The sequence below is a fragment of the Coregonus clupeaformis genome, chromosome 21 (genome assembly GCF_020615455.1).
Source record: "Coregonus clupeaformis isolate EN_2021a chromosome 21, ASM2061545v1, whole genome shotgun sequence".
NCBI classification, from domain to species: domain Eukaryota; kingdom Metazoa; phylum Chordata; class Actinopteri; order Salmoniformes; family Salmonidae; genus Coregonus; species Coregonus clupeaformis.
Genome location: NC_059212.1, coordinates 51,112,401 through 51,231,728, shown reverse-complemented (window position 1 = coordinate 51,231,728; position 119,328 = coordinate 51,112,401). Strand labels below are relative to the sequence as shown.

The 119,328-nt window shown below is 42.8% G+C and overlaps 10 protein-coding genes and 1 pseudogene across 12 annotated transcripts; 5 read left to right on the top strand and 6 right to left on the bottom strand.

Moving 5' to 3' along the window:
- The first annotated feature begins 18,251 nt into the window (after positions 1-18,251).
- Positions 18,252-24,222, top strand: LOC121535583 (phosphatidylinositol 3-kinase regulatory subunit gamma-like). Its single transcript, XM_041842791.2, has 7 exons — positions 18,252-18,624; positions 20,980-21,359; positions 21,617-21,885; positions 22,086-22,262; positions 22,373-22,447; positions 22,640-22,810; positions 23,001-24,222. The coding sequence occupies exons 1-7, from the start codon at positions 18,570-18,572 to the stop codon at positions 23,305-23,307; spliced, it is 1,434 nt and encodes a 477-aa protein (XP_041698725.2). The 5' UTR covers positions 18,252-18,569; the 3' UTR covers positions 23,308-24,222.
- Positions 24,223-32,046: 7,824 nt separating this feature from the next.
- Positions 32,047-41,855, top strand: LOC121535584 (intracisternal A particle-promoted polypeptide). Its single transcript, XM_041842792.2, has 10 exons — positions 32,047-32,112; positions 32,775-33,257; positions 33,379-33,590; positions 33,802-34,021; positions 34,218-34,373; positions 34,568-34,735; positions 34,905-35,042; positions 35,296-35,418; positions 37,102-37,322; positions 41,263-41,855. The coding sequence occupies exons 2-10, from the start codon at positions 32,885-32,887 to the stop codon at positions 41,485-41,487; spliced, it is 1,836 nt and encodes a 611-aa protein (XP_041698726.2). The 5' UTR covers positions 32,047-32,112; positions 32,775-32,884; the 3' UTR covers positions 41,488-41,855.
- A 1,694-nt stretch (positions 41,856-43,549) lies between these two features.
- Positions 43,550-46,201, bottom strand: LOC121535587 (annotated as a pseudogene).
- Positions 46,202-46,306: 105 nt separating this feature from the next.
- On the top strand, positions 46,307-62,513 carry LOC121535585 (vasculin-like protein 1). Of its 2 annotated transcripts, none has more exons than XM_041842794.2 (11): positions 46,307-46,438; positions 49,511-50,843; positions 50,927-51,041; positions 52,954-53,083; positions 53,212-53,540; positions 53,777-53,852; positions 53,984-54,342; positions 54,692-54,850; positions 55,076-55,200; positions 56,893-56,995; positions 62,072-62,513. In XM_041842794.2, exons 3-11 carry the CDS (start codon positions 50,982-50,984, stop codon positions 62,210-62,212), a joined length of 1,482 nt encoding a protein of 493 aa, XP_041698728.1. In that variant the 5' UTR covers positions 46,307-46,438; positions 49,511-50,843; positions 50,927-50,981; the 3' UTR covers positions 62,213-62,513. The 2 variants fall into 2 exon arrangements, with proteins under 2 accessions (XP_041698728.1, XP_041698727.1); XM_041842793.2 differs by having other exon boundaries at positions 46,307-46,568.
- Positions 62,514-63,145: 632 nt separating this feature from the next.
- LOC121535586 (histone-binding protein N1/N2) lies at positions 63,146-69,401 on the bottom strand. The gene is made up of 14 exons (XM_041842797.2): positions 69,283-69,401; positions 68,862-68,975; positions 68,673-68,753; positions 68,401-68,513; positions 67,923-68,177; positions 67,778-67,812; positions 67,587-67,678; positions 67,359-67,432; positions 67,055-67,243; positions 64,084-64,262; positions 63,866-63,931; positions 63,684-63,761; positions 63,496-63,608; positions 63,146-63,307 (listed from the first exon to the last, which is right to left on the bottom strand). The coding sequence occupies exons 2-14, from the start codon at positions 68,966-68,968 to the stop codon at positions 63,301-63,303; spliced, it is 1,389 nt and encodes a 462-aa protein (XP_041698731.1). The 5' UTR covers positions 68,969-68,975; positions 69,283-69,401; the 3' UTR covers positions 63,146-63,300.
- Positions 69,402-75,412: 6,011 nt separating this feature from the next.
- Positions 75,413-80,307, top strand: prdx1 (peroxiredoxin 1). The gene is made up of 6 exons (XM_041842798.1): positions 75,413-75,516; positions 76,887-77,003; positions 77,233-77,386; positions 77,625-77,747; positions 78,023-78,153; positions 79,756-80,307. Exons 2-6 carry the CDS (start codon positions 76,898-76,900, stop codon positions 79,839-79,841), a joined length of 600 nt encoding a protein of 199 aa, XP_041698732.1. The 5' UTR covers positions 75,413-75,516; positions 76,887-76,897; the 3' UTR covers positions 79,842-80,307.
- Positions 80,308-80,667: 360 nt separating this feature from the next.
- Positions 80,668-92,163, top strand: zte38 (zebrafish testis-expressed 38). The gene is made up of 12 exons (XM_041842801.2): positions 80,668-80,968; positions 81,217-81,361; positions 81,514-81,577; positions 81,705-81,741; positions 81,833-81,853; positions 81,972-81,998; positions 82,098-82,165; positions 82,253-82,401; positions 90,817-91,061; positions 91,233-91,281; positions 91,425-91,465; positions 91,625-92,163. Exons 1-12 carry the CDS (start codon positions 80,918-80,920, stop codon positions 91,676-91,678), a joined length of 951 nt encoding a protein of 316 aa, XP_041698735.2. The 5' UTR covers positions 80,668-80,917; the 3' UTR covers positions 91,679-92,163.
- A 66-nt stretch (positions 92,164-92,229) lies between these two features.
- Positions 92,230-99,775, bottom strand: aldh9a1b (aldehyde dehydrogenase 9 family, member A1b). 2 transcript variants are annotated; one of them, XM_041842800.2, is made up of 12 exons: positions 99,657-99,775; positions 99,234-99,455; positions 98,691-98,836; positions 98,309-98,438; positions 97,996-98,130; positions 97,652-97,848; positions 97,374-97,514; positions 97,053-97,241; positions 96,330-96,417; positions 93,408-93,549; positions 93,058-93,170; positions 92,230-92,829 (listed from the first exon to the last, which is right to left on the bottom strand). In XM_041842800.2, the coding sequence occupies exons 2-12, from the start codon at positions 99,400-99,402 to the stop codon at positions 92,735-92,737; spliced, it is 1,545 nt and encodes a 514-aa protein (XP_041698734.1). In that variant the 5' UTR covers positions 99,403-99,455; positions 99,657-99,775; the 3' UTR covers positions 92,230-92,734. The 2 variants fall into 2 exon arrangements, with proteins under 2 accessions (XP_041698734.1, XP_041698733.1); XM_041842799.2 differs by having other exon boundaries at positions 99,234-99,437.
- A 254-nt stretch (positions 99,776-100,029) lies between these two features.
- Positions 100,030-101,066, bottom strand: LOC121534497 (zinc finger protein 32-like). The gene has a single exon (XM_041841085.1). The coding sequence runs from the start codon at positions 101,044-101,046 to the stop codon at positions 100,030-100,032; it is 1,017 nt and encodes a 338-aa protein (XP_041697019.1). The 5' UTR covers positions 101,047-101,066.
- A 5,199-nt stretch (positions 101,067-106,265) lies between these two features.
- LOC121535591 (zinc finger protein 16) lies at positions 106,266-108,003 on the bottom strand. Its single transcript, XM_041842802.1, has 2 exons — positions 107,577-108,003; positions 106,266-107,455 (listed from the first exon to the last, which is right to left on the bottom strand). The coding sequence occupies exons 1-2, from the start codon at positions 107,845-107,847 to the stop codon at positions 106,404-106,406; spliced, it is 1,323 nt and encodes a 440-aa protein (XP_041698736.1). The 5' UTR covers positions 107,848-108,003; the 3' UTR covers positions 106,266-106,403.
- A 6,462-nt stretch (positions 108,004-114,465) lies between these two features.
- LOC121535592 (zinc finger protein 568-like) lies at positions 114,466-117,015 on the bottom strand. The gene is made up of 2 exons (XM_041842804.2): positions 116,579-117,015; positions 114,466-115,726 (listed from the first exon to the last, which is right to left on the bottom strand). Exons 1-2 carry the CDS (start codon positions 116,853-116,855, stop codon positions 114,693-114,695), a joined length of 1,311 nt encoding a protein of 436 aa, XP_041698738.2. The 5' UTR covers positions 116,856-117,015; the 3' UTR covers positions 114,466-114,692.
- Between the last annotated feature and the right edge of the window lie 2,313 nt (positions 117,016-119,328).

Below are 119,328 nucleotides of genomic sequence, written 5' to 3'. Positions count from 1 at the left end.
ATTTCACAAAGTTGGATTGAGGAGGCACCTGCAGACCTGTACCCATGCATATTGAAATCCTACTCTTCCTCTAGAACGATGGCGACTAGCGACTACCTCTCTGTTGAATTTAGAGCTCTGAACCAGGAGGTGGCAGTATTAGAGGGGGAAACTCATCAGGAGTGTGTGTGTGCTTGCGTGTGTGCGAACGAGTGTGTGCACTAGGTGAATGTATATGCATAAGCGAGAGAGAGAGAGAGAGAGAGAGAGAGAGAGAGAGAGAGAGAGAGAGAGAGAGAGAGAGAGAGAGAGAGAGAGAGAGAGAGAGAGAGAGAGAGAGAGAGAGAGAGAGAGAGAGAGAGAGAGAGAGAGAGAGAGAGAGAGAGAGAGAGAGAGAGAGAGAGAGAGAGAGAGAAGTGAGCAAGGAATCTGTCCCTTAGTTTTATTTCAGCATATAAAAACTGTGGCCTAGGCTGTGCCTTGTTTGCATATGACCTCAGCTCCAACGCCTAAGGCTAAACAGAAAAACCATCCATTATTTAAAGCGGTTAACCACACTCTCCCAAATTACAGTGACTTTGGGTTCCCTTTCGCCTGATTTAGTGGTTGTGTAGTTCCCCCTCTTAAGTTACTCTGTTTTGTTTAGTATGTCAGATGTACTCACACAGCCTTTCCAACCTTTGTTAAATTTAACAGGCTATTGGTTGGCCATTGAATAAACATCCAGTGAAATGCTATGGTTTCTGGGGCCATTCCAAAACAGAACCTGATGATCAGCAGTATAGAATCACACCATGTAGAGATACATTGAGATACACTGTACATTTACATGCTATCTCCACTCTTGCCCCTTTACCCTCTCCACTCACTTTATCCCCATATAAAGCTATAGGTCAATGCTCCTGTCATGGCATGGAGTGAGATTGATTGACAGCTGACAGGACAGCCAGATAACACCCTGGTTATAAAGTTGACCCCAGATTTAACCTTTTAGCCCAAGTCCTGTCGTCACCCTACCCCCTGTCTCCGTCAGACCGAACACCCAATCAAAACACATTTACTCAACGCCCTGCGGAAGCCGCCTCTCCCCCTAGCCCACCTATTAGTAGACAGTTGTGCACCCTGTGGAGATGACCCTTGACCCCTCAGAAGCTATAGATAACCTCAGTGCAATGTCATTAAACTGCCACTCACTCCTTGTCAGCACAGAATTGTGGCATATATGTAATACATCTAGGCTATGTGATAAAATTGATGAATGTATAATCTATGGTGGTGAGTGACCCACCAGCCATCACTACTATCCAAATTACATATACTATATATACAAAAGTATGTGGACACCCCTTCAAATTAGTAGATTTGGCTATTTCAGCCACACCCGTTGCTGACAGGTGTATAGAATCGAGCACACAGCCATGCAATCTCCATAGACAAACATTGACAGTAGAATGGCCTTACTGAAGAGCTCAGTGAATTTCAACGTGGCACATTCATAGGACGCCACCACATTTCTGCCCTGATAGAGCTGCCCCGGTCAACTGTAAGGGCTGTTATTGTGAAGTGAAAACGTCTAGAAGCAACAACGGCTCAGCCACGAAGTGGTAGGCCACACAAGCTCACAGAACGCTACCGCCGAGTGCTGAAGCACGTAGCGCATAAAAATCGTCTGTCCTTGGTTGCAACACTCACTACCCAGTTCCAAACTGCCTCTGGAAGCAATGTCAGCACAATAACTGTTCGTCGGGAGCTTAATGAAATGGGTTTCATGGCCGAGCAGCCGCACTCAAGCCTAAGATCACCATGCGCAATGCCAAGCGTCGGCTGGAGTGGTGTAAAGCTTGCCGCCATTGGACTCTGGAGCAGTGGAAACGCGCTCTCTGGAGTAATGAATCACGCTTCACCATCTGACAGTCCGACGGACGAATCTGGGTTTGGTGGATGCCAGGAGAATGCAACCTGCCCGAATGCATAGTGCCAACTGTAAAGTTTGGTGGAGGAGAAATAATGGCCTAGGGCTGTTTTTCATGGTTCGGGCTAGGCCCCTTAGCTCCATCTTAATGCTACAGCATCCAATGACATTCTAGACGATTCTGTGCTTCCAACTTTGTGGCAACAGTTTGGGGAAGGACCTTTCCTGTTTCAGCATGACAATGCCCCCGTCCACAAAGCGAGATCCATACAGAAATGGTTTGTCAAGATCGGTGTGGAAGAACTTGACTGGCCTGCACAGAGCCCTGACCTCAACTCCATCGAACACCTAATTGCCCAACATCAGTGCCCGACATCACTAATGCTCTTGTGGCTGAATGGAAGCAAGTCCCCGCAGCAATGTTCTAACATCTAGTGGAAAGCCTTCCCAGAAGAGTGGAGGCTGTTATAGCAGCAAAGGGGGGACGAACTCCATATTGATGCCCATGATTTTGGAATGAGATGTTCGACGAGCAGGTGTCCACATACTTTTGGTAATGTAGTGTATATAGACATTGAGAGAGAGAGGGGGAGAGAGAGAGAGAGAGAGAGAGAGAGAGAGAGAGAGAGAGAGAGAGAGAGAGAGAGAGAGAGAGAGAGAGAGAGAGAGAGAGAGAGAGAGAGAGAGAGAGAGAGAGAGAGAGAGAGAGAGAGAGAGAGAGAGAGAGAGAGAGAGAGAGAGAGAGAGAGATAATACTTTCTTTATCCCACAAGGAGCTGTGTCAGCAGTGTGATTGAGTTACAGACATAAGACTCATACATGGCCTACATACAACAAAGAATATCTGCATGATAACACTGTAGTGACACTTGTGAAAACTTTATTCTTATAATAATGACTTTGACTTACGGTAATTAAGTAATGTGTGGTTTGATTTAAAATGGAGGTTTAGGGGAATAGTTAAAGCTTTATTATGTCTGAGCTTCTATCTGATATATGGTTGTATTTGACCAGACGCAGGAGGAGAACAGCGGGTTGCGACACTCATTCCCACCCTCCTCTTTGTGTAATGGAGGGATTTTCCTTCCCACCGTCTCCCGCTGGAATCCTATTTCCGGATCATGTCGTTCATTTACTTGGTTTCCCAAAGCTTCCGGGAATGAGAAACTGGAAAGGGAGGGAGAGAGAGCGAGAGAGAGAGCGAGAGAGAGAGCGAGAGAGAGAGCGAGAGAGAGAGCGAGAGAGAGAGCGCGAGAGTGAGAGCGAGAGAGAGAGAGAGAGCGAGAGAGAGAGCAAGAGCGAGAGAGAGAGCAAGAGCGAGAGAGTGAGAGAGCGAGAGCGCGAGAGAGAGAGAGAGAGAGATGCAGGAGAGCTGGATCAAGTCCCTAACCGGCAGAGACAAGCCCAAGCAACAGACTTGACCAAAATAGCCCAGTCAAGCATTTGCTTGTGGGTAACATGAATGTAAGTATGATGATGGGTGTAATGACACTGGAGGAGATTGGGCATGTCAAATAAACTATCCTCCTAAAGAGGGAAAAGGTTGAGGATTCGTTCCTGTCGTTAATGTTGTCTTTCTTAATGTCTGTTTCTACCCATCTGTGTCTGTCCAAATATGTCTGCCTGTCTTTGTGTCTGTCTGTCTTTATGTTTGTGTGCTTCAGTGTGTGTGTCTCTCTCTCTCTCTCAGTACATCCTCACACCTGAGCTGTGGCTCCAGATGTCCATTACCATTTTACCTTTTGACATGTCCACATTGTCCAGCGTATGCAACAGAGGTGTACGCTAGCCCTCACATCACAGTAATATAGTAATGTATCGCCGACGTTAACAAGCCTTTGATCTCACAGCCACGCACCTGAGAAACTCCTTTGTCATTGGCTGATTAAGCGGGGTTTTAATAAATTTACTTAACATCTTTACGCCAGAGGTCACATACAGTAGTCATGGATGTGGAGGGATAGAGCGAGAGAGGGAGAGAGGGAAAACAAGATAAGGAGAAGTAGGGTAATGTGAGGAAAATAAGAAATGAAACTCTGCCACTGTCACCTGAGTGAGCTCAGAACATTGGTGGCCAAAACTGTTATTGTCCTCATTGGGTCCCAATAGGCCAAACTCAGTAGCTTCCTGTTGTTGGCCCGTCCTCACCAGAACAATCACAGAACAAGAACAGTCAAAGAAAAAAAACACCAACAGGCCTATATTGTCACAGGCAGGAACATTTCAGTAGAGGAGCGACTTACTATGTGACCTATAGTATAGAATAGAATAGAATAGGGTCTTCCAGGTCGCAGGGACACTCTCAAGTTGAGGTAATGAAGAACAGGAAGTGTAGTTCTCCTTATTACATTTATTACACAAATGTAATAACTATTACTGGAACATGCTGTGTTGTACCAGCTGTATCCATAATGTCATTGACTTTAGATCTGTCTGGGGATCAAGCAGCTTATGTTCCATAAATCACATAACTCATGGTCATATCACCTTCACTCTAACTTTATGTAGTGACTGGTGGTTATGTCAGTTGACTTTAATAATGTTTATTCTGTTCTGTTAACAGAGTGTTCCATTTTTCTGAAATGGCCTAAAATATTTATTTAGGCTATTGGAAGAAAACACTACATCAGATTAGCCCTACACTTTATTAGAGTTTAGTCACTTAGCAGACACTCTTATCCAGAGCAATTAGGATTAAGCGCCTTGGTCAAGAGCACATCGACACATTTTCACCTACTCATCACAGGGATTCGAACAAGCGACCTTTCGGTTGCTGGCCCAACGTGCTTAACCGCAAGGCTACCTGCCGCCCCACACTACCCGACACAGTCATATTTCATAGGGTATCATGACTGGTATCCTGAATTGCACTCCTCTTCTTGTATAGTTTGAATACTGTACAGTATGCATATTCCACATGGTCGTATGTATGTACTGTCTTTGAGATATTCTGACTTTGTCATCCATGACATCACCAGTCCAAAGGGTCACATAAAGGTCAACATCAATTGATGGCTAACGACATCATGGAGTCTTCCATGACGCATTTTCCACCCAACGGCCTTCCTATAGGTCAATCCCAGTAAATGACGCAGAAAGTGAGTTAAGTCATTACTCCTAAGACCCAAGACGATTTACTTAGACTAGTCATTACTACTAGTGTTGCGTCTCAATTGTTTGTACTGGAGACCCATGTAATCTCCTGTACTGTCTATCCTCTGCTGCATCAGCCCCCTAACTCCCTAAGACATGTTTAAACAACTTCCTAAGGCAGAGTTTCCCAAACACAGTCCTGGGGCCCCACCTGAGTGCACGTTTTGTTTTCTGCCCTAGCACTACACAGCTGATTGGGAAACATTTACATTTACATTACATTTACATTTACATTTACATTTACATTTACATTCTTAAGGTATAGGATGTAAGCAAATTCCATTAATGTATTTGTGTGTGTGTGTGTGTGTGTGTGTGTGTGTGTGTGTGTGTGTGTGTGTGTGTGTGTGTGTGTGTGTGTGTGTGTGTGTGTGTGTGTGTGTGTGTGTGTGCGTGCGTGCGTGCGTGCGTGCGTGCGTGCTTGTGTGCACGTGCCCTATTTTGTCAGCAAAATGTCAATCCATCTTTGCAGAGTTATTCCATATGATCTCTCCAAACACACAGGGCTTGGAAAACCATCTGATTGGCTGTTGTCAAACATACCACTACCAACAGTACCATGGGACCACCATTTGTTAAGAATCCTAGAGAATGTGGGAGATAGAGGTCCACTGTAGTATAGTATCCAGTCACAATTCGCTGCCTCCCCCACCCCTTTGGCTCTATCCCTTCCCCTCAGTGTTTGCAAATACAGTATAAAGGGTCTGGAAAGGTATAAACCGTAAAGTAATGGAGCTTCCACCATACAGATCTGCAAACATGGTAGAGTTAGGGCCTTGTAGTAAAAGGGAAGTGGTAGGAAGTGAATTGGGAGCGGCTGTAGACCGAGTTAGAGCTAGAACACAGCAGCACAGCAGCACTGTGGACAAGTTTGGCACCCGTGCCCGGCACTGTGGGCCAAGGCTCATGTTGCGTGCTAACTGGCTCCCTCCCCCATCCTCACACGCTATCCCGCTCTGCAATTATACGCTGCTGCTCCCACCCAAACATGCAAGAATAGGTCTCCTCAGTCAACAGACAGACCATTTCATTCTGTCCTCAAACCATGACATCATGACCGTTTGGCCCGAGGATTCAGGCTTAATTTAACTTTGTTGGGAAAGCTAGTAACTGTGTCACACGACATACACCACAATGTGATGGGGTGAACAGTGGTATTCTACAATGTTGAGATAGAGACTAGCACACATTTTAAACCATCACACTAATAGAGAACACATTGCTATTATCTTTGGCCAATACACTAATGTGAACTTTTCAGGTTGGAATGCCCAACCACAACAGATGAAGGATTTTTAAACACCTGTGTGTGTGTGTGTGTGTGTGTGTGTGTGTGTGTGTGTGTGTGTGTGTGTGTGTGTGTGTGTGTGTGTGTGTGTGTGTGTGTGTGTGTGTGTGTGTGTGTGTGTGTGCCAATAGGTGCCGATATCATGGTTATATGTGGCTGGGCTGCATCTATTAAACAGCAGGCGACTATTGTAAAATATTTTCTCCTTCCAGAGTGTGGGTGCGTGCGTGCGTGTGTGTGCGTGTGTGTGTGACAGACAGAAGTAATGGCCGCAGCAGCACCTCAGCCCGGCCACTCTAACAAAGACCTGTGGGTCTCTCTCTCCCTGCAGCCCTCTCTCTCTCCCTGCAGCCCTCTCTCTCTATCGCTCCCACACACTCATAAACAACCACACAGAGTGGCAAGCCAAACCAGGCCAAGAGGGGAGAAATGGAGAGAAAAGAGCCTATTTAGACCAGCCCTTTCATGCCTTCCAACTGCCTTCCAACTGACCTGTTCAATGGGTCAGTCCTACAACACCCCCCCTCCTCCCCCCTCCACCCTCCTCCACACCAAACTGAATAATCTACAACACAAGGGGTATAGGGTTAGAGAGAAGCCACTTATCAGACCGCCAGTCTTTGTAATGGAGGGGTTTCAGGCCTGTGGGGATAGGGGAGGGGTAGTTTCAGAGTGTGAGAGATGGCAAAGAGATGGGTCAGAGGTGAAGGTCACTCACAACACGGGGGGATAATAAATCCTGTAACCGTGGCGACAATGGTCGCTCTCCCCCTGACAATGGTGCCATTGTGAAGGGGAACTGCACAGTGTATGGTGGAGCCATAGCCCTAATTGGAGTTATAGAGGGATGATGGCTGCTGTGTTGCAAAGAGAGAATCATGCTTTATCCAGGCTGCAAGTTCTCCCAGTCAAAATGTGTGTGTGTGTGTGTGTGTGTGTGCGCGCGCGCGTGCGTGCGTGTGTGCGTGCGTCAAGCATGAGTGCGTGTAAGAAAGAAAGAAAAAAACGAAGGAAAGGGCAAGTGTCCTCAGATCAGATCATCTGTCCTGTCAACCTTCATCCTCTCAGACACTCTGCTGGTTCATGTGACAGTGTTGTAATACCATGACTGTCTCAGTGTCACCTCTGGTAGTTAAATTACAGTCCTCTGGACTGGAGTGACAAGTGATGAGTCAATAAGGTGGTGTGGGGGGAGACAGACAAATACAGACAGACAGACAGACAAATACAGACAGACAGACAGACAGACAGACAGACAGACAGACAGACAGACAGACAGACAGACAGACAGACAGATAGACAGACAAATACAGACAGGCAGACAGACAGACAGACAGACATACAGACAGACAAATACAGACAGACAGACAGACAGACAAATACAGACAGACAGACAAATACAGACAGACAAATACAGACAGACAGACAGACAGACAGACAGACAGACAGACAGACAGACAGACAGACAGACAAATACAGACAGACAGAGAGGAAGGAAGGAGAGGTTGAGTGGAAGAGAAAAATAGGGAGAAAAAAAGAGAGTACTGTATATGTACTGTATGTATGTAATTCCTGCTGATATATATAATGTTAATGTAGTCATTCTCCAATACAGTTGGTCATTTTCTTCCCTACATTGGTTTTTCCTTTTTGCTTGTTTCGGTTATTTTGTGACCTCCTTAGAGAACAAGCTATGTTCCCAGGCCCAGCTATTTGAAGCTCATAGTTTTGGTCATCCAACATTTCATTCTGTTCCAACTCAAGCAGCTCAGATACTGTCCCCACTTACATTTCCACAATGGCAGGGTCCTAAGGACCAGACCATAGCTGTCCTACACTCTGCCCGCAGTCCAGTTGCCTCTGGCATCGTCACTGCATGCTTTGTGTGCTGGTCTGGCAGCGGATCAGGGAAACCCCACAGCCTCTCCGTGGAGAATGCAGAAAGAACACCCTATCAAGTATGTTACAGACTGTTCTGCATCGCTTCAATTGCGGTGAACAGGCCTACACACACACACACAGCAGACTTGAGACATGCTGCATTTATGTTTTGATCATGCGGACTGGGATATGTTCCAGGTTGCCTCTGAGTATAACATTGACGTATACACTGACACGGTGACTGAGTTAATCAGGAAGTGCATAGGGGATGTTGTTCCCACTGTGAAGATTAAAACCTATCCAAACCAAAAACCGTGGATAGATGGCAGCACTCGTGCAAAACTGAAAATGGGAATATGGTTGAAAACAAACAGTCCAGTTATGCCCTCCGTAACGCAATCAAACAGGCAAAATGTCAGTATAGAGACAAAGTGCAGTCGCAATTCAACGGCTCAGACACGAGATGTATGTGGCATGGACTCCAGAAAATCACGGATTACAAAGGGAAAACCAGCCACGTTGCGGACACCAACATCTTGCTCCCGAACAAGAGAAACACCGCAGGGCTCTCCAGAGGGGCAACGCATCACCGGGCGCACACTGCCTACCCTCCAGGACATCAAAGGCACCTGGTGTCACAGGAAGGCCAAGAAGATCATCAAGGACCTCAGCCACCCGAGCCACGGGTTGTTCACCCCGCTATCATCCAGAAGGTGAGGTCAGTACAGGTGCATCAAAGCTGGGACCGAGAGACTGAAAAACAGCTTCTATCTCAAGGCCATCAGTTAAATAGCCATCACTAGCCTGCCTCCACCCAGTACCCTGCGTCGTGTAAAAAATCTTCCCAGCGTGAAATAGTTCCCAATCGTTCTGATTGTGTTCTGATTGTGACGTCATGTTGTAAAATTTCTCACAGCGTGAAAATGTTCAATTGCACGTGCGTCTCTTTGTGTGGATGGCTGAGCTTGTGCTCAGCCCCACCTGCCCTGAATGACACGTTGCCAATGCACATATATACAGTTCCAGTCAAAAGTTTGGACACACCTACTCATTCAAGGGTTTTTCTTTATTTTGACTATTTTCTACATTGTAAAATAATAGTGAAGACATCAAAACTATGAAATAACACATATGGAATCATGTAGTAACCAAAAAAAGTTTTTAACAAATCAAAATATATTTTATATTTTAGATTCTTCAAAGTAGCCACCTGTGACGAGGTGTGAAAGAAGGAGTCAGGTGCAGGAGGTAAAATACCGAAGTCCAGAGTTTAATCCGTTTACATAAATCAAAACGCCCCGTGCGTCAAACGAAACTGTACAAAGGAAAACATCCACCTTGGCAATAACACAGTGAAATGTAGCTCAATCGAGCTACACGCTCTCACAACAAAACAATCACTCACAAAGACAAGGGGAACACTTATACACATACTAATTAGGGGAATGAGCACCAGGTGTGTGTGATTGACAAGACATGACAAGTGGAGTGATGAGACTGAGATCGGCAGTAGCTAAAACTCCGGTGACGACGAACGCCGAAACCTGCCCGAACCAGGAGGGGGGACAGACTTGGCGGAAGTTAAGCGACAGTACCCCCGATGCGCAGCTCCAGCAGTGCGTCGACCCCGGCCTCGGGGACGGCCAGGAGGACGCGGAGCAGGGCGAATCAGATGGCGACGGTGGAAATCCCTCAACAGGGAGGGATCGAGGATGTCCCGCCTTGGGACTCTGCAACGTTCCTCCGGACTGTACCCCTCCCACTCCACGAGATACTGAAGGACCCCCACCCGACGCCTCAAATCCAGGATGGAACAGACCGAGTACGCCGGGGCCCCCTCAATGTCCAGAGGAGGTGGAGGAACCTCCCGTACCTCAGACTCCTGGATCGGACCAGCTACCACCGGCCTGAGGAGAGACACATGAAACGAGGGTTAGGTGGCACCGGAAATGGTCTATCAGGGCCCGCTCGTTCCACCCGGACCCCGCTGCCAGCGTCCGGAACTCCAGCGCGTAGTCCTGAGCGGTCTTCGTCCCCTGCCTTAGATGAACCAGTCGTTCGCCCGCCTCTCGACCCTCAGGCCGGTGATCAAAAACGGCCCGAAAGAGGCGAGCAAACTCCCTGTAGTTCTCCAACGTGGTACCTCCCTCGTTCCATACCACGTTGGCCCACTCCAGGGCTCTCCCACAAAGGCAGGAAACGAGGACGGATACCTTCTCCCGCTCCCGGGGCTCCGGCCTGATGCTGGAGAAATACAACTCCAGTTGGAGTAGGAATCCCTTACATCACGCTGCAGTCCCGTCAAACGCCGGTGGCCGGGATATCTGGATCCCTCCAGGGGCTGGGGTGTAGGTGGCTGGATCCGGTTGACCAGCTGGTCTCGATAGATCGGATCCTCTCCTCTCCAGGCGTTCTACCACCTGAAGAACCCGATCCATCACTTCCCCCAAGCTGGCCAACATCGAGGAATGCTCCTGGACCCTTGCCACAACTCCAGGCATGCGGTCTCCTCCTGCTGACTTCATATCAGATCAGGTGAGTGATTCTGTGTTGAGGTGTGAAAGAAGGAGTCAGGCGCAGGAGGTAAAATACCACCTTGGCAATAACACAGTGAAATGTAGCTCAACCGAGCTACACGCTCTCACAACAAAACAATCACTCACAAAGACAAGGGGAACAGAGGGAACACTTATACACATACTAATTAGGGGAATGAGCACCAGGTGTGTGTGATTGACAAGACATGACAAGTGGAGTGATGAGAATGGGATCGGCAGTAGCTAGTACTCCGGTGACAACGAACGCCGAAGCCTGCCCGAACCAGGAGGGGGGGCAGCCTCGGCGGATGTCGTGACACCACCCTTTGCCTTGTTGACAGCTTTGCACACTCTTGGCATTCTCTCAACCAGCTTCATGAGGAATGCTTTTCCAAAGTTCTTGAAGGAGTTCCCACATATGCTGAGCACTTGTTGGCTGCTTTTCCTTCACTCTGCGGTCCAACTCATCCCAAACCATCTCAATTGGGTTGAGGTCGGGTGATTGTGGAGGCCAGGTCATTTGATGCAGCACTCCATCACTCTCCTTGGTCAAATAGCCCTTACACAGCCTGGAGGTGTGTTTTGGGTCATTGTCCTGTTGAAAAACAAATGATAGTCCCACTAAGCGCAAACCAGATGGGATGGCGTATCGCTGCAGAATGCTGTGGTAGCCATGCTGGTTAAGTGCGCCTTGAATTCTAAATAAATCACTGACAGTGTCACCAGCAAAGCACCCCCAAACCATCACATCTCCTCCATGCTTCACGGTGGGAACCACACATGCGGAGATCATCTGTTCACCTACTCTGCATCTCACAAAGACACGGCGGTTGGAACCAAAAATCTCCAATTTGGACTCATCAGACCAAAGGACAGATTTCCACCAGTCTAATGTCCATTGCTCGTATTTCTTGGCCCAAGCAAGTCACTTATTCTTATTGGTGTCCTTTAGTAGTGGTTTCTTCGCAGCAATTCGAGTAGCTCAGTTGGTAGAGCATGGCGTTTGCAACGCCAGGGTCGTGGGTTCGATTCCCACTGGGGGCCAGTATGAAAATGTATGCACTCACTAAATGTAAGTTGCTCTGGATAAGAGCATCTGCTTAAAATGTATGAAGGCCTGATTCACACAGTTGATGTGTCTGTTACTCGAACTCTGTGAAGCATTTATTTGGGCTGCAATTTCTGAGGCTGGTAACTCTAATGAACTTATCCTCTGCAGCAGAGGTAACTCTGGGTCTTCCTTTCCTGTGGTGGTCCTCATGAGAGCCAGTTTTATCATAGCGCTTGATGGTTTTTGCGACTGCACTTGAAGAAACTTGCACAGTTCTTGACATTTTCCGGATTGACTGACCTTCATGTCTTGAAGTAATGATGGACTGTCGTTTCTCTTTGCTTATTTGAGCTGTTCTTGCCATAACTTTGTATTTTACCAAATAGGGCTATCTTCTGTATACCACCCCTACCTGATTGGCTCAAACGCATTAAGAAGGAAAGAAATTCCACAAACTAACTTTTAACAAGGCACACCTGTTAATTGAAATGCATTCCAGGTTACTACCTCATGAAGCTGGTTGAGAGAATGCCAAGAGTGTGCAAAGCTGTCATTAAGGCAAAGGGTGGCTACTTTGAAGAATCTCAAATATAAAATATATTTAGATTTGTTTAACACTTTTTTGGTGACTACATGATTCCATATGTGTTATTTCATAGTTTTGATGTCTTCACTATTTTTCTTCTATAATGTAGAAAATAGTAAAAATAATGAAAACCCCTGGAATGAGTAGGTGTGTCCAAACTATTGACTGGTACTGTATATATATATATTTATTTATATTTCGGACTCCGACATTGCTCATCCTAATATTTCTATATTTCTTAATTCCATTATTTTACTTTAAGATTTGTGTGTATTGTTGTGTATTGTTAGATACTACTGCACTGTTGGAGCTAGCATTTCGCGACACCCACGATAACATCTGCTAAATATGTGTGTGCGACCAATAACATTTTATTTTATTTTATTTATTGTAGCCAGAGTTGCACTTACAACAATATGACACACATTCTCTTTGTTGTGGTTGTGTCTTTTAGAACAGACAACAATGATGACAATTGTAGTGAGAGGATAAATAAAATCCATACTCCCCAAGTCTAAACAAATCAGGATGACAGCTCTATACATTTCAGGTAAATAGTGGACTGTACGATAAAATGTACGCCTTTTTAAAAGGTTTGCATTTAAAAGGTTTATCAGCCTATCCAGTTAAGGCTTGCAGTATCAGCCTATCTTGTTAAAGTAACTGTCCAGTGTTTCCAGATTTCTATTAAATATGACCTATAATTAATTACAATATGAGTTAAATACTTATCCTTCCCAAAAAATGTATTTAAGTATGTTAAAAATCAGCTTTGAGGTGGGGTTTTTGAAGTGTTTTTTCTCCAATTTATGCTTTGGCCACAAATACAAGTATAAGACAAGTCAAAATGAGTTGACAGAATATGAACTTGAGTTAACAGAATATGTGGTACGATAAAGCGGATGCTAAGCTACAGGACTGTTCCGTTAGCACAGACTGGAATATGTTCATCCGATTACGTTGAGGAGTTTACCACATCACTCACCAGCATCGACGACGTCGTCCCCACATTGACTGAACGTACACAGCCCAACCAGAAGTAATGGATTACAGGCAACATCCGCACTGAGCTAAAGGCTAAAGCTGCCGCTTTCAAGGAGCGGGACACTAATCCGGATGCTTAGAAGCAATCCCGCTACAACCTCTAACGAGCCATCAAACAGGCAAAGTGTCAATACAGGACTAAGATCGAATCCTCTGACGCTCGACGGATTTGGTATGGCTTGCAAACTATCACAGATTACAATGGGAACACAGCCGCGAAATGGCCAGTGACACGAGCCTACCAGACGAGTTAAATGCCTTCTATGCTCACTTCGAGGCAAGCAACACTGAACCATGTATGAGAGCACCAGCTGTTCCAGACAACTGTGTGATCTCGCTCTCCGTAGCCAATGTGAGTAAGACCTTTAAACAGGTTAACATTCACAAGGCTGCGGGGCCAGACAGAATACCAGAGCGCGTACTCAGAGCATACGCTGTGTCTTCACTGACATTTTCAACCTATCCCTGACCCGGTCTGTAATACCAACTTGTTTAAAGCAGACCAGCATAGTCCCCGTGCCCAAGAACGCCAAGGTAACCTGCCTAATTGACTATCGCTCCGTAGCACTGACATCTATAGCCATGAAATGCTTTGAAAGGCTGGTCATGGCTCACATCAACACCACCATCCCAGACACCCTGGACCCACTCCAATTTGCATAACGCCCCAACAGATCCACAGATGACCCAATCTCTGTTACACACCTCACTGCCCTCAGTTGAAGTCGGAAGTTTACATACACCTTAGCCAAATACATTTAAACTCAGTTTAAACACATTCCCAGTGGGTCAGAAGTTTACATACACTCAATTAGTATTTGGTAGCATTGCCTTTAAATTGTTTAACTTGGGTCAAACGTTTCGGGTAGCCTTCCACAAGCTTCCCACAATAAATTGGGTGAATTTTGGCCCATTCCTCCTGACAGAGCTGGTGTAACTGAGTCAGGTTTGTAGGCCTCCTTGCTCGCACACGCTTTTTCAGTTCTGCCCACACATTTTCTATAGGATTGAGGTCAGGGCTTTTTGATGGCCACTCCAATACCTTGACTTTGTTGTCCTTAAGCCATTTTGCCACAACCCCCTTTTTCCTCCAAACATAACGATGGTCATTATGGCCAAACAGTTCTATTTTTGTTTCATCAGACCAGAGGACATTTCTCCAAAAGGTACGATCTTTGTCCCCATGTGCAGTTGCAAACCGTAGTCTAGCTTTTTTATGCTGGTTTTGGAGCAGTGGCTTCTTCCTTGCTGAGTGGCTTTTCAGGTTATGTCGATATAGGACTCGTTTTACTGTGGATATAGATAATTTTGTACCCGTTTCCTCCAGCATCTTCACAAGGTCCTTTGCTGTTGTTCTGGGATTGATTTGCACTTTTCGCACCAAAGTACGTTCATCTCTAGGAGACAGAACACGTCTCCTTCCTGAGCGGTATGATGGCTGCGTGGTCCAATGGTGTTTATACTTGCGTACTATTGTTTGTACAGATGAATGTGGTACCTTCAGGCATTTGGAAATTGCTCCCAAGGATGAACCAGACTTGTGGAGGTCTACAAAAAGAATTCTGAGGTCTTGGCTGATTTCTTTTGATTTTCCCATGATGTCAAGCAAAGAGGCACTGAGTTTGAAGGTAGGCCTTGAAATACATCCACAGGTACATCTCCAAAAGACTCAAATGATGTCAATTAGCCTATCAGAAGCTTCTAAAGCCATGACATCATTTTCTGGAATTTTCCAAGCTGTTTAAAGGCACAGTCAACTTAGTGTATGTAAACTTCTGACCCACTGGAATTGTGATACAGTGAATTATAAGTGAAATAATCTGTCTGTAAACAATTGTTGGAAAAATTTCTTGTGTCATGCACAAAGTAGATATCCTAACCGACTTGCCAAAACTATAGTTTGTTAACAAGACATTTGTGGAGTGGTTGAAAAACGAGTTTTAATGACTCCAACCTAAGTGTATGTAAACTTCCGACTTCAACTGTAGCTACCTCAATTACCTTGTACCCCTGCACATCGACTCGGTACTGGTACTCCCTGTATATAGCCATGTTATTTTTACTCTTTATTGTTATTCATTATTCACTGTGTATTTATTCCTTGTGTCACTATTTCAATTTTGTATCATTATCTTTAACTCTGCATTGTTGGAAAAGGACCAGTAAGCATTTCACTGTTAGTCTACACCTGTTGTTTATGATGTGACAAATAAAATGTGTTTTGATTTGAAAAGTGAGATTTTCAATGAACAGTTGCAGTAACAGCCTATCCCATTAAGGCTTGCAGTATCAACCTATCCCTGTTAAGCCTGCGATTAGCCTCCACTGATCTCATCAGGGCTGCCTAAATCTGAGGACCAGAGCCCACAGGAGCCCACTGGTTTATCCCTGCCAGAGTTACACACACTTCTCACTCACACTGATAATACACTTAGGCACAAAAGGGCGGCAGGTAGCCTAGCAGTTAAGCGTGTTGGGCCAGTAACTGAAAGGTCGCTGGTTCAAATCCCAAAGCCGGCAAGGTGAAAAAATCTGCCATTGAGCAAGGCAGTTAACCCCCAACAACTACTCCCCATATGTCGATTAAGGTAGTCCCTCGCAACTCTCTGATTCAGAGGGGTTGGGTTAAATGTGGAATACATTTTGGTTTAATGTATTCAGTTGTGCAACTGACCAGGTGTCCCCTTCCATACAAACACATACACTGATTAAGCATTTCACTGTTAGTCTACACCTGTTGTTTACAAAGCATGTAATGAATAAGATTTGATACGTTAACACTCATTCACACACAAAATAATATAAAATATCACTGTAGTCCCCTTTTACATTGTCTTGATGTTTGCACACCACAGACACACTCAGGGGCTATGCCATCTCTCCCCCTACACATATCCAGCACTGATGCTAGTGTTAGCAGAGTAGGGCACTGGAAGTGAAACATGATGTCACAAAGGTCAGACCCAGAGGCCATGAGGGCACATTCTGTGTACTGATTGACATGAGGGGTTTGCAGGGTGAGTTGTGGGGGATGGGCAGCCACTGACAAGCCCTGATAGACTACCACTGAGAACCCACAAAGAGTACACACATGCACGTACGCACCAACATACGCACACATTAACAAACATAGACAATCACACAAACTTGGACACATACACACACACAAACTTGGACACATACACACGCACAAACTTGGACACACACACACCTGTCAACTGGAGGTCGAATGCTTCCCAAGCCCTCTGCCTGGCTTGGGTGGCATTTTTCTGCTATAAGTAATAGTTTGCATAAGGAATGCAAATTCCACAAAGAAAATGCAAATAATTCAAATACAGTACATCTATCTATGTACACATACTATACGTGTGTGTATGTGTGTGTGTGTGTGTGTGTGTGTGTGTGTGTGTGTGTGTGTGTGTGTGTGTGTGTGTGTGTGTGTGTGTGTGTGTGTGTGTGTGTGTGTGTGTGTGTGTGTGTGTGTGTGTGTGTGTGTGTGTGTGTGTGTGAGCGTGCGTGCGTGCGTGGCAATGTGCGTATGTTTGTGAGCGGGCATGAATGTGTGTGGGTATGTGCATGCATGCATGTGTCGTGTTTCTATGACAGAGATGGTTAAATTAGATGCAGGCTCAGAGGGCCTAGTGGACACTGGAAAGACTCAGAAGGACTAGTGGACACTGGAAAGACCCGGAGGGACTAGTGGACACTGGAAAGCCTCAAAAGGAATAGTGGACACTGGAAAGACTTGGAGGGACTAGTGGACACTGGAAAGACTCGGAGGGACTGGTGGACACTGGAAAGACTCAGAGGGACTAGTGAACACTGGAAAGACCCAGAGGGGCTAGTGGACACTGGAAAAGCTTTATTCTCTCCTTCCTGGTGAGAAAAATGGGTGCTGAGGGTCATCACTTTCTCCACTGTGGAGTAGAGGTCAAAAGATGCCTGCCATAAACCACTGGCCACCAGCAGAGAAAGGCCTCTGTCCAACACAGGCCTTGTACAACTAGGCTATATTTACTGCCACAAAGTTCCAAGGCTAGATGACCCCTTTGGATTGTGGCCTGGACAGAATGTATATATGCCTTACAATGCTTTTCTGTTCGTTAAAAGGACAGAAATGCACATATGTGTGTCAATTGTGTGTATTTATCATGATCTTAGATGTACATTATAAAGTCAAATGTAATAGTACTGGAGTAATAGTGGTAGGCCTATACTTGCATATTAACGATCATCTAATTTCAATTAACAGCATATTACCACATATAACCACTAGGTCCAATTTATATAATTTATCAGTCTTGTAGCATCTTGCAACATTTAAACAGCGCCTGGAAAGCCATTCATATTGGTTATTGTTGTTAATTTACTCATCGATCAGGATCTGCCTGTCCATGCCTTTGCGATGCTGCGAATAATTATTGAAAATAAACAATATATCTGTGTACATGTCAGTTCTATTCGTATCGTCAAATAAATCACCAAATTACCTTGCATTGAGATCCTTCAATGAAACGATAGGGCAGGGAAGGTACCACTTCAAATGTATGGGTGCGGTTTTCACACAAAACACTCACTAATAATCTTCTGTCGAAATAATCTTCTGTCTATCAGGCTATATAGGCTACAATCACTGAAATACAAGACAACATGATACTATTTCAGATTTACATCAGAAATGTCTACTATTTTCTGTCTGTCTGCTTTAAGCAAACCGCCTTGTTGGGGCAGCCATCCCTATGAAAGTAGTGTATTTTGGTTTCTCCCAAGATGATGTTCCAGATCCCTTTAAATTCTCCCGACTGCTGCCTCTGCTCGATGAAGTTTGGAGCTGCGCCGAACGACCAAACTGAGAGACGTGGCTGGAAATGACTCTTTTTTTTGCAGAACACTTTCTGTGATTAAATGTATTAAACCAATTACGAGTGTGGCGCAAATGATATTCCCTGAAGTTGGACTAATGGTCAATCCTGCTACTGGCTGTCTAATCTGAAATTGGGCGCATATGTTCCTAAAACGACTCGTCATTTGAGATCCTTTCACTCTGGTGCAAGTAAAAGTCGCATTTCTCACGCATCGCAAGACAGGGGAAGATACCCCACAACAAGACGATTTGCAATATAAACGTTTGGAACGGGATGTTTTATCCCACTGAAGTCATATTCTACATCGAAATGGATCAGGCACCTCCAGGTATTTGTTGAATCTGTAATCAATATGCATATTATCATATTAATCACCACTTCAACGATGATACAACGTTGACATTTGGCCAGTTGTGCACACAGAAGTGTCCGTGCTGGCACCTTATTGTGTGTCCCTCCATGGGCTTTGCCCAGACATGCAAAGTGCAATTCGCTGCTTGGCAATTACGTAATACTTTTCTCGTGGACTTGCTTGACGCGGTGGTTTCGCTCTTTGTCTTGCTTTGTGTTACTAAAGAGATGTTATCAAAATTGAACATGACATTTTTGGTCGTAGGTTGATGAAATACTCTCTATCGTATTATTATGTTATAACGCATCTTACCAGCGCGTGAACAATGTTGAGTGGAGAAGAAATTCCGCATGAAACGACTGCTTTGTTCCCCTTTCTCTCTAGTCTACTGTAGCTGAACATATTTCATTCGTACGCAAGCACTGAAAGCCTACCAGACTAGACAACTTGTCGCATTACTTATTTTCAAACTGCCAATTGACGTGTAGCTTATGCTACCCGATGTGATATTGTAATAGTTTAGAATATATCACATCGTGTGATATTTTTCATTTAGTACTCTCTATGCGATTACAGTGAATGACATGGTGCATTGGGCTGGCTTGTGTCAAAGAGAGGGACAATTTCCTGTGTTGCTTGAATTGAAATAATTAATGTATCTTTATATGGGCTTTCATAAAGTCTATTCCTCATAATATAGCTCAATTGGTAGAGCATGGCACTTGTAATGCCAGGGTAGTGGGTTCGTAGTGGGTTCGATCCCCGGGACCACCCATACGTAAAAATGTATGCACACATGACTGTAAGTCGCTTTGGATAAAAGCGTCTGCTAAATGGCATATTATTATTATTATATTATATTATATTATAATACGGTATTTGTGTATTAGCCCCTAGGCTACTTTACATCATGACACAACCTCCAGATTGAGGGGCTGGGGCACAGTCATACATACATACATACATACATACATACATACAGTAGGTATGTAGGAGGAATTTTGCTGAGTCTAGTAGGAATGCAGGGTTTCAGCTTCTGCTGCCTGGCTGCCACAGTGCTTTTGCACCTGTCTTTTGCTTATTTTACAGTTGTTAAAAAAATAGAGAGCGGAAGGAGCCAGAAACCCACATTTCCTCCTGACTGGAGTTATGTTCAATTCTGCTACAGGTTCCTGAAAGGCACTTCTGTCCTGTTGGGAAACATATCACTTTTCTCCTCCTCTTGATGTGGTTCTATCCCCACACCCCTCATTTTTGGAGAGATCCAGACGTTTTTTGTTGTTGTTAGTTTTAATGGGTATATGGAAAAGTTAAAGCTGCAATATGTAACTTTTTCACATAGAAATGTGAGTTATAGATCTGTCATTCTCATTTAAAGCAAGTCTAAGAAGTGGTAGACCTGTTCTATGTGCGCTATTTCTACGCGTCCTGTTCTTAAGTTTAGTTTTTGTATCTTTTACTTTCAGTTTTGTACACCCGCTTCAAACAGCTGCAAATACAATATTTTTGGTTATGGAAAATATATTTCACAGCGGTTTAGATAGTACAATGATTCTCTACACTATACTTGCTTGTTTTGTCACATAAACTGAAATTAGGCGAACTATTAGAATTTTTGCAACCAGGAAATGGCAGAGCGATTTCTGCATAGTGCACCTTTTAAGAAGGTTTTAAGAAGTCAGGCGGTAAAGAAAAATAAAATTGTTTTATAGAGGATCATAACTTTTGAATCCTACCTGAAGATGGATGGTTTATGGTTTTGGGGCGTTGCAGTTTGGACACTGGACAAGCAGGGGATGTAAAATTCACCCCATCCAAAGTATGGTTTACATTCCCACTTTACTGACAGACCAGTTAAAATGGGCTGAATTTGCAGCATTTACATTTGCTTTAGATTCATTGTTGGTTTTTCTGACCTGTTGAAACATTTGTGAAATCTATTTCCCCTGCAAGAAAAAAATATTAAAAGCATACTGGAGTTAGCCTGCTTTGTGTGTGAACCTACCCTCTTTTTCACTGACCGATCTTGTCCTCCATCTTGGTTTCAGAGCGTGTGGCATTCTGGTATATTGTCAGTCCTGATATGGTCATCTGGGCCCATTAGGACAGAAGCTGTTATCAGCTGGGGACATGCCTAGACTTGTCTGGAGATTTGACAAACTTGTCAAGAGTGTGTATGTGTTGAGGGTGAGGGGGGGGTTGAATAGAGAATGAGTCCAAGCAAATATCCCCCCCTCCCAAAACATCTGTGGGTCTGCCGGGTCGTGTAAGGTGTTTGCAGTTCTATCACTTCTCAAACGGATCAAACTGTCATCCTGATCTCTCTCTCAGCTCTCCCTCCCAGGTCAGCCAAACCCATTACCTCCTCCATGAACGAAGCCCCAGTATATCCCCTGCAGGATGCTGAGTGGTACTGGGGAGACATTTCCAGGGAGGAAGTCAACGAGAAGCTCCGTGACACACCTGACGGTTCCTTCCTGGTTCGTGACGCTTCCACTAAGACACAGGGAGACTTCACGCTAACGCTGAGGAAAGACGGCCACAGCAAGCTGATTAAGATCTACCACCGTGAGGGGAAGTACGGCTTTTCAGAGCCCCTGACCTTCAGCTCCGTAGTGGAGCTCATCTGGCACTACCAGCACCATCCTCTGGTGGAATACAATGCTGTGCTGGACGTCATGCTCACACACCCTGTGTCCCGCTTCAAACAGGTAGGCAGTGGGCACCCACCCACACCTCTCATCTGCTGTTTCAAGAGGCTCTTTAAAGAATGGAATAGAGTTGAGTAAAACAGAATATAATAACATTTTTTGTGTCCATTTGGTGATGGATATTTGTCAGGGAGGGAAATTTGCCTTTGATTTCGTAACTAAATTGAAGACAATCATCATGCACAGACAACAGGTTTATGTCTGCTGGACCAGCCGTGAGTTTCATAAATGCATTAAATATGTCTGTCTGTATCCAGGATGAGCAGGTGAAAGAGGACAGTGTTGACGTGGCCGGGAGGAAGCTACAGGAGTACCACAGTCAGTACCAGGAGAAAAGTCAACAGTTTGACTGTCTGTACGAGGCCTACACTAAAACCTCACAGGACATCCAGATGAAGAGAACTGCGATAGAAGCCTTTAACGAGACCATGCTGATCTTCGAGGAGCAGTGTCGCGAGCAGGAGCGTTATGGGGAGGAGTGTGAGAGGAGCATTCAATCTGAGGGAACAGAGAAGGACTTGGAGAGGTGAGTCTGGTAAACTAGTCTGGTTACATCTTGGTCTGTCTCACATGGAATGTCCACCTATGCTCATAGTGTGGATAGATGGATGACTTTTTATTGTTTCCTCCCTCCGACTTGCATGCAGCTGTGGTTCAGTTTAGGCCAGTGGCATGACCCCTGACCCTTCTTTTGACCCCTCATGACCTTTGCCCTTTGCTCCCCAGATTCCTGATGAACTATGAGAAGCTAAAGTCTCGGCTGGGGGAGATCTATGACAGTAAGGTCCATCTGGAGCAGGACCTGAGGACCCAGGTCCAGGACTACAGAGAGACAGACAGGAGGATCAACAGCCTCAGGCCTGACCTCATAGAGCTACGCAACATCAGAGACGAGTACCTCAAGTACATTACAATACTTCTATTTTATTCTATTCTATTACAGTTACTGTTAATGAAAAGTAGCTTTTTTTAAACACTTGGCACAGACATTCATTTTCTCTTTGGTTTTTCAGTTGGCTGAATCACGAAGGTGTGCAACAGAAACGCATTAACGATTGGCTGGGGTTCCAAGATGATAGCAGTGACAAGTAAGTATTTCACATTATAGACCTAAATTATTTTGTAATACTTCTTAATTGTATTTAGTTGTGCTTAGAAATGCTTGTAGTGCTTATAACTGTCTATAACTTATGAAATACTAATGTATTAATAGTATGCACACTATTTATGAAAGATTTTTATCAAAATATTTTTTAAATGTCATTTTCTGGTGTGTGCAGCACCTACGTGTTGAAGGGCGAGAGTGAGAGACTGGCGCACCATGACAAGGGGAGCTGGTTCGTGGGCGAGCTGAGCAGGACGCAGGCTGAGGAGATGCTGATGGACAAACCCACCGGAACCTTCCTGATCCGCGAGAGCAGCAAGCAGGGTTGCTACGCCTGCTCCGTAGTGTGAGTGTCCTCTTCCTGTGAAAAAATAACAATATGTAAATGAAGGAAAGTAGACTAGGAAGAATATGGGAATATTGCTACACTGTTTTATAGGCTCTTGTTAAGCAGTTACTTCACTGGGATGCATGTTCCCAAGGCTTAGGGTCACTATACTGGTACTAACTTATATATTTATTTTGTATCCTTTCAGTGTTAATGTAGAAGTGAAGCATTGTATGATTTATAGCACGCCACGTGGCTACGGCTTCGCTGAGCCCTACGACCTCCACTGCTCTCTGAAGGAGCTCGTGCTGCACTACCGCCTCAACTCCCTGGCACAGCACAACCAGGCCCTGGACGTCCGGCTGGAGCACCCCGTCCACGTCACTCCTGTCTCGTCAGCCTTGCCACACTCAGCCACAGAGGACTGCCTGCTACTACAGACAGAGGAACATCACCTTCTACAGACTCCTACTAAACTACCCGCTGGACTCCCTGCAGCCGCTCCGGAGATGTAGATTAGACGGCTGTGGGACATGTTTGCGTACTGTAGCTATCCTACGAGGACTACTTGAGAGCGGATGTGCTTGCGTACTGTAGCAACTTGAGGGCGGACGTGTTTGCGTACTGAAGCAACTTGAGGGCGGACGTGTTTGCGTACTGAAGCTATCCTACGAGGACAACCTGAGGGCGTTCTTTTCTCGAAGAAAAGTGAAATTTGCACTAGGATGATTCCAACGGATTGGTGAATGTAATTTCACTTGATTGGAACTTTGACCGGAACTTGAATGTCAGCTAGGACTTTGTTTTTTTATAAGATTCTGTTTGCTATTTGTTTTTTTTGTACACATTTTTCACCTTTTCTTTCATGGGGTTTTATTTGTTTTAGTGGACCTGGTCATCCAGGAGATTACTGACTACATATACTAACAATATGTTTGTATTTGTCAGGTGCTGTTTTTTATTTGGACTTCTAGGGTCCCATTTTGACAACACAAAGAACTGGTGCTAATGTAAAATGAGACTGTAATACACCCAATACCTTGGAATTTAGAATTTATTTCAAAACATGTTAATTGATGTGATGTCCATGCACGGAAGATCATTAAAGTTGGTTTAGAATATAATGGTGCAGAAAAACAAGATGGCTGACTCAAAGGCATAGCTAGCTGTGGTATACATACCAAACATGTTCTGGGTATTTCAGTACATAGTCATGCAAGTATGGGAACTGATGTGGCGCATCCTGATAATAGCGCTGCTTTTTTTAAATTGTCAAAATATAACACAGTTACCAGTTGATATGTACTGTATGTAGCATAAACCATTTTCTGGATATCCTTAGAACGACATTTTCCATATTGTACCCAATAACCAAAGCACTTGTTAGTGAGAAAATATATATCCCGACTAGAAAATTACATTTATGGTGATGGGGGAACACACCACACGTGCTTGATCAAAACATAAATGGAAGTACTGTATATTATATTCTGTTATTCAAAGTATAAGCTTTTTGTATTTTTTGATATGATATATTTTCTGAAATATGCCACAGAAGATGAAAGCTTGAGGAAAGTGCAATCCAACAGTATTTGTAATGTTAGAAATGAATTATTATAATTATGCGGGAGTCATCAGCATTTGCCACAGAAATGCACTAACTCTTAATAGGTGGCGTTATTCATCTGATGATGTGACCTTTAAGAACGTTGTGTGAACTGCCAGAGATGCGGAAGTGTAAATTCTGTCTCTATTACTTGAACTGTGGCATTGCTCAATAAGAGCAATGAATATTTCCTCATGACATGTAGGCCTACATAGCTTAAGAGGAAAATAATCAATTTTGTTCTTGGCACATATGTCAAGTTTGAGGACAATAAACACTCTGTATTGAGATACTGTAAAACTAGTTTTTGTGGTTGGTTTGATGGAGGGTGTTTTAGACTCTTAAAAACTAGACAGGAGCATTGAGGAAACTCCTGGGGCGACACTAAGCAATGTGATATTCTTAACCGTTTCTTGCTGAAAGACAATAAACTGATGAGGGTTTTGTTGAAATTGTGTTGCCCTTGTTCCATTTCTTCAAAGTGTGTGTTTATGCAACCAATATATGACAATATATATATTTTTTAAAGAATATATGAAGATATGCCTTCAATATGCCTTTAAATTGTGCTGCCAATCCTTCTACGCGTGCAACACTTGAGGCGGGAGTGAAATCTCTCACCTGAGCAGCTGTTTACGAACAGATCATCCCCCCCAGCCTCAGGACATCCTTTCACCGCTCTATAAAATCCTGGTGTGATGAGAGATTGATTGAGAAGGGACATAACACATGAGTCGATCAGAGAGAGCGAGAAAAGGCATGGGGACATGGGTCAGGTGAGAAAGAAGGGATGACGGTTTCCACTAGATAAGAGAGCCACAAAGTCAGATTCCACAGCCACAAAGTCAAAATTGGCTACAAAAATGAGCTTTTTGGTCTTAATTTAAGGTTAGGGTTAGGAATAAGGTTAGACGTGTGGTTGAGCTTAGGGTTAAGGTTACAGACTTTTTGTGAGAAGACAAAATTCACATAGAAATGTGATAAATCTTTAATTCTCATTGAAATCAAGTCTAAGAAGTCAACCTGGTCTCAGAGCCTTCTGTATTATTCTGTACGTAAATCCGAGATACCCCATTTAATATGTTATGTTTGGTATGGTTACATAAGACAGATGGTTACTGGCAAAAACAAAAGGAGAGTGGTTGGTCGGTGTGGGTGTAGAACGTGAATGTCTAGCAACTCAAAGGTTGTTAGTTTGAATCTCATCAAGGACAACTTAAACATTTTATCTAATTAGCCACTTTTAAACTACTTACTACTTTTTAGCTACTTTGCAACTACTTAGCATGTTAGCTAACCCTTCCCCTAACCCTTTTAGCTAACCCTTCCCCTAACCCTTTAACCTACATAACTCTAACCTTAACCCCTAACCCTAATCCCTAGGCTAGCTAACGTTAACGAGCTATAAAACTTTAGCCACCTAGTTAGAATTCGTAACATATCATTCGTTTTGCAAATTCATAACATATTGTACGCTTAAAACAGCTGAAAATACAATATTTTTGGTTATGGAAAAGCTATTTCACAGTGGTTTAGATGATACAATGATTCTCTACACTATAATTGCTTGTTTTGTCACATAAACTGAAATTAGGCAAACTATAAGAATTTTAGCAACCAGGGAATGGAGGACCAATTTCTGCATAGTGCATCTTTAAGAAGATAAATAGTAGAAATGGGCAGGGTTTAGCCATAATTATGACTTTCTTTTAGCTATGCTAACTAGTGACAACCAGGGATGAGGGGACAAAAGACTGGAAGGACTCATCTGGGCCAGTCTCATTGGTCAGCCGCTAAACAACAGGTGGCCTCCCCTCCCCAGCAGGTCCATGTTACGATAGAGGGATTAATAGTGTGAGAACAGACACGGATGTTCTGGGGGGGGGGGTATGTTCTCAATTCCAGGCCATGGATTAGCCCCCGAAAACTGTGTTAGTAAGCAGCATAGAGAGTGGACAGGACAGCCTGCTTGGCGGGAAGGATGGACCAGATGCAGTGGAGTCAGGACAGCCTGTATGTTCTCACTGCAACCGCGCCAGCCACCATGAGCTGCTGCTGACTCACTACCAGGGTGTGTGTGTGTCAGTGTGTGTGTGTGTGTGTGTGTGTGTGTCAGTGTCTGCGTGTCAGTGTGTTCCTGATTATAAGTGGACAGAAGGCAATGCATCACCGAGACAGATTGCACAGGTTAATTTTGCTCTGCAACACTGAGTGACATAATGACAGCTCCGATTACACGTCCAATTTAACCCTTAACCTTTGTCCCAACTTCACCTTTTCAGTTTGAGCCTAATAATCGATGCTACCTGGTTTGAACTCTCTGACTGACTTGACCTGAAACTGTCTCCCCGCCATAACCCTCATCTCTTTCTCTCATGGCAATATTTGCACATTTGCATTCTTCCATTGATATTCCACATACTGTTTTATTAATTTTTTGCAATCTCTTGCTCTCTTACTATCACCATCCCCCCTTTGAAATAACTTCAGAGCAAGGAGGGTTTGAGGAGACTGAATTACATTTATAGTCGCACCTAAAATAGTTTCCACTAGTTACCGCAGTCACAAAGTAAAAATTGTCTATTTTGTAACAATTCATGAAAACAAATATTTGCTTTTTGGTTTTAAGTTAAGGTTAGGGTTAGGCATAAGGTTAGCAGTGTGGTTAAGGTTAGGTTTAAAATCACATTTTGAGCAGAAAAATTGAAGAAATGGGCGGGGTTTATGACTTTCTGGCTTTGGTAACTAGTGACAACCCTAAACTACACCATCAAACCTGCTCCCAGGCATTCACAATTGAGCTTTTCCCCTTTAGCCAATGACGGCCCTCTTCCCTCTGTCTCTGTCTGCCTCTACCGTTCCACACCAACCTGGTCCACCAATGAAACGGCAAGAGATCTCTAACTGCCAGCCAATCAGCAGCCAGTTGCTATGTTGGAGGCAGACTGTAGCCCAGTGACTGACACCGGTGATTCTTTCCTTTCACCAGCATATATACTGCTGTGGATTGTGGAAGGCATAAAATAAATTAGGTTAGGTGTGCATACATTGTCATTTTGTAATACTGCAGAATCTTGAAGGTCCCCAAACATTCAACCAAACATTTTCCTAACTGCTTCATGGCATCCAGTCAATGTTCACACAATTACAATTTGTTTTAATGTCATTTCAACCCAGTAAAAATCTTATTTTATTAATTGTAATTTTATTATATACAGTTGAAATCGGAAGTTTACATACACCTTAGCCAAATACATTTAAACTCAGTTTAAACACATTCCCAGTGGGTCAGAAGTTTACATACACTCAATTAGTATTTGGTAGAATTGCCTTTAAATTGTTTAACTTGGGTCAAATGTTTCGGGTAGCCTTCCACAAGCTTCCCACAATAAGTTGGGTGAATTTTGGCCCATTCCTCCTGACAGAGCTGGTGTAACTGAGTCAGGTTTGTAGGCCTCCTTGCTCGCACACGCTTTTTCAGTTCTGCCCACACATTTTCTATAGGACTGAGGTCAGGGCTTTGTGATGGCCACTCCAATACCTTGACTTTGTTGTCCTTAAGCCATTTTGCCACAACTTTGGAAGTATGCTTGGGGTCATTGTCCATTTGGAAGACCCATTTGCGACCAAGCTTTAACTTCCTTACTGATGTCTTGAGATGTTGCTTCAATATATCCACATAATTTTCCTTCCTCATGATGCCATCTATTTTGTGAAGTGCACCAGTCCCTCCTGCAGCAGAGCACCCCCACAGCATGATGCTGCCACCCCCGTTCTTCACGGTTGGGATGGTGTTCTTCGGCTTGCAAGTACCCCCTTTTTCCTCCAAACATAACGATGGCCATTATGGCCAAACAGTTCTATTTTTGTTTCATCAGACCAGAGGACATTTCTCCAAAAAGTACGATATTTTTCCCCATGTGCAGTTGCCTGCAGTAGTCTGGCTTTTTTATGGCGGTTTTGGAGCAGTGGCTTCTTCCTTGCTGATCAGCCTTATTACGCTATAGGACTCGTTTTACTGTGGATATAGATACTTTTGTACCTGTTTCCTCCAGCATCTTCACAAGGTCCTTTGCTGTTGTTCTGGGATTGATTTGCACTTTTCGCACCAAAGTACGTTCACCTCTAGGAGACAGAACGCGTCTCCTTCCTGAGCGGTATGATCTCATGGTGTTTATACTTGCGTACTATTGTTTGTACAGATGAACGTGGTACCTTCAGGTGTTTGGAAATTGCTCCCAAGGATGAACCAGACTATGGAGGCCTACCTTTTTTTTCTAAGGTCTTGGCTGATTTCTTTTGATTTTCCCATGATGTCAAGCAAAGAGGCACTCAGTTTGAAGGTAGGCCTTGAAATATATCCACAGGTACACCTCCAATTGACTCATATGATGTCAATTAGCCTATCAGAAGCTTCTAAAGCCATGACATGATTTTCTGGAATTTTCCAAGCTGTTTAAAGGCACAGTCAACTTAGTGTATGTAAACTTCTGACCCACTGGAATTGTGATACAGTGAATTATAAGTGAAATAATTTGTCTGTAAACAATTGTTGGAAAAATAACTTGTGTCATGCACAAAGTAGATGTCCTAACCGACTTGCCAAAACTATAGTTTGTTAACAAGAAATTTATGGAGTGGTTGAAAAACAAGTTTTAATGACTCCAACCTAAGTGTATGTAAACTTCCGACTTCAACGGTACATGCTTGCTTTGATTATCCAGGCCTACTGTGTTTTTTCACTACTGTGCACACATTGTTCCATTGCTGAACCGTTCTTGTTGCCAGTGTTGACTGAATAATTTATCCTATTTATTTGGTATTATAAACTAGATAGTTTGGGTCCTGGATGCTGATTGGCTGAAAGCCATGGGGTATGACACAAAATTACTTGTTTACTGTTCTAATTACGTTGGTGACCAGTTTATAATAGCAATAAGGCAACTCAGGGGTTTGTGTTATATGGCGTTGCGTCGTGCCTAAGAACAACCCTTAGCCGAGGTATATTGGCTATATACATTTACATACATTTACATTTTAGTCATTTAGCAGACGCTCTTATCCAGAGCGACTTACAGGAGCAATTAGGGTTAAGTGCCTTGCTTAAGGGCACATCGACAGATTTTTCACCATATACCACACCTCCTCAGGCCTTATTGCTTAATTATATTAGTCATGTGACTGTCTATCCCATGGCATTACTACCTCAGGGATCTAATTTACTTATAAACTAAATCTATAAGCAAATAATTAACTGTTTATAAACTACTTAGAATCCCTTCAGAAAGTTTTACCATGAAGTCTTATATTGTCCCATGTTTATGTAACCTTACATGGTTGTTTTTGGCCTTTTGGCAAAGGCTACCTCTGGCACCTCTGGTCAGGTAGAGGATTGAGGCCTGACTTTCTGCTGGTTCAGCAGGGTTAGTAGGCTACTACCTCCTGCTGACTGACCTCCCTATGCTTGCTAACAAACCATCCAGGGGGATGCTAATCCAGCAAATAAGATCTGTAGGAGCTAGTTTGGCAGCCAGGGGATCCATCCTTCACATACTGTCCTCCTCTAACTAAACCTCATAACCCTTCTTCACTCACCCTCATCATATAATTCTATTAATTCATGTATTTATTTATTTATTCCAGGAAAATCCAATTACAATTGTCACACCTTACCAGGGAGTCCTCTTTTCCATCCCAGTTGCTCTCCCGAGTCTCACCTGATCAGTTTGAGTCCACTTGCACATGGTATGACCTCTGATATAACTGCGGAACCCAAGTGGCCCTGGCCCCCTCATAACCCTCAAAAAATGATCTCACCTATGTCCATGAACAAGAACCTCTGTCCACTTCGACAGTCAAACGTGTTAAGGTGTTCAGCTCTGAAAGATTAATATGGCCGCTGGGCTGGCATGGGGCCAGCGACTCTAGGATGTGACCTGGGATTGGAAACCATTAGCTCCATGCAGATGGCTGGAGGGCTGCTGGGGACTAATCACTGAGAAATTAGAGCTGGAAGTGTAAGGATGGCGAGGTCAGCCAGGAGGAGTGAGAGGATATAAGACCTATAGTCAGGCAAAGATACTCTACTGATGATATCCTCCACAAGGCCACAGAACGGACTGCATTTGATATTAGGGAGATACATGAGATACAAAACCTCACTGAATGGATATTTTTCTGCAATTATGTCCATTTTGCCATGGGGTTTTGTACTGTGTATTTAAATACTGTATTAGCGACATAGCTCATTCTAAAATTTCTACTACTGTACAGTACATTGCATTTTAGTTACACTGTTAATACACACTGCATATTTATTGATATACTGGATTCTTGACATAGCTCACTCTAATATATCTACTGCTGTACATATCATTCTTAGTATATCTTGTGTAAATTAATCTGCTGTATATACGTGTAGATTGCATTTGGATTACTGTTACAGTGCTATTTGGATTGTTAATTGGATTCGTTCTGCCATTTCTTGATTTAATTTATTATTATTATTTTTGTGACATTTTACTGCGTTGTTAGGAGCTAGTAACATAAGCATTTCGCTGCACCCGCTATAACATCTGCTAAACTGTGTATGCAACCAATAAGCTTTGATTTGATTTATAGATTCCGTTTACAATGGGCTAACTAGTAGAGAAGAAGAGGGATTTGAAGATCTTCTTTAAATCTCCTTATAACCAATTTCTTGATTATTGATTCATTGACACTTTTACCCTTTGGGGCTTAAGGTTAAAGAGGAACAGGTTTCAGACACCGTGAACAGGGTTCCAGACAAAGTTCCAGACAATCCAATCATCCAAATGTCTCAAAAAATGAAAGAAGTAATGGGGATGGTGGGCAAGAAATGTTCGCCCTGTGTCGTTAGGTCAAAGAAACAAGTCTATTTAACGACGGTCAACAGGTTCAGGTTCAAAAAGTCAATTGAATGAACTCACTCTTCGTACAGTACACTATGTTCTACAAAAAGCATTAACAAGCTTGTTACAGGCTTACTGTCCCAATTCTGCTCTAATTGACATATCTGATTAGCCAATTGTTCCACACAGTTAATGGCCATAATGTTAATAGCTTAAGCACTAAGCAGGGGCTACAGGCTGTGTGCAGTAAGTGCATGTAGTTGCCATGTAAAGCCTCGCAAACTGTCTGATCTCGCAAGCACTACCGATAGGGCAGCAGAAATCAGTCTGGTGGATTATATACGAGTTTAGGGTCCATGACCTCTTAAGCCCAATTAGAAAAATGTAAACACTCACTGTGTGCCCTGTCATTTAACAATCAACAGCACTGTGGGCAAATTATAACCAAACTACAGCAAAGATAGAGATATTGCAAACTATGGACCATGTCTTGCCTTTCCGTATGACCAAGTGCTACATGCAGACTTATAGAAATAATAATCATGTGGTTTTAACTCTATGATTGTGGCCTTCATTTTGGTAGGCAAGCAGGCAGCAATGCAGGCCTTTGGTCCCAGCCCAGGTAATTTTTTGCCAAATGTGCTTCACTTGCACCCTAAGGGCAATGATGCCATCTACTGGTGTATTAGACGTCTGGTATTTGCTTAGTTAGGCCTAGTATTCCATCCACTCAAGACCGTACAGTCGATGCAGAAAAATTGATTGACAGTCTGTTTGCGGAAGTTGCCTGTTGGAAGTAACTAACTAGATCATTAAATGTGGACTAGCATGCAACTGTGCAGGTTGGTGTATTATATTTCCTTTGTGTAGACAAGGTTCCATTTGAACATTTTCGATTATTGTCGTGATATACCATTCAAAGAATAAAATGGTCTGACCCTATCTGTCACATAATTTAGCAGGCGCTAGCTAGCTAGCTGCGGGTATGTTTGCTTACCAACCAACTGATCTCTAGGGTGACTGGACACTACTTTTTATACGGTGAACTAAATTAACATGATTGTAAATCCATCTCGGTCTGGTAGCTAGTAACTGAGGTGAACTAACTTAATTATTTTTGTATCCAAGATGTAGCTAGCAACCACAGAGCAAAGTCACACATCAATGGTGGATGAAATGCTGTGTTTTATAGCAAAGATGTTGTCATGAGCTGGTTGTACAGTTTGAACCAGTCCAGATGGTGGGGGTGATATAAATACAAGGGACCTTTTTATAACTGATACATGAACAATATAATGCATCACTTGAACTCAATAGAGATAAGAATTCATCACCCTCTATTTCACAAACACAGTTGAAGACAAAAGCAACAGACAGACACCAGCATTAAATATTTGGCACTTTTTATCATTGTTATTTTGTATTGTATACCAGCATGTTACAGTATGTTACGTTACATTTGAGATTGTATCATCTTTCATGTTTCTCGTACTCTTCTCTCTAGGGTCAGATGATGTGTCCACTTGGAGAGTCCTGCACCATGAAGCAGCAGTAAGGGTAGACCGTGTCTGTGACACCGCCCCTGTCTCTTTCCATCCCAGTGACTGAGCCACCATGTCCTCAGTGATGTTTCCACCCCGCTCCCCACCTTCCTCTACCCCTGGGAGCAGTGGCTGCGGCAGCGGTGACATACCTGCAGCTGGCGTGACGACCCAGTCCACTGAGCAGGCTCTGTTTGCATCGGACCGCTACGCCCGGCTCATCCTGGCCCAGATGAACAAGATGCGCCTCCGGACAGATTTCTGTGATGTAAGGCTGCGGCTGGAAGGCCGTGTGTTCAGTGTCCACAAGCTGGTCCTGGCTGCCAGCAGCCCCTACTTCTCCGCTCTCTTCTCTGGGGGGATGAGCGAGGCAGACAAGGAAGAGGTCCAGATCCTGGGAGTGGAGGCACCAGTGTTTGAGGTCCTGCTGGAGTTCATATACACAGGTTTGCCCTGTCATGAAATGTACCATTTACTGAGTGTGTAGTGTACAGTAGTGTGCTCATACAAAGAACAGTAATACATGATACAGACTTCTTTGTGTTTCTTTGAACTGAACCCGTCCAGGCATGATTAACGTGACGGTGGAGAACATGCAGGAGCTGATGGTGGCAGCAGACATGCTGCAGCTGAGTGAGGTGGTGTCTATCTGTGGAGAGTTCCTCAAGGGCCACATGGACCCGTCCAACTGTGTGGGGGTATACCAGTTCCTTGAGCAGATCGCCTGCATGGACATGCTGGAGTTCACTGAGAACTACATCCAGGTCCACTTTCTGGAGGTGCTACGCATGGTCTCTTTCTTCCTCCATCTCTGTCTGTCTGTCGTGTCTTCAGATTCTCTCTTCCACCTTCGCTTCTCTGAGGCTCTTTCTCCTTTCATCTCATTATAATCTGCTGAGTGTGTGTAACAAAAAGTGAATAATCTGTTACCAACCTGTTATAACACTTACATCAACAAACAAAATCACACTCAAAACATCTGACCTTTAGGTGTGTGTGTCGGACGAGTTCTGGGATCTGTCCAAGGACCAACTGGTGAAGCTGCTGCGGAGCGAGGAGCTGCGAATCGAGGATGAGTACCAGGTGTTCACGGCGGCCATGGACTGGGTCCTACAGGACGTGGCCAAGAGGAAGAAGCATGTGGTTGAGGTGCTGGACCCAGTCAGGTTCCCCCTGCTCTCCCCACAGAGACTCTTCAAGTACATCGAAGGTTAGATGGAAAGATGTTTCCTCCTGATTTGTCAGGCAGGAACGTCCTTATTTTTCCTGATTTATCAGGAACTGATTTTCTGAAATCCTTTTTTATTTCTCACACCATTAAAATGGGCTTATCCCAAACCAGTATGTTTCCCCAATTTTCATTGTTGTGCTGCTAATCAATGACATCATATAATTTCTCTGTGTAGGCATTTCTGACTTCAGCCTGCGGGTGGCGCTGCAGACACTGCTGAGGGAATACACAGAGGTCAGCAAGTCTCCCAAAGAGAATAAGATGTACAGCCTGTTACAGCCAGCCAAGATGAGGCCCAGGAGAAAGGCCAGGAAATACCTCTATGCCATAGGTAGGTAAACCTCAGTTCAGCACCTGAACGCCTTTATATGACGATAACAACAGAACTGGGGTGGCCATTTTTGTTGTAGCATCTTCAGTGTAAACTCAGCAGATTATACGAGTACCAGCTGGATCCAAATTGAATTATTCCATTTCATGAAGTGATCCAGGCTATGTTGTCACGGTTGGTTTCCCCTGTCTCAGGAGGCTACACTCGGCTGCAGGGTGGTCGTTGGAGTGACAGCCGGGCCCTGAGCTGCGTGGAACGCTTTGACTCATTCAGCCAGTACTGGACCACTGTGTCCTCCCTGCACCAGGCCCGCAGCGGGCTGGGAGTGGCTGTGCTGGAGGGCATGATCTATGTCGTGGGAGGTGAGACTCTCATTTTATTTATTTAACCAGGATAGTCCACTCAGTAATGAGTCCTGTCTGTGTGGTTCTGTGTTTGTTTATGCAGAGAACATGCCATGTGTTTCAACCTGTGTCTTCCTCAGGGCAATAAAGTTCTGTTTCTAGTATTCTGTTTCTTGTCATTTCCCAGGGGAGAAGGACTCCATGATATTTGACTGCACAGAGAGATACGACCCGGTGACTAAGCAGTGGGCGGCTGTGGCCTCTCTCAACTTCCCACGCTGTGGTGTCGGGGTCTGCCCCTGTCACGGGGCACTCTACGCACTGGGTAAACTAACGAAGCCAAGGCCTTGATTGGGAATACATGCTTAATTTCTCCCCTCCTTGAAGTCATCACAGATCTAACATGATTGGACATATGAAAGCAAGGTTTCCACTGCATAGCTTTCACCAAAACAGTCATGTCAGAACAGTGATGTTTTTAAAGAAGGGAATGAAGAAATTAGTGTCCAAGAGTCTTTAACTTGGGTCTTTGGGATAAGGTATTAATACCATGTCTCCTCACTGCTGTGTTCCTGCAGGTGGTTGGGTTGGATCAGAAATAGGGAAGACGATGGAGCGGTACGACCCGACAGAGAATAAGTGGGAGATCATTGGAAGCATGGCAGTGCCTCGGTACTACTTTGGCTGCTGCGAGTTACAGGGTAATTCAATTCATACATAACAACAATACATAAAACATTTACAGGAAAATATACTGTATCAATATACAGTGAGGGAAAAAAGTATTTGATCCCCTGCTGATTTTGTACGTTTGCCCACTGACAAAGACATGATCAGTCTATAATTTTTATGGTAGGTTTATTTGAACAGTGAGAGACAGAATAACAACAACAAAAATCCAGAAAAACGCATGTCAAAAATGTTATAAATTGATTTGCATTTTAATGAGGGAAATAAGTATTTGACCCCTCTGCAAAACATGACTTGGTGGCAAAACCCTTGTTGGCAATCACAGAGGTCAGACGTTTCTTGTAGTTGGCCACCAGGTTTGCACACATCTCAGGAGGGATTTTGTCCCACTCCTCTTTGCAGATCTTCTCCAAGTCATTAAGGTTTCGAGGCTGACGTTTGGCAACTCGAACCTTCAGCTCCCTCCACAGACTTTCTATGGGATTAAGGTCTGGAGACTGGCTAGGCCACTCCAGGACCTTAATGTGCTTCTTCTTGAGCCACTCCTTTGTTGCCTTGGCCGTGTGTTTTGGGTCATTGTCATGCTGGAATACCCATCCACTACCTATTTTCAATGCCCTGGCTGAGGGAAGGAGGTTCTCACCCAAGATTTGACGGTACATGGCCCGTCCATCGTCCCTTTGATGCGGTGAAGTTGTCCTGTCCCCTTAGCAGAAAAACACCCCCAAAGCATGTTTGACGGTGGGGATGGTGTTCTTGGGGTCATAGGCAGCATTCCTCCTCCTCCAAACACGGCGAGTTGAGTTGATGCCAAACAGCTCGATTTTGGTCTCATCTGACCACAACACTTTCACCCAGTTCTCCTCTGAATCATTCAGATGTTCATTGGCAAACTTCAGATGGGCCTGTATATGTGCTTTCTTGAGCAGGGGGACCTTGCGGGCGCTGCAGGATTTCAGTCCTTCACAGCGTATTGTGTTACCAATTGTTTTCTTGGTGACTATGGTCCCAGCTGCCTTGAGATCATTGACAAGATCCTCCCGTGTAGTTCTGGGCTGATTCCTCACCGTTCTCATGACCATAGCAACTCCACGAGGTGAGATCTTGCATGGAGCCCCAGGCCGAGGGAGATTGACAGTTATTTTATGTTTCTTCCATTTGCGAATAATCGCACCAACTGTTGTCACCTTCTCACCAAGCTGCTTGGCGATGGTCTTGTAGCCCATTCCAGCCTTGTGTAGGTCTACAATCTTGTCCCTGACATCCTTGGAGAGCTCTTTGGTCTTGGCCATGGTGGAGAGTTTGGAATCTGATTGATTGATGGCTTCTGTGGACAGGTGTCTCCCTTTAAGAGTGTGCTCCTAATCTCAGCTCGTTACCTGTATAAAAGACACCTGGGAGCCAGAAATCTTTCTGATTGAGAGGGGGTCAAATACTTATTTCCCTCATTAAAATGCAAATCAATTTATAACATTTTTGACATGCGTTTTTCTGGATTTTTTTGTTGTTATTCTGTCTCTCACTGTTCAAATAAACCTACCATTAAAATGATAGACTGATCATTTCTTTGTCAGTGGGCAAATGTACAAAATCAGCAGGGGATCAAATACTTTTTTCCTTCACTGTAATTGCTTCCGCTGTCTCAATGACATAATTTTCCTGAATGGCCTCATTCCCCTCTCCCCTATGTCTAGGCTTCATCTATGTGATCGGGGGGATCAGTGATGAGGGGATGGAGCTGCGTTCGGCGGAGGTGTACGACCCCATCTCCCGGCGCTGGAGCGCCCTGCCCGTCATGGTGACCCGGCGGGCCTACGTGGGCGTGGCCTGCCTCAACAACTGCATCTACGCTGTGGGGGGCTGGAACGAGGCGCTGGGCTCCCTGGAGACGGTGGAGAAATACTGCCCTGAAGAGGTGAGGGAGTTATGGTGGATTTATACAGTGCATTCGGAAAGTATTCAGACCCCTTCCCAGTTACGTTACAGCCTTTATTCTAAAATTGATTAAATAACTTTTTTTCCTCATCAATACCCCATAATGACAAAGCGAGAACAGGTTTTTTGAAAATTTTGCAAATGTATTAAAAATAAAAAACAGATACCTTATTGACATAAGTATTCAGACCCTTCGCTAAGAGACTTGAAATTGAGCTCAGGTGCATCCTGTTTCCATTGATCATCCTTGAGATGTTTCTACAACTTGGAGTCCACCTGTGGTAAATTCACTTGATTGGACATGATTTGGAAAGGCACACACCTGTCTATACAGCTGTGGAAAAAATTAAGAGACCACTGCAGATTTGTCTTAAATCAGCATCTCTACATGTATGACAGCCATTCCATTCCAGTGTCTGTTGAATTCCAACACAGGCACACCTCATTCTACTGAATTAGGTACTGATTAGGTGATCACCTGAACCAAATCTTATTTAACGAGGAAAAGTATAAAAACCACTACTGTGGTCATCACTTGCCTCTTGCAATAGGACCAGCTGGATGGCAAAAACAGTGCTAATAGTACCTCAAAAGTAATATTAATCAAAAAATAACTATTGACCATGCCAAAAGAGTTGAAAAGGAATGTTTTGAGTGAGGAAAATAAGGGTTCAATTCTGGCTTTACTGGCAGAGGGATACAGTGAGCGTCAGGTTGCTTCCATCCTTAAAATTTCAAAGATGGCGGTTCATAAGAACAAGGTCAAGCAGCAGACATTGGGGACAACAAAGCTACAGCCCGGCAGAGGGCGAAAACGACTCTCTACTGACCGGGATGACCACCAACTCATTCGAATGTCACTCAACAACCGTAGGATGACATCAAGTGACCTACAAAAATAATGGCAAACAGCAGCTGGGGTGAAGTGCACGGCGAGGACGGTTCGAAACAGGCTCCTAGGGGCAGGGCTGAAGTCATGTAAAGCTAGAAAAAAGCCCTTCATCAATGAGAAGCAAAGAAGAGCCAGGCTGAGGTTTGCAAAAGACCATAAGGATTGGACCGTAGAGGACTGGAGTAAGGTCATCTTCTCTGATGAGTCCAATTTTCAGCTTTGACCAACACCTGGTCGTCTAATGGTTAGACGGAGATCTGGAGAGGCCTATAAGCCACAGTGTCTCGCACCAACTGTGAAATTTGGTGGAGATTCGGTGATGATCTGGGGGTGCTTCAGCAAGGCTGGAATCGGGCAGATTTGTCTTTGTGAAGGACGCATGAATCAAGCCACGTACAAGGTTGTCCTGGAAGAAAACTTGCTTCCTTTTGCTCTGACATTGTTCCCCAACTCTGAGGATTGGTTTTTCCAGCAGGACAATGCACCATGCCACACAGCCAGGTCAATCAAGGTGTGGATGGAGGACCACCAGATCATGGTGTCATGGCCAGCCCAATCTCCAGACCTGAACCCCATTGAAAACTTCTGGAATGTGATCAAGAGGAAGTTGGATGGTCACAAGCCATCAAACAAAGCCGAGCTGCTTAAATTTTTGCGCCAGGAGTGGCATAAAGTCACCCAACATCAATGTGAAAGACTGGTGGAGAGCATGCCAAGACGCATGAAAGCTGTGATTGAAAATCAGGGTTATTCCACCAAATATTGATTTCTGAACTCTTCCTAAGTTAAAACATTAGTATTGTGTTGTTTAAAAATGAACATGAACTTATTTTCTTTGCATTATTCGAGGTCTGACAACACTGCATCTTTTTTGTTATTTTGACCAGTTGTCATTTTCTGCAAATAAATGCTCTAAATGACAATATTTTTATTTGGAATTTGGGAGAAATGTCAGTAGTTTATAGAATAAAACAAAAATGTTATTTTTACCCAAACACATACCTATAAATAGTAAAACCAGAGAAACTGGTAATTTTGCAATGGTCTCTTACTTTTTTCCAGCTATATATATATATATATATATACACACATACAGTGGGGAGAACAAGTATTTGATACACTGCCGATTTTGCAGGTTTTCCTACTTACAAAGCATGTAGAGGTCTGTAATTTTTATCATAGGTACACTTCAACTGTGAGAGACGGAATCTAAAACAAAAATCCAGAAAATCACATTGTATGATTTTTAAGTAATTCATTTGCATTTTATTGCATGACATAAGTATTTGATCACCTACCAACCAGTAAGAATTCCGGCTCTCACAGACCTGTTAGTTTTTCTTTAAGAAGCCCTCCTGTTCTCCACTCATTACCTGTATTAACTGCACATGTTTGAACTCGTTACCTGTATAAAAGACACCTGTCCACACACTCAATCAAAACAGACTCCAACCTCTCCACAATGGCCAAGACCAGAGAGCTGTATAAGGACATCAGGGATAAAATTGTAGACCTGCACAAGGCTGGGATGGGCTACAGGACAATAGGCAAGCAGCTTGGTGAGAAGGCAACAACTGTTGGCGCAATTATTAGAAAATGGAAGAAGTTCAAGATGACGGTCAATCACCAATCATCATTTTGCAGTGGTCTCTTACTTTTTTCCAGAGCTGTATAAAGGTCCCACAGTTGACAGTGCAAGTCAGAGCAAAAACCAAGTCATGTGGTCGAAGGAATTATCCGTAGAGCACCGAGACAGGATTGTATCTAGGCACAGATCTGGGGAAGGGTACCAAAAAAATTCTGCAGCATTGAAGGTCCCCAAGAACACAGTGGCCTCCATCATTCTTAAATGGAAGAAGTTTGGAACCACCAAGACTCTTCCTAGAGCTGGCTGCCCGGCCAAACTGAGCAATCGGGGGAGAAGTGCCTTGGTCAGGGAGGTGACCAAGAACCTGATGGTCACTCTGACAGAGCTCCAGAGTTCCTCTGTGGAGATGGGAGAACCTTCCAGAACGACAACCATCTCTGCAGCACTCCACCAATCAGGCCTTTCTGGTAGAGTGACCAGACGGAAGCCACTCCTCAGTAAAAGGCACATGACAGCCAGCTTGGAATTTGCCAAAGGCACCTAAATGACTCTGGTCTAATGAATCCAAGATCGAACTATTTGGCCTGAATGCCAAGTGTCACGTCTGGAGGAAAACTGGCACCATCCCTACGGTGAAGCATGGTGGTGGCAGCATCATGCTGTGGGGGTGTTTTTCAGCAGCAGGGACTGGGAGACTAGTCAGGATCGAGGGAAAGATGAATGGAGCAAAGTACAGAGAGATCCTTGATGAAAACCTGCTCCAGAGCGCTCAGGACCTCAGACTGGGGTGAAAGTTTACCTTCCAACAGGACAACGACCCTAAGCACACAGCCAAGACAATGCAGGAGTGGCTTCGGGACAAGTCTCGGAATGTCCTTGAGTGACCCAGCCAGAGCCCGGACTTGAACCCGATCAAACATCTCTGGAGAGACCTGAAAATAGCTGTGCTGCGCTCCCCATCCAACCTGACAGGGCTTGAGAGGATCTGCAGAGAGGAATGGGAGAAACTCCCCAAATACAGGTGTGCCAAGCTTGTAGCATCATACCCAAGAATACTCAAGGCTGTAATCACTGCCAAAGGTGCTTCAACAAAGTACTGTGTAAAGGGCCTGAACACTTATGTAAATGTGGTATCAGTTTTTAATTTTAATATATTTGCAAAAAATTCTAAAAAACCTTTTTTGCTTTGTCAATATAGTGTGTAGATTGATGAGGGGGAAAAATCAATTTAATCAATTTTAGAATAAGGCTGTAACGTAACAAAATGTGGAAAAAGTCAAGGGATCTGAATACTTTCTGAATGCACTGTAAATACAGCCTTGTTTAAAAAGCAACACATTGTCACCTCATAGCTTTATGTAGATGGTAACACTACAACGCCTCTGATTTCCCTCAGCCGGTCTCCCTCAACTATGTCTCCATCTCTTCTTCCCTCTAAAGGAGAAATGGGTGGAGGTGGCCCCCATGGCGGTGGCAAGGGCCGGGGTGTCCGTGTCAGCCGTTAACGGACTGCTGTACGCCGTGGGGGGACGGGCCTCCAGCAGAGACTTCTCGGCCCCCGTGACTGTGGACTCTGTGGAGATTTACGACCCCCACCTGGACACCTGGACGGAGATTGGCAACATGATCACCAGTCGCTGTGACGGGGGAGTGGCCGTGCTCTGAGATTGAGCCCAAGTAGAACCAAGGGAGGTGGTTCGGTGAATCGTGAAACCTGATGAGTAGCCGTTTTTAGGTTTTTCCAGGAACAAACCTCATTCTCAGACGAGAATACGGTTTTATGTTTGGCACCGTGAGATTACATGATGAGTAACCTTGCCTGAGACCTGGAGACTTGCATTAGCTACAGAGCTATAGATGCCGAAATGGCTTTAGCTTAGGGGCAATTCCATGGTAACAGAAGACTCCGATTTTTCACTTTAAAATATATGCCAAACAAAATACATAGATCTCAAAGTTTACCAAACCATACAACTCTATGCACAATTACTACTTTGAACAATTTACACAAAAATATATACAGTACCAGTCAAAAGTTTGGACACACCTACAGCTCAAATAAGCAAAGAGAAATGACAGTCCATCATTACTTTAAGACTTGAAGGTCAGTCAATCCAGAACATTTCAAGAACTTTGAAAGTTTCTACAAGTACAGTCGCAAAAACCATGAAGCGCTATGATGAAACTGGCTCTCATGAGGACCGCCACAGGAATGGAAGACCCAGAGTTACCTCTGCTGCAGAGGATAAGTTCATTAGATTTACCAGCCTCATAAATTGCAGCCCAAATAAATGCTTCAGAGTTTAAGTAACAGACACATCTCAACATCAACTGTTCAGAGGGGACTGTGTGAATCAGGCCTTCATGGTTGAATTGCTGAAAGGAAACCACTACTAAAGGACACCAATAAGAAGAAGAGACCTGCTTGGGCCAAGAAACACAAGCAATGGACATTAGACCGGTGGAAATTTGTCCTTTGGTCTGGAGTCCAAATTGGAGATTTTTGGTTCCAACCGCCGTGTCTTTGTGAGATGCGGTGTGGGTGAACGGATGATCTCCGCATGTGTAGTTCCCACCGTAAAGAATGGAGGAGGTGGTGTTATGGCTACCACAGAATTCTGCAGCGATTAGCCATCCCATCTGGCTTGGGCTTAGTGGGACTATCATTTGTTTTTTAACAGGACAATGACCCAACACACCTCCAGGCTGTGTAAGGGCTATTTTACCAAGAAGGAGAGTGATGGAGTGCTGCATCAGATGACCTGGCCTCCACAATCCCCCGACCTCAACCCAATTGAGATGGTTTGGGATGAGTCGGACGGCAGAGTGAAGGAAAAGCAGTGTTCAGCATATGTGGGAACTCCTTCAAGACTGTTGGAAAAGAATTCCAGGTGAAGCTGGTTGAGAGAATGCCAAGAGTATGAAAAACTGTCATCAAGGCAAAGGGTGGCTATTTGAAGAATCTCAAATATAAAATATATTTTGATTTGTTTAACACTTTTTTTGGTTACTACATGATTCCATATGTGTTATTTCATAGTTTTTATGTCTTCACTACTATTCTACAATGTAGAAAATAGTAAAAACTAAGAAAACCCCTTGAATGACTAGGTGTGTCCAAACTTTTGACTGGTACTGTACATTTACTAGAAAAACTGTGCAGATGCAAAGTTTAGTAACAGAATTACGGTAAAATCTCCCTCCGTTTTATTCTGTTACCAAACTTTGTAGCTCCACAGTTCTTAATGTAAATGTGTTTTTGTAAAATTTCCAGTGGAAATTGTTAAAAGTAGTCATTGTGCATAGAGTTCTATGGTTTGTTTAACTTTGTAATCATTGGTTTTTGTTTGACATATTTTAAAGTGAGTCTCAGCGTAATTCCGTTATCATGAATTTGCCCTTAGCGGGCTGACACTGTGGTGCAGCAGGAGACAGGGTTTGTTACCCGGTTGGACACACTAGACAGCTGCATACGACATGTTCTTAGCCATATCAAAGACGAGTCCTCGAGTTCATTATCGTCATGGCCTTCACCAGCAATGTGTTTAACTTTTGAACAGCAGTGGCAGAATGCCGTAGCAGAATCTAATTCCATTATCTCCTATATCCATGGTCACACATTGTACTCTCAGTTAGCCAATGGAGGGTGAACTACAGTTGGGATGAGACTTGTAGAATACTTTTTTTCAGCACCTCACAGAGCATGAACACATACCTTTTTTTTTAGCTAGAAGAGTTGTGTTTTCAAAATACAAGACAAATCACTTTCTGTGGACGTCCGAGTGGAATAGATGGATTTCAGAATGTTTGGATTGTTTTGTTATTCTGGATTGTTTTTTATTGCTTTTATGTAACTGAACTAGACGTACATTGTACACAGCCAACGGATGACTGGGACACTGCCAACCAAGAAACTGTTGATTCAAATGAGCTGGCTAGGCTACAGTACCTACTCCCAGTCAGTTACATGGCAGACCTATCTCTCTCCATCACTCAGTCACTTCCCCGCTCTGTTTTAGAGAAGTGTGCCAGTGTTTCTGGAGGTTCAATAGCTTTCATTGTTACTGTATTGTCTCAGCTCATTTGTGTTAACTTAAAAACATTGACACTTTCAGGACCATTACATTCTCCACTGAAGTGTACGAAGGATGTTTGTCTGTTTCTGAGAATGGGATGGCTGGCTGTCACTCTTTGTGATATCCTATCAATTGTTTCAACCTGTGCACTTTTAATGGAAATTGAAATATTAATTTTGCCCAACTTCAATTTCTCACATTTAAAATTACCACCAAAACGATGTTTAACTTCCATGGGAGTTGTCCGTTATCCATGTTGACTGAAGGTAGACTGACTGCTAGTGCGATGGGCTTCATGTGTTTAAACTGAGTTGTATTAAACCTTGAACTGCACTTACTTGACGGCTGAAGCAAGAAGCTACTACGAGCAAAATGTTACTTATGGTCCCTCATGTCAAACTTTGTTACGGTTGGAAATCGTAAGCTTATGGTATCGTTCTGCTGTGCTCACTGCGTCTGTTAAATTATCACTACGGTTTATGGTTTGACACATTACTCTGTAGTATAACTGTTGCACTCAGTATTTCTGTTTAATATGTCTCATTGACTGAAATGCAGCCATTGTGTATATATATTTTTTAAAAAATGCTGTAAATATCAGTGCCTTTTTAGTCAGTACTCACCATTCCAAAACACTGAGAAATGTCCCTTTGGTTGAAAATACTGTAGCTTGTATCACCTTCATTCAGCAACGGCACTAGATTACAAAGTGAATTTATATTTCAGCCCTCACCTGTTGAGGAACGGAAGTGTCATGAGTAACACATTGATTAAAAGAAAATCCAGATATGTGAAAATGTCATGATTTTTTATTGAAAACGTTAATGTCTCACCCCCTCCGTTTTCCCCCGTTAACTCCTACTGAACAAGACCCTGATCTGTGTTCCACTATTCATTCACTTGTCTTCTTGAGATACTTTAGCTCTCAAGTGTAAACTCTGAGTGAGTATCCCCTAGCCACCATTACCTAGTCAACTCTCAACTGTCTTGATCTTCTTCTCCGGGCACATCTCCTTCAGTGTCAATGTGGCCACCAGGGAGAAGGTAGCCACCAGAGTAAGTATGGTTCTCATGGCTTTGAACCAGCCGGGGTAGCCAGGCAGCAGAGTAAGGTCATAGTGCAGGGCCAGGCCCAGCCCCATGATGACCACCAGGGCTCTGCGATGTTGTCCCTGCAGAGCAGAGCCAGCCAGGCCAGCAGGGAGGGCACCACACTGTTGCCCAGGTTCATCCAGTCGGGCTGGGCAGGGCTCCCCTCAGGCAGGGAAAAGCCCCAGCGGGTCCCACCCAGGAAGAACATGATGGAGGCCCCATAGACCACCTGGGCGTAGGCCACCTTAGGGAGGTAGGACTGGGTCACAGCCATCAGCAGGGGGGCACCCAGGAATGGAAGGAGGCCGAGAGAGGCCAAGGTACAAAGCATGCTTGGGCGCATTGGCCAGGGCTTTCAGGCTGAGGCGCTGTTGGTCCTCTCCTCTCCCAGGAGCGGGGTGCCCCTGGCAGAGCAAAGAAGCAGAGCAGCTCAGGAACCTGAGGGTCAGAAACCTGGAGGAGGCTAGTCTCTGGAACAGTAGCGAAGTCGCCATGGAAACTTGTGGAGCCATCAAGTGGTTGGAACTGGTGTAAAAACATTCCCTCTTCACTGTGCAGCTGGACCCACAGAGTACCCGTTGCAGAGATTGCCATGTTGGACCCTGGGTGTAAAAAAGACAGTGTTGCGGAAAGCATTTCTCAGTAGGGTTTATTTGTTGCAAGGACAGATAGACCAATATGATGGTGTCATAATAGGAACTGATGTAATGTTTCTACTTACCACACAGGGATTCAATTGCCTCTTCAATGCAAATGAGATCATTTTATTACCTAAAATGGGAAGAGGTGCATGTGCATTTTAGAACATAAGATCAAACTGGTTAGCTAGCTAGCAAGCTTTGGCATCTTTAGCATTAGCTAATAACGTTAGATATCCAAAATAATAGACATGTTCTAACAAAAGCCTGTGTTTTAAAAATGTAGTCATCCTTTTCACCCTTGATCTTCACGTTGTGCAGATTACTAATAAATTAGCCATAGCAGAGGCTTGTTCGGTCGTTTCCTCGATTCACAGTGTCTGCCGAAAGTTTGATTTCAGCAACGATCGATTATTGCGCCTGCCTGAGAGATAGTGTGTCGCATTCAATATCACGAATATGTAGCTAACTAGTACTTTGTTTTAATACTAGTTAAACAGACAATTTTGATAGCAATTTTTTTTAACTCTAGTTTCTTTCTAAGCTGTTTCTACGTTTTTAGTATAGTACTTTTCCCCCCACTCCTATTCAGTTTGAAACAACATGCAACCTGAGGCTGCAAAATTATATATAAGAACTTGAACGTACCCCCAGATAAGTAAGCTCCGCGAGCGCTCCAAAAACCCAAACAAACACCAAATCGGCACATAGCATGAAGAAACTATTGCAGTGCTAAATCATTGATGGAATATTAATAGTCAATATATATTTTGGAATCATATTTCGTGAAGAACATCTTGCTTGATATAAGTAGGTTTTGGTATCATCATATAAAATCTAGCAAGCTAACGCAGTAGGTATATGGCTAGCTAGCGCCCGAATCCCCGTGTGGGCTAACGCGGTAGCCATTTTGAAGCCGTGTTGTTCCAACGAAGCGAAGGTCTGTTTACCTCTATTTGCAGAAATGTGACAGCAATATTAGAAACAACTTCACGTTACTCTGTTGCAAAAAATATATTTTATGTCTTTCAAATGTGTTTGAGACTGGGTCGTAGTTGTGCGAGTTACTGTATGTTAGCTAGTTGACTTGCTAGCTTTGGATGATAGTCGTGGCTAGCTAGCTTGCTAACAACTTGGTTACAAAGAATATACACTGTATGGCCAAAAGTATGTGGACACCTGCTCGTCGAACGTCTCATTCCAAAATCATGGCCCATGAGCATTAATATGGAGTTGGTTCCCCCTTTGCTGCTGTAACAGTCTACACTCTTCTGGGAAGGATTTCCACTAGAGCATTAATGAGGTCTGGCACTGATGTTGGGCGATTAGGCCTGGCTCGCAGTCAGTGTTCCAATTCATCCCAAAGGTGTTCGATGGGGTTGAGGTCAGGGCTCTGTGCAGGCCAGTCAAGTTCTTCCACACCGATCTCTACAAACCATTTCTGTATGGACCTCGCTTTGTGGACGGGGGCATTGTCATGCTAAAACAGGAAAGGTCCTTACCTAAACTGTTGCCACAAAGTTGGAAGCACAGAATCGTCTACAACAGGGTTCTTCAATTCCGGTCCTGGAGGGCCGAAACACGTCTGTTTTTTATGTCTACCTGGTAGTTAATTACACTCACCTGGTGTCCCAGGTCTGAATTAGCCCCTGATTAGAAGGAGAGGATGAAAAACAGAGGTGTTTCGGCCCTCCAGGACCGGAATTGAAGAACCCTGGTCTACAATGTCATTGTATGCTGTAGCGTTAAGATTTCCCTTCACTGGAACTAAGGGGCCTAGCCCGAACCATGAGAAACAGCCCCAGATCATTATTCCTCCTCCACCAAACTTTACAGTTGGCACTGCATTGGGGCAGGTAGCGTTCTCCTGGCATCCGGCAAACCCAGATTTGTCCGTTGGACTGCCAGATGAAGCGTGATTCATCACTCCAGAGAACGCGTTTGCGCATGGGGATCTTACGTTTGTGTGCAGCTGCTTGGCCATGGAAACTAATTTCATGAAGCTCCCGACTAACAGTTATTTTGCTGACGTTGCTTCCAGAGGCAGTTTGGAACTCGGTAGTGAATGTTGCAACAGAGGACAGATTATTTTTACGCACTACAGCACTCAGCGGTCCCGTTCTTTGAACTTGTGTGGCCTACCAATTTGTGGCTGAGCCGTTGTTGTTGTTGCTCCTAGACGTTTCCACTTCACAATAACAGCACTTACATTTACATTTACGTCATTTAGCAGACGCTCTTATCCAGAGCGACTTACAAATAGGTGCATTCACCTTATAGCCAGTGGGATAACCACTTTACAATTTTATTTTATTATTTGGGGGGGGGTTGGGGTAGTTTTTTGGGGGGGGGTTGGGGTAGTAGAAGGATTACTTGATCCTATCCCAGGTATTCCTTAAAGAGGTGGGGTTTCAAATGTCTCCGGAAGGTGGTGAGTGACTCCGCTGTCCTGGCGTCGTGAGGGAGCTTGTTCCACCATTGGGGTGCCAGAGCAGCGAACAGTTTTGACTGGGCTGAGCGGGAACTATGCTTCCGCAGAGGTAGGGGAGCCAGCAGGCCAGAAGTGGATGAACGCAATGCCCTCGTTTGGGTGTAGGGACTGATCAGAGCCTGAAGGTACGGAGGTGCCGTTCCCCTCACAGCTCCGTAGGCAAGCACCATGGTCTTGTAGCAGATGCGAGCTTCAACTGGAAGCCAGTGGAGTGTGCGGAGGAGCGGGGTGACGTGAGAGAACTTGGGAAGGTTGAACACCAGACGGGCTGCGGCATTCTGGATGAGTTGTAGGGGTTTAATGGCACAGGCAACTTATAGTTGACCAGGGCAAAAATGTGTCAAACTGACTATGACGGTGCCACGTTGATAGTCACTGAGCTTTTCAGTAAGGCCATTCTACTGCCAATGTTTATCTATGGAGATTGCATGACTGTGTGCTCGATTTCATACACCTGTCAGCAACGGTTGTGGCTGAAATAGCAGAATCCACTCATTTGAAGGGGTGTCCACATACTTTTGTAGCTAGCTAAACTAGCTAGCAAGATAATTAGCTAGCAGTGATCTAAGTTTTTGCTTCCTGAATCTGCTCAAATTATTTCTGAACTTGCTGTCAAGAATTTTGAAAGGGGCTTAACTTGTTTGTAATAGTGAATGTGTCCACAAGATCTGTCAACTGCTTGAAATCAAAAGTCATTCCAGTGTTTGTGAATTGGTGCATCAGTTGTCCTTCGTGCATTAGGAATGAATGTGTACCTCAGCTGGCAGTAGCAGCCTAGCTATCAATTTTACATTGCAATGCAGAGTAATAACTTGGTCAACCCAATACACAATGGAAGCCATTGGACAGCCAATCACAGTGCTATAAAGGATGTTTATTGATTTGACTTTAGGAAGCACTGCAGCCTTGTGATCATTAATGATGATGATATGCTGTGAGTGGTTTGCAGTTCTTAGCAGCTTAGAACACACACAATCACTCACTGTCCTATTTAGATTAGGAGCTGGGAGAGAGTGAGAAAGTGTTCAGGTCTATAATATTTTTAGACTGGTATACATATTTGATAAAACTTGCAGTTTTATAAGGGAGTATAAAATGTCTTAAGAGCTCTGGTTTTTGATGGTGTTTTGCTTCAATTTTTTTTTTTCTTCACCATTGCAACGTGTTTGCTGTCTTTTGAATGAGAAACTATTTGTGGGTTTATCAAAGGTGTTCTGGGAGAACATTTAATCAAGTTTGATGTACAGTACAGCTTGTGCTGGGAACATTACTCGGGTATACACCTGCATAAACTTGTAGGCTACGGGTCTGTGCATTACAACCTTACCGTGTGTCTGAGATTCAAAATTATTGTTGTCTGAACTAATGCTATTTCTGTTTTGTGTTTGCAGGTATGGTCTGCATAAGTGCATCAACTACATGTGAAAGCAACACTACAAGAGGACGGAAAATACTTGGATTAACTGAGCAGCACCTGTCCTTCTGATACATTATCCATATGTTCATACACTTTCTTTGCTTTGGAGAAAGGAAGATATTTGCATTTCAGAGGTTCCCTCTTTTATGGACACGTTTATTTTTTGTCTTTCGACAAAGGAGTCCTAGGTGGGTTGTGACACACAGGACACTGATTGTAAGAGATTGCTGTTGTACTGTTTAAAAACTGTTGCACTCTCATCCTTCAACCACACAACTACGGCTAATTATACCAGCAAATATAATAGGACAGATGAAGGCAACAAATCTAACCAGCCATTGAGACACCGTTGTCTTTAGCATGCATTGAAAAACTGCCTTGTAATGCATTGTTCTGCAGTATCAACATTTCACTGACCGCGATTGAAGATGTCAGAAATGTAACAGTGGATTCTACTGCCTTTACTGTCATGTGACTGTAATACTAGACACCTTCTTTTTCTTCCTTCAACCCCAGAAAGCCTTTTCACCAGTTTAATGAGGTGAGCTGTGGTTTTCAGTGACCTCCATTGGAATAAAAAGAGGTCTCTGAATTGATTTATTTTCTTCATGTGTTTGGGTAGAGTCTAAAATGACGCTGTAAAAGGTGAGCATCTAGGTCTAAGAGCTGGCACTTAGTGGCAGGAGAAGAGCCAGAACCACCTCCCACCCCTTTCTGATGTCATAGTGGAACTGTCCCGTTCACACTGACAGGGATCGATGCCCCAGGGCTTCCAATCTCACCAGAAAACCTGCACATGCCACTCCCATTGGACAATTCAGCTGCCTGTCTACTGAGCCCACCAATCAGAACCTTCAGTTTCACATCACGGATCAAGCAGGTTCCATGTGTTTCTTCCCCTGACAAAGAATCCTACCTGCTTCAGTAGAGTGATCAGGACGAATTGGGGGGTAACAACACTCCCCCCCCAAAAATAAAACACATAACTTCCCCAGCTCAAACCATGTGTTAAAATCGTTAGAGAAGTCCAAAGCCATCAAATCCCCTCCTGGGTAACTAACCTTGAATCAACCCCAGGCCTCTGGATCACCATTCCAGATCATCCCAGAACCCTGTGACCCGTCTCCCAACGCTTCACCCTGGACGACGGGGTCTGCCGCTGGGGAAAGGGGCTGTTCTGTCCTGGAGGAGGAGGAGGAGGGCTCGGCAGTGAGGTGCTGCTCTCCATCACACACTCTGAGTCAAGCCCACAGAGGAGGGAGAGACCGAGAGAAAGAAGCGAGGACTTCAGAGCCAAAGACTCTGGGGTAATAATGACAAGTCTTATGCAACATAGTGTTGTTTCTTTTGTCCCAGAATCCAAGATTTCTCATTCATTTTACTCTGTCAGATCCTTGCCATGAGGTTTGATGCCTCGATCCACTGACCGGAGACACTGGACCTAAATGGCGCAGCATGACTTTGTCCCTGCCTGGCTTAACTTCTCCACTCCCCAGCCTGCCAAGGTGAGACCGTGTCTGTGTGTACGTACGTTTGTGTGTGCGTGCAGCCAGGGGCAGGCCGATTGGGGGCAGACTGACTGCAATCAGCACAGGAAAAAGAGTCAGAGATACAGTTTGTACTCAGGGGAAACAGACATGAGAAAATCAAGTAAGTGACACTGAATGAATGTAGACTGTAATGGAGAGAGGATGAAGAAAATGACAGGGAGTGAAGGGGATTTTGCTTGTTTTATTATTTGTTCCTCATCGGGTTGCTATCTTCCAGGCTATGTATGATTTGAAATGTGTTTTCTTGGTGTGGTAAGTGAAAGCAGTAGAAAGGGAAGATGAATGGACAGATGGAGAAGTGTGAAAGGCAGGAGAGCTTGTTGTGGTGTTGTCTTGCACATGGGACTACTAGACATGGATTGAGATTCAGCTAAATGAGAACAGTGTTTTTATACTCTCAGCAAGAGCTTGGAGTAATCTGGTAGTCAGTGGAGCCTATACCAGGTGATTTTCAGGTTGTAAACCTGTAGATCAATTGGTAGAGCATGGCGCTTGTAACGCCAGGGTAGTGGGTTCGATCCCCGGGACCACCCATACGTAAAAATGTATGCACACATGACTGTAAGTCGCTTTGGATAAAAGCGTCGACTAAATGGCATATTATTATTATTATTATTATTATTATTATTATTATTATTATTAAATGAGTTGTGGACACCGATCTCAACATTGGCCAGTCCAGTAAGATCAATCTGATAGTGGTGACTAATGGACAACTCAAAGTTATTACATAAACACCAAAGCTCCAGAGTCTTAACGGCGGCAAGCTTTACACCACTCCAGCCGACGCTTGGCATTGCGCATGGTGATCTTAGGCTCGTGTGTGGCTGCTCGGTCATGGAAACCCATTTCATGAAGCTCCTGACGGACAGTTCTTGTGCTGACGTTGCTTCCAGAGGCAGTTTGGAACTCTGTACTGAGTGATTTTTACGCGCTTCAGCACTCTGCGGTCCCGTTCTGTGAGCTTGTGTGGCCTACCACTTCGCGGCTGAGCCGTTGTTGCTCCTAGATGTTTCCACTTCACAATAACAGCACTTACAGTTAACTGGAGCAGCTCTAACAAGGCAGAAATTTGACGAACTGACTTGTTGGAAAGGTGGCATCCTATGACGGTGCCACGTTGAAAGTCACTGAGCTCTTCAGTAAGGCCATTCTACTACCAATGTTCGTCTATGGAGATTGCATGGCTGTGTGCTCGATTTTTATACACCTGTCAGCAACTGGTGTGGCTGAAATGGCCGAATCCACTAATTTGAAGGGGTGTCCACATATTTTTGTGTATATAGTGTATGTGTATTATGTGTTATGAGTGGTCCTCTGTAGCTCAGCTGGTAGAGCACGGCGCTTGTAACGCTAAGGTAGTGGGTTCGATCCCCGGGACCACCCATACACAAAAAATGTATGCACGCATGACTGTAAGTCGCTTTGGATAAAAGCGTCTGCTAAATGGCATATTATTATTATTATTATTATGTAGTTGTGTGACATTCTTTTGCTAAATAAAGCAGATGAACAATTTGGAGAGTTTGGTGTGAGAGAATTCCTTCCTGTTTCACACTTGTGTGTGTGTGGAGGTACTAGAGGACTAGGGGTATGATCTGGGAGCACATGGTTTCACTTCACTGCCCTTTTTTTTTGTGACAATGATGGCGTCTACTGTATGGCTGCAGTCTTGCGAGCGCCGACCCAACTTTGCTATTTTGTGATTATTTTGCCGTTTTCTTATTTCTATTTCTCGTGTGTTTTTGTTCTATTTAAAATACTACTGATATTGATTACTGCATTGTTGGGAAAGCGCTTGCAAGAAAGGCATTACACTGTACTTGTGCACATGCCAATAAAAATCGAAACCTTTCTTTGTGTCCAGTCCCCTGCAGCCAGCCTTGAGAAGCATGGCGACCCCCATCACCACCGGAACAGCTGTGCTGCCGTGAGCCGCCGCCGACACAACTCCTCCGATGGCTTCTTTAACAACGGTTCCCTGCACGCCCCCGCAGGTAACCCCGATGATCTGAACCCCCTTTTTTTTGTGTTTGTTATGTGTGGTTTGTTGACAGCCTGCTTGAAAGAGCGGTGTTTGTTTTGTTCCATAGTATTAAACTGTCTGTCCTGTGTGTGTCTGTAGGTGATGGGTGGCAGCAGCCCTCTCTCCTCCTGAGGCATGACTCTGTGGACTCTGGGGTGGCGAAGGGGGGGCATGGCGGCCTAGCGGGGGGGTCCTGCTGGAAGGAGGCTCATCCCACCTGGAACGGGGCGCCACAGGACGGGCACCACCACCTGGGGCGCCACCCCAAACGCCCCGGGACTGGAGGAGGGGACAGGCAGGGGGGGCACCGGCAGCGCAACGGCAACTTCCATCCCCGCAAGAGCGCCCCTGGGACCCTCTACCAGGAAAAGTTCCCCAATGAGGAACGCAGCAGGGAGGACAATCTGAAGTTTGTGGAAGAGGACTTTGTGAGTAATAATCTCATCCTCCATTCCTGAAAACCTCTTGACAACTTCTTGTCACATTTTAAGCAATGTTAGCAAAGACATTACAGTCTTGAGTTACTGTGCCATATGTCAATGGGCATAGTGACATTAAGACCTAACAGGGAAAATATCTGGATTGGTACAGGTAAACATAAAACATCATGGGAAATATACTGTATATACAAACGTATGAAATAATGTAAATGTTTTCCTACCAGCCCTCCCTTAACCCTGAAACAACTGGAAAGCCCGGGAACCAGACGAGGCCAGTGGCTCCTCACGCTGGAGTATGGGGTAATCACTCTAATAGATTGATTGATCTCTCGACATTACAAAGTTGACGCCAGTAACATCTTCAGCCCACTCCCTTTGTCTCCATGTCGTTACCCCCCCTCCTAACTAGTTGTTGTGCCCCATCTCTCCAGAGAACCCCCCTAGTGGCAAACAGATGGTGTCTAAGATGCTGGTGATCAAGAAGGTTTCCAAGGAGGACCCAGGATGCATTGCATTCTCTACTGGCTTCGCCAGCTCCGGAGCCCTGCCCATCAATGGCAGCAAAGCCCCGTCCACCATCACTAGCTCCACCCACTCAGTCTATAAGAACCTGGTGCCCAAGTCTGCTGTGGTGCCCACCAAGCCCCCTCAGTGGAAGCCGAGTGGGAGAGACTCCACCAAGCCTGGCCTCCACCTGTCAGGACGAGACTCTGTCTTCACCAGCCCTGTGTCTACAGCCAAACCCTCCGCCCCCGGCACCCAGCTACACAGCCACAACAACTCCAAAGAGGTGAGGGCAGCTCTCCAGACCCCTTACACACGCCAAAGGGTTTATAGAGAGCGTATAGCAAGCCATACAAATCTAGTCCTGAATAAATTAACTGAGAAAAGTTTACGTAACTGTTAGAAACCACAAACAAGGGCTCAACATTCTCCTCCCTCTCTCACTGTGTGCCCATTTCTCTCTCTCTCTATCTCTCTCTCTCTCTCTCTCTATGTGTGCCCATTTCTCTCTCTCTCTATCTCTCTCTCTCTCTGTGTGCCCATTTCTCTCTCTCTCTCTCTCTCTCTCTCTCTCTCTCTCTCTGTGTGCCCATTTCACTCTCCCTCTCGCTCTCTCTCTCTGTGTTTTCTATCAGAATCCTTTTAGTACAACTCCTCCCATAGACATCGCCTCGTCGTCACGGCTGAAGCTGATGCGGCGTGGACCAGACCGGAAGAGTGACTTCCTGCGGACGCTGAAGGACGAGGGCACCGGAGACCTGACCTCCAGCAGCAGCCCTGGGACACCTGGAGAGGTACATAACACCCCTAGAAAATGTCCAAGTGGGACGCAAAGGCCCTCCAAAACAACATCCAAAATGTTAAATTCAAACCAATTGAAGGTAAATTCACAGGCTGACTGAACGAAAATAAACTAGAGGCATGTCAAATGTGGAGCGTTACATGATTCAGTTCATATGTAAGCAGAAGTGACCTTGTTTTATTAAGGTGTCTATTCTTTGGTGTAAATGACTCCTCAGGGCAAGATCAGCACCCCAGAGCCCAAAGCCTACAGCCAGGGAGTCTGCAATGAGAACGGCCTGTCTCACTCCCTCAGCGACTCAGACACTGATCACTTGTCCAGCTCCCTGGAGGAAGAACACCGGTAGGACTGACATATACATGCATACATACAGTGGGGAGAACAAGTATTTTGCAGGTTTTCCTACTTACAAAGCATGTAGAGGTCTGTAATTGTTATCATAGGTACACTTCAACTGTGAGAGACGGAATCTAAAACAAAAATCCAGAAAATCACATTGTATGATTTTTAAGTAATTCATTTGCATTTTATTGCATGACATAAGTATTTGATACATCAGAAAAGCAGAACTTAATATTTGGTACAGAAACCTTTGTTTGCAATTACAGAGATCATACGTTTCCTGTAGGTCTTGACCAGGTTTGCACACACTGCAGCAGGGATTTTGGCCCACTCCTCCATACAGACCTTCTCCAGATCCTTCAGGTTTCGGGGCTGTCGCTGGGCAATACAGACTTTCAGCTCCCTCCAAAGATTTTCTATTGGGTTCAGGTCTGGAGACTGACTAGGCCACTCCAGGACCTTGAGATGCTTCTTACGGTGCCACTCCTTAGTTGCCCTGGCTGTGTGTTTCGGGTCGTTGTCATGCTGGAAGACCCAGCCACGACCCATCTTCAATGCTCTTACTGAGGGAAGGAGGTTGTTGGCCAAGATCTCGCGATACATGGCCCCATCCATCCTCCCCTCAATACGGTGCAGTCGTCCTGTCCCCTCTGCAGAAAAGCATCCCCAAAGAATGATGTTTCCACCTCCATGCTTCACGGTTGGGATGGTGTTCTTGGGGTTGTACTCATCCTTCTTCTTCCTCCAAACACGGCGAGTGGAGTTTAGATCAAAAGCTCTATTTTTGTCTCATCAGACCACATGACCTTCTCCCATTCCTCCTCTGGATCATCCAGATGGTCATTGGCAAACTTCAGACGGGCCTGGACATGCGCTGGCTTGAGCAGGGGGACCTTGCGTGCGCTGCAGGATTTTAATCCATGACGGCATAGTGTGTTACTAATGGTTTTCTTTGAGACTGTGGTCCCAGCTCTCTTCAGGTCATTGACCAGGTCCTGCCGTGTAGTTCTGGGCTGATCCCTCACCTTCCTTATGATCATTGATGCCCCACGAGGTGAGATCTTGCATGTAGCCCCAGACCGAGGGTGATTGACCGTCATCTTGAACTTCTTCCATTTTCTAATAATTGCGCCAACAGTTGGTGCCTTCTCACCAAGCAGCTTGCCTATTGTCCTGTAGCCCATCCCAGCCTTGTGCAGGTCTACAATTGTATCCCTGATGTCCTTACACAGCTCTCTGGTCTTGGCCATTGTGGAGAGGTTGGAGTCTGTTTGATTGAGTGTGTGGACAGGTGTCTTTTATACAGGTAACGAGTTCAAACGTGCAGTTAATACAGGTAATGAGTGGAGAACAGGAGGGCTTCTTAAAGAAAAACGAACAGGTCTGTGAGAGCCGGAATTCTTACTGGTTGGTAGGTGATCAAATATTTATGTCATGCAATAAAATGCAAATAATTACTTAAAAATCATACAATCTAATTTTCTGGATTTTTGTTTTAGATTCCGTCTCTCACAGTTGAAGTGTACCTATGATAAAAAATTACAGACCTACAAAATCTACATGCTTTGTAAGTAGGAAAACCTGCAAAATCGGCAGTGTATCAAATACTTGTTCTCCCCACTGTACATACATACACACACACACACACACACACCATCAGTCTACTGAGCAGTGTTTGCTGTTTCCTTGCAGGTTACTGAAGGCCATGGGCTGGCAGGAATACCCAGAAAACGATGACCGCTTCCTGCCCCTGACTCAGGAAGAGCTCAGCGAGTTCCAGACTAAAACTGAACAGGTACGTCTGAGTTTGACACAATCTTACAATAACATCATCAATATGTTATGTGCATCTTCGGTGACTGCTTTAAACGTCATAGGAAGTGACGTGTTTTGAATAGAATGAAAATGGCTAGTGTTTAGGTAGCCTAGTGTATGTGCTGTTGCCAACTCTTTCATCGCTGTAATGCTGTACGGTAGAGTTGTCTCAAGCATATAGTGTGGGACCAGGCTAGTGTCTAGAGCCCCGTTTATACCTGGGTCTAACATGCGTCCTTTGTCCTGATCTTGTCCACATTCTGATTGTGCCCACATTTTTAGACAGGTGTAGATGATTAAAAGACTAATTGTGATCTGATTGATCTGCATGGTCAAACCATTTAAATCACATACATACACACATATATATATATATATATATATATATATATACACAGTGGGGAAAAAAAGTATTTAGTCAGCCACCAATTGTGCAAGTTATCCCACTTAAAAAGATGAGAGTCCTGTAATTTTCATCATAAGTACACGTCAACTATGACAGACAAATTGAGAGAAAAAATCCAGAAAATCACATTGTAGGATTTTTAATGAATTTATTTGCAAATTATGGTGGAAAATAAGTATTTGGTCACCTACAAACAAGCAATATTTCTGGCTCTCACAGACCTGTAACTTCTTCTTTAAGAGGCTCCTCTGTCCTCCACTCGTTACTTGTATTAATGGCACCTGTTTGAACTTGTTATCAGTATAAAAGACACCTGTCCACAACCTCAAACAGTCACACTCCAAACTCCACTATGGCCAAGACCAAAGAGCTGTCAAAGGACACCAGAAACAAAATTGTAGACCTGCACCAGGCTGGGAAGACTGAATCTGCAATAGGTAAGCAGCTTGGTTTGAAGAAATCAACTGTGGGAGCAATTATTAGGAAATGGAAGACATACAAGACCACTGATAATCTCCCTCGATCTGGGGCTCCACGCAAGATCTCACCCCGTGGGGTCAAAATGATCACAAGAACGGTGAGCAAAAATCCCAGAACCACACGGGGGGACCTAGTGAATGACCTGCAGAGAGCTGGGACCAAAGTAACAAAGCCTACCATCAGTAACACACTACGCCGCCAAAAACTCAAATCCTGCAGTGCCAGACGTGTCCCCCTGCTTAAGCCAGTACATGTCCAGGCCCGTCTGAAGTTTGCTAGAGTGCATTTGGATGATCCAGAAGAGGATTGGGAGAATGTCATATGGTCAGATGAAATCAAAATATAACTTTTTGGTAAAAACTCAACTCGTCGTGTTTGGAGGACAAAGAATGCTGAGTTGCATCCAAAGAACACCATACCTACTGTGAAGCATGGGGGTGGAAACATCATGCTTTGGGGGCTGTTTTTCTGCAAAGGGACCAGGACGACTGATCTGTGTAAAGGAAAGAATGAATGGGGCCATGTATTGTGAGATTTTGAGTGAAAACCTCCTTCCATCAGCAAGGGCATTGAAGATGAAACGTGGCTGGGTCTTTCAGCATGACAATGATCCCAAACACACCGCCCGGGCAACGAAGGAGTGGCTTCGTAGAAGCATTTCAAGGTCCTGGAGTGGCCTAGCCAGTCTCCAGATCTCAACCCCATAGAAAATCTTTGGAGGGAGTTGAAAGTCCGTGTTGCCCAGCGACAGCCCCAAAACATCACTGCTCTAGAGGAGATCTGCATGGAGGAATGGGCCAAAATACCAGCAACAGTGTGTGAAAACCTTGTGAAGACTTACAGAAAACGTTTGACCTGTGTCATTGCCAACAAAGGGTATATAACAAAGTATTGAGAAACTTTAGTTATTGACCAAATACTTATTTTCCACCATAATTTGCAAATAAATTCATTAAAAATCCTACAATGTGATTTTCTGGGAAAAAAAATCTCATTTTGTCTGTCATAGTTGACGTGTACCTATGATGAAAAGTACAGGTCTCTCTCATCTTTTTAAGTGGGAGAACTTGGACAATTGGTGGCTGACTAAATACTTTTTTTCCCCACTGTATGTATGTGTGTATATATATATATATATATATATATATATATATTAGGGCTGTCAAAAATAGCGCGTTAACGACGTTAATTAGTTGTTTGCTGTTAATTACGTCAATTTTTTTAACGCATTTCACGCATGCGCAGTGTGACAAATTATTCAGGTCAGGAAAGTGGTTGGGAGCTAGAGGCGAGATGGAGCAAGGTGAGCAAAGTGGGCCTATTGACGGATTCAAATATAAAAAGAATGATGATGGTACAGTTAACAAGTACAAGGTTATTTGCAAGATTTGTAAGAAGGAGTTTCAATTTCACCGGAGCTGTTCAAGCTTGAAGTACCATGTCAACGCCAAACATGCGTTTGCTGGGCCGTCAGATTCAGCAAGTGGTTTGCGCCAGACCACGCTGAATGTTTGCAGGCAATTAACAAAATCAACCTCAGATAATTTGACCAACACAATAGCAAAATGGATTGCAAAGGATTGTAGACCCATTAGCATTGTAGAAGACTCAGGTTTCCTTGATGTTTTGCAAGTGGCGTCTCAAGACTCATTCTATAAGCCACCGTCAAGAGCCACAGCCAAAGACAAATATTATGGTGTGTAGTATGTTTCAGCTTGATTTAAAACACCATTATTTGGCTGTGTTAATAAACAGACATAATATGAAAATTATGTATCTATGTCCTGTTATTTATCTTTTGGTATGCATTTCAGAAAAAAAAATGGTTAGGATTCAGGTGTAATTGCAAATAGTGATTAATCATGATTAATCCACTGAAAATTCTGATTAATTTGATTAAAAATTTTAATCATTTGACAGCCCTAATATATATATATATATATACACACACAGTGGGGAGAACAAGTATTTGATACACTGCCGATTTTGCAGGTTTTCCTACTTACAAAGCATGTAGAGGTCTGTAATTTTGATCATAGGTACACTTCAACTGTGAGAGACGGAATCTTTTAAAAAATCCAGAAAATCACATTTGTATGATTTTTAAGTAATTCATTTGCATTTTATTGCATGACATAATTATTTGATACATCAGAAAAGCAGAACTTAATATTTGGTACAGAAACCTTTGTTTGCAATTACAGAGATCATACGTTTCCTGCAGATGCTTTTATCCAAAGCGACTTACAGTCATGCGTTCATTCATATTTTTTTTTGTGTATGGGTGGTCTCGGGGATCGAACCCACTACCTTAGCGTTACAAGCGCCGTGCTCTACCAGCTGAGCTACAGAGGACCAAAGTTGTGATTGAAAATCAGGGTTATTCCACCAAATATTGATTTCTGAACTAAGTTAAAATATTAGTATTGTGTTGTTTAAAAATGAACATGAACTTATTTTCTTTGCATTATTCGAGGTCTGACAACACTGCATCTTTTTTGTTATTTTGACCAGTTGTCATTTTCTGCAAATAAATGCTCTAAATGACAATATTTTTATTTGGAATTTGGGAGAAATGTTTATATAATATATTAATTAATTATTAACTTTCATGCGTCTTGGCATGCTCTCCACCAGTCTTTCACATTGATGTTGGGTGACTTTATGCCACTCCTGGCGCAAAAATTCAAGCAGCCCGGCTTTGTTTGATGGCTTGTGACCATCCAACTTCCTCTTGATCACATTCCAGAAGTTTTCAATGGGGTTCAGGTCTGGAGATTGGGCTGGCCATGACACCATGATCTGGTGGTCCTCCATCCACACCTTGATTGACCTGGCTGTGTGGCATGGCGCATTGTTCTGCTGGAAAAACCAATCCTCAGAGTTGGGGAACAATGTCAGAGCAAAAGGAAGCAAGTTTTCTTCCAGGACAACCTTGTACGTGGCTTGATTTATGCGTCCTTCACAAAGACAAAATCTGCCCGATTCCAGCCTTGCTGAAGCACCCACAGATCATCACCGATCCTCCACCAAATTTCACAGTGGGTGCGAGACACTGTGGCTTATAGGCCTCTCCAGGTCTCCGTCTAACCATTAGACGACCAGGTGTTGGGCAAAGCTGAAAATTGGACTCATCAGAGAAGATGACCTTACTCCATTCCTCTACGGTCCAATCCTTATGGTCTTTTGCAAACCTCAGCCTGGCTCTTCTTTGCTTCTCATTGATGGGCTTTTTTCTAGCTTTGCACGACTTCAGCCCTGCCCCATGGAGCCTGTTTCGAACCGTCCTCGCCGTGCACTTCACCCCAGCTGCCGTTTGCCATTATTTTTGTAGGTCTCTTGATGTCATCCTACGGTTGTTGAGTGACATTCAAATTAGTTGGCGGTCATCCCGGTCAGTAGAGAGTCGTTTTCGCCCTCTGCCAGTCTGTAGCTTTGTTGTCCCCGATGTCTGCTGCTTGACCTTGTTCTTATGAACCGCCGTCTTTGAAATTTTAAGGATGGAAGCAACCTGACGCTCACTGTATCCCTCTGCCAGTAAAGCCAGAATTGAACCCTTCTTTTCCTCACTCAAAACATTCCTTTTCAACTCTTTTGGCATGGTCAATAGTTATTTTTTTATTAATATTACTTTTGAGGTACTATTAGCACTATTTTTGCCATCCAGCTGGTCCTATTGCAAGAGGATAGTGATGACCACAGTAGTGGTTTTTAATACTGGTCCTCGTTAAATAAGATTTGGTTCAGGTGATCACCTAATCAGTACCTAATTCAGTAGAATGAGGTGTGCCTGTGTTGGAATTCAACAGACACTGGAATGGAATGGCTGCCATACATGTAGAGATGCTGATTTAAGAAAAATCTGCAGTGGTCTCTTAATTTTTTCCACAGCTATATCTGTGTGTGTATATATATAGCTACATCTGTATATTTATAGCTTACAATCAATACTTTCATATTTTCAAATAATTTGCATACAGGGAATAACCAGGAAATCTGGTCACAATGTGGACGGCTAAGAGACACAATACTACAATGTGTAGATGCAACTGCTACAATGTGGGCACAATCAGAATGTGGATAAGATCAGGACAAAGGACGCATGTTAGCACCAGGTATAAACAAGGCTTAGGTTCGTGTTTTCACTCGGTTGGTTCTTGTTCTTCCCAGCTGAAGAGGAATGGGATCATCCCCCTCCACTTCACCCCCTGGAGGTGTGTGGCCGAGGCCCACTTAGAAAAGGACGAGGGCTCCGAGTCTGAAACCAGCAGCAGCAGCCAGACCTCAGATGACGATGACATCAAAACCTGACGAAGTGGCTTTATGGAACAAACCCAACACACACCCCTCTCGTCTTTGTTTTCAGAACCCGTTTGACTTTTTGTTGTTCTTGCACAAGGGGAAAAAAACAATTGCATTCCAGTGGAGGGGGAAGTTCCTGCTTCGCCATGCAGATGTATTTTTCCCTGCACCTCTTCCCCTTGCTTTGTGGAGCTGAGTGTTCATCAAGAAAAGGGCAATGAACATCTGATTCTACTTTAAACAGATTAACTCATTTCATTGATGCTGATGACATTAAAATGGTTTCCTGACATGTTTCAATAGAAATCAGGCCTTGCTTGGTGTTCTGGTTGTTTCTATGAATAAGTTGGATTGTGTTCATGGTAAATCACATGGATTGTCAAAGAAAACGGTATAGTGTTAACCATGCTGTGGGGCTTGGGTGGTCTAGCAGTTAGGGCTGGATTTAAATTTAAAGGCGATGTTCCCACGTTCGCAGAGACTGCATTCACGGTGAGCGCTGCATGTCAGCTCAATCGGGAAAAACCTTAATTTTAACGCAGATCTTCCGCAATACGGATTAAATCCAGCTGCTTGACTAGACAAACCTACCAGTGTCAGCAAGGGGTCGAATCTGACAGTCAATTCCCAGTTCCTCGCCTCTCCCATAAATCAAATGAAAAAAGGAACAAATCATGCAGACTGATGTTACCACTAAGCCAGACACTTAGGCCTAGATTCAATCCATATAGCTGAAGTTCAGCGCAGTTTAAATTTAAAGGCAATATCCCTCAACTGGGCTGGCCACAGTCAGGATAGCTATTCCAAAAGCATACAAATTCATTATGTTTAGAGTACACCACTGATCAATGCGAGGAAGAACTGGGACAGTAGTTTGTGTTTCAAGAGGTGGATCGCTTCCCATTTGGAGTTTCTTTACACAAATCCAAGATGACTAATTGATCAAGTAAGTAGTCTTTAATGATCTGGTACAAAATCTTACAAATATGAAAAAGCACATACAGGTACACAATAGGAACATGACACATTTACAACTTGATCTGCAGTAGGAGGATGTGATGACAATCAGGAATTGGCATCAGAAAGTCACCAGGGCTTCACTGGCTGCAGGGGGAAACATGAGAATAATCACAATGAATTCATCATTAATATCACAAAAAGTCACACATGCTCTTGAATGTGAAAAGAGCAGAGGTTGATCTATTGCTTACATTTTTAAAAATTGGTCTAGTAGTACATGTAGGTATTCCATGACAACCTTAGGTAGTGGAAAATACATACTCCATACATACCGTTCAACCTCCATTTTGTCTTTGACACCGTTGTCGCCGTTGCTGTTAACATGAGTCTCCTGTTTCACTTTTTTTGAGTCATTCTCCTTTACTGGGCTGTCTTCTGGTTTCCTCTGTTAAACAATACAAAGAGGTGTTTGTGGATACTAGGATGGTTATCTGGAAGCAAATAGCTTCACTTCACTGACCTTTTTTCTGACCAGGTGTGAGATGTCAGAGGCTGGAGACTTTGAGGGGGCGTTTCCGTTGGTGGATCGGACTTGAATCTGAGTGAGGGGGAGGACCCACCGACATATCCCTTAGAATACGTTGTTTAAAGCACAACAAATCAACCAATAAAGATGTCTAAAATCATGAGGCTCAGGCATACCATAGATGCAGACGTCCCCCCGTTTTGAGAACTTCCACTCTGAGCTGGAAATGCTGAACCACTTGCCTGAAAAAACCCAACGAAATGTGGAATCAAACTTCATGCTCGACGTATTGCATGAACTCAAACCTTACTTAAGAGAGCCTAAAAAAGTAAGTGGGCTAGGACTGGGTCAATCACTCTGGTTAGAGCCCCCTCCATCTCAATCCCCTTCTCACCAGCGTCTCCTGCATCACAGCTTCTGCTGCAGCAGCCGCAGCCATTTTCTGTCCCACGTTGGCGTCCTCTACCTTCTCCTGGATCTCTGGCAGCAGAGCCTTCAGCTCCTCCATCTCCTTTCTCTCCTCAGGGGCCGCCTCGGACCCCTCTGCCTTCTCCAGCACCTCCTGGAGCTTGGCTGGGAGACAAACGATACAAGGGTGTAGAAGAGTAACATTTTCCAAGAATAAAACCAGCTAAACCAGTGGTCACCAACCGGTCGTCTTGTGCTGTTGGCGGTTGGTGCACTTGATTCAGAAGTGTTCCCATTTCATTTGTCTGAAAGGACAAACTCCGCCTACCCGGCGGACCAGGAGAGCTGTGGCTAAATCAAGTGTCTGCTGCGCTGGCCAATCGGATAGCTCAAATAACCGTGCCTACAGCTTCCACGACCCCACAGCAAAGGTTGATACTAGCCTACATGAGATTTCCTAACTTTTGAAACCATGACCAGAGAGACAAAGAATACAGCGAAGAGCTGGCTGCTGTTTTTGAGTTCATGTTTAAGTTTATTCAGCACTGTCAACACCGTTTTTATTCAACACTTTAAATTCAAAACGCACTTCTCCCTACTTCCACTCGCGCTGTAGCTGCAATGAATGAGTAGCCAAGTGTATCGATAGGCCTGCGTTATTATTATTAGCAGCTCGTCGTGTCTAGTTTAATATTGAGGAATATTTCACTTTCTCTGGTCATAGGAACATGAATTTGTGCATGAGGCAGAAATAATGCGGTGCCACTCGAGTTTCACCATCAGGTGGAAGACAGTGCCCTCTCTCTGGTCAGTCTCACCGGAGGAAAGGAGAGAACGGGAACAGTGAGAGGCTGCTCTCTCCCTCCTTCTGCTGACTGACCATCAGATGCAGGTACCATCAGTCCAGTAAAATAAAAAAGCTAATAATTTGCAAATAATTTTAATTTATGCTCAGCTGTGCCTCGCAAGTGATACAACAACTGATCTATTTTATTATCAAAGCTAGTTTTGAAATATATGATCTGAGAAGAACATTGGCGGGCCAAGCATATAGCCAATATGATGTGATAATGTATTAGGCCTACTTTACACACCTCATTCCTACAGAACTGTTTATTACATTAATGTTGCATAGGCTTATTTTTAAGTCATGTTTTTTATATATATATATATATATATATATATATATATATATATATACAGTGGGGCAAAAAAGTATTTAGTCAGCCACCAATTGTGCAAGTTCTCCCACTTAAAAAGATGAGAGAGGCCTGTAATTTTCATCATAGGTACACGTCAACTATGACAGACAAATTGAGAAAAAAATCCAGAAAATCCCATTGTAGGATTTTTAATGAATTTATTTGCAAATTAAGGTGGAAAATAAGTATTTGGTCACCTACAAACAAGCAAGATTTCTGGCTCTCACAGACCTGTAACTTCTTCTTTAAGAGGCTCCTCTGTCCTCCACTCGTTACCTGTATTAATGGCACCTGTTTGAACTTGTTATCAGTATAAAAGACACCTGTCCACAACCTCAAACAGTCACACTCCAAACTTCACAATGGCCAAGACCAAAGAGCTGTCAAAGGACACCAAAAACAAAATTGTAGACCTGCACCAGGCTGGGAAGACTGAATCTGCAATAGGTAAGCAGCTTGGTTTGAAGAAATCAACTGTGGGAGCAATTATTAGGAAATGGAAGACATACAAGACCACTGATAATCTCCCTCGATCTGGGGCTCCATGCAAGATCTCACCCCGTGGGGTCAAAATGATCACAAGAACGGTGAGCAAAAATCCCAGAACCACACGGGGGGACCTAGTGAATGACCTGCTGAGAGCTGGGACCAAAGTAACAAAGCCAACCATCAGTAACACACTACGCCCGCCAGGGACTCAAATCCTGCAGTGCGAGACGTGTCCCCCTGCTTAAGCCAGTACATGTCCAGGCCCGTCTGAAGTGCATTTGGATGATCCAGAAGAGGATTGGGAGAATGTCATATGGTCAGATGAAACCAAAATATAACTTTTTGGTAAAAACTCAACTCAGTCATGTTTGGAGGACAAAGAATGCTGAGTTGCATCCAAAGAACACCATACCTACTGTGAAGCATGGGGTTGGAAACATCATGCTTTGGGGCTGTTTTTCTGCAAAGGGACCAGGACGACTGATCCGTGTAAAGGAAAGAATGAATGGGGCCATGTATCGTGAGATTTTGAGTGAAAACCTCCTTCCATCAGCAAGGGCATTGAAGATGAAACGTGGCTGGGTCTTTCAGCATGACAATGATCCCAAACACACCGCCCGGGCAACGAAGGAGTGGCTTCGTAAGAAGCATTTCAAGGTCCTGGAGTGGCCTAGCCAGTCTCCAGATCTCAACCCCATAGAATATATTTGGAGGGAGTTGAAAGTCTGTGTTGCCCAGCGACAGCCCCAAAACATCACTGCTCTAGAGGAGATCTGCATGGAGGAATGGGCCAAAATACCAGCAACAGTGTGTGAAAACCTTGTGAAGACTTACAGAAAACGTTTGACCTGTGTCATTGCCAACAAAGGGTATATAACAAAGTATTGAGAAACTTTAGTTATTGACCAAATACTTATTTTCCACCATCATATGCCAATAAATTCATTAAAAATCCTACAATGTGATTTTCTGGATTTTTTTCTAATTTTGTCTGTCATAGTTGACGTGTACTTATGATGAAAATTACAGGCCTCTCTCATCTTTTTTAAGTGGGAGAACTTGCACAATTGGTGGCTGACTAAATACTTTTTTTCCCCCACTGTATATATATATATATAGTTATATATTTTTTATATATTTGCAGTAGATCTCTGCTTGCTTTTTGACAGTGAAAGTGATCTCTACTCAGAAAAGGTTGGTGACCACTGATCTAAACAATTCCTATCAAAATGAGAATCTCATTGATCACATTCACCTCCTCCTCACCTAGTCTGCTCTTGATTACTCTAGCGGAGTGGTTGAAGTGTTCGATGGCCTGGCTGTACTGGCAGTCAGAGCAGAGGGTGAGGCCCAGCTGGTAGTGAGTCTCGGCCAGCAGGCGGCTGTCTGAGGCCAGGTGCTTCAGCTGCAGGGACAGGCACTCCTGGAAGTCATCCACCGCCTGGCTGTAATTGCCTAGGGTGGAAATCGAACAGGTAGTGAGGAACACACCTCACTGAAGCACAATGTATGGGCCAACCCCATATAAAAACGGGCCAACCCAAAGTACTAGTGGTGGTTGGGAAAGTACCTGATTCAGCCGCTACTTCTCCCAGTTTCAGATGGGCCTGAGCTGCCAGCAGCTGGTCCTCCTTACCCTCTTTCCTTCAACAGAACACAAACAATTTATCCAACGGCTCAATTTGATTTGTTGGAATAGATTTGAATAGAGTTGGCACTTGAAAGCCCTACATACACAACAACTAGAGGATAGCAGGGTAAAACATGGGAACGAGTGGGTATTTATTTCCTACCGTACCTTTTGTAGATGACCTTAGCCACCTCCAGCATCTCCCAGGCTAACTGCAGGTTGCCCACTTCCTCATCATCACTGTCCTCCGGTATGTCCTCCTGAGGTCAAAAGGTAATTGAATGTTAACTTACTGACTTTACAGCAGCTAAACCATCGGCAGGAACACACAGATAGGTCAGTAGTAGATGAAGTCTCACCTTTTCTTCCGTTCCTTCCCCTTCACCCTCATCATCTGAAACATTGACAGAAGTGTGTGTGAGTGCATTACATTTATTTTCTTTGCATCTAAGATATTGCCTAAACATTATGACGGGTTTGCCCTCAAACTGGCCATAAGTTCACCTCCATCCTCCTCTTCTGGGTTGTCTGATGACTCTTTAGTCTCTCCAGTTTCAGCTTCGTCACCCTTCTCGCCGATGACTTTCTCCTCTCCGTTCGTGGTATCAGAACCGTTAACATGGCCGTTCACAGACTGTCCCTCCTCGCCTCCTCCAGTCTCCTCCACCGTGTTCTTATCTGAATCTGACTTTTCCTCGCCGTTCTTCTCTTCTGCCATGGCGTCATAGACCTGAACTCTGAGCTCATCCCTGGTCTTATCTGTGATAATAACAAAGGTATATTGAGAAGCGTATAATAAAAAAAAAATGTAACAGGTAAATGTGACATTACACAGCATTATCTGATCTACAGCATTATCTACATTATCAGAGAGATCAGCATAACCACTAGGCCAAATTGTATTAAAAAAAATTCAACATGTATGCTGTACCTTTAGGCATGCATCAACTACATGTGTGGTTTAACAATGCAAAATGTTTACCGTCAACATTGTCTGTGCTTTCAATGTTGGAGTCTTTGGGCTTCTCCTCCTCGCCTTCCTCCTCTTCTTCAGGAACCCCTGTCAGAGCATTCCCCAAGACGCCATTCTCCATCCTGCAACACAACATTACATCTAAGTCTTAGTTACAACTGTAACAGCTGTGGTTTGGAGAGAACAGAAGACTGTTTGCTCCCAGCATTCAGTGGGGTACATCACTAATCACCATTTATAACGCTTAGATTGAAATACTGTGAAGGACAGTGAACACTTACCTGGCCAGCTCCAAGAGAGCTTTACCACACAGGAAGAAAGCCTCTCCACACTCATCTGCTGTGTCACCATACTTTTTGGCTCTGGAAAAATAAGTAGGGCAAAGTTATTTATAAATAACTGAATTAGTAATCGCTAATGTTTTTACAGACATTTATTCAGTGCGTCACTTGACTTCCACCCCTACTCACAACATCCCGCAGGCTTCTTGAAGGAAGTTGACCGCTGATACCACGTCCCCCATGACGAGATGTCTCTTCCCTGTGCCAATGAGTTTGTTCGCCTCCTCCATGACCATTTTGTAACTTGAAGAAAACAATGATAACCTAGTCATTTTTACTGTCTGTTAATGTCGGCACGAACAAAGTGGCTAGCTATCTAGTTACATTGGAAACAATATTCAACTGTCTTGCATAAAGACCAGTAACGTTAGCTTGTTGGTTAATCATGTATTCATTCACGAACGCAGTAACTAACGTTACGCGGTGAAATACGGTGGTTGCAACTCTACTTCTAGCTTCTCATCTCAGTAGCGCGTTTTCGCAAACGCTGTTCAGTGATGCTTTCCTGACCATTAACATTAAACACATCTTATGGTAAACATTTACATACCGTGGATGCACGTAGCTATAAAAGTTTATCAGAAGAATCAAGGACAAACAGGCACAGCTCTTTCTTGTATAATTGTTCTAAACTGGCGCCAAATGTGTTAATCATTTCCCGTCAAATTCTGCTTGGGAAAACGCGGGAGAAATATTAAAGGTGCAGTGACACATTTTTACATCCGTCGACTGTTGGGGAGGACTCATTCCAGCTGGAAGGGGGGTCCAGAGTGAACAAGTTTGGGAACCCCTGGTTGAACTTACTTGGGAGAAAGTATAGTGACAAAAGCAAGTAGCATAGCAAATGATTTGTGCATTTACCAGTAAGAAATTATCAATGTGATATGGAGGAGAACTGCTCTACCTTGCCTACAGGTGGGGCTTTAGAAGGATCTCCATCTCACATCAGCTCAGATCAAAGGAACACTCATTGAGACTGAGCTCTTTGAGCCCTTCACTATGGCACCTGCCATGCAATAATTTGATTGAACTCCAGTAGGCATGAGATGCAAGCCTCGAGTACAGGGTAAGCAATCTAGGACGTAGAGATCAGAGCAGATGAAGGTTCAAAACAACTCAGAGGTGTTCTGTCACCACACCACACATTTCTCTCAAGATGCATTTTGTCAGCTCGGTTCACGTCACAAAATGTTCATACTAGTTGTTCTAATGGAACCAATAAAGTTGTATTGAATTGAATTAAATCAGAGACATCAGCTCTGTCAGGCCTGTTTGCTCCTGGCCAAGATCCACCTAGAGAGAGCTGACAGGTGTGAAGGAGGCCCTTGTAAATAAACTTGCTGCTCTTGCTCTGTCCTGGGAGCTGAGAGAGAGCGCATCCCTGCTGTCAGTGCCTGCTGTGATGGGAGCTCTAGTACCAACCCCCTCACTGAAGAACCCCTGCTAGCTCCCCTGTTACAGCCTTGTAAAGGCAGGCCTGGACATGACAACCAATCACAGGGCAGGCCTGGACATGACACCCCCAATCAGGCTCACAGTGAGAACCATCACACCAATTTGGTCATACATCTTCATCAACACAATACTTATATTCTAATATAAATTGTAGAATGTAAATGTGTATTGTGAATTGTAAATGTAATTTAAATTTAAATGTGAATTGTGTGTCCTATCTATTGCACTCAAGTAAAACATAGGTCTTAGAATGCTGACAATTTTGCTCTACTATGGTGAATGGTGAAAAAGCATCATCCCAACCTGTCTTCATTCACTAGAGGGGCTGTTGAGCAACCATGAGGCTCTTGTTGTTGTGAGGAAAATGGTCAGCTGATGGCCTCAATTATATAAGTCTGGATGACATAGTGTGTAATATCCTGTCTACATGTACATGGCAGTTTATAAGTTGCTTCATACTTTCAATAATATAACACTTTATCTCTATAGGTCCCTAGCAACAACAGAAGGAACACATTTGCATTGGCAGTCGGTATATGAGAACAGAGAACAGAGGAAGGTCTAGTGCTCTTCAAACAGTCAATTACTATGTAATTAATGTTTTGGTGATGCTGATATAGGTAGGTACCATTTATGTCTGTATTAATGTGTTGTTGAAAGCTGAACATGGGGCTGTAGGCCTCTTTTTGATCTGTAGCCCACGCTCGCTGCCTGCAGGTTTAATAAGAGTTTATTGTGTTGGTCCCCTCTTGTCTGACCCTTCATGTGGTGTCCATGGCAACGACATGCAAAGACATCACCCCAGTGACAGCAGCAGAAGGGTGAGGTGGAGGAGAGGCACTGGGCCCTTCAGATTGCACACAACAATCTCTGTAGCATCTTTTCATCTGAGGGCAGAAAATGACTAGCCTGGTTCCATTGGCCTTAAGAGCTGACATCACAAATATATCTGGGATCAGGCTACATGACCACTGTGGAGACATATGATTTCTTAGTGTAGGTGTTTAATTTGCAACAGGGAGACACCTCCAGCAGAGAAGCAGAGAAAATGACTAACTCGCCTTCTCTAAGCAGGTCCTTATATTCAAATCTCACCCCACTGGGCACACACTGGTTGAATCAACGTTGTTTCCACGTCATTTCAATGAAAGTTGAATTGATGTCTGTGCCCAGTGGGACAGCACCAATGTTCTGTAAACACCCACCGAGAGGCTTGTAGGAAGTCACAACATCAGCTGCTGCAGAATCACAGTGTCACAGAATACAATAACAATCAGTGTCCTTGGTCCTTGTTCCTCCAGTCTGGCGTCAATCACTATGAGAAAAAGTAGCCGTTATAAACATTCAGTGCAATTCTATGTCATTTTACATGACTGAAGACCTTAGCAGAATCTTTTTTAATACCACACACCATTACAGGCTAAGAATGGACAGAGTCTGAGAGATAGGCCTGTACGTTCATCTTATCATATTTCTGCAATGCCAAATCAGTGTGTCTTGTTTGCAATGAAACTGTCCCTGTTTGTAAATAATTAAATCTGAGAGGTCATTATGAAGCTAAGCATGGTACTTTCAAAAGTTAGGGCTACCTTTCCACCCCAGACAGAGTAGGCCCACCGACGCAGAAAAATGTAAGCTTTAACTGCTTGCTATTCTTCTTATACTGAATTACAATATAAACGCAACATGCAACAATATCAACGATTTTACGGAGTTACAGTTAAGGAAATCAGTCAATTGAAATAAATAAATTAGGCCCTAATCTATGGATTTCACATGACTGGGCAGGGGTGCAGCCATGGGTGGGCCTGGGAGGGCATAGGCCCACCAACTTGGCAGCCAGGCCCACCCACTGAGGAGTCAGGCCCAGCCAATCAGAATTCGTTTTTCCCCACAAAAGGGCTTTATTACAGACAGAAATACTTCTCAGCACTCCACCCCACCCCCCTCAGACAATCCTGCAGGTGAAGAAGCCGGATGTGAAGGTGTAGCACCAAACCAGGGTCTACATATGTGAAAACAGCGCATTTCAATATTATGTAGAAAAATAAATAACATAAAAAAGTTCTACCCATCATCAAAAGTTTAAATATTTTAATAACAGTGATTTTCAAACACTATGAGAAAATACTCTCCCTCTGACTAGAAACACATTGTAGGTTTTGAAAATCACTGTTTTTCTTACTTTTAATCCTATCCTGTGATGTCACAGAGACGCATTTTTTAGGACCTTTCTTCTTATCTTTTTAACCACAGATCATAGAAACGCGCCATGGTTTGGTGCTGGACGGCAGGCAGGCTCAGGGTTAGGGCAGGCAGAAGGGTCAAACAGGTAGGGCTCCAACACAAAACTCTCTTGTTAGTATAAAGTTTAATTAAAATGAAGACAGTTGCCTACTTTCAGCACTATGAGCTACAGTATATATTTCCAATTGATTGTGCCGCGGCTGCCGCTTGAAGTTTCAGCACCACAATGCAAGTTACTCGAATCTGGCTTATTGTGAGGTCAATAACTCTGATAAATAGCTTCATCATGAGCAAGAAACATATTGTTTTTATTAAAAGTAGTAGTAAGCTATCAAAGTTGACCTCCGGTCCTACTTCTCATCTTCGCATTCTCCCTTTCAAACTATAGCAGCCCAGTGGATTCCATGAAAATGTGATACCTACCATTGTGGTGAGTAGCTACCGCGAGGGTAGCTATAGCATTAGCTAGTCTAGCATGCTGATGAAAAACTAGCAGTCATTAAAAACGAGCAGTATTTCAATCTTCTCAATTTGTCAGTTGGGATAATGAAATGATTAGGAGTACACAGCCATCTCCCATCCCTGGATTGAGGTACGTTTTCTGAGCCATATCTCGCACCGGCTCCACGCTGTCCTAATCGTGGTATAGCCGTGTTCTGACTATAGAGAGAATGTAATGAACGTGTAGTTGGATTCTGGCTAGCTATGGATAATTTGATTGAGTCCACACTAAACTGCCAATAGGTGCACTTTATATTGCTCGCCAGCGGAGAATCAGAGATGATGGGTGGCATCAGGCACACATCCATATATAGCCTAAGAGAAATATTGAAATGTCATCAATTGCAAATTGAAATTTAAAAAGCATGACCCTCCCCCATTTTCCTCCAGGTCCCCATTCTGTACATTTCCAACCATCCCTAACTAAATAAAAATACTGGGTATTTGTAATTTAGTTGAGTATTTATATTTTTGACTACTTTTACTTTTACTCCGCTCTTAGAAAAAAGGGTTCCAAAGGGTTATTCGGCTGTCCCCATAGGAGAACCCTTTTTGGTTCCAGGTAGAACCTTTTTTGGTTCTAGGTAGAACTCTTTTGGCATCCATGTAGAACCCTCTGTGTAAAGGGTTTAACATGGAACTCAAAAGGGTTCTACCTAGAACCAAAAGTGTTCTACCTGGAACCAAAAAGGGTTCTTCAAAAGATCCTCATATGGGGACAGCCAAATAACCCTTTTAGGTTCTAGATAGCATATTATTTTCTAAAAGTGTACATTCCTAAAGGAAATATGTACTTTTTACTTCGATACATTTTCCCTGACTCCCAAAAGTATTCATTACATTTTGAATGCTCAGGCAGGACAGCAATATGGTCCAATTTACGCACGTATCAATACAACTACATTTTACATTTACATTTTAGTCATTTAGCAGACGCTCTTATCCAGAGCAACTTACAGTTAGTGAGTGCATACATTATTTTTTTAATTTTTTATACTGGCCCCCCGTGGGAATCGAACCCACAACCCTTGCGTTGCAAACGCCATGCTCTACCAACTGAGCTACATCCCTATCACATTTCAGGAGAAGACCCAGATGCAGACAGTGTCGAAGTAACAAAAGTTTATTACAAAAACAGGGGGCAGGCAAACAACAGGTCAAGGGCAGGCAGAGGTCAGTAATCCAGATCAGAGTCCAAAAGGTACAGAACGGCAGACTCTCTCAGGGTCAGGGCAGGCAGAGGTCAATAATCCAGGGTGGTGTGACAAGGTACAGAACGGCATGCAGGCTCAGGGTCAGGGCAGGGAGAAGGGTCATAACCGGGAAAATAGGAACTTAAGAAAGACAGGAGCAAGAGGAAAAATGTTGGTAGTCTTGACGAAACAAAACAAACTGGCAACAGACAAACAGAGAACACAGGTATAAATGCACTGGGGATAATGGGGAAGATGGGCGACACCTGGAGGGGGGTGGAGAATATCACAAAGACAGGTGAAACAGATCAGGGTGTGACAACAACACGTTGTCATCCCCACTGCCTCTGATCTGGCGGACTCACTTAACACCAGTACTGTGTTTGTAAATAGTGTCGGAGTCCTGGCTGTTCGTAATGGAAAAAAAAAAGAAAATCGTGCCATCTGGTTTGCTTACTATAAAGAATTTGATTTATAGCATTTACTTTTACATAAGTGTGACAATTGAGTACTTTTACCACGACAAAACTTAAGTACATTTGAAACCAAATACTTTTAGATTTATACTCAAGTAGTATTTTACTGAGTGACTTTCACTTTTACTTGAGTAATTTTCTAATAAGGTATCTTTACTTTTACTCAAGTAAATGATGGGAGCTTCATGACTGTGTGACCCCAGCATGACTGTTCACTTGGATTAGGATAGGGGCTCGTAGGATGGGGCTGCTGTGGGCTTCTGCTGCTCTCCCTGAGAATCACTGAGAAACATATAGTATCTTTGAAGATGACAAGATCAAGTTTTTAATTGTAGGGTTATAATAATTTAGATATCAAAAGGTCAAAAAGGGGGTGCTTATATTTGTCCTGTTTCACTGCATGTACAAGTGGGTAACTTGTAGATGTGTGAGGTGTGAAATGGAAATGTTTTTTATGCATATCCCAACTCGCCCTTAGACACCCTCGGAGAGTGGGGTCATGGCCAGGGATCAGCCATTATTGACTGCAATATGTTAAGCAATAACTGTCACATGTTATGTAGGCTTACATCTATCGTTTTGCATGTTGAGAAGAATAGAAAAGAGAATGACAAAAGATGATAAGAGAAGACAAGGGTGGGGGACATTACTTATTTACTACTGTGTTTTAGTCCTTACTCATCCTTACTCATACGAGTTTTTAACCGCAGGTTACTGGAATGAGGAAGGAAATGTGCAAAGTCATGGTGCCATGTGAGGCAGTCAAATACTCATTTCGACTGAATGACTGGGCTGTGGCCATTGTCGGTGTTATAACACCGCGAGATTTGAGCTGCTGTATATATTTCCAAGCGATTCTTCTCATTCTTTGCAATCCTCCTCTCAAGCTGCCGCCGTGGGACCGAAGCAGAGGTTTGTGTACACTTAGAATCTAACTTGAAAAGTAGGCAAAATTATTTTTTCGGTTATTACGAAAAAAAGAAAGTGAAAACTTAGTTATACGATGACTGTTTAGTTACACTTTTATTACCTTCTCGTTTTCTTTGTGTGCAATTTTATGATCATTCAATTGATTGTACATTTCCATTGACGACAGAATAAATGCGATTTAGCTTTTACAATCGTTTTTTGGGGGAGGATGTCAAGGTGGCCTACACCATTTGTACAATGGAATATTGGACTACAAAATCGGGTGAGGAAAATCACTGTCGAGAAAAAAAACGAAGATCATTGTGAAACAATCGTGTTTTGCTTTCACTTTTAGTTAGTTCAGGAATAAATATTTTTTATGAAATTAGTTAAAGCAAACGACACATTTTCATATAGGATTTAATTAATGTATACTACAATCAAATTCCGATTAAAAAAAAAAAGGACTGTCACATAGGCCTGCGCGGCTACATCGCGGTGCGTTTATTGGCTGAGTGCATTCCAAAGTGCGCCCGAGCGTCAGTTCACCTTGAACAGTGAACTCAAGTGATCGAATGCCCTGTTCGAGAACAATGTCTGCAAGTATGCATACATGCTGGTTGACGAAATATGACTGCGTGCGTGATAAAGTGAGAGGTTTTGTCAGGCAAGAACAACCTGTTGAACTCTTTGATTGATGCGTAAAATAAAGCCATAAAAGCTCAATGAGGAAACACCTGTTGATTAGGTGTTGGGAATGAAAGAAGTGAAATTTTCGATTGAATCTATGTCCTCCTTGTATTTATTTCAGTTCTGTACACATTATATTTATAGCTTCAATGCTGAAAATGTCTACAGATGTACGATCTTAATATGAGCCAGTTTGCTACAGCAGGGAAAAAATCTTGCAGCAAAAAATAATCTTGCATAATTATTATGTGGATTATAATTAATGGACATTTTTATAGGTGTTGATACATTTTTCGCAAATACACTACACGTTTAAAATGTCCTGCATTGCAGAACGTTCTCCTGCAACAGGGTGTTCAAATGAAAATCCTACATCTGTAGAGAGAAAGAGGATGGAGAGAGCTTTCCAGTTCATCCCTGATTTCCAGTTATTTTAGTGTTTTTGTGTACTACCATTTAGTAGTTAATGCTGCTATACTGTAGATTGACAGCATACAGATTTGTTATTTTGTTGTTTTATTAGGATCCCCATTAGCTATTGCAAAAGCTGCAGCTAATCTTCCTGGGGTCTACATTAAACATGACATAATAAAGAACAATAATAGACAAGAACAGCTGAAGGACAGAGCTACATACATTTAAAATAAACAGTAGGAAACAGGTAAAGGCCTTTTTTTTTTCAGGCAAAGTGAAGATGGCTGCAGGTAAAGCACGCATCGGGCATCTGGCCCCTGACTTCACGGCCAAAGCAGTGATGCCAGACGGCCAGTTCAAAGACATCAGCATGTCTGATTACAGAGGTTGGTAGGCGTACTACAACGCTTCATAATATTCTGAACCTGAACTGTCTTTGTTTTTGCTCTGTGTGCTAGGATTTGTGGCTGGTTTCATGATTTTACAGTTTATTATTACAGTAATGACCTATTAGTTACACTGAATGTATTCATTGCTTCCGGGCTCCATTTGAATTCGATAAGTGTCTAATAGTGTGTCTATCTTGTGTTTGTGTCCTGTGCTGCCTGCCTGCAGGGAAGTATGTGGTGTTCTTCTTCTACCCGCTGGACTTCACCTTTGTGTGCCCCACTGAGATCATCGCCTTCAGTGACGCTGCCGAGGAGTTCAGGAAGATCGGCTGTGAGGTCATTGGTGCCTCTGTTGATTCCCACTTCTGCCATCTTGCCTGGTACTTGAAACTTTTTAACTTTGCAAAAAAAATGTGCCCTTCGAAAATGACGCCCTAGGTGACGCAGAATAAGTTACAGTGCAGCTAGTGCAGTGCTGTTGTTCTCCTTACGCACAGAAACCCCTTTCCTACTATCCCTGTCCCGTCTGCATACCACGACTGGCAGGGATGCTTGGTCTCAGACAAAACAAAAAGACAGTCTCTTACTCTCTCTCTCTGTGTGTGTGTGTTCTTAAAGGACCAACACACCTCGTAAGCAGGGCGGTCTGGGTGCCATGAAGATCCCTCTGGTAGCCGACACACTGCGTTCCATCTCCACGGACTACGGGGTGCTGAAGGAGGACGAGGGCATCGCCTACAGGTGGGTTCACAACAGAAAAAGTTCAAGGGTCAAAGTTCAGTGTCTCTATGACCGACTGGGTCCAAACCCGGGTAACGTGCACAACACAAGACTGTGTTAATAGCCTGCTAAGCTAAAGCCTAGGCATTGGTTTGGGGAGCCAACACAAGTCATCAGGTTTCAGGCAAGGTTACATATCACGCAAGCATTGTTCACCGAACCACCTCTGTTGCATATGTCTGATCCTGTAGGTTTACAAAAAATAAATTCAATTTATTCCCTGTTTGCTTTTTCAGGGGCCTCTTCATCATTGACGACAAGGGCGTCTTGAGGCAGATCACCATCAATGACCTGCCAGTGGGACGCTCCATTGACGAGACCCTGCGTCTGGTGCAAGCCTTTCAGTTCACTGACAAACACGGAGAAGGTATATGACTACCCCTGCTGACTTTTTGTTTTCCAAAAACCATGCCACCTTATCCAGCATGGAATTAGCCCAAGCTGTTGCAGTGCCATATTTCAGCCTGGTCTCATAGACTAGATGTAACACAGTAAACTAAAATCTGGGATACTCAAATTAGTATGATATGTTATGTTTGGTATGGTTATATAAGACAGAAGGTTACTTAAGGCAAAAACAAAAGGAGGGTGGTTGGTTGGGGTGGATGGGTGGGCGTATAACTAGGGCCGAGACGATACCAGTATCGCAATACTCGTTAGTATCGTGGCTAGGGTGACCACATGTCCTGGATTGTGCGGGACAGTTCCACATTTTGGCCCTTTGTCCCGCGAACCGCAACCAAACAATCATGTCCCGCATTTTATCAACAAATTCAAACACCACTCATTTAGAAAAGAAGGTTGATTTGTCCCGTATTTCAGTCAAACATTCCAACCTGTCTCTTGCAGTCACGTTGTGCTTATGAAAATATATACAGTATATCATGAGGATGTGGTAGCCTACTAGTGATGTTAAACACTTCTCCAATCGTTGTTGAGATCTGATATTCTGCGCAGCGCAAGACAAGAGGTAGGCCAATGTCATAGGCCTATTGTCAACCAATCATATTTCTTAAATCCTTTCAGGCTAAATTTCAGCTAAACCTGTAGAGGACAGTTAGCCTTGCTACTTACAAGAAGTGTGCGTCTGATGAAGTAAGTAAATAACCGTATTAGATTGAAAGATATAATGTAATTTCATCCAACTTGTGAAGCTCTCCATGCTCATTAGTTGCGCATTCAACATATTTGGTGCTACTTCACTCACCAACCAGAAATGTTTCCTTGGCTAAATATTCCCAGATTTTCAGAAAACAGCCACACATGTGGTCTCTCGTTTCTGCATCACCAAAATGTATTTAGGAAAACAGCCCTAATGTAGGAAACCAACATTATGTTGTCATCCAGTCACATTTATTTATTTTCCAAGCAATAGCACACAATATTTTACATACAGCAGGTTTTTAAAGGACCAGAGTTTGGTCTGCTTTGTGTTTTCATTTTTGCCAATAAAAAAATATCACGATACTGGTGACCCAAAGGTTGCGTGTTCGAATCTCGTCACGGACATCTTGAGCATTTTAGCTAATTAGCAACTTTGCAACGACTTATTACTTTTTAGCTACTTTGCAACAACTTAGCATGTTAGCTAACCCTTCCCCTAACCATAACCCTTTAACCTAACTCTTAACCTGAACCCTAACCCCTGGCCTAGCTAACATTAGCCACCTAACTAACGTTAACGTTAGCAACCTAGCCACCTAGCTAACGTTAGCCACAACAAATTGGAATTTGTAACATATCATACGAATTGTAATTCGTTACTATGTTACCTGAGTCCAGGTTGCATATTTTAATATGTACCATCAGCAATCACATACACCCTTTTTAGGTAACATCCCAGGTTTGTATGGACTGGGAATGATAGGCTGATAGTAGATATCGTTATAAACTCAGGTTCAAAGTGTGTTTTGCTTATCATACTGCACTGTACTGAGACTCACACTTCTTCTCTGGTGTTTCCTCTCAGTCTGTCCTGCCGGCTGGAAACCAGGAAGTGACACAATCAAGCCCGACGTGCAGAAGAGCAAAGACTTCTTCTCCAAGCAGCAGTAAGACGACGCATGTCTGAAGCCTGCTGTAGGACAGCTAGAATTACAGTACATTTCAAGAGAACAATGGTGAAGAGCAGTAGCCTACCTCTGTGCCTGGGAACTGTAGAACAACATCTTCAGCATCCCCTTATCTGTCATGTGTTTGGGTAGAGTGGAAATTATTATGACCAAAGTATGAAGATTATATTAAAGTAGAGCTTGGAGGTGTTTTACATTTACATTTTAGTCATTTAGCACACGCTCTTATTTTAGTGTCATTGATGTTGGTCTATTTTATTCTGCTGTATCATTTTTGTAACATCTGAGGTGGACATTTGTTTTTGCCTTTAGGCCACAGAGATAGTCTGTGAAATGAGGAACAGAAGCTTTACAGGAAAAAACTTGAGGCGAGAACTCAGATGTTTTTGTTTCTTTATTTACTACTCAATGTAATTTCATCTTCTAAATAAAAACTTTTACAAAGCAAATAACGTTTATTTCTTGCCATGCTTGATAATAATAATACACTAAACACGTTTTTAAATTACGTTCTGTATTACCTATTATGATTCAATTGAAATATGGGTTAATTGAAAAATGTGCTTAACAGTTGTAATAAGAATTTGAGACCGCATCCAAGATGTCCGACCGTTGTTTTCAAGGTAATCTACTCATGTTCGCATAGGTAGATTCATGGACCGTCTAAATGTGGGTTATTTCCGGTTTAATCATGCTGTAGGATTGCGGCCAGCACTAGCAAATCAAACGAATCATGACTCTCGAGTCAGTAAAAAGAGTCGTTCAAAAAGAACGAATCGTTCGCGAACTGCACATCACAACAGGTGCGCGCGTGCGGTGCTGCGTGTAGGTAATCACACCACCGTCTCGCGGTACATTTCACCTCAGGTTGAAGAACAAGGAGTTAGGTACGCTAGCTACTTAATGGGTTTGTCTATGACAAAAGGATATCAGATTAACATTAGCTACCTATAAACCGCAGACTTAATTTCACAATAAATACATAATTTTGAAATAATTGACAGTACTGTACATTTTGGCCGCTAGTTAGTTATCTAACGACAACCAACGACTTTCACGATGGCAGCTGGAAAGATGTGTAGCAGGCCAAAAAAACAGGAAACAGCAGAGGTATGACAACGAAACACTCGATTAATATGAGCTTGTGTAAATCTATATAAAATGAATATATTTTTCACTTAGTGAAACGGAGAAAACGTTAAATCTCTGCAATGACATTAGCTAGCTAGTTTACGTTAGTTTTGTCATCAGTCAGTCATCTGGCGTCCTCAAGTGGTCTTGCATGAGAACTGCACTGTCATTGAAGATCCCACCAGATTTGGAAATCGATTTTTTAAAATGATTTTCCCCCTCTGTAGTGGACCAGCTTATTTCAAAACGAACTGAAAACTGAAGAAAAGTCCCTGGTCTTCGTGAAGCGAATGATGGCCCTCGCCGTTTCTTCCATCACATATCTCAGAGGAATATTCCCTGAAGAAGCCTACAGATCTCGATATCTAGAAGGTGATGTGAGGGCAGTTAAGGTTATTTTCGAAAGACATGTTGTTTAAAAATGTTGTAAACAAGCACACACATAAGTGTGGTACCACACAACCAAAATAATACTGTCTTTATCATAGCGTATTTTTCAGCAACTGTTTTTGTGTATCCACCAGATTTATGCATAAAAGTTTTACGAGAAGACTGCACAACGCCTGGTGTCTGCAAAATTGTAAAGTGGTAAGTACACTATTTTGCGAGACAGACATAATTCAAGTTCATACAAACAGCAGCTGCCCACATCAGACAACACTCAAATTTCATATGATGGTGGTTCATATTCTGACATTAAATTATTATTTTGAAGGCTGATGGGCTGTTTCGACGCATTAGAGAGAGGATATGTAAGTACAGGGCCTTATGGTTCTTTTGAATGTGTGTTTCATCACTTTGTTTTGTTTTAACAGACAACTTGTGGCTATTTTCTTTTTACAGCTTCAGGTTGTGTTCATTGGGGTAGGTGAATCTAAGCAACAATGTGTATTTTCCAAATATATATTTTGTCCTCAACTGTTGTATTTAAAAATGGTCTCACTATTTCAATTAAATGGAAACTTTATAATTTGATATGCAGGTCTGCACCAATCCAGATAACCCCAACGTAAGTTATCACTCCTTAAAACCCTTCACACACACAAACCTAAGTTCCCTGAAGTTCCATTGCCTCTAAAATGTTAATGGTTGCTCCTCCCTCCATTAGTGCATCATCGAGTCATACCAGTTCAAGTTCACATACACAGACAAAGGACCACAGATGGACATTCTGAGGTGAATTTGCTGCTTCAAACCTCTGTCTTCTCATTTAAGCATTGATTCAGCCTAAGATAAATAGCTGATCTCCTTTTGAATCCCCAGAAACCAGAATGTGGAGATGCAGGTCACGATGGAGGATACCAAGAAGGCCTCTGTCCTCTTGATCAGGAAGCTGTTTCTCCTCATGCAGAACCTGGACGTGCTCCCCAATGATGTATGCCTCACCATGAAGCTCTACTACTTCGACGACAGTAAGGCAAATCCCTTTGTTTTTCTTGACAGTAGGGGTTACTACTGTATATGTGTTACAGTGACCGTATTACCGCCACACCAGCAGTCAGGAGTCATGATTGCAGTCAAATTCCATGTGACTGGAGTCACGGTAACTAGGCTTCTCCAAAACTGCGCTCTGATGCTTCTGATGGTCGTTAGTAGCCTACCAAACTCGCTAACGGCCAGTCGCTAATAGCCGGTACTCAGCGTTCTATTGTCCCACTAATCACTCTGACATGAATACAAATGCAATCGAAAATTAAATCAAAACACTTCATGAGAGCCCTGGCATTCAGAGTTTGAGCGGAATAGGATCACCTGTTGCGCAGTGAGTGCCAGCCCCTCATAGCTGGTTGATGCATGGAATGAAATACATTTTCCTGTTGCGCAACATTTCTATAGGCTATGCAATTGCGTGAGAAAACCGAGTTTTGATGGCCTCTATTAAAAATAGGAAGATCCCACAAGCTTTCTATAGGCTAGGCCTACAATATTTATTTCTCAACTTTCCTAATATTAAGCACATTGCTTCAATTTACAACCGAAGTAGCCTACCTGGCTGGCATGAAAATTAATGTCTTTTTTTTTACCTTGTCCCTGTTCTGACAGGTACATGATAATGGCCCATTCTAAATCAAAACAAATTTTACACATATTATTTAGTACAGTGGGGGAAAAAAGTATTTAGTCAGCCACCAATTGTGCAAGTTCTCCCATTTAAAAAGATGAAGAGAGGCCTGTAATTTTCATCATAGGTACACGTCAACTATGACAGACAAATTGAGAATTTTTTTCTCCACAAAATCACATTGTAGGATTTTTAATGAATTTATTTGCAAATTATGGTGGAAAATAAGTATTTGGTCACCTACAAACAAGCAAGATTTCTGGCTCTCACAGACCTGTAACTTCTTCTTTAAGAGGCTCCTCTGTCCTCCACTCGTTACCTGTATTAATGGCACCTGTTTGAACTTGTTATCAGTATAAAAGACACCTGTCCACAACCTCAAACAGTCACACTCCAAACTCCACTATGGCCAAGACCAAAGAGTTGTCAAAGGACACCAGAAACAAAATTGTAGATATGCACCAGGCTGGGAAGACTGAATCTGCAATAGGTAAGCAGCTTGGTTTGAAGAAATTAACTGTGGGAGCAATTATTAGGAAATGGAAGACATACAAGACCACTGATAATCTCCCTCGATCTGGGGCTCCAAGCAAGATCTCACCCCGTGGGGTCAAAATGATCACAAGAACGGTGAGCAAAAATCCCAGAACCACACGGGGGGACCTAGTGAATGACCTGCAGAGAGCTGGGACCAAAGTAACAAAGCCTACCATCAGTAACACACTACGCCGCCAGGGACTCCTGGACTCCTGCAGTGCCAGACGTGTCCCCCTGCTTAAGCCAGTACATGTCCAGGCCCGTCTGAAGTTTGCTAGAGTGCATTTGGATGATCCAGAAGAGGATTGGGAGAATGTCATATGGTCAGATGAAACCAAAATATAACTTTTTGGTAAAAACTCAACTTGTCGTGTTTGGAGGACAAAGAAAGTTGCATCCAAAGAACACCATACCTACTGTGAAGCATGGGGGTGGAAACATCATGCTTTGGGGCTGTTTTTCTGCAAAGGGACCAGGACGACTGATCCGTGTAAAGGAAAGAATGAATGGGGCCATGTATCGTGAGATTTTGAGTGAAACCTCCTTCCATCAGCAAGGGCATTGAAGATGAAACGTGGCTGGGTCTTTCAGCATGACAATGATCCCAAACACACCGCCCGGGCAACGAAGGAGTGGCTTCGTAAGAAGCATCTCAAGGTCCTGGAGTGGCCTAGCCAGTCTCCAGATCTCAACCCCATAGAAAATCTTTGGAGGGAGTTGAAAGTCCGTGTCGCCCAGCGACAGCCCCAAAACATCACTGCTCTAGAGGAGATCTGCATGGAGGAATGGGCCAAAATACCAGCAACAGTGTGTGAAAACCTTGTGAAGACTTACAGAAAACGTTTGACCTGTGTCATTGCCAACAAAGGGTATATAACAAAGTATTGATAAACTTTTGTTATTGACCAAATACTTATTTTCCACCATAATTTGCAAATAAATTCATTAAAAATCCTACAATGTGATTTTCTGGATTTTTTTTCCTCATTTTGTCTGTCATAGTTGACGTGTACCTATGATGAAAATTACAGGCCTCTCTCATCTTTTTAAGTGGGAGAACTTGCACAATTGGTGGCTGACTAAATACTTTTTTCCCCCACTGTATATGTAAAGACAAGATTCAATTGACAATAGTCTGAATGGTGAGAATATTATCACAGTGCATGCATTTTTATGGGGGCTTTTTCAAATCATAGTCGCATGCATCATGTAGCCTAGCCTATAGGCCTATATGTTTGGCAAAGGTTTGTATCACAACTGAAGTGGCCAAATAACTCCAAACGTAGCCTATAGGCCCAAGACCCCTGGAACATGGTTGGAGAGCCAGCCCATAGACCAGGGTTCCCCAACTGGCGGCCCGGGGGCCAAATCTGTCCCACCAGCAATATTATTTGGCCCCCCAAATGAATTATGAAAAATAAAAATCTTGGACCTGAGATGCAAAAAGGCCCAAATGCAATGTCCAAAGAAGGAAGTGACCCTACCTAAATAATGCAAAAGTTACATTTTAATTAATGAGGAGTGAGAATGCAGGAGACAGTCAACTAATAAAGCAGGCAGCGGACCTTTTATGGTGCTGAAACGTAAAGCTGCAACTGCCACGCAATCAGTAGGAGGCGCATGGTGCTGAAAATATAGCTAACTTGTTATGCAAGTGGCGCCCAGCAACAGATGGAGAAAAACTACACCAGTCGAGTAATTCATTTCAACAATAATCTTCATTTTAATTTGACTTTACAAACAACAAGAGGGCTTAATTGGAGTCTATTTCTTCCGAGCCAAGGCCCATATAAAATAACTTAACTGGCTGAGGTAGGCTATGAGGCTTAATAGCATCATCATTCACCCCCCCCCAAAAATGGCCAAATAGAAGTGGGATTTTTTTATTTATTAGGCCTACTTAGAATTGCAACTGGCCAAAAACGTAGCATCCTACATAAAACAATAATTTAAAGAAAAAAAGGCTATGTCTGTGTCTGAATGTCTGTAATGGGAGTATCGGGATAACGTGCTCCTGTAATGACAAAACAAACAGAAAATACTGTCAGCATGAGACCTAAAATAGCCCTGGAAAAGCACTAATAATAATAATAATAATCACAATAATGTTAGTAGCCTATATGACTATTTATTAAATACTAAGTTACTTACTTAATGGGAAATGTTGCATTTCCCCTCGGACACAATCTTATGGATGTCGGGTGAGAAGGATGTGATTTTGATGTGCAGGCAGACCTCGATTGACTTATGTGAAAGCCGGTTCCTGTCGTGAGTCTTGATTGCATTCAGAGAGGAAAAGGAGAACTCGCAGGTGTAAGTTGATCCAAACATTGTTAGCACATAAAATGTACGTTTCTTTATTGTGTTGTATTCCTCTGAACATGCCACCCAAAACGCACACAAGGACTCGGAACTCCTGAGCACATCCCTGATTTGGCTCGACGTCTGGAATTCAATCAGCTCAGTTTGAATTGCGGACTCATCCAGCGAGGATATCGTTTTCTTAGCAAGAGAGGAGAATTCTCCACCTGGGCGGACTGTGAAAGGATCACGCACAAACGCAATGATATCCTTGGGCATGCTGTAGTCTTCAAATCTGGTGGAGAAGTTGTCCTTCAGGTGATTGATAAAATCTTCCATCACCTCTGTGACAATGCTGCGGCCTGGTCCCTCTGCCTGTCGTTTCTTCAGTGTGCTGAAGTGCAGTAGCCTTCCAGATGACAAGTCCAAATCGAACAACTCAAGCTTACTAGTAAAGGCCTCAAGTTTTTCCACCATGTGGTTGAAAACTGTTGTCCCTCTTCCTTGTAACTGCAGATTTAACCCTTTAAGTGACAGAATATGTCAGCCAAAAAAGCAACATTAGAGAGGAATTCCTCAATCTCCAGAATACGAAAGTGGTCAAATGCTGCCCTCATTTAGCTTTTTCTGAGAAAATACACAACCTGGTCATGCAGCTCACAGAATCGCTCTAGAGCTTTTCCTTTAGTCAGCCAGCGCACGTCGTTGTGAAGCAGGAGATCATCGTGGGTGGCCTCCTCTGATTCTGTCACAAGCTTGCGGAAAAGACGGTGTTGGGTGCTTGATGTCCCCCTGACAAAGTTGATTATGCGCATTACTTTATCCATCACATCTTTTAGCTCACCGTTTAGTCTGGCACACAGCACACTGATGGATGAGACAATGCAAGCCATTCATTTGTGGGGCGATTTCCTTCAACCTGCTGACCAGGCCCCTGTGTCTGCCCACCATAGCAGGAGCCCCGTCAGTGACCATAAAGTTGACTTTTTCGAATGACAGGCCATGCTGCGTAAACAATTCTTCCAGCTTTGTGAATATGATGTCCCTGGTAGATCATCTTTAAAGTCATTTCCATGAAAAGAACAGACATATACACACAATTGTGCTACATCGGTGTTGTCAGTACTCTCATCAATAGCCAGGGAAAAATGCTCAGCCTGACTGAGCCCCACCAGAATAATCCTATGCACATCATCTGCCAGTGCATAGACGAGCGGCTGGCTGTTGACGCAGACAGGGGCACCTGTTTGACAGACGCAATTATGCAATCCGTAGACTTCTTGGTAGCAAATTCCTCCAAAACTGTCACCATGCACATTTTAAATACCTCCGCATCTGTGAAGGGCATGTTGTGTTTGGTTAGAACCCAGGACGCTTTTAGGGAGGCACTTGTGACCTTCTGTTGTTGGGTCAGGCCACGAAGGAGGATTCTGCTGTCGTGTGTGTAGCTTGCAGTTAATGCTTCAATGTTTCTGCGTCGGGCCTCTGTCTGGGGCGGGAAGGCCACTTTGAAAGTACCATGCTTAGATTCATAATGCCATCTAAGATTTAATTATTTGCAAACAGCGACATTTTCATTGCAAATAAGACACACTGGCTTGACATTGGAGAAAGATGGTAAGATGAACGCATATTTCTCTGTCCATTCTTCCCTGAAACTTAGATTTTCATTATCCACCTTTCTTTTGATACTTTTTGAGAGCAACATCTTCTCTTGCCATCAAGCTAATTGTTCTGAACGAATGTTGACATTAAAAAAAGTAGTGTAGACTACAGTAGGCTACGTAGAACTGTTTATCCCCACCAATCAACGCACAGAGAAATAGACAAAAAATAATAATTGAAGAGACATTGGTGATTTTATGAGCTTAATCAGATCGAAGTTATTATGTTATTGTCACTGAATGTATTATGTACTAATCAGATGTGTTACAAATGTTGTGCAATTTGTAGTGAGGCCTATTAATGGTGCTAATATTATATGCTAATTATGTTCTGGCCCGCCTACTATTAGCGCAGAGAAAATTTGGCCCAAGGCCAAACCTAGTTGACGAACCCTGCCATAGACTACAGAGCCTAGTGAAACTTGTTCTTATAAGCCCAGTCATTGCGCAATCGTGTGTGAAAACAGAGTTTTGACTGACCACTATTTAATAAAAGTGGATCCCAGCTCTCTCGTGCTGCTATATTTATTGCTCAATTCTGACAAATTAAGCACATTAATCCGCTTTACAAATGGTGTAGCCTACCTGGCATATTAAAAATGTAACTGCACATAACCTCCATTTGCTATTTGAGTGCAGGCTATGGATGATATATATATATATTTTCTGTGGGCCATTCTAGATCCAAAATAATTCCACACATACAGTACCAGTCAAAAGGTTGGACACACCTACTCATTCAAGGGTTTTTCTTTATTTTTACTATTTTCTACATTGTAGAATAATAGTGAAGACATCAAAACTATGAAATAACACATATGGATTCATGTAGTAACCAAAAAAGTGTTAAACAAATCAAAATACATTTGAGATTATTCTAAGTAGCCACCCTTTGCCTTGATGACAGCTTTGCATACTCTTGGCATTCTCTCAACCAGCTTCATGAGGTAGTCACCTGGAATGCATTTAAATTAACAGGTGTGCCTTGTTAAAAGTGAATTTGTTGAATTTCTTTCCTTCTTAATGCGTTTGAGCCAATCAGTTGTGTTGTGACAAGGTAGGGATGGTATACAGAAGATAGCCCTATTTGGTAAAAGACCAAGTCCATATTATGACAAGAACAGCTCAAATAAGCAAAGAAAAATGACAGTCCATCATTACTTTAAGACATGAAGGTCAGTCAATCCGGAAAATGTCAAGAACTTTTAAAGTTTCTTCTAGTGCAGTCACAAAAACCATCAAGCGCTATGATAAAACTGGCTCTAATGAGGACCGCCACAGGAAAGGAAGACCGAGAGTTACCTCTGCTGCAGAGGATATGTTCATTAGAGTTAACTGCACCTTAGATTGTAGCCCATATAAATGCTTCACAGAGTTCAAGTAACAGACACATCTCAACATCAACTGTTCAGAGTAGACTGCGTGAATCAGGCCTTCATGGCCGAATTGCTGCAAAGAAACCACTACTAAAGGATACCAATAAGAAGAAGAGACTTGCTTGGGCCAAGAAACACGAGCAATGGACATTAGACCGGTGGAAATCTGTTGTTTGGTCTGATGAGTCCAAATTTGAGATTTTTGGTTCCAACCGCCGTGTCTTTGTGAGATGCAGAGTAGGTGAATGGATGATCTCCGAATGTGTGGTTCCCACCGTGAAGCATGGAGGAGATGTGATGGTGTGGGGGTGCTTTGCTGGTGACACTGTTGGTGATTTATTTAGATTTCAAGGCACACTTAACCAGCATGGTTACCACAGCATTCTGCAGCGATACGCCATCCCATCTGGTTTGCGCTTAGTATGAATATCATTTGTTTTTCAACAGGACAATGACCCAACACACCTCCAGGCTGTGTAAGAGCTATTTGACCAAGAAGGAGAGTGATGGAGTGCTGCATCAGATGACCTGGCCTCCACAATCACCCGACCTCAACCCAATTGAGATGGTTTGGGATGAGTTGGACCACAGAGTGAAGGAAAAGCAGCCAACAAGTGCTCAGCATATGTGGGAACTCCTTCAAGACTGTTGGAAAAGCATTCCTTATGAAGCTGGTTGAGAAAATGCCAAGAGAGTACAAAGCTGTCATCAAGGCAAAGGGTGGCTACTTTAAAATATATTTTGATTTGTTTAACACTTTTTTGGTTACTACATGTTATTTCATAGTTTTGATGTCTTCACTATTATTCTACAATGTAGAAAATAGTAAAAAATAAAGAAAAACCCTTGAATGAGTAGGTGTGTCCAAACCTTTGACTGGTACTGTACATTAGTAGGCTATACGTAAAGACCAGATTAAATTGAGAATAGTGCTTGTCAAATTGTGAATGAGATTGATGAAGTGTGTGCAGCCTGCGCAAGAAACAGAGCAGCGCGCTTCCCTTTTATGTGACTTTTTTCATGCAGCCTTAGAATGTATTAGAAATCAAAACATATAGTGTAAGGTTTGTATCACAACTAAAGTTGCATAAATAACTCTAAATGAAGCATATAGGATGACCTGTTTCTTTGTTAACTGCTCAACACAGAATAGCTGCATGTGCACACCCTCGAAAATCATTTGGGGAAAAATATCCTTTCCATTTTATTCAGCTATGTTCAATTGTATTGTTCATACTATAAAATAATATAATGCCACGGGAATTATAAGCAAATCTTGCCTGCTAAATTAATTAGTGTAGCCCACAGCCAGATGGCATAGCCAGATCAGGGCCTAACATAAGACTCAGAATATGCTCTTCTGTTCATCTGAAATAGGTTACATTTTCTTCATATGTTTCTTTAGACCTGCCTAAAATAATTTATTGTGATGCTGTAGGCTATATTATATGGGTTTATTAGACTTTTTTTAAATGTAGATATTCCAAAGGTGCGCATCAGTGGCTTGTAGGCTATGAGTGGAAGCCGGAGCTGCTAAATGTGTTTATGTTAATTAACGTCAATTACTGTGAGACCGGCAGTTATTTGAATGACAATCATCGGCTGACAAAATGTCATGACCGCCACAGCCCTATATATGCATAATATTGGAACCTCAACAAGCCAGATATAAATTATTGGGTCACGTCTTTTGTATCCCTTCATACACACAGTAATTGACTAAAGCAAATTCTTCTCATTTCATTCATTGTAGTCCTAGTCAAATACAATGTCTCTTTGTTGTATTACATTATGCAGTAGTCTAATAGGACTTACAAAGCATGATGTTCAGTTAGTCAGTCAATCAATCATGAATTATTCCATAATTTTTCCTTCCTCTCTCCCCAGTCACCCCTGCTGACTATGAGCCTCCGGGTTTCAAGGAGGGGGTGAACGACAACCTGTGGTTCGAGGGCATGGCGGTGCACTTCAGAGTAGGTGAGGTGCACACCCCTTTCCACACCCTGAAGGTGAGGGTGGCGGCGGAGCAGGGCCGTGTGGAGAAGCTGCAAGAGGGGAACTACCTGAGGGAGGGTCAGTTCTCCACGGCTACGCGGAGCACTCTGCAAGGGCTGGCGGAAACCGGTGCACAGGTGGGCTGTTCTAAACTAAAGCACAAATAGCATGGCTAACTTGAACACGTTTGATCTGAAGACAGGAGTCTCCACACACTTAGATCAATACAAATAATGAAATGTGCCAACTGCCAAGTTTTCAGTCACAGTAGATTGCTGATATTTACTGTCTTGTTTGATTATTCACAGGATCCAGACGATGAGAGATACAAGGAAGATGAGTTTCCCTCTGAAGATGGTAATAGGGAATGATAATCACATCAATCTCTTTTACTTTCTTCGTATGAAACCTGGATGCGTTTTATGGTATAAATACCGATAAAATAACGAAATAACTAATTGTAACATATCAATAATTGCTTCTTTTTCTTCTCTTAACAGAGTCTGCACAGTTCAAGAAACCAAAGAAACCTGTGGCAAAGGTAAGTAATTTGGTGGGCAGTTGGTTGGTTGTGGTCAACAATGGTTTCCGTGTTGTGTTTTTGCAAGTTACAGTCAATAGGACTTGGAGGAAGAGAAGATAGAGCTGCATGGGTGAACAGCAGCACAATGGTGTAAAAACGACATTCTTTCAAACACAGAGGAAAGGTGCTGCCAATAAACTGGCAAAGAAAAAAGGAAGAAAGGAGCAGTAAAAATGTTTTTATGAAGACAGCAGTGAAGACCCTGCTTCATCAGCTTCCTGTCAGACACAGTAAACATGAATGTGGAACGAGGATGTAACTTCCTCATTAGATTACAAGGATTTTACTCACCAAGCATGTTTACATGAATGTTTAATTTCTATGCCTGTTTGAACATTTTGTAGACAGACTATTAATACCCAAGTAGTAAATAAGTAAATTATTTTGTTGCAGTTCATTGCTTATACAACACATAATATATAGCTACAATATCTTAATAGACATTTCTAATATATTATCCCATTCATAGGAAAATCAATTCCATTTGTTTTATTGTACCTGTACATTTCTTTATACTTTGTTCTTTAACTTTTCTTTTATATGGAATGAATTAAAAACCTATGATATTGATGCTGGTTCCAAATGTGATGCCTGAAATACAGTATGTGATAAGTATGGTATTTATGGAATTAAAGCTTTACTTCAAAGCCCATTTATAAACTTGTCAAGCATATTAATAAAGAAATGAAAAAGGGTGAAATGAAAACATACATGCACACAACTTTGAAATGGTAAACATTTATATAATGATACATACAAAGTACAAGTGATTATGTACAATTGTACAAAGCATTGAATTACAGAAATGGAAAACGTCTATGGTAGACTACATCCATTGGCAAACAGCGACACATGATGCAAGAATGACAAAATGGGACAAAAAGTGCAACTTCTGCACCACATGCTGCATAATGTCAAGTACTTTTTTTATGTTAGGCATCCATAGTTATGAGAATCAATTTAGCAAATATTTTGTTACAAAATATCAAGGCACGACTTTCGATTTATCCATTTGGCTCAGAACGGAGATCATCTTATCACAGTATTTTTTGAGAATAATTAAGCTAAACTCTATCAGAGATGGAGATATTACTGTATATCCTTCATTCAACTACCTACGTACCAGAGTTAAAGCTCCACTTCTTTCACTGGGAGACCTTTTTCTGGCTCAGGACGCTGGTATTTCATCCCAGAGAACGTCTCTGAGTTGCATGACTCCATTGACGTTTAAAAGAGACTGTCAACGTCCCCCATCTCCACAAACACAGTCTTCATTTGTGTGTAGTGCTCTACGGTCACCTGACCGTTCTCTCTCCCTATGCCTGTGGAGAGACAACAGCAAAATGTTTATTCTTCTTGACACGCTATTATTACTGTTGTTGACAATAGTCTACCTAACACAAAATACTGTGGAAAATGTAAATGAAAAGGCGTTCAAACAAACCAACGTGATTGCTACACTACAAATAACAACCCCTACATGTTTATAATTCTGATACTCCCATAAAGGAAAATAACAGGTATCTGGTGTGAATACGGTAGGACTGTACCTGACATCTTGAAACCTCCGAAGGGCACTTCCACAGGGGTGATGTTATAGTTGTTGATGAAGCAGGATCCAGCCTTCAGCTGTTCCACTACACGGTGTGCTCGCTTCACGTCACTACAGGCCAGACACATGGCAACAAGCAGGTCAAACACTGAAGTGGGATTAAATGTGTACCTCAACCTGAAGGGTGGTGCTCAGGGTATAATGTAGCAAAACATTTTGAAACTGAAAAAGGAACACTGACTGTTCTTATTTTACAACTCCAGGTAGTACCGTTCTGTTTCACTCAGTTTCAAAAACGTTCTCCCTATAGAACACAACCCTGATAACTGTGTTGTATGATATCATCACCTGGTGAAGACCCCTGCAGCCAGGCCCAGGGCAGAGTCGTTGGCCCTCAGCAAAGCTTCCTCCTCTGTTTCAAATGACAACACAGACATCACAGGCCCAAAGATCTCCTCCTTCACACACGTCATGTTGTCCGTGCAGTTGCCTATGGCCAAGAGATGCAGGGACAAGAGGGAGAGAAAGAAAGAGGTAGATAAATAGTAAATCAGTACAATGGGTATTGGAGAAAGAGACTATAAATACTCACCCATGTATGCATTTGGACAGTGATGCTAAAAAGTGAAATTTGTCTATACTCCAGCATTTTGGATTTGATATATGTTGCATATGAGGTGACAGTACAGAATGTCACCTTTTATTTGAGGGTATTTTCATACATATCTGATTTAGAAATGAAAGCACTTTATTGATCTACTCCCCCCATTTGAAGATTTTGGACAAATTTCACTTACTATATTAAAGTAGTCAAAAGTGTAGTATTTGGTTCCATATTCCTTGCACACAATGACTACATCAAGCTTGTGACTAGAGGTATTCAAGGATCCACCTGTACCCAAATACCTGAGACAGGGCCCGCGTGGGTCCGGATCCAGAATTCAAAATAATGTCACGGGTCTGGGTTGGCTCTGATATGATTGTCACGGGTCTCGGGTACAGTGGCTTGCGAAAGTATTCACCCCCTTGGCATTTTTCCTATTTTGTTGCCTTACAACCTGGAATTAAAATAGATTTTTGGGGGGTTTGTATTATTTGATTTACACGGCATGCCTACCACAAATATTTGTTATTGTAAAACAAGAAATAAGACAAAGAAACAGAAAACTTGAGCGTGCATAACTATTCTGGTGGTCTGCCCTCTCTTGGAAGGTTTGTTGTGGTGCCATGTTCTTTCCATTTTTTTATAATGGATTTAATGGTGCTCCGTGGGATGTTCAAAGTTTCGGATACATTTTTTTAACCCAACCCTGATCTGTACTTCTCCACAACTTTGTCCCTGACCTGTTTGGAGAGCTCCTTGGTCTTCATGGTGCCGCTTGCTTGGTGGTGCCCCTTGCTTAGTGGTGTTGCAGACTCTGGGGCCTTTCAGAACAGGTGTATATATACACACTGAGATCATGTGACAGATCATGTGACACTTAGATTGCACTAATTAATTATGTGACTTCTGAAGGTAATTGGTTGCACCAGATCTTATTTAGGGGCTTCATAACAAAGGGGGTGAATACATATGCACGCACCACTATTACGTTATTTATTTTTTTGCATTTTTTGAAACAAGTTATTTTTTGCATTCCACTTCACCAATTTGGACTATTTTGTGTATGTCCATTACATGAAATCCAAATAAAAATCAATTTAAATTACAGGTTGTAATGCAACAAAATAGGAAAAACGCCAAGGGGGATGAATACTTTTGCAAGGCACTGTATGTGCAATTTTAACTAAGTTGTCCGGAAGGGCTAGTACAGATCCGAACGCGACTCCTGCAGTAGAGAGAGAAATTCTATAATTTATGCTGCTGCTCTTCCTTTTCACAGAGGCGCTTGTTGTTGTTGTTGGCCAATCATAAGTCATCAAAGCGCCAACAGGCTTCAGTCATAGAGCCTCCGTGTGTGGCAAAAGTTCGGAGATATCTAATCAATGGAAGATGGAATTAAAATATAATTAAAAGTTAAAAGAGAAGGATAGGCTTAAATGACCAAGCGCCAACAGGTAGGCTGCTACTTAATATTCTGAATGGAGTTGTTGTTATTTGTGAGAAAGCACATGCACTGCAGCCTCATTTAGCCTAACGTTAGCTAGCTTAACGCAGTCAAGACAGGTACAACATAATCATATTTGAGGATAAATAACCTAGCTATGGCAGCTATTAGTCTACTATAGCATGAGTCGGCTTGGTTGGTTGCGGTCTCTCTCCCTGCTCCCGTGTCACTTGCTCACAGTATGGCCCCTCCCCCGCCTGCTAGAGCAGCACATTTTAATCATTTAGCAGACGCTCTTATCCAGAGCGACTTACAGTTAGTGAATGCATACATGTTTTTTTTTCTCCCATTTTTTTTTTTTCATACTGGCCCCCGTGGGAAACGAACCCACATCCCTGCCGGCATTTACAGCTTGTTTTGATTGTGTCACAGATTATGTTTTGTCCAATAGGAAGTGAATGGTGAATAATGTATTGTCTCATTTTGGAGTCACTTTTATTGTAAGTAAGAATAGAAGATGTTTGTGAACACTTCTATGTTAATGTAGATGCTACCATGATTATGGATAATCATGAATGAATCGTGAATGATGTTGTGTGAGAAAGTTACAGAGGGACAAAAATAATAGCCCCCAAAAATGCTAATCTCTTGATTATTGGTAATGGTGAGAGGTTAGCATGATTTGTTATAGCCTCTAACTTTCTCACTCATCATTATTCATTCATGATTTTTCTTAATCGTGGCATTATTAGGATTTATTTAGAAGTGTTCATAAACATCTTATCTACACACTTAGAAAGGAAATTACTCCAGTCATCATTCCTATTGGGCAAAACATAACCCAAAACAAACTGCAAATGCATCCAACGAGTTTGTAGTGTCACAAGCTTGATGTAGTCATTGCGTGCTAGGAATATGGGACCAAATACTACACTTTTTGACTACTTTGGTACACTATAAGTGAAATTTGTCAGAATACTTATGACATCTTTAAACGGGGGGTCTAGTTCTATAAAGTGCTTTAATTTTTAAATTAGATATGTATGAAAATACCCTCAAATAAAAGGTGACATTCCGTACAGTCACCTCATATAAAACATTTGATCTCAAATCCAAAATGCTGGAGTATAGAGAGCCACATTTTTTATTTAAGAATCACAGTCTAAATACATAGGTAGGGGAGTGTACTTTTAATAGTCCATAATACTAAAACTAGGCTCACCCAATACACATGGTGTCATGTAGTATCCACCTCTGAGTTTGGGATCTAAAGGAACGAAGGGTTCCCCTCCACACAACACCTTGGCTCCCTAGAGTCAGAGTCAAATGGTCTTACTTCAACATCACCTCAGTCATGCAGTCAGTAAAGCAGTCAATTTACTTGCCAGTGACATCATCTTCGCCCCTTATTATTGGTCTGATCTGATTCTAACGGCTTACCAGGAACTTAAGATAATACTATTGAAAATAGGTACTTTTAGTCTCTTTGAATTGAAAAATCCCAAATTTTTTGCATAGTCAATTTACACACAGCTCTGACACACACACTTACCCCACCAGACATGCCACCAGGGGTCTTTTCACAGTCCCCAAATTCAGAACAAAATCAAGAAAGCGTACAGTATTATATAGAGCCATTATTGCATGGAACTCCGTTCCATCTCATATTGCTCAAATAAACAGCAAACCTGGTTTCAAAAAACAGATAAAGCAACACCTCACGGCACAACGCCTCTCCCCTATTTGACCTAGATAGTTTGTGTGTATGTATTGATATGTAGGCTACGTGTGCCTTTTAAAAACAATGTATGTAGTTCTGTCCTTGAGCTGTTCTTGTCTATTGATGTTCTGTATTATGTCATGTTTCATGTTTTGTGTGGACCCCAGGAAGAGTAGCTGCTGCTTTTTCAACAGCTAATGGGGATCCTAATAAAATACCAAATACCTCTTTCCTGGCCTGATCGACGTAGCCCAAGACTCTGTCTAGGTGTGGCCGGCTGACCAGTGCTCCCATACGGGTGCTCTCCAGTAGTGGGTCCCCTATCTCAATGTCCTTGGTCCTCCTCACAACCTCCTCCAGGAACTCGGGCAACATCTGCCTCTGAACAAACACCCGGGTCCCATTGCTGCAAACCTGGGTTGGACAAACACACACAAGGTAAAAAAGTACATTCATAGAGGAGCTGGTGTTAAGGACTGTGTCACCGTGTTTAAAGAGCTGAAACTTGGATCAAAAGCGCTGAAACTTGCACACCCCACACCCTACCTGGCCCTGGGACAGGAAGTTGGCCATGAGAGCCCCCTTCACTGCGTTCTCCAGGTCACTGTCCTCAAAGATGAGCAGAGGAGACTTCCCACCAAGCTCCAGAGTCACATGCTTCACCCCCTTGGAGCACATCTCCATGATCTGAGGGTTAAGAGTGTTTTGTTACATGTTAATGACAAAGACTACTTTTCCCATAATGCAATGGACATTGTATGTATTATAGCGCCTCAACACAAAAAACTTAAGTTATGATCTTATTTTGGGATTGTTAGATTTACCTTCTTGCCTGTGGGCACACTGCCGGTGAAGGAGACCTTAGCCACGTCGGGGTGGTGGCAGAGCAGGTTGCCCGTCTCCTGCCCACCCTGAACTATGTTGAACAGTCCCTCTGGGGCTCCAGCTTTGGCATAAATCTCAGCCAGCAGCACCGCTGTCACTGGAGTCACGGGTGAAGGCTTGAACACCATGGAGTTGCCTGATGGGGTGAGAGCAAGAGAGAGGGAAAAGGAGTGTTTGTGTATTATTGAAAATGTGTATTTCTATCAATTGCATATTAACAATTATGGCGATAAAGTGTGTGTTTGACTTTATACTGTAACTTAAAAGGAGTGTGTCGTCATACCACAGGCCAGGGCTGGGGCCGACTTCCAGGCTGCTATCTGAAAGGGGTAGTTCCAAGCACCAATCCCCACACAGACGCCTAGAGGCTCCCGCCGTGTGTAGGCAAAGGAGCCTCCGGGCAGCTGGACATGCTGGCCTAGAGGGACAGAACAGGCAAACAGTGACCATAAACACCACTAGTGGTCAGCAGCATACCAAGTCATCTTGATATCTTTACTACCTACTATAGGTCTAATGCCAACAATTCTCCCCCCAACTGCATCAGAATTCCTATTATGACCCAGTGTAACCCCCCTATCCATCGTCATGCCAACCTGCCAGAGTGCTGGCCACCCCAGCGTAATACTCTATACACAGTCTGGCAGAGTCCACATCCATTCGGGCTTCTGTGATGGACTTTCCGTTGTTCACCACCTCGATCTCCGCAATGTCCTCTCTCCTGTTCTGTCCACAACAGGAGAGCAAGTTTAATAGTCAGAGACTTCAATCCAAAAACTCAAATGAACTGACGTTTGAATGCATTCCAAACTAGTACACTCAAGTTAACCTACAGCTTGTGCAAACAGTATAATCTTGAGCATTGAGATGGATTTTGATTTCAGTTCTGACTGTATGGGGGGCAGAACAGACCTTGAATTTGGAGTGACTGATCATCAAACTCTGGTATCAGAAAGAGATGCATTCTGGGATGGATACCTCAATGATACGGGCAGCTTCTATCATGATGTGTGCCCTCTCCATCCCGGACATCCGGCTCCAAGCCTGGTAGGCAGACTGGGCTGCCTGCACTGCCTGGTTCACCTCCACAGACCCACAGGGCTCCAGCTCACACAGGACCCGACCTGCCAGCACAAAACAGCAGCACCAGTCACATACACACACATACTGGACAAACTATCTGACATGCTATGAGGAACATGACAAGTTACATCAACAAGTAAATTGTGTATTCCTCCAATTCTGATGTGGGTATAACCATAAACTATATACCCATTCCACCGAGAGAGTGACTGTAACAAGGAAACAGGATACATGATGTGTCATGTGTGACAAACGTGGTTTTCAGCCAGCTGAATAAAATGACAGTGACTTCAGATCTAAATCCAACAGTGGAGATTAATCAATAAAAGAAAAAGCACTTTGGGTGTATGAATGCGTAAAATCAAGTTCTGTTAGAATACATCTTCATAAAAGTGAACAGAGCTTTCAGAGATTACTCTTTAGAAACCAGGTAGCTACCAGTTGCAGGTTCGTAAACAGGCTCAGTGGTTGACACATCACTGATCTTTACTCTGTCTCCGCACCAGAAATTCAGCGGGACTTTGACGTCCACGGTCCCCGATGAGGCACAACGTAGAGCCGCAAAGAGTAGAGCAGCAGGCCGGGCCAAAACAAGCCTTTGAAGCATCTTTCTGACAGTCACACTTCGGACAGTGGACACAGCTACAACGGGGGAAAAAACTATTAGGCTATTATTAGTCATGTCAAAAACAACAGGGAACAAAACCCTCAAGCAATAATCATGAAATGACCTTACAAAATGTAGGCTAGCTGGCAATCGAACTGTGTGGCAACAATTCAACTATCCGTAAACAAATATAGCCGTTAACTGACAGTTGTAAAAAAGAAAAACAGTTCCACATGTCGTTGCATTGCACTTACACAACAAAGTCCTTGTAGAAATGTTAAAGCTGTTTCACAATGCAATCATCAAATGTAAACTTTATTTTTAACCCCAAAATGCAAGAACGCGAACTGCTGCTACGAACGATGCTGCTACGGAAATGAACCGTAACTACAGGAGAACATGCGCAACACAATTGGATCCATGCAGCTGTTGCGCTCTTCTTGAGGCAAAGAAAAATCATATGAGAAAGAGGTTAAACTCCTTAAATACTTTATTCATTATGTAGAAACAAATGAAATGTTGGAAACCTAAACCTGCTAATCTCAGTACAGTTGAATACACCAACAATTAGCACGAACAGTTCATTAACTGTACAATGCTGAGGAAAACACTGAACAACATGCAATCTTATGTTCTGACATTGGCAAATTTACATTGATGTTTTTGATGTAGTTTGAGGTTACAGAGAACTGTGAAACTTTTACCACACTGCATACAACTAAATGGCTTTTGTCCACTGTGAAATCGCTCATGTCTTTGGCAGTTGTCCTGCCTTGTTAACATCTTGCCACAGAGTCTGCAACTGAAAGGTCTCTCACCTGTGTGAACACTCTGATGTGACTTAAGTCTATTTTTCTGAGTAAAACTTTTCCCACACTCAAGACATCTGTATGGTTTGACTCCACCATGAGAGTGCTGGTGTGCTTCAAGTTGACAATGGCGGTGGAAGCTCTTTCCACACAATGAGCAGATAAACACTTTTTGGTTTGCTTCAGCTCTCCAAACATTTACCATCCTCTTTGTTTTCAATCTGTTCTTATTAAGAATATGCTCTTGGTTGTGTGAGTGTGACTCCGATGTGCTCTCAGTTGCTCTCATGAGCCCTTGTGAAGAAGGTCCTGGTTGCTGCAGTCTGGGATGTAAAATCAAGCCCTCCCTCACAACAGGATGCAGAGTATCTCTGTACTGCCCCTGCACAGCTTGTATGGACTCAGACATGGCATCGCCATGATACACAGGATGCCTCTCAGGCTCCACTTTCACTGGGACAGTGCTGAATATATCATCCAACGGTTTCCCTACAATGGACAAAAAGGAAGCAGGATGGGATGGGATGGGAGCGGGATATTGATCTGCCTGAGAGGAGAACATCTGTAAGCATCTCTCTGTGGTGTAAGATCCATCTGGGTGACCAGAATTATTCCCACTTAGTCCTTGTGTAACAGAGGACCACAGCTGACTATCTCTCTCATCCATTATAAAGTCCACACTGTCTGTGATTCCTGGGTCTTGTATGGTTCCCTGGGCTACATGTTCTTCCACCTGCTCTGCTTTCACCAGAAACTCCAGTCCACCCCTCGCCTCTTCAAGGTGTCCAGACCTCTGCAGCTCATTGAAGCTCTCTTCTGGGTCCTCTACAGGCATGGCTTGGCCTTTCTTTTTCTCGTCATCACCTGTAAGTAGAGTAGATGGTTTATGTAATTGTTAGAAATTGTAAAGTCAAAAAAACAATCAAACAAAACCTTGAATAGTGCAAATAACCTACCTTCATAGTTCTAAGAGTCAGCCGCCTCTTACCATTTTGTGGAGTCCCACTCCCAACCTGAAACCCCTCAGCATGTTGCCTGTCATTTGTCTCTCGTGCTGCTGCTTCCCTTTGAGCTTTCCTCAATTCTCTTTCCATCAGCTGTAAACTGTTTTGAAGGCCTTCTATCTCATTTTCTTTCCAGCACATTTCAAGCCGTAGCACGACAGTGCCCTCGTCTACAAGTTTGGTTATTTCTGCAACAGCTGCCTTTGCTAGCACATCCATGATTCCAGCTATTTGTGTACTGAATGAAATAGTGTTAGACATTGTTCTTAAAATAAAATCCCCGTTGTTACACAAAAACGAATATGCAGTGCTAGTGCCTCTGTGAAATGTTTATAACAGAATCGTTTCATCTATTGTACAGCTTGTCCAAGCAGCGTTGTTGTTAAAAAATATATATATTCCGGAAGAACGGTAATGGAAATTAGGACAGAAAGGGTTACTGTAAACTTTCTAATACATACCCTTATTGGTTTATGGAATAGAAATATACAGTAGGACAAAACATACACTACATGACCAAAAGTATGTGGACACCTGCTCGTCGAACATCTCATTCCAAAAACATGGGCATTAATATGGAGTTGGTCCGCCCTTTGCTGCTATAACAGCCTCCACTCTTTTGGGAAGGCTTTCCACTAGATGTTAGAACATTGCTGCAGGGACTAACATAGCATCCCTCTCTGTTTGAGCCGGGTGTTTGAGTAGGCTAAACCAGCTAGCTGCATTGGCTAGCTAAGTAAGTGAAAGTGAAATAAATATTTCTCTCGCTCTTGCTTCTCCTTCAATTTTGAAGAAATTAATTTGTTCACAACTGTTCGACTATTGTCTTTCTCTCTCTTTGAATCAAGTACTCACCACATTTTATGCACTGCAGTGCTAGCTAGCAGTAGCTTATACTTTTCAGTACCAGATTCATTCTCTGATCCTTTGCTTGGGTGGTCAAAATGTCAGTTCATGCAGCAAGAGCTCTGATAGGTTGGAGGATGTCCTCCGGAAGTTGTCATAATTACTTTGTCTATGGAAGGGGGTGAGAACCATGAGCTTCCTAGGTTTTTTATTGAAGTTAATGTACCCAGAGGAGGATGGAAATTACACAACATGTACAAAAGTATGTGGACACCTGCTCGTCGAACATCTCATTCCAAAATAATGGGCATTAATATGGAGTTGGTCCCCCCTTTGCTGCTATAACAGCCTCCACTCTTCTGGGAAGGATTTCCACTAGATGTTGGAACATTGCTGCGGGAACTTGCTTCCATTCAGCCACAAGAGCATTAGTGATGTCGGGCACTGATGTTGGCCGATTAGGCCTGGCTCGCAGTTGGCATTCCAGTTCATCTCAAAGATGTTTGATGGGGTTGAGGTCAGGGCTTTGTGCAGGCCAGTCAAGTTCTTCCACACCGATCTCGACAAACCATTTCTGTATGGACCTCGCTTTGTGCACGGGGGCATTGTCATGCTGAAACAGGAAAGGGCCTTCCCCAAACTGTTGCCACAAAGTTGGAAGCACAGAATGTCATTGTATGTTGTAGCGTTAAGATTTACCTTCACTGTAACTAAGGGGCCTAGCCCGAACCATGAAAAACAGCCCCAGACCATTATTCCTCCTCCACCAAACTTTACAGTTGGCACTATGCATTCAGGCAGGTAGCGTTCTACTGGCATCTACCAAACCCAGATTTGTCAGTCGGACTGCCAGGTGAAGCGTGATTCATCACTCCAGAGAACGCATTTCCACTGCTCCAGAGTCCAATGGCGTCGAGCTTTACACCACTCCAGCCGACGCGTGGCACTGTGCATGGTAGTTTAGGCTTGTGTGTGGCTGCTCGGCCATGGAAACCCATTTTATGAAGCTCCCGACGAACAGTTATTGTGTTGACGTTGCTTCCAGAGGCAGTTTGGAACTCGGTAGTGAGTGTTGCAACTGAGAACAGACTATTTATACGTGCTAAGCGCAGTGGTGGAAAAAGTACCCAATTGTCATACTTGAGTAAAAGTAAAGATACCTTCATAGAAAATGACTCAAGTAAAAGTAAAAGTCTCCCAGTTAAATTCTACTTGAGTAAAAGTCTAAAAGTATTTGGTTTAAAATATACTTAAGTATCAAATATAAATGTAATTGCTAAAATATACTTAAGTATCACAAGTAAAAGTAAAAGTATAAATCATTTCAAATTCCTTATATTAAGCAAACCAGATGGCACCATTTTCTTGTTTTTTAAAAAGTGTACGGATAGCCAGGGGCACACTCCAACATTCAGACATAATTTACAAACGAAGCATGTGTGTTTAGTGAGTCCACCAGATCAGAGGCAGTAGGGATGACCAGGGATGTTCTGTTGATAAGTGTGTGAATTTGACCATATTCCTGTCCTGCTAAGCATTCAAAATGTAACGAGTACTTTTGGGTGTCAGGGAAAATGTATGGAGTAAAAAGTACATTATTTTCTTTAGGAATGTAGTGAAGTAAAAGTAAAAGTAGTTACAAAAATAAATAGTAAAGTAAAGTACAGATACCCCAAAAAAACGACTTAAGTAGTACTTAAAAGTATTTTAACTTAAGTACTTTACACCACTGGCTACGCGCTTCGGCACTCAGCGGTCGCATTCTGTGAGCTTGTGTGGCCTACCACTTCGCGGCTGAGCCGTTTTTGCTCCAAGACGTTTCCACTTCACAATAACAGCACTTAAAGTTGACCGGGGTAGCTCTACCAGGGCAGAAATTTGACAAACTGACTTGTTGGAAAGGTTGCTTCCTATGACGGTGTCACGTTGAAAGTCACTGAGCTCTTCAGTAAGGCCATTCTACTGCCAATGTTTGTCTGTGGAGATTGCATGGCTGTGTGCTCGATTTTATACACCTGTCAGCAACGGGTGTGGCTGAAATAGCCGAATCCACTACTTTGAAGCGGTGTCCACATACCTTTGTATATATAGTGTATCTAGACAATGCTCCTAAGAAGTTATTACATTTGCTTGCTAACCCTTAAAAATACCCATGGTTATGCATGATATGTGATACCTTAGATTGCCATATATGGGTGTAAATTGACATCTCTTTGTAGATTGATTAAAACCAAGTTTTTAAAAAGAGGACATTTACAGCGAGAGAGTGAGGATTATGCAGAGGATCCGTTTTCTGAGTAGCCCTGAATCTTAGTGGGACGGTTCTTGTCCCAGGCTGATTTATTCAGGCAGTATAATTAATAGTGAGATTAATAGTCAATAGTCAGAGACTTCAATCCAAAGACTGAAATGAACTGACTTTTAACACATTCCATACTAGTACTCTAATGTTAACCTACAGCATGTGCAAACAGTATAAAGACCTTGAGCTATGACATGGATTCTGTGTTCAGTTCTGACTGTATCAGGGACAGAAAATACAGTGAATTTGGAGTGACAGATCATCAAACCCAGGTATCATAGAGATGCTTTCTGGGATGGATACCTCAATGATATGGGCAGCTTCTAACATGTGTGCTCTCTCCATCCCTGACATCCGGCTCCAGCCCTGGTAGGCAGACTGGGCTACCTGCACTGCCTGGTTCACCTCCACAGACCCACAGGGCTCCAGCTCACACAGGACCCGACCTGCCAGCACAAAACAGCAGCGCCAGTCATTCACACACACACATAATGGACAAACTATCTGACATGCTATGAGAAACATGACACAAGTTATATCAATGTAGTACACATTGTGTATTCCTCCACTCCAGTGTAGGTTATATACGCATCAACTAGGCCTATACCTATACCCCTTCAGCTTAGTGTGACCATAACAAGGAAACATTGCAAAGTTTATGACAGGATACATGATGCGTGAGTGTAAAAAACAAGTGGTTTTCAGCCAGCTTAATAAAATGACAGTGACTTTAGATAAAAGTCCAAAAGTGGAGATTAATCAATAAAAATAAAGCATTTGGGCTTATCATCAATTAATATAGGCCTAAGATCAATTTTTGTTCTTCATAAACCCTTAGTGGGACTTTGATGTCCACAGTCCCCGATGAGGCGCAACCATAGAGATAGATAGAGGACTCATCTTCGTATCTGTGCTATTATAGCATCTGCAACATCATGGGCAACGCCATTGAGGCTATCTCCATTTTAAAGTAGTACATTTTTTTCAACACGATTGGCTGATCCTTCCTGATGACCCGGTTGGACATGACTCCAAAAGGGTCACCAGGAGGGATCAGCCAATGAAGTTGGAAGTCCCACCCAGTTGACTACATTCAAATGGTGGAAGCTCTCAAAGGCAGGGCCCATGCTAACACAACCTTTTGGCGACTAGAGGCCTCTATCATTCTCTATGGATGCTACGTAGTGCCGCAGAGTAGGGCCAGGTTTCCGATGCATCGTTCCTATAACTGCTGAAGGTGTCACATGCGTTTCCCAAAACACCACGTAGTGAGAACGTTCACTAAGTGTGTCGTTGGAGCATGTGTCGACAGAGGCGTCATGCCGTTAGGGGGCACGTGACCCCCCAGATTTGTCCTGTTAAAAAATTTCATAATCATTTGCTTTGTAATACTACTAGCCACCTAGCAATTTTATGAAGTTGGCTTTAGCTAACCCAGATAGGTTCCCTGGACGGTTGGTCATTATGACGTTGGGAATTTGAGACAAAATATCTAAAGGATTGTATTATTAAACATACTTTCCAAACGTGGGTCTGTTGTAGACCCACTTCCTCTCTGCTTACCTCGTGTCATGTGTGGCTCAGTTGGTAGAGCATGGTGCTTACAATGCCGAGCCTGTGGGTTTGATTCCAACAGGGGACCAGTACGTGTCTCACATGTCGTTGCATTACACTTACACAGCAAGGTCATTGTAGAAATGTTAAAGATGTTTTACAATTCAAAATGTCAACTTTATTTTAACCCCAAAATGCACGAACTCGAACTGCTGCTAGCTACTGTCTGATCGAACAAGCTACTGAAATGAACTGTAAATAAAGGAGAATATGCTCAAAGCAATTAGAGCTATTGGAGCTGTTGCTCTCTTGACGGGGGCAAAGAAAAATCACATGAAAAAGAGGTTAAACATTTTTAATACTTTATTCATATTGTAGAAACCGAAACATGCTAATCTCAGTACAGTTGAACGGCTCAACAATCAACATAAACAGTTCTTTAACTGTACAATGCTGAGGAAAACACTGAAGGTGTCACATGCAATCTTAAATTCTGACATTGGCAAATTTACATTGATGTTTTTGATGTAGTTTGAGGTTACTGAGAACCGTGAAACTTTTACCACACTGCATACAACTAAATGGCTTTTGTCCACTGTGAAATCGCTCATGTCTTTGGCAGTTGTCCTGCCTTGTAAACATCTTGCCACAGAGTCTGCAACTGAAAGGTCTCTCACCCGTGTGAACACTCTGATGTGACTTAAGTCTATTTTTCTGAGTAAAACTTTTCCCACACTCAAGACATCTGTATGGTTTGACTCCAGCATGAGAGTGCTGGTGTGCTTCAAGTTGACAATGGCGGCGGAAGCTCTTTCCACACAATGAGCAGATAAACACTTTTTGGTTTGCTACAGCTCTCCAAACATTTACCATCCTCTTTGTTTTCAATCTGTTCTTATTAAGAATATGCTCTTGGTTGTATGAGTGTGACTCAGATGTGCTCTCAGTTGCTCTCATGAGCCCTTGTGAAGAAGGTCCTGGCTGCTGCAGCCTGGGCTGTAAAATCAAGCCCTCTCTCACAACAGGATGCAGAGTATCTCTGTACTGCCCCTGCACAGCTTGTATGGACTCAGACATGGCCTCGTCATGATACACAGGATGCCTTTCAGGCTCCACTTTCACTGGGACAGTGCTGACTATGTCATCCAGCGGTTTCTCTACAGTGGACAAAGAGTTGCAAGAAGCAGGATGGGATGGGATGGGAGCGGGATATTGATCTGCCTGAGAGGAGAACATCTGTAAGCAACTCTCTGTAGTGAAAGACCCATCTGGGTGACCAGAATTATTCCCACTTAGTCCTTGTGGAACAGAGGACCACAGCTGACTATCTCTCTCATCCATTCTAAAGTCTACACTGTCTGTGATTCCTGGGTCTTGTATGGTTCCCTGGGCTACATGTTCTTCCACCTGCTCTGCTTTCAATAGAAACTCCAGCCCATCCCTCGCCTCTTCAAGGTGTCCAGACCTCTGCTGCTCATTGCAGCCCTCTACTGGGTCCTCTACAGGCGTGGCTTGGGCTTTCTGGTCCTCTTCATCATCTGGAAGTAGATGGTTTATGTTATTGTTAGAAATTATAAAGTCAAATAAGCAATAAAACAAAACATTGAACTGTGCAAAATAACCTGACTTGATAGCACTAAGAGTCAGCTCGCCTCTCACCTTTTTGTGGAGTCCCACTCCCAACCTGAATTCCCCCAGCATGTTGCCTGTCATTTATCACTTGTGCTGCTGCTTCTCTTTGAGCTTTTCTCAGTTCTCTTTCCATCAGCTGTAAACTGTTTTGAAGGCCTTCTATCTCATTTTCTTTCCGGCACATTTCAAGCCGTAACACTACAGTGCCCTCGTCTACAAGTTTGGTTATTTCTGCAACAGCTGCCTTTGTTAGCACATCCATGATGGCAGCCATTTGTGTACTGAAAGAAACAGACATTGTTCTTTAAATAAAATCACCGTTGTTACACAAAAACGAATATGCAGTGCTAGTGCTTCTATGAAATGTTTATAACAGAATCGTTTATACTATTGTACAGCTTCTTGAAGCTGGCTAGAAGCATTGTTTGTGGAAAAAAAGTTTTCTTCCGGAAAGCTGGATAACGGAAACGACGACAGAAAGGGTTACCATAAACTTTCTAATAAATGCCCTTATATGTGGATATTTCTGTGAAATCAGTCAAACAGCTACTTGTAAAATTGAAAACACAAATAAGCCAATCAGTTCTCTGCAGAGGTTTATTCACAAAAACTATTAAAACATGCGCTTGCTTATCCTTAAACCCATGGTATGCATGAGATGTGATACCTGACATTTCCATACTTGGGTGTAAATTGACAACAGGATTAAAACCAAATTAATATGGTAAATTAGGTTAGATTGAAAATAGCAACAAAAGGGAGGAAATGTACACACACACACAGAGAGAGCGAGAGAGAGAGCGAGAGAGAGAGAGAATCCGTTTTATAAGTGGGACAGTTCTAGGCCCAGACTGAATTATACAGGCAGTATAATTAATAATAAGATTAAGTCAATAGTCAGAGACTTCAATCCAAAGACTGAAATGAACTGACTTTTAAATGCATTCCTGCCTGCACTGCCTGGTTCACCTCCACAGACCCACAGGACTCCAGCTCACACAGGACCCGACCTGCCGGCACAAAACCGCAGCGCCAGTCATATAAACACACATACTGGACAAACTATCTGACATGCTATGAGAACATGACACAAGTTATATCAACGTAGTACACAACTAAAATGTGTATTGCTCCAATCTGATGTAGGTTATATACCCATCAACTAGGCCTATAGCCATTCAGTTTAGTGTGACCATAAGAAAACAGTGCAAAGTTTATGACAGGATACATGATGTGTGAGTGTGACAAACAAGTGGTTTTCAGCCAGCTTAATAAAATGAGTGACTTTAAATCAAAATCCAACAGTGGAGATAGAATCAATAAAATAAAGCACTTGGGGTTATCATCATTTAATATAAGCCAAAAAACTATATCTGTTTGAATAAAACCTTATAAAAGTGAACAGAGCTTTCCGATTACTCTTTAGAAACCAGGTAGCTCATAAACCGGCTCAGTGGTTGATATCTTTGATCTTCACTCGGTCTCGGCACCAGAAATTCAGCGGGACTTTGCAGTCCACGGTCCCCAAAGAGGCGCAACGTAGAGCCGCAGAAAGTAGGGACTGGTTTCCGCTGCATCGTTGTCACTTGCGTTTCCCAAAACACCACGTAGAGAGAACGTTCACTAAGTGTGTCGTTGGCGCATGTGTCGATACTGATAGGATCGAAAGAAAGGCAGCGCTGCTCACAGATCAGCTTTATCCATTAAAATCAGAATTATTTAACGTGGTCTCGGGACAATTCGTATTATTCTGTAGGTAAATATGTAACACTACATGTAGTATATGTTAAGTTACATTATGAATGGAATCGCGGTTGTACAATATCATACGAATTAGAGGACGTATAGTATCATACAGCAATTGCATACAAATGGGATATAGTAATTTATCATATGTCTTGGAAGGCGTATAGTATTAGACCTCATCTGAGACCAGGGCCCGGTTTACCAAAAGCATGTTAAAGGTACACTTCAGGATTTATCTTCTTCCCCAGAGTCAGATGAACTAATGGATACCATTTTTATGTCTCTTTATCCAGTATGAAGGAAGTTAGAGGTACTTTCGCGAGCCAATGCTAACTAGCGTTAGCGCAATGACTGGACAGTATTATACCAAATACTTCCAGTCTTTGCGCTAACGCTAGTTAGCAATTGCGGTAACGCTAGTTAGCAACTTACTTCAAACTGCATTCAGAGACATAAATATGGTATCCACAAGTGCATCCGACTCTGTGGGAGTAGATAAAGGCGTTGCACTTGAAAGCACTCCTAATCTAACGCCTGCCTCAAACCATTCATAGAACAGCCAAGTGCGTCGTTAGATGATTTGCCCTCCTGCATCACTTTATACACAAAAGATCTCCGCTTAATATAGAATCACATGGTTTATCCGTCTGTGACCGCCGCTAACTTCAGAACATTGTTGACTAAAAATACAAAGTTGCCAATGTCTGTGCAATTGATACAAAAAAGCCATGTATAAAATCATGTTTCAAATGAAAACCGAGATGAATGGATTCAAATAAACAGTATTTTCATATTGAAATACATTTCATGTTCAATCAATTGAGTTATATTTGGCCACCTGTAGGCTACCGTCTGTAATTTGTCTCGATATACAGTATTTCATGTGTAGCCTAACATCTGCGCAATGATGTGCCAAATCGGTGATTTTGTGCATTTGTTTATTGGGTAAGCATTAGCATAAACCACCTCAATATTTGCAGCCGTCTGGCTATAAGGTGAATGCACCAATTTGTAAGTCGCTCTGGATAAGAGCGTCTGCTAAATTACGTAAATGTAAATGTAGGCAGTAATATTTCTCTAGGAGCTGATCCGTCGTCAGATTTGTGAAATAATTATTATAATGTTAAGGTAAGATATGAATGGAGAAAGATGATCAGAGAGTAACACTCCCTTTTTATCGATCCTAAATCAGTATCGAGACATGCTCCAATGACGCACTTAACGACCGTTTTCTGCGTGGTGTTTTGGGAAATACATGTTACATATTCGGCCGTTGTAGGAAAGATGCATCAATTGATAATTACGGGGAGAATTTACATTTGCGGTTAGGGGAACAAAAACAACAAAGGTTAGGAGAACTAAAACGACAAAGGTTAGGTGAATTTACGTAGCAGGTTAGATTAATTTGGTTAATCTTAGAATGGGGGTTAGCAAAATTGTACAGTTGTCCCAGACACGACTCGAACATGCAACATTTGGACTGCTAGACTGATTACTCCCAGCCATCCTCCCAGACCAACCTCCCTACTTTCGTTTCTGGATTAAGTAACTAGACCATTTGTAGACATCATACGTCTTTGAAAACTAGAGATCCTGGTTCGAATCCAGGCTCTGTCGCAGCCGGCCGCGACCGGGAGACTCATGGGCGGCGCACAATTGGCCCAGCGTCGTCCAGGGTAGGGGAGGGAATGGCCGGCAGGGATGTAGCTCAGTTGATAGAGCATGGCGTTTGCAACGCCAGGGTTGTGGGTTCAATTCCCACGGGGGCCAGTATGAAAAAATATGTATTCACTAACTGTAAATCGCTCTGGATAAGAGCGTCTGCTAAATGACGTAAATGTACGTGCTCTGAAATACTACCCAATAATAATGGACTAAATCACATTTGGCACATCATTGCGTAATAAAATAAAATATTTATTTTTAAATGACAGACCGTGGCCTACAATTAGCAAAATATAACTAAATTGAGTGAATATGAAATTGATTTCAATATGATTTTAATATATATGCCTATGTAGCTACATTTACATTTTTGTCATTTAGCAGACGTTCTCATCCAGAGCAATTTACAGTATTTTATGTAGGCTAGCCTATAACCCTACTGTATTCATCTTTTAATACAGTAATCTCGGTTTTCATTTGAAACATATTTTTCTCTTTCGCTTTCGCTTGTTTGAAACAATTGCAAAGACATTGGCAACTTTGTATGTGTAGCCAACTCCGTTCTGAATAATAATAATTATATGTTTAGCGGAAGAACTTGTTTACAAAGTGATGCGGAAGGGCAAAAAAAAGCATCTAACGACGCAAAGTCGGTAAGTAAGGAGCATTGTCAAGTGTAACTTTATTAACGGTTTTCAGGGCTGCCAACTTTTGAAGAAAGCTTGGAGTGAGATTTGCTATGTGAATTTCATAGCCCCCTGGCATAACCTCTAGATGGGAGTCTGTGTGTCCTCCCCAGGAAAATGTTACTGTTTTAAAACGTATTTCCTGCAATTCTACATATTTTGACATGGTTTAGGCCTATGAGCAGGGTGGAAAATAAAAATAAATAAAACCAGAGGTCAGGTGTATTCAGGATGTTGGTGCTATCATCTTCAGGACAGGAATACCGGCTTACTTAACGGAGGAATAAACACACATGTTCATCGTTGGTGTTTCAACCAGAACGCGGGAAAATGCCCTTTCTTTATTTTCGCACATGCGCAGTTGTACATTTCTCATAGGGCATAACTGTACCAGTGTAAGAACACAATTTATAACATATTAGTCTATATGTTAACACAGGATGCTTTGAACATTAAATGAACACTCAAAATTTGACGACTTTGTTACTTTGAGATTTTGGGGGAATTCAATTTAAAGTATGCAAATATTTTTTTCTACATATTTTCAGACAGTAATGAAATGGGTAAAAACAGTGGGAAGGTTGGAAGCAGGGATTAAACCCTGGTCTCCGGTGGAAAGTTGTATGCGACACGTGCCGGAGAGTGTTACCACCACACCAAGGCTCTGCACAGGAAATAGTAATAGTAATGGTTGATGACAGTGGGTAACCAAATCATAGATCGCAGTCTCCTTGTCCATAGACTGCTTTCAAGGTAAGGATACAAACATTTTGTATTTTGGGTGAAATATCTATTTTAAAATCCTGCTTGCTCTCCAGGAGGGTTGGCCACCCCGATCTATGTTTCCCAAGTGCTGGGTGTTTGAAAATGTTCTTGTTATAACACTACATTTATCAAAATCACCCAACCTTAAAAAAAAATCTAATGAATATCAACTCGGGTGGTTTATGCCTACTAGTTGAAGATCCTTGGCATCATCTTACTCTGCATAGACAAAATATGATGCGTTTATGAGGTGTGAGTCCCCCTACCATCTCTTCCTAACGTGCACAATACTCAAAGTAAAAAAAATAAATGCGAGGCCTGGAACGTTTAATATCCAATGCTTATTTGTATGACATTCAAAACTGTCCATGAATGGCTACAAAAATACATAGCCTCCTATAATTGATTTTTAAAAGACAATTAGGCATATCAGATTTCAAATATGTGATTACACTGGCAAAATTGGGATGAAGCAGAATAATAAAGTAAGTGTGGGGAATAATAGTAGTGTTCTTGGTGACAAGTACATAAATTACCCTAGAGTTTCGCCCATTGTTAAGAATGAGAATTGTTCCACTGACCTGGTAAATAAAATAAGTAGATAATAAAATGCCCTGAAGACGACCCTATACCCTAACCAAATAACTGGTATATTTACCCCCCCTTTTCGTTGTCACAGCCTAAATGCCAATCACCAAACGAGGGGACTAATGCAAGTGTGGATTAAATCAACGTTAGTACATGCTGTCAAAAGGCTGCATTCTGCAATAGGGACGGGAGTAACAGCAAACACATTTTGTTGACAACATTGTACATAAAACAGCGCTACCGTGCTGCTCTTTTTACAGCTTTATAAACTCAGCGGAGAACGTTCTCGCTCTCCATTCAGCGCCACTCCAATCCGAGGGGTTTTTCTTTCAAACGCGCACCCAATCACCTTGAGCCATTACATAACTAGACCAATCATATGCTTTAATGTGCAGTGGTTCATAGTGCTGTGGCAAGACAGGCCAATAATGATAGAGATTCATTTTACATTTACATTTTAGTCATTTAGCAGACGCTCTTATCCAGAGCGACTTACAGTTAGTGAGTGCATACATAATTTTTTTATTTTTCATACCCCCGTGGGAATCGAATCCACATCCCTGGCGTTGCAAATGCCATGCTCTACCAACTGAGCTACATCCCTGCCGGCCATTCCCTCCCCTACCCTGGACGACGCTGGGCCAATTGTGCGCCGCCCCATGCGTCCGCTCGTGATGTTATTAAAATGCAGGTGCAGATGCTCCGATTTCAAAATAATTTGGAGCACAGTTGAAAAGTTAACGCGCTGACTAATTAGAAAATAAAATCAGTACTTTTCGATGCGTGAGAGGTGTGGCGTGTGAGCGTGAGAAGAGGCTCAAATGCGTGTCTTCTCACGGCCAATGCTTGAGAGTTGGCAGCTCTGGGTATGGGAAACAGCTCAGAGATTTAACGATGCTCTACGAAGGTTCTAACAATGAGCTTAGCCTTAAACCGGGCCTAGAGCAGTAAGTCTCAGCCACCGGGCCAAAACAACTTTTGAAGCATCTTTCTGACAGTCGCACTTGGGACAGTGGAAACCTAGTTACAACGGGAAGAAACAATTAGGCTATTATTATCAGTCATGTAAAAACCAACAGGGTACAACATCCTCAAGCAGTAATGTTAATCATGCATCTTATATTACAAAAGGCTCTGCACATACAGTCAGCCTAGCTGGCAACAACAATGAAACTATCCGTAAACAAATATAGTGGTTGATTGACAGTTGTCAAAAAGCACAGTTTTACATTTAGTTGCATTGCCCTTACACTGCAAACACCTTGTAGACATGTTAAAGATGTTTTACAATGCAATCATCAAATGTAAACTTCATTTGTAACCCCAAAATGCACGAACTCAACTGCTGCTACGATCTTAAAGTGGCACTCCAGTCTCATTTTCACCTCATTTTACACCTGATTTACTTCATAAAAAGGCACATCTCAATAGGTGGTCCAGGTAAGTTATGACATAGCACAAGTAAAAATGTTTTACCCTTTAATGTGTGGTGTGTACTTGACTGTATTTATACTTGGGATATCACTATTTAAAAATCACCAAATGATGTCTTGAAATACTTGATTGGAAACCTAATCCTGCTAATCTCAGTACAGTTGAACGGTTCAACAATCAACATAAACAGTTCATTAATTGTACAATGCTGAGGAAAACACTGAACAACATGCAATCTTACATTCGGACATTGGAAAATTTACTTACATTGATGTTTTTGATGTAGTTTGAGGTTACAGAGAACTGTGAAACTTTTACCACACTGCACACAACTAAATGGCTTTTGTCCACTGTGAAATCTCTCATGTGTTTGGCAGTTGTCCTGCCTTGCAAACCTCTTGCCACAGAGTCTGCAACTGAAAGGTCTCTCACCCGTATGAACACTCTGATGTGACTTAAGTCTTTGCTTCTGAGTAAAACTTTTCCCACACTCAAGACATCTGTATGGTTTGACTCCACCATGAGAGTGCTGGTGTGCTTCAAGTTGACAATGGCGGTGGAAGCCCTTTCCACACAATGAGCAGATGAACACTTTTTGGTTTGGTAAAGCTCTCCAAACATTTACCATCCTCTTTGTTTTCAATCTGTTCTTATTAAGAATATGCTCTTGGTTGTGTGAGTGCGACTCCGATGTGCTCTCAGTTGCTCTCATGAGCCCTTGTGAAGAAGGTCCTGGTTGCTGCAGTCTGGGATGTAAAATCAAGCCCTCCCTCACAATAGGATGCAGAGTATCTCTGTACTTCCCCTGCTCAGCTTGTATGGACTCAGACATGGCATCGTCATGATACACAGGATGCCTCTCGGGCTCCACTTTCACTGGGACAGTGCTGAATGTGTCATCCAGTGGTTTTCCTACAGTGGACAAAGAGATGCAGGAAGCGGGATGGGATGGGATGGGAGCGGGATATTGATCTGCCTGAGAGGAGAACATCTGTAAGCAACTCTCTGTAGTGAAAGACCCATCTGGGTGACCAGAATTATTCCCACTTAGTCCTTGTGTAACAGAGGACCACAGCTGACTATCTCTTTCGTCCATTCTAAAGTCCACACTGTCTGTGATTCCTGGGTCTTGTATGGTTCCCTGGGCTACATGTTCTTCCACCTGCTCTGCTTTCACCAGAAACTCCAGTCCACCCCTCACCTCTACAAGGTGTCCAGACCTCTGCAGCTCATTGAAGCTCTCTACTGGGTCCTCTACAGGCATAGCTTGGGATTTCTGGTCCTCTTCATCACCTGGAAGTAGAGTAGACGGTTTATGTAATTGTTAGAAATTGTTAAGTAAAATAAGCAATAAAACAACACCTTGAACAGTGCAAAATAACCTGACTTGATAGCACCAAATGTCAGCACGCCTCTTAGGTGCTTTTAGGAACTCGGGTGTATTTAAAACACGGGTGTGGTCCTTTGTAGCTCAGTTGGTAGAGCATGGTGCTTGTAACGTCCACGGCAGTGGGTTCGATTCCCGGATGTAAAAAAATATATGCACGCATGACTGTAAGTTGCTTTGGATAAAAGCGTCTTCTAAATGGCATATATACAACACCAGTCAAAAGTTTGGACACACCTACTCATTCAAGGTTTATTTTTTATTTTTTACATTGTAGAATGATAGTGAAGACATCAAAACTATGAAATAACACATATGGAATCCTATTGTAACCAAAGAAGTGTTAAACAAATCAACATATATTTGAGATTTGAGATTCTTCAAATAGCCACCCTTTGCCTTGATGACAGCTTTGCACACTCTTGGCATTCACTCAACCAACCCAGCCAGGCAATTTATTAATTTGATCTCCACTATAAAAAGCATCTAGACATTCTCACATTTCTTTTAGAATTACATTTAGATTGTAGAAACCTTGTCTGTCTCTCCGACATTTGCAACATTGTTTCAATATTAAAATTCGATCTCCAGCTGTCCCATAGCAATGAACTAGTCGGAACGAGACTGACAGGCAGGCAGTGTTTCCCAGGCAGTCGAAATCCTGAATCAGCTGGCATAATTTTTATAGATACAATGGAAAACAACGCTAGAGTATATACATTTACCCGCGTTGCTAAAAGCACCTACCCTCCTCTTACCTTTTTGAAGAGTCCCACTCCTAACCTGAATTTCCTCAGCATGTTGCCTGTCATTTTTAACTCGTGTTGCTGCTTCTCTTTGAGCTTTCATCAGTTCTCTTTCCATCAGCTGTAAACTATTTTGAAGGCCTTCTATCTCATTTTCTTTCCGACACATTTCAAGCCGTAACACGACAGTGCCCTCGTCTACAAGTTTGGTTATTTCTGCAACTGCTGCCTTTGATAGCACATCCATGATTGCAGCTATTTGTGTACTGAAAGAAACAGTGTTAGACATTGTTCTTCAAATAAAATCACCACTGTTACACAAAAACGAATATGCAGTTCTAGTGCCTCTGTGAAATGTTTATAATAGAATCGTTTCTACTATTGTACAGCTTATCGAAACTGGCAAGCGGAATTGTTTGATTAAAAAAAAAAATCTGGAAAAATGGACAACGGAAATGACGAAAGAAAGGTTTTCAATAAACAACTTCTTCTTCTTCTTCGGTGAGGTTTAACGGCGGTTGGCATCCAATATGTTACATTACCGCCCCCAACTGAACTATAGTATAGATCCATTACACTTTGTGATACAAAATGGGCAAGGGGACCCGGGAAAAATAAAATACAAATATTATTATAATTGTAATTACCCTTATATTTTTAATTACCCTACCAATTTTTTTTTAACCAAAACTAGAATCTGTGACGAACACAGTGAACTACGTTTTATAGACTTGACGCTTTGCCAAAGTTGTAAAAAATGGTGCTGTTTTGGAGTGCAAGGTCGAATTGAGTTTGTGCACACGCGCATTTCACAGAGGATGCGTTCCCTAACGGAAATATGCTAATATATGTTACAACACGCCAATAGGATCTCGCTCGCTCGTGCTTGGCTTTGCCCAACTCCTTTCTTGTTCTGCCCACTATGCTTCATTTTCTCCCACTGTAAACTACACAGATGAACTATCTTGGGTTAGTTTTAAATATATTTTCTACCACTCAACACATGCTGTAACCAATGTTCCCTCAAATTGTTTGGGGCACTGAGCAAATATTAGGTCTTGTGAGCAGGGGTGGAAAAAGTACCCAATTTTCATACTTGAGTAAAAGTATAGATACCTTAATAGAAAGTTACTCAAGTAAAAGTCACCCAGTAAAATACTACTTGAGTAAAAGTCTAAAAGTATTTTGTTCTAAATATACTTAAGTATCAAAAGTAAATGTAATTGCTAAAATATACTTAAGTATCAAAAGTAAAAGTAAAAGTATGAATCATAAAAAAATATTAATATTAAGCAAAGCAGGCGGCACCATTTTATTTATTTATTTATTTATTTTTTATGAATGGATAGCCAGGGGCACACTCCAACATTCAGACATAATTTACAAACGAAGCATGTGTGTTTAGTGAGTCCACCAGATCAGAGGCAGTAGGGATGACCAGGGATGTTCTGTTGATAAGTGCGTGAATTGGACCAATTTCCTGTCCTGCTAAGCATTCAAAATGTAACGAGTACTTTTGGGTGTCAGGGAAAATATATTGAGTAAAAAGTACATAATTTTCTTTAGGAATGTAGTGAAGTAAAAGTAAAAGTTGTCCAAAATATTAATAGTAAAGTACAGATATCCCCAAAAACTACTTAAGTAGTACTTTAAAGTATTTTTACTTAAGTACTTTACACCACTGCTTGTGAGCAGAAACGTGAACATTGGGAGAATTTTGTGTAACTTCCGGCACGTGTTTACAGTGAACACTGAGGCTGTACCCTTACAGTTTTAGACAGTAGCCAATAGGCTATTGTGGCTATTTGAGCATAATGTAGGCCTACCAACAAAACCAATGGAGCAAATCCCATAACATTTTCACATGGAAATAGCTCTTGATTTCTATGATATAGTCTACAGTAGCCTATATGTGGTGTTCAATGCAGGCCTACATTGCATGAGACTTTTAAAAACGTTTTTACATTATGAAGGGCTTGACATTAATTCTTTATTTTTTACATGTTCTGTAACAACATGGGCCAAGTAGGTGATTGCATTGTATTGTGTTTGATGATGCAAGAAACCACTTTAGAAAATAACATTTATTATTATTACCATACAGAGAATTAGACAATGTAGGCTTGTCTATGTGTAGGCTGTGTTTATTGGCTTATTTGCATATTCAAGCCTGTCGAAAAATACAACACTGCCCCTTTAATTAAGATATAAGCTTTTTACCTGACTGGCTTTTCAAACATAGCTTGAAATGTAGCCTACACGTTTTGTGCTCTTGTAGGAAGCAGTAACTCCCCATTACTATAATGATCTATAACTGGGCTAATAACTCGCTAACTAGTAAAGGATATCAACAAATATGCACACGCGCGGCTTTGCGCTCTGATCTGAACTGATCTGAAAAGCGCATTCACTCGTGGGTGGTTGAAAGACAGCTCGTGGGCTACCCCCGCCAATAGACTTCTACTCCGTTGCGCTCTGGCTCTGCCTACAACAAAATCACATACTCAATCTTGCAAAGTTAGATTAGTTTTGGTTTGTTGCATTGAAAAGGGGCTGATATAATGTTGATTCGATCACAGAAAACATTTTGATCTACGTAATGTAAACTAATGTGGCGAACGCAGTGAAGTTCAATCTCTTGCGTCTCTGCGCAATTTAGAGAGAACATTGCCTATAATTCTTCTGCAGTCAAATCTCCTTTTACCGTAAACGTTCTAATAAATGACCTTATATTTGGATTTTTCTCTGAAATCAGTCAAACA

Coding starts and splice junctions, on each gene's coding strand:
- LOC121535583 (XM_041842791.2), top strand. CDS start 18,570: ATGTTTTATCCCACTGAAGTCATATTCTACATCGAAATGGATCAGGCA. Junction 21,886..22,085: donor ACAGAGAAGGACTTGGAGAG/GTGAGTCTGGTA, acceptor TTTGCTCCCCAG/ATTCCTGATGAACTATGAGA. Junction 22,448..22,639: donor CAAGATGATAGCAGTGACAA/GTAAGTATTTCA, acceptor TGGTGTGTGCAG/CACCTACGTGTTGAAGGGCG.
- LOC121535584 (XM_041842792.2), top strand. CDS start 32,885: ATGTCCTCAGTGATGTTTCCACCCCGCTCCCCACCTTCCTCTACCCCT. Junction 34,374..34,567: donor GAAATACCTCTATGCCATAG/GTAGGTAAACCT, acceptor CCCCTGTCTCAG/GAGGCTACACTCGGCTGCAG. Junction 35,043..35,295: donor CGGGGCACTCTACGCACTGG/GTAAACTAACGA, acceptor GTGTTCCTGCAG/GTGGTTGGGTTGGATCAGAA.
- LOC121535585 (XM_041842794.2), top strand. CDS start 50,982: ATGGCGCAGCATGACTTTGTCCCTGCCTGGCTTAACTTCTCCACTCCC. Junction 51,042..52,953: donor CCACTCCCCAGCCTGCCAAG/GTGAGACCGTGT, acceptor CTTTGTGTCCAG/TCCCCTGCAGCCAGCCTTGA. Junction 55,201..56,892: donor TCCCTGGAGGAAGAACACCG/GTAGGACTGACA, acceptor GTTTCCTTGCAG/GTTACTGAAGGCCATGGGCT.
- LOC121535586 (XM_041842797.2), bottom strand. CDS start 68,968: ATGGTCATGGAGGAGGCGAACAAACTCATTGGCACAGGGAAGAGACAT. Junction 67,813..67,922: donor CCCAGAAGAGGAGGATGGAG/GTGAACTTATGG, acceptor TCAATGTTTCAG/ATGATGAGGGTGAAGGGGAA. Junction 67,433..67,586: donor GCTAAGGTCATCTACAAAAG/GTACGGTAGGAA, acceptor GTTCTGTTGAAG/GAAAGAGGGTAAGGAGGACC.
- prdx1 (XM_041842798.1), top strand. CDS start 76,898: ATGGCTGCAGGTAAAGCACGCATCGGGCATCTGGCCCCTGACTTCACG. Junction 77,387..77,624: donor CACTTCTGCCATCTTGCCTG/GTACTTGAAACT, acceptor GTGTTCTTAAAG/GACCAACACACCTCGTAAGC. Junction 77,748..78,022: donor GACGAGGGCATCGCCTACAG/GTGGGTTCACAA, acceptor TTGCTTTTTCAG/GGGCCTCTTCATCATTGACG.
- zte38 (XM_041842801.2), top strand. CDS start 80,918: ATGGCAGCTGGAAAGATGTGTAGCAGGCCAAAAAAACAGGAAACAGCA. Junction 81,999..82,097: donor CCAATCCAGATAACCCCAAC/GTAAGTTATCAC, acceptor TCCCTCCATTAG/TGCATCATCGAGTCATACCA. Junction 82,402..90,816: donor GCTCTACTACTTCGACGACA/GTAAGGCAAATC, acceptor CTCTCTCCCCAG/TCACCCCTGCTGACTATGAG.
- aldh9a1b (XM_041842800.2), bottom strand. CDS start 99,402: ATGCTTCAAAGGCTTGTTTTGGCCCGGCCTGCTGCTCTACTCTTTGCG. Junction 98,837..99,233: donor TGTTTACGAACCTGCAACTG/GTAGCTACCTGG, acceptor TTGTGCTGGCAG/GTCGGGTCCTGTGTGAGCTG. Junction 97,242..97,373: donor ACTTCCTGTCCCAGGGCCAG/GTAGGGTGTGGG, acceptor TGTCCAACCCAG/GTTTGCAGCAATGGGACCCG.
- LOC121534497 (XM_041841085.1), bottom strand. CDS start 101,046: ATGCCTGTAGAGGACCCAGAAGAGAGCTTCAATGAGCTGCAGAGGTCT.
- LOC121535591 (XM_041842802.1), bottom strand. CDS start 107,847: ATGTCTGTTTCTTTCAGTACACAAATGGCTGCCATCATGGATGTGCTA. Junction 107,456..107,576: donor GAGTGGGACTCCACAAAAAG/GTGAGAGGCGAG, acceptor ATCTACTTCCAG/ATGATGAAGAGGACCAGAAA.
- LOC121535592 (XM_041842804.2), bottom strand. CDS start 116,855: ATGTCTAACACTGTTTCTTTCAGTACACAAATAGCTGCAATCATGGAT. Junction 115,727..116,578: donor GAGTGGGACTCTTCAAAAAG/GTAAGAGGAGGG, acceptor CTCTACTTCCAG/GTGATGAAGAGGACCAGAAA.